Below are 144,179 nucleotides of genomic sequence, written 5' to 3'. Positions count from 1 at the left end.
CTGAATTTGTGACTATTTTGCTCCCTTGGGTGATAATATCTGTCATGTATCTCATCACATAGTATCCACATTCAGTGGTTCCAACTTGTAAAGGATACTGCAATAATATATAAACTAAAATAATTTATGTTGCATGTACACTAGGAATAACCTACATATATATAACTTCATTAACGAATAAATAAGTTTATACTTGCCTTTAAGGTTTTCCTTAATATTTGTTTTCGACTTTTTTTTTAGTATTTTTCTAGGATCAAAAGATCACAATAGCCCTATTGCCAAGTAATACCCATAAAACAGTAAAATAAAGTAAACTTTAAAATGACGAAAAGCATCATAGGATAATAAGTTAACATACGTGTATGTTATGTATCTGATATCTACTCGAGATGATGTTCGTAATGAATCAAGATAAAAGATGATATCATCATATGCATTAATAGCCAGTAGTGCCCAATGACCACTAAATAAAGTACAAGTAGTATATGTTTACTGTTGGTATAAGAACTTTCAGTAAATTGACTAGTAAAACTTTACTTATCCTGGATTAAAAGGAGCAAAAATGATTTGGTTTTATTGTGAAGTCATTAATCTGCTACATAGGTTCTGACCCTAATTTCTTAAGTGATTTGTTCAGCAGATATAAGGGATAGGTCAATAAATATGTAATTTGAAACTTCTTTTAAGTGCAAGTACCTATAAAATATTAAAAGTTAATAAACGAGTACCTATAAAAAAAAAGAGTACCTAAACAAATGAAATTATATTACTTACGTCATATATGCAACCAACATCAAAGTCTTAACTTCTCTCATGCTATAGAAGTCAATAATATCCTCCTGCAGAACACAACTCTTTCTACTAATACCAAACAGCTCAACGGGTAGTTGGAAAGAAATGGTAGACTCTTTAGCCATTACTTTTTCAGCAAACCTAAGTATTGATTTTAAAGGTAGTGGCAAATTGATTGTGGACTCACAAACAACATCTTTTTCTTTAGAAACCATCATTGAAACTTTATCCTAATGCAGCAAAGTGATCATAACCTAACAATATGAAAGTCTATGAGAGTCATTAATGCAACAATATGGAATTCATAATGCAAACATCAACCAGTGCAACAAATTGAGAAAACTTAACTAATTACCTCTAAAGTTTGTTCATTTTTGCTCCCATTCTTGTAATTCTCATGTTCATCATTCAAAATGATCATGTTCATATTCACCTTTTCCTCTTGCATAACATCATTCGTCTTCACCTTCTTGTTTACCTTCTTTTTCAATTTATTTTCTTCTTTGATCCATTTTTGATAAACGACTCTACTTGAGAATTGCAATAGCAATATTGTCATATGTTTCCTTGAAAATTGAAACATTATAATATAGTAGGTTTATATCATAAAATTCAATGAAAAACATAGGTTGAAACTCACATATATAATATAGTTAGATCATTGAAACTTGCTCTATAATGGTTGCACATCAATTGTATTTTCCAAAACATATCGATGAGCTTGGTATAGAAGATCCTGTTCAGAAGACAATGGTCTACCAATGTTTGAATTTTCTAAACGTCATCTAATTGGTCAATGCAAAGCCCAATAAGATCCACTCCAGATAAAAAGTCTAAACAAAATTCAACAGCTTCTTCTATATAACTTTCAGCAATACAACCATCTAGACGATGTCTATTTCTCATGTAGTTTTTTAGAACTTTCATGAATCTTTCAAAGGGATACATCCACCGTAGATATATAGGCCCACAAAGCTTGACTTCTCTGACAATGTGTACTGTGAGATGCATCAGGATGGTAAAAAATGGAGGAAATATTTCTCAAGTAAACACATGGTCACCATAATATCTTCTTCCAACTTTTCCAATTGTTGCACATCTACGACTTTATTACATATAAGAATGAAAAATATATACAACCAAGTTATTGCATATCGAATATGTTTTGGAAGCACAGATCTTATCACAATAGGAAACAATTGTTATAAGATCACATGACAATCATGATATTTTAAACCATTAAGTTTTAAATTTGTCGTTGACACAAGGTTCTTAATATTGGAAGAATAACCTTCAGAAACCTTCATTTCTGACAATATCTTCAAAACACGTTTTTCTTACCTTGTAAGAGTGTAACAAGCAGAAGAAATGAAGAATTTTTTGTCCCCGCTAATAGGTGTGAGCTTTGGTCGAATTTTCAAATGGACTAAATTACGCCTAGCATTCAATTCATCCTTACTTTTTTCGAGAATATCAAGAAGCGTACCCAATATATTCATACAAACATTTTTTTTTAATGTGCATCACATCTAGACAATGTTTAACATGAAGATTTTTCCAATATGGTAGCTCAAGAAAAGAAGACAATCTGTTCCAACAAATTTTTGTTATTCTTCTTTCCTATTGGAAATTCAAGATCTTTTATTCTTAAATATATAGCCTCTCCAGAAAAAGGTTCAAAAATTTTTCCAAGCTCCTTATGACCATTAAATGACTTCTTTTACGTTGGTATGGATGATTGCATACTAGAAATTTTCGATGTCTAAGATATGCCATTTTATTTCCATATTTTTATCTTATAGAAGATGTATTATCTCTATAAATTGAACATGTCTTATATCCTTTCACACTACATCCACTAAGATTTTCGGATGCAGGAAAATCATTGATTATACATAACAAAACTGCCCTTAAATTGAATAGTTCTTCTTGATAAGCATTATAACATTCAATACCACTTTCCCACAAGAGTTTTGAATCTTCAATTAGTAGTGCTAAGTATGAGTTGATGTCATCCCCTGGTTGCTTTGGACCCGATATCAACATTTATAGCATCATCAACTTTCTTTCATGCACAACCACGGGGGAAGATTATAAATAACTATCACTACAGACCAACAACTATATTTAGAACTCATTTCACCGTGTGGGTTTATTCCATCAATTGACAATGCTAATCGAAGATTCCTAGGTTCAGAACCAAAGTCTGGCCACATAAAATCTACTAACTTCTAGGTCGGAGAGTCTGCAAAATGTCATAATTTACCATCTACTTTTCGCTCATTAGCATGCCAAATGAAATTCTTGGCACGATCAATACTTCTAAACTACCTTTTAAATCGTGGAATTGGTGGAAAATACCATACAACTTTAGCAGGAATTTTTTTTCCCTTCATTTGCATTCATAGCATACTTTATACAAACAGCAATCGTTAGGGCATGCATGGATCTTTTCATAATTCATTCATAGTGCACCTAATGTTTTCTTTGCATCATACATTGATGCTAGGAGCTCATTAGTAGTAGGCAAAATTTCCTTTAAAGTTTTGAGTAGTTCTAAAAAACTAATATCATACATGGACATTGGTGTTCGTGGGTTGGGTTGGGTTGGATTTAGAGATATTTTAGGCCCAACTCTATGGTTCGGTTTGTGTATTTTTCTAACCCAAACTAACCCTTGTTAAATGCAAAGTTTGTCATTTCAAGGATATGCTCCCGCATAGTACGAGAACCATCAAACTTAATGATAATTAAGATTTTCGTCAGTGTTTCAACAAGTGACTTATCAGCATCCACTCAAACGAAGGATAATTTTTCACAAATTTCGTAAATTCCTTAGCATTTTCAGTTTTTATAATTATGGGCTTGATATTTCCCAAGTTTTATAGAAAAATCTATTTTCAACAGTGCTAGCATTAGTAAATGCAATAGTTTCCGATCCTTACTTAAAAGTGTCAAATCAAGATCTAGAACACCAAGATGAAATCAGATTTGTCAGCACCAATCAAAAATTGAGCCAAATAAACTTGATTATAGACATAGCTTGTGAATGAAGAGAAACAGACATAGATACTACAAATATAGAATTAACATATTCATCCACTATTGCTTTGAAAAATAAACTTTAATATATAATGTAAATTCATAAATTTAACATTAAATAAACATAAAGCATTTATTGAAGTTCTTCTTTGGAAAATATAACAGTATAAAACACTTGTGAAAATATCATTATACCCATTGTTTACACATGTAAAACAGTAAACCAAAAATAAATCTTTTACACAAATCTTAATCATTCCATAAATTAAATAAGGTAGAAGAGAGTAGAGAAAAGAACACAAGAATTTATAGTGATTCGAACAATGAAGTCTACTTCCACTGTGTGCAAGATGAACGACCTTATATTAGCCTCAATGTCAATCATCAAGAAAATACACCCAAAAGGAAGAAGATGAGAAAACCCAAACAACTCGGCAATCTCACCGAAACTCAGAAAAATACCACGGTACAGAGAGCAACAAAACTAGACTACAAAACCCAGAAATTTGCCTCTGTAACTTGTTGCTCCTTGGCCGGTTATTTAACCCACGATTCTGCAAACTCCCACGAACTGCAACACTGGAGCATGGAGAAACATGGTGGGGAGAAGGGCTTATTTCAGTTCTGCCAAAAGAACTTAAAACAAAAGCTAAATGGGCTTTAAGTAACATAAGCCCCATAACTCAACTTTTAATGTTAGGGCTAGTTGTATAAATAGAATTCAAGCCCAAAATAATAGAATATGTAGTACAAAGATAAAATAATTGTATATATAGATCAAAAAATGGTAAAAGACTAAAAACACAATGCCTAACCACCATTTCGTTTGTTTCTTCCCAGTTTTCTCAAATTAAAAGCTATCACTGATAGCAGCTATCAGTGATAACCACTGATAGTTGCTACTAGCTGCTATCACTGATAGCTTCTATCAATTGCTATCGATGATAGTTGCTATTAGCGATAGCTTTCAATTTTAGAAAAAGTAATACAATCTTGAAATATTAGCTTTTAATTTGCTATCAATTATTAGTAGCTATCATTAATTCATTTTCATCAATTGGAATCTACGTTGAAATATTACTACTTAAGACTATCAATGACTATCAATGATAGATTTATAAATAGTGATCAACTTTGAAAGAAGACCAACAACTTTGATTACCATAGTAGTTATCACTAATAATCTTTTATCATGACTATCATTGATAGCAGCTATCAGTCGTTATCACTGATAGACTTTCATCAATTAGAATCAACCTTGAAATATTAACACTTAAGGATATCAATGATAGACTTCTATAACTGGTTATCACCTTTGAAAGAAACTCGATATATAGATATCACCTAAGTTTTATCATCGATATCACTAACATCACTCATATTATGGTTATTAGTGATGGCTTCTTTCACTGATAACATCACTAATAAGATGCTATCAATGATAGTTCTCTATCACTGATAACGTGCTATTGGTGGTAGCTTCTATCACCAATAACGTGCTATCGGGTAACTTCTATCATCGATAACATGCTATTAGTATTAGCTTCTATCACTGGTAACGTTATCAGTAGTAGCTTCTATCAATCATAGCCACTAAACACCTTTTTGCCCCTTTCTTGTCCTTCCCAAACATTTATAAGTCCCTTTTCTTTTCGATGATAGCTTCTACCACTGACAAACATGCTATTAGTGATAACTTCTAGGCATTTCACTAACATTTTAGTTCGAGATTCAACATTATTTATTAAATTCACTAAGTTGGCTATCAATGATAAATTTCTATAAGTGACTATTAACTACGAAAATATAATCAAAGATTAAGCTATCAATGATAGAAAATATTAGTAGCTATCACTGATAGACTTTCATTTGCTATTTATATTTATTATTTGTTATAATAATCAAACTTGATGATTGGCTTGTTGGTGTTAAGTCACTTATGAATTGAGTACTTTAAAAAAAAATTTAAAAATAAGAGAAAGAGAAGAAGCGGAAATTAAAAAAAGGAAGCAAAAAAATGGACAAATGAAAGAAAAACTAAAAAAATAAAAAGAAAGAGAAGAAGCAAAAAATCGGAGAAAGAAAATAAAATAAAATAATAAAAAAAAGATAAGGAAAGAAGCACAAATCGAAGAAAGAGAAGAAAATAAAAAAGGAATAAGCAAGAACTGAAGAAAAAAATAAAAAATAAAAAAGGTATAAGCAAAAACCGAAGAAAGAAAAGAAAATTAAAAGAAAAAAGAAAGAAATCAAAGAAAATAAAAAGTAAAGGAAAGAAAAAGAAAGGGAAAAAGAAGGAAATGAAAGAAAATAAAAAATAAAGGAAAGAAGCAAAAATCGGATAAAGAAAAGAATAAAATAAAATAAAAGAAGAAGAATAAAAAACTGAGAAAGAAAATAAAATGAAAAAATGGAGGGAATGAGCAAAAATCGAATAAAATAAAATAAGAAGAAGCAAAAACTGAGAAAGAAAATAAATTGAAAAAATGGAGGGAAGTATCAAAAATCGAATAAAATAAAATAAGAAGAAGAAGAAGCAAAAACTGAGAAAGAAAATAAAATGAAAAAAAATGGAGGGAAGGAGCACAAATCGAAAAAAGAAAGAAAATAAAAAGACTAAAAAAAGTGTACAAAAAGATAAGACAAGGGAGGGTGAAATTGAAAATTTTAAAAAAAAAATTCAAATATTGACTAGTCAACTCATCCATATTTGCAAATATTTTAAAGATGTAATATAGTTTTAGATTTTTTCTCTTATTCTATTACGTATTACAAATATCCTTAATTTTACCGACGAGTTTCTAGATAGAAGGCCTAAAGAAAACATTATATTTTATCAATGTCTTAAAATTTGAAACTTTTTCAAAGACGGTTTTTAAGGTTACTTTTGGACAATTATATCCTTTTTTATTTATTTATATCTGATTTTTATATATTTTTTCCTATTTTCAGAGCTAATTTAATGATGAGAGAGAAGTTACATTTAATATAATTTTTCTTATTTATCAATGGGAGAGAGATACATTTATTGTAATTTTTTTATTTTTCAATTTGAAAAAAAATGCATTTAATGAAATTTAATTTTCTATTTAGGTTGGTTTTCACATCCTACCCAACTTTCAGGCATTAAAATACACTTTAGACGTGGATGATTATCATAAGAAATTCTCAACATATCATAAGATTCCCTTTCGGAAAAATCCGCACTTTTCCAAACCCAGAAAACATATGGAATTCTAGGATTTATCCTTGCGGCAAATGCTTTTATGCATACCTCTTCCAGTTGATCTATACCATACTCGATTCTCGTAAGATGATACACACTAGCTAACAGTCCGCCTGGTGTCGGGAATAAGGGGGGACATACTAGACGACTTTTTTTATGGATTAATGGTTATTTTAAATATATCTTAGAACATTTTGTTAGGTATTTTAAAATATTCTAACCAATATATGAAATATACTATATTTTATAAATTAAAGATTAACTCAATGTTTGACATAAATTATAGTATAAATCAATATATGAAATATACCATAGTAGATAAATCTTCATAAATTTCATTTACACCACAGTATATATATCATAATACATAAAGTCTAAATTAAAAAAAAAAAACACTCTCGTTCATATCAAATAAATGAATACATATACCAAAGTATATATCAAATTTCCTACACAAGCTACAAAAAAAAATACATATATATCACAGTATATATAAAAAATAGGGAAAAAAACTAAAAGTCGAATCGGGTCCGTCGTTCGTTTACTCTGTGTCCGCCGTCGTCGTTCATTTACTATGAGTTTGTCATCGTCGTTCATTTGCTCCAAGTCCGCCGTTGCCATTCATTTGTTCCATTTCCATCATTGTCATTCGTCTATTCCAAGTCTGCCATCGCCGTTCTTGTCGTTCTATGCTCGTCCCATCGTCGGATCTCTCCACATCATCCATCTTCTGCCTATAACTCACACCGTCAGAAGGAGAAAAGAGAGGGAGGAAGAAGAAATGGTCTTGAAGCATTGGAGAGAGAATATATGTATGGAGATATACATATATATATACATATATATATACACGCACATATATATATATATATATAACGTAGGTGAGAACTAAATTGTAAATAGTCACTGATATTAATGAAATTAGAGAGAGCAATAGATTTTTTTTTATAAAAAATAAAATGTTCAAGACATTAACATAAAATGGATCAATTTTTAAGGTCTTTTACGTAGAAATCCATTTTACAAATATAATAAGCCCAACTAAATGTAAAACTAGATATGCTTGAGCCACCCACAAATCAACAATAATCCTACCTAATTGACACTAAATTTAATTTCACATAATTGGTAATTAAAATACTCAAATTAGATACATAAATTATCTTTGGATATACAAAAAATATTTAACCAAATACCTCAATTAACCATGATAAGATCCAAAATTATAAAAAATACTAATTAACTTTTGGGCAATTTAAATTGTTTTATAATAATGAACATCAATATTCTCATAACAAAATCTTTATTATTTCATAATATCTTATTCATTAACATCACATAAATATAAGTAATAGAATAAACTTTAATTGGATATCTTTAATACTTACTAATTCGATCATTTTGATGATTAACAAATTAATCCTAAGATAGATATCATAATAAAACAACTGAGATAATTTATATCAGACAATTTGAAAAAAAAAACATAAATATTTGCAAAATTTTATCAGTAAAATAGGAAGATTTCATCCATTCCAGAGTGTGACAACGATTTCAACCTTTAATCCAAGATCATCACAATACAATATAAATTTATACAAATGTAATTATTAGTTCATGATTTTAATTGATACAATTAAAAAATTTAGGTAATTCTTGTCCATAAATAAATAAACTAAAACTTAAACCATTTACAATATGCTTCATGATTATTTAATATTATTTAAGGTGTTAAGGATATGTCGATCTAGTTGAGATATCGTGATAGATCTATTTTCCCACTCTCAAGTATCTTATTAAAAAAATTATTGTTTATGAATTTTGATCATTATGAAATGTCAATGTCTCATTAGATAGAGGAGTCTTTAATTTGTTATTTAAATGTACAAATAAAGCTACGCATACAGTCATATTTCAACTCTTCGTTGATGTGAGAATTACTTGGTTAAATATATAGCTTTAATAGTTAGAGTTTACCTTCATTTTAAATTTGGTTCTTAAAGCTTAAATGTTATATAATAATTAAGGGTTTGTTGCATAAATGACAATCAAGTTCAAAATAATAGCATATATAGTACAATGATAAAAAAAAAAAAAAATTGTAGATATAGTACAAAAATAGGTCCAAATATTAGAAAAGACTAAAAATCCCAACGATTTTCGCTTAACTATCATTGATCGTTTCTATACACAGCTATCACTGATAGCTTCTATCAGTAGTTATCACCGATGACATCTTTTAGCAGCTATCACTAACATACTTTCATCAATTGGAATCAACTTTGAAATATTAACACATAGGCCTCATTTGTTTCATAAGTTTTCCCATGGGATTTTAGACAGATATTTAATATCCCTGTTTATTTTAGGGAATTCCATCTTTTAAAGCCCAGAATATTATTATTCAAGGAACTTTGAAACCCATCTGACTTGGATTTTTTAATACCCTACAAAAGTATGGGATTTTTATGTTTGAGAGATGAACCATAAAATATAGCTTAATTAATTAATAAATTAATATTAAGTATTCATTACTACTAATTTAAATTAATTATTATATATAAATATATTATTTAGACTTAATAAATTTCAACTGATAACTTGACCATCAATATTTTATGGTATCTTAACTATTTAATATAAATTATTATTGTTAATGATCAATATTATACTAATTTATTTGCTAATTTAATTATTTTTAGTAATTAATTATGTTTAATTAAAAATTATTTATTTATTTATTATTTAATTAATTAAATAATTAATTAACATAAAAATAAATTAATTGATATTAAATTTAATTGATCTCTTACATTTAATTAAGTAATTATTTACTTTTAGTTTCTATATACAAATTATTGAATTGAACACAAATATTTAACTTCCAAGCATTAATTATTCTGTACATCCAAACACAGACATTTAAAACCTGAACATTGAAATCCCCTAGATATTTAATATCTATACCCATGAGACAATATCTCCGATCCAAATGGTCCTTTGAGGTTATCAACTTTGAAAATATCAGGGATAGTAAACTATTAGTGACTATCATTGATAGACTTTCATAATGACTATTAATGATAGACTTCAACAACTGGTTATCAACTTTGAAAGATTAAGCTATATTAGGAATAGAAAACTATTAATGGCTATCATTGATAGACTTTCATAATGACTATCAACTTTAAAATATCAATACTCAAAGCTATCAGTAACTATCACTGATAATCTTCTATCATGGTTATCACTCATGTTTCTATAAGTGGTTATCAAATTTGAGAGAAAATTATTTACTTTGAAACATTAACACTTAAAGCTATCTGTGATAGAAAGCTATCTATCTATCAATAGAAAGTTGGGCTACAATTGATTCACGAATATATTTCTAACAATGACAATTAATTTTGAAAGATTAACACTTAAAACTATTAGTTGTAATTGATGGACTTTTATTAGTTGCGATCAGGGATAGTTTCTATCATCGATAGACTCCTTTTATAAATAGTATCAATGATAAACTCTTATCAATGTTAGCACCAATATCTACCCAAGTTTTATCTTTGATATCATTGATACTTGGATATCACTTATATGTACCTAACTTTTATTACCAATATTAGTGATACATGGATATCAGTAATATCTAACTAAGTTTTGTCATTGATATCATTGATAATTTATATTACCGATACACGATTATAACTGGTATCTACCTAAGTCATATCACCAATATCACTAGTATCATTGATGTCACCGACGTCTACCAAAATTATATAATTGATATACGAATATCATTGAAATCTACCTAAGTTATATTACTGATATCACTATCATCGATTTTAAACGTTAGACTTACCAAAATCAAATTTTGACATTTAAAATAGAGCTTGGGTAGATTGGAGTATATCCTAAGTCATATCACCAATATCATTAGTTTAAAGCTCTATTTCAATTGATATAGTGATATCAGTAATATAACTTAGGTAGATTGGAGTATATCAATTGGAGTAGTTTGTTAGTGATAGAGGCCTGAGGCCTATCACTGGTAGATTATAATAAACTTAGTCTATCAATTATAGAAATTTATTACTAATAAACTTCATACTTTTAAACTCATATAAAAAAAACATAAATAAAAACTTGTTTCTTATTTCTAAATTCTAAGAAGCGTTTCTAAAAAAAGAAGCAAAAGTTGATAAATTAATAAAAGTAATTTCTTTTGTGGTATTTATATTTAACATTCTATTTTAATAATCAAACTGGACAATTGGCTCATCGTTGTTGAGGCACTCATAAAAATGATTGAGTACTTTTCAATCTTTATGTTAAAAATCCAGCCTCATTAGTTCTTTTTTCAATTCCTTTTAATTAAAAATTAAAAGTAAAAATAGAGGTTCCGTCTAGTAGCCATTTTATTTTTTGTTTTTGTTTTTTAAAATTAAGCCTATAGACACTAATTCCATCTCCAAATTTCTTCCTTTGTTATCTACTTTTTATCAATAATTTAAAAAATCAACTCAAATTTTGAGAACTAATTAAAGAATAGTAGCTTTCAAAAAGTTGCTTTTATTTTTTAAATTTGGCTAAGAATTCAACCATTGACTTGAGACGTAAATCTTTGTAAGAAATGTTCATGAAATAAGTTTAATTTTTAGAAAAACAACAATAAAAAACCAAGAAGAAATGAGAGATGGTACCAAAGAGGTGGGAGATTGAAATAGAGAGGAATTAAGGAAAGATGGGAGAAGGTGAGGTGGGATTGAAATTGGGAAAGAAATTGGGAGAGGAAATGAGAATAAAAATGTAAGAAATTATCACTTTAAAGGTTATCCATATTTGCAAATCTTTTTAAAAATTGCTACATTTGTAAATATTTAGATCTAGTTTGCCATCCATCGCAATTATTCAATAATTAATTGTCTCTCAAATTTTAATAAGTTCTAAATTCAATTCTTACCATTAAAAACTACATACAAATTTATCAAAATAAAATGGTGTGATCCTTATTTTTATTCTCTTTTAATATATATTCATGCATAATTAATATAATTCAAGATAGGAGGATGACAATATAAATATATTTTACATCATTCACTTAAAAATTGAGAAGAAAACAGTAGTTCAAGTATTGTCCAATAACTATTAAAATTATAAGTATTCATAAAATATGTATACATTTGTTGGAAAAGGTTTTTTTTTAAGTGGATCAAAATTTTTTATGGGTCACATTAATGGTTAAAAATGCGATTAAGTCTCTCATTGATTAAAGAAAAGGAAAAGATTATGAATATATGAGTGAATTGCATGAGACTTTACCATTATTGAGATGCGAGGAAGTTTCGTGGCTGTCACTAACCAGTTTAGTGACCAGTTTACGCACACATCAACTAATCTCACATTTACCTGAATTGATTAAAGATTAAAAAAAAAATAAAACTTTAGAAATTAAAACCATACATTAAGCAATATATTTTAAAAATACTTGAGAAATTTGAAGTCCAATATTAAAATCTTAAAGCCTCAACAAATTCATGTAGTTTAGGTGCGATTTCTTGCCCCAATTTGTGCATAAATATGACAAATGTATAAAAGTGAATATTTCATGTGACAAATTTAAGTAAAAAATAAACATTTTTATAAACTCGTGCATAGACTTATAATATACAAGCACTTCTTAGATTAAAATAATTAATCCATTTATGAATCAAAAAAGGGTTAAGAAATACAAATAAATGACAAGATACGTTGAAACATTTTCTTTTTCTTTTTTTGAGTGTATGAACATTATCACGTGGCCTATGTTTTTGCTTTTTTTTTTTTCTAATTATTAAAAAATGCCTTTATATACAGATAAATTCAAATTTGGATGCTTATTTTTATTCATTTTGTGTCTTATATTATATGCTTTTTATTCTCAATATATATTTTCTTTTATAGATTTTGATATAGAAATTATAATATAAGCTTTCTAAGGTACAATTTGCCCAATTGTTTTATTCTCAAGGCTTTATAGCTAGATTTAAACTAAGGCCCTAGCTTTTGCTAGAGGTGACTTTGCTTTTAAAGGTCCTAGTTGAATAAAAGTCTATCCAGTTTCTTAATTGTAATTGGACTTTTATTTAATGAGTTTCTAATTCTAGTTAAAATCTCTAATAAAATTTAAAGTTATATTCAAATTCATATCTTTCTCGTATAAATTTTGTATCATATTGATATCCAACCAACTATATTATTGTCCTACTTTAGGCTTCATTCATTATGAAATGAATATATATACTAATCATACGACTCCTACAAAAATTTTACATACTATTAAAGTTATAACGATCATTATTCTTCATAAATTAAGACTTACAATTATATGCATCTAATTGTGAGACCGTCGAACTTTGTTCATACTCTTATACAATACATTCTATTCATGAATTTTTATTATGTTTCTCTTCATATGTTAAAGATCTAAAACCCTAGATGAAGTATGAACTAGACATTTATAAACTAATTAGCAATGCAATCTTACATGCAAATCAATAATATATATAATACTACCAAATATATGCAATTACACAAAAGTGTATAAATTAAACAAAGAGAACATGAACCAAATAAGAAGAAGAGTATAGAAGTAAATAATGTACGAAATTAAATATAGTTTTGAGGAAAGAGAAGAATGACATGAAATAAGAAAAGCATGTGGACCGAGACGTGATGAGGGTTCTCTTTTGAATCGAGACTTGATGAGAGTACTATGAAGGTCTCAATCTAATTGAGATGTTTTGGTGCACTTACTGATCTTTCAACCACTCGTATAACGTTCAGAGAAAAACACATGTGAAAGAGTTGAGAGAAGTAAAGAAAGTAAGAAATAAAGAGATCCACCATTTCAAAAAAGTTGTAAGCTAATACTATCTTTGAGTTAGATACTAATTACTATCTTAAAAATCGACGATTCCCACTTTAAGAAAAGTTTCAATAATTAATTTATACGAAAAGGTATAATTATCACGAAAATCAAGGAGCCATATATATATATATATATATATATATATATATATATATATATATATATATATTTATATGTATATATATTTATATGTATATAAATACATATATACATATAGGGCTCTGTTGAAGTAGGGCTGCAAGCCTGCAATTGCAATGAAAATGGTTTATAAAAGTACTGAAAAAAGAAAGAAGAAGGTTGCCTATAAAAAAAAAGGCATTATAATTATTATATAGTATATGGACCTCTCTCTATACTCCTCATAATTAATTAATTTTACACATAATAATTACAATACTCATAATTTATGCTATTTTGTACCTCTAAAATCCTTTAGCACTCTAAAAATTCATTACGGTTCAATTGTGAGATAGAGAATATTTTTTTAATGCATTTGCATGGTAGCTATTAAATATGACCGTATCTTTCCTGATTCATACACTTAAATCTTAATTCTTATATTACACGCCAAATCGAACATAACTAAATTGACATACAAGTGTGAAAAAAATAAGTGATTCGAATAATTTCTAATTGTACTAAAAAAATAATAATAATTCCTACCCTACACTTTTTAAATTTCTCTATATGTATATATATATCCTTTAAAGTTCTATTCTATATGCCCAAATCCCAATAAAAATCCTTTTATCTTTATACACCAATTCAATAATCAAGGTCTTTTATACTTTATCCTAAATTTTTATTAATTAATTTTGTCAATTAACTCACAAATTCACGAAATTCATATGGATTAAGATATATGTTCTTGAGTAAGAAATCATATATCTCAATTTTTTTTATTTTCGATACTCTACTACATATGTGATTAAACGAGAGAGTAAAACACGAGAATATATATATATTATATATAAAGTTCAAAAAACTTATAGAAAGCCTAGTAACTTATAATTATTAGTCCATGTGAGAAATTTTTCTAGTACTATAAAGTAGTTTATATATACATCCCACATAATCTCTTATGATCACACTTAAATTATATATATCATTAACTAATATATTATTTTATTTTATGGACCCATATTAAACTTAAATGCTATTGATATATATAGCAAGCTTATGGAAGATTTTGATATACATATAATGAACTTTGACCAGAAATTAGAAAATCTTGGGAAGAAGAAACATTCTATTATTATTAACATCAAGATCTGACAACACTTCAACAAGTTACAACCAACAAGATCCCCTTTGGATCTCTTGCAAATATAAAACATCCCTAACTAATTATTTTAAAATATAATGTAATCAACAAGAAGCAACAATAAACTAACTATAATTATTTTTTTTCCAGATTAGTCATATATATATATATATATATATATGTTCACATGATATCATGCAACTACATAGATTAAAAAAAGAGAGGAAAAAAAAAGGAAATTGAAGTAGTTTGAGGTAGCAACAAAGTGACGTTATTCTTCAATCATATATGTCATGATGAGTAGTAGTTGATTGAACTAAGCATATTGATATTGCCAACCTGAATATAGTTTAACTGGTTATAGTGGCTAAACATGTCGTTAACGATATGAATTTTTCCGTTGTTGAAAATTTACTTGAAGGGATTGGTTGCGTCTTGGATTGGATTCCACTCCCATAGTCTGTCGGAGAATACGACTGGTAGCGTGTTGAGGGCGAGTTGTTGCGGCGGAGGTGGGGGTGTCGGTTGGTAATATTGTGACGGTAGAGAGTTTACGACGGTGGCGGGCGAAGTGGATGGCAGCGGGTGTTGTTGTTGATAGTGAATGAGCTTTTGTAGGTCATCAAGGGAATTATTGGAAGGAGAGAAGAAAGAGGTGTAAGTGGGCAAAATAAGTGAAGAAGAAGAAGGTAATTGTTGTTGTTTATGGAGAATGATGGATTGGTGATCATCTTCTTCCATGCAATTGGGAGTTGTAGAAGCTGAAGCTGGAATTGCGAGGGAAGAAGTGGCAGCCATGTTGATTAATGAAGTTGTGGGAAAAGGGTTTTGTTTGGAAAGGCCAAGAACAGTGGTGACTTCTTCACAAGAGCTTGTGGCGGAGGCGTCGGCCGCAGTGGCTTCGACACCAACACCAATTTGAAGTTGATGATGGTGGAATTGTGACTCGAAACTCGTCGGGAATTTATCAGTGGATGATGATGAAGTTTGGACGACATTAACTGAGCCACCCGGAAGAAGATTATTCTTTGGCGTCGACGAGCTTGCCATTCGCGAAGACGATGCTCTCGACGGGAGAGACCGAGGGAGTGAAGGGTGATCTTCAACTCCGGCTCTTTTGTAAACCCGACACAACGAAATCTCTGCCTGCATAACAAAATAAAGAAAATTATTCAATAAGATTACCACAATAGGAGACATTTTGAGAAGCAAAATCTCATCTGGAAATTTTCTCTCTCTCTCCCTCTGAAAACTTGGGGGGAATTTAAAGCAAATCACGCAGTTCATGACAAAACATTTATCAAACACCCAAAAAAGTACTGTCAGAGACTGATCAGTTATAAGGGTGTGTGTTGTTGTACGACTAGAAAACAAACAAGAGATTCATAAATTCCCTTTCCTGCAAATTAATGATTAAACTAATCCAAACTAAAACCCCAAAACTCTCAAAGATTTGAAGAATGAAACCAAAAGTAAAGTCATGCAGAAGAACCTTTTGATATCGTTCGGTCTCATGATGAGGCAAGCGATACTCGTTCATAATCCAACTAGTGCGAATACCCTTAGGCGCCTTGCCGGAGTAGAAAACTAGGGTTTTCTTAAGACCAATAGAACGAAAATCCTCGGTACGAATCATGCGATCGGCACCGGTAGCCTTCCAATAGCCGGAGGTGGTAACACGATTGGGACGGTCACCGTTGCGGTATTTGCGATCACGAGGGACGTAGAAGAACCATTCCTTCTCGCCAATGGCAGCCAAAGCTAGAGGATGAGAGAGAAAAGAAGAATTGAGGAATTAGAAAGAAAAAGAAAAAGAGTAAGAAAGAAAAAAGAAAAAGGGAGAGAAAGTAGTACCAGGAAGTTCCCAAGGGTCATAGCGATAAAGATCAAGAAAAGTGATGAGTTCGACATTAAAGCGTTTGCCCTCAACCTTACGGCGAAGGTAGAATTCAACGAGCTCTTCTTCGGTAGGATGGAAGCGGAAACCGGGCATAACGACGTCATGTTCGTGTTGATCGTGATCAATAATATCATCGTGATTATGATCTTCACAATTGTTGTTAGTTTTGTTGTTGTTGCTGCTAATTTCTTCGTGGCTCATCGTTGATGAACTGCTTCTTGCTGAAGCTGCAATTGCCATAAAATTCCTGATTTTAAAACCACTTTCTCTTTCTTTCTTTCCTTTTCTCTCTCTCTTTTTATCTCTTCTCTCTCTCTGGGTATGGCTTTATGTGGGTGTAAATTATATATATATATATATATATATATATATATACATATACATACATATATATTTGTGAAGGTGAATGGGAGCAAGTGGGGGTGAACAGAAAGATAAGAAGATAGTAATTAAATTTTTTATATATATAATATATATCGTACAAGTCGAAAAGTTTCTCTCTCTAAAACCCAAGAAATGGAGTTTTCAATTTTAGCTTTTTGAAAAGGGTAAAAAGGGCATGTTTGGGATTGAGTGATTTTTTTTATAATTAATTTAGTAAAAAAAATACAAAAAAAACTTGGATGCCTAATCATAGTTTGACTGCAAATTTCTTACACCTTTCTTCAAATATATATATATATATAGTGTATGTGATGAGAGTGAGACGTATAGAGATAAATGTATCTTCGCGTAAAAGAATATACATTATTTATCTTATACTATGAAATTTATTCAATTTTAAAGTATTTAAAATTTATTCAATTTTAATCTATAGCTATCAATTGTCTAATATAAATCATTTTAGTAGTTTGAACTAAATTTAAACTTTATTATAAGTATAAAGATTAAAAAATTGAACAAAATGTGTGTGCGTGTTTTGTGTACCTGCATCTTATACTACATTTATCTTTGTACATCTTGATTAATAGTCAAATCATATATTTTATCATGTGACAAACTCTTTTTTTTATATATATATGATTAGAATGAGATACATAATGATAGGGATATCTTCAGATGTACCCAAGTATTATACTGTTTATATATGAGCAATACTTAAGTGCATAATGGATTGTATCTATTTATCTATTTTTATGAGACTCACTCCAATCATCAAACAAATTATTTAAAATTATATTTTAAAAAAAAATTATCACGTGACAAACCGTGATTATATTGAACAATTGGATGGACTAGGAGAAGATCTCTTTCATTATTAGTTATAAGAAATTTTAGTTTGGTTGTATATATATTTTAGATTGTGAATGATAAATTTATGATAAGAGTGATGAGTGGAATAAACATTCATACTTAACAAGAGTCATTCCAACCAAATATTGTTACAAGGCAAGACTCATGACTATTTTATTTATGATATGTTACTATATACTTCAAATCTATAAGATTTTACATTGTCTCTAACTGTTCTATTTCTTACTTTGTTTCAAACCACTTTTTTTTTTTATTTAGAGTAAAGTATTTTTAGATATATAATTAAATTTATCTTCATTTATAAGAGTTTTTGGAGATAGTATCAGAACAGATTGGTTTAGGATATCCCATGTTCAAGCTTCTGCATTGTCGTTTCCTCTCCAATTAATATTCATTTTTACGTGATATATAATTAAATACATCTTCATCTACTGATTTAAGTTTTTGGATCGATCAATGATTTTTAAAAAAAAATGGTAAAATAAAAAATAATGTAAAAATATAGTGAAAGTAAAAAGAGGTGAGGAGGTGTGGGTTTAAGATGAGAAAGTGACATTTCAGGCTGAGGACAGGGTGGCCATAGCCCATTAGCGGTGCCCCTCTTGGATCTTTCTTCCACGCCTTCAAAATTTAATTTTAATTCTTTTTTTTTTTCCCCTCTCTCTTTCACTCTTTAAAAATTCATTTACTCCATGCCCTAAAAAAGCTTTAAATTATTAGAAACTCAACTTTTAATTTAAAGTTAAATAAATACTCATGCTTAAATAGCCGATTCTTTTTATTCTATTAAATAATTTTTAATTAAATATTCCTAATTAAGTTTAGGAGGAACTTTCTAATTTTAAACCCCTTGTACTTTCAACTTTCCATTTTTAGTTTTTCCAAATTACCAAATTCAACCTCAAACTTTGTTTTTTAAAAAAAAAAAAAAAAAAAAAATCAACCTTAAACTTAATTATGGGTTAACTCTAACTTTTAAGAAGTTTCTTCTTATTCTATTTTTTTTTTTTTTAATTTAACAATATGCGAGTGAATAATTTGAATCTCTAACCTTTTAGTTGATAGTTCATATTTTATGTTAGTTGAATTATGTATATATTAAAAAAAAAATTTATTATCTTGTTACTGAGAAATGTAATGGCTACGTATGTGTAAGAATTTGTGTGTTCGATGGAATCGATTTTTAATTTGTATTAATTTTTCTTGTTGAATAATAGAGTAATTTTGAAAAAAATAATAATAATAACAGTTAAGTATCACTTAATTAAGTTCGACCATCTATATGTATCATATATGTATCATCTAATTTTTGTCCAAGCAAGTGTAGCTCATCTGACACGTAATATGTTAGCAACCAAAAGATCTGTGAATTTGAATTCTTCACACCTATTATACTAAAAATAATAATAATAAATAATATAGATGATTTGAAAACACAGGTGAACATTGAATTATTGGTAAAAATCCAAACTATTTTTTAACCTAATACTTTAAGACCGAAAAATATTTAAAATGGATGTCGAAGCAAAATAAATAAAGGATTATTTTTAAATATAGAAAAATGAACCAAAATATTTACAAAATATAACAAAATTTTATAACTATCAATGATAGATGCTGATAGACACTGATATATATTTTCAACCGTTTTACCATTTGAAATAATTTTCCATAAATAAACAAATAGTATAACATAAGTACTAAAAGAAACCTATAATACAAATTACAATGTGTGTGTGGGTGGATTATGTCTTTTTTCTTAGGTTAATTATATATTAAAAATGTCTTTATGTTCACAGGAGAGAGATAAGGGTAATTAATATGTTTTTAATTGTCTATTATTTGAATCTCTATGAAATTTTAAATGCAAAATTAGTTAAATTTGTAATTAAGATTTATATAGTTGGCCTTTCTAGATTTTTATGAAAGATTGGGATAAGCTTAGTTTTCAAGTGGTTTAGTATCTCAATTATAATTTGCATATTAGGAAATATAAGAATCCTAATGCTTTAGTTTGATTCTTCATAGGAATCTAAAGCATATAACAACAAAAGAAGATTTGTACCTTTCTTCTATTTCCTTGAAAATTTTGAATATATATTATTTGGTATAGTAGCATTTGTTTGAACATTGAAACTTGAATTTGAAAATTATGTTTGATAGTGAATTTCAAAATTGTAGGTAGATTCTCACATTTTTTTTTAGAGAAAGATACGATAGAATAGGTCCGAAGAATCAGTAGATGTATTGAAATATTTCAATTAGAATTAACACATTCTTAACACCTTCAACATGTCTCGTAACCAGATATATTAATCATGGATTCTCAAGTTTTAAAATGCAATGAATTGAATTATATAATTTTTAGAGAGAGAAATAGAAAATATCTCGAAAGATAAAGATGAGATTCGAAATTAATAAGAATAAGGATCAAAGTAATCGACAAATATTGAATAGTTCTTGACCAACTTTTAAATGCAAAAACACATAATTAAACCCATCATGTGGACATTGGTTGTTCAATACTAATTTGGTATTGAATTCATGTTTTACCACATTTATATGTAAAAGAAATCATGTTCTAAAAAATGTACAAAAAATTAAAATTACCTTTTCCAATTAATGTATCTTAAATAACAAATTCATAAAATAGCTGCAATTTAATTACAACTCTCATTTAATGGCCATAAAAATTTTTTAATACGACAGAATACGTCAATTTTTAATAAACTAGGATATTGATACAATAGAATACAACGATACGTCAATTTCTAATAAACTAGGATACTGATACATTAAATATATGTTTTCTTTTTCTTAAAAAAAAAATCTAGAAGATAGATAAATTTAGCATATAAGTTAATAAAACAATAGTATAAAATATAATACAAAAAATAACACCTAAGATGTTGAAGTATATAATAGTCAATAAAATGCAATAGAAAAATGTCTCATATTAATCAGAGAAGAAGAAGAAGATTAGAGGGAGAAATATAAAGATAAACAAAGAATTTCTTCATTGAATTGTTGAATATATTCAAATGGGTTATATTTTGATGGACTTTGTGGAGACTCAATATGAAGATCAGATGATTCTAGGGTTTGGTTTTTTTTTTTCCTCTTTTAGATTTAGGCTCGAGTAGTGAGCTTTTTAAATAGACTACCTAATTTTAGATTGGGAAAGATTAGATGAGTTGCTTATCTTTTTTTTTTTTAAAAAAAAAAAAAAAGTAACCGCAAAAATAAATACGTCAAGTTGCGTGTCAAATGCGTATCTGAAAGTATTAGTATCTGATACGTGTTTGATACCAATTTTTTGCCTCACATGAAGTATTTGTACTTCATGCACATAACATGTGTTATTTTGATTTTGAGTAATTTTAAATATATTAAAATAGTAATCAAGTAAAAAATAATAATAATAGTAGTCGCATATATATGCATCTACTTACTGTTATAGATACTATCATAGAGTAATTACCAGTTCCTGATAAAATATATATATATTACAAATTTTCCCCCTTCAATACAAATTTTAATTTTAATTAGACTAATGTCATTGTCTAACCCCTCAATTCATCAACAAACATTACAATAAAAATAGGTTTTTATAACTCTAAAAACTTGGTTTCTCTTATATTTTAGAATGTGATAGACTCAGATATCACTTTTTAGTAAATTTTCAATCTTAATTTTATCCTTCAAAATCAACATTTATTATATATATATATATGTTTCTCACCATAACTAGTTTGTTTGGTTAATTGCCTTTTAATGACAATTTATATAGATACTAAAAAATATTCATAAAAGGCCAAAAAAAAAAAAAAAAAAAAAACCCTTACCCGTCAATTTTTTTTTTAATTTTATATTTATTGACTCTAAAGAATGTCACTCTTTAATGATTATTAATTCTATTCATAAAAAAAAATATCAAAATAGTTGAAAAATTCGACATTTTTCGTCTTTTCCTACCAAAATCGCACCTTTTTCGTTTTCCTATCTTTAATGATTGTTATTTTTAACCATAAATTAACGACACGAAAAAACCGTCATAAATTTGAGAAAATCCGAAAAACTCCAACCTTTGTTTCTCTTCTTCCTATTTTTACTACCTTTTGTGTTATTGAAAGTCCATTTTTGTTGTGGTGAAATGAGGGCATATCCATAAAATTTTACTACATAACCCTATTTGATTATTATTTTTTACTACACATGCAAGTCAAAGCTCACATTTTCCTAAAAAGAACTATCAACATTCAATCAAAACATTTGTCTTCAATAATATGACACTGAGTTAACCCTACTTTACTAGCTTTGACATAAAAATGCATGATATAATAGTGCCATGAATATAGTGGGAAAAAAAAGTTATTACAAAATTTACATTTTAAAAAATATCTAAAAAAATATTAAACCCCAGAAGATAAACTCACATTATAATGGATCAAATAAACTTTTAAAGTTAGGTCAAATATCTCCTAAATTTAAAAATTAAAAAAAAAATCTAAATCTCTAAACTTTTATAAATCCATCTTTAAACTTTCAAGTTTATATAAATATATTAAACATTCTAAAGAAATTTATTAAAAAAAAAATACTACTATTATGGGAATTTGTAATTTAAATGAAATCAACTATATAATAATTTTGTGGGACAAATAATGTAAGGTGGGGATGCATATTTGAATTTATATACAAAGCTAAATTAGCTTACATATAATGATTAAAAAAAAATGAAAAAGAAATCTAGAGAGAGAGAGTCAAGAGGAACCCGTGACAAGTCTCTCTTCTTCAAATTCATGATATTGAAGATGACAATTTTACAACTAAGTTTTTTGCTCATTTGTCCTTCTCTTTCTCTCTCCACACATTTTCAATAAAAATCTTTGCTGTATTCAAATATATGAATATTATAATTAAGTCTAATTATTAATTAGGTTTAAAAAAATTAAGAGGCAATAGTGGTTAACCATTTACTTTTTATATTTTCAAATTTATAACAATTTAGTCCTTAAATTTTAATAAGTATCAGTTTAGTCTATACTTTAAAATTTGTTACCATTTACTTCCTATCATAAAAAATCTCCTCAAAATTAAGTGACGACTTTTATCTATGTAACATCTTAGTTCTTTCAGTTTATAAAAAAATTATTTTTCCATCAATTTATCAATCTACATGGATAAGAAACAAGTGCACGGTTGCCCCAGCGGTAATAAGTGAAGATCTTTGTCTCCTCCAAATCTTGGGTTCGATCCGTAGGCTGTCCAGATGTTTAAATCTACTAGAGTAAGAAATTTGCTTGAATTTTAATAATATTTTTCAAACAAAGACTAAATCGTTACATATTGAAGTTTAATGATTAAATTATTACAAATTTAAAAGTATAAGGATTAAATCATTAATAATTAAAGTTTAGGGACTAAATTATAGTTTTATGAAAATTTATTTTTTTAGTTTAAGCCTCTCCATTATATTGCTGTTGAATTTGGGATAATTGAATTCAATATTGGCACTTTATTAATTATTATATAGTTGGTTTGAATTATATATTTTTAACTTTTGAAGCATTCATATATAGATACTATGTCTCATGACGTAGTTCATAATCTCTTTTTAGGAATCAATAATAATTTATTTGTTTGGTATCAATGTCCACACGTTTTTCTTAGTTGTCTCCAAAAATTAATACTATTTTCTTCCTTTTATTAAGTAAAGTAAGAGTTCAATTATGTGTGGGTGGCGAGTAAAAAACTTTGATTTTTTGGTTGATAATATATGTTTTAACCATTAAGTTATCATCGGATTGATACGATAATTAATCTAGTTTTATTAATGTTATGCTAATTGATAATTTTTAGGGTTAATTTGTGTTTAACTAATATCTTTGTCTAGCTATATATAACTAGGCACCCTTCGAATTGTAAGAAAGATTTTTCATATTATTTTAAATAGAAGTTTGTTCCTAATTATTAAAGAGTGTTTTCTCTTCTTTGATCATGATTTAGCCTAACTTAGCTTTACAATTATATAAGGGATAGTTAGAAATATAGAAATTAGATCTAAAGTATTAACAAACATGGCATAATATAAAAAAAAAGTATAAATATATCAAATTTTAGATAATCTATTAGTGATAGACCATATCGTTAGTATGAATCTATCATTGATAAATCATATCATTGGTAAGAGTCTATCATGAATTGAAGTCTATCATTAATAGACTAAGCTATATTTGTAATTTTTTTAAAATATTGTCATTCACTTGGTTATCATTCTTAAAAATGTAACCTATTGCATAATCAAAGATTGTCAAACTCAAAGATGGAATCCTTTTCAAATCAATTGAGTGTTTTAGATAATATATGGTGGTTATAAATTTTTTTTAATTTTGTCTCTATCAATATTTTAAAAACTTTCACCAATTCAAAAATAACATTCTAAAGATATCATACCATATTTTTTAACTTTTGGGAAAAAAAGATGTTCAATTCTAATTTTAATTTGGTGAATGATTCCAATAGTCCTAATTTTAAAAAAGAATGCTAAAATTGAGTTAAAAAATGATTATAATGGTTGATATTGTGCCAAGTGATTTATCAATCTCCTTATAAGATTGAAAAAAATTTAGTCGCATGAGAATATATGAATACTCTTATTTATTGTCTATATATATTATGTGAACAATAGACGTAAATACTTCTGTAGTACGAGAATTTTTTTTAGTAAGACGTACAAATTTAAATAACCGACATTTTTTTTTTATCATACATCAATCTAGGCCCTCTCGCTCGATCTCTCTCACTCCTTGAATTCTCACACTATGTCGATTTCTCTCTCTAGATTAGAAGAGTTTGAATGTATATGGAGATGGATTTGCCTTGTTGTGTAAAAGCCAATTGGTGTCGCATTAGAAGACTTGAAAGCCACACGGGTCTTTTGATTTGAAGGCAAAAAAACAAAGGCCAATTTGAGCCAATTTTTGGAGCCCCATGTTTTGTTTTGTTTTGTTTTTTCATAGAATTAGGGCTTAGCTGTCATCCAAAATTTCACGCGTAAATGACCAATCAAGCCATTATATGCATATATGCAAGCAAACCAAGAATTATTTTGGGTGCTTTCTTTTTCTACCAAACTCTCCTCCAAACTTGTAGAAACTTTTTTTTTTCCTAACCAAAAAACAAAAATTGCGAGCGTGAAAATTGAATCGATCATATCTCGAGATCAATAGTACAAAGATTACGAGTAAGTTGAGTTATGGTCGTGTCGGTAACTTGTAGAAAGTTTTAACAGGTAATTATTATTGTAAACACCATTGTTAGATGATATAGTATCAAATTTATCTTCACCCATCAACTTAAGTTTTAGCTCAATCGGTGATTTAACATGGTATCAAAGCAAGTGGTTCAAAAGATTTTATATTCAAATTCCTGCGATGTTATTTCCTCCCAAATAATATTGATTTCCACTTATTGGATTTTCTACGTATTTATTTTGATAACAAAAAATCAAAAGCTTTATTTTGAATATCACAATTTTAATATAGATGGTACTGTACCTTTGAATGTATGACTTTTTGAAGGGAGATTAACCTACTAATGTTTCGATAATTAAGTTTACGTGAAAAACATTTTGATTTTTGTATCGAACTAATAATTTTAATTTTAACATATATAATGATCTTCTTTTGGCTTTGGGATATGATAAGAGTGTTAAGAAGGTGTCAACCTCGTTGAGATATTCTGGTGCTTCTACTAGTTCTTATCCATTATTATCTTGTTAAAAAGACATAGATAATGGTAATGATTAGATCCTCTATTTTTAAGTTTGTAATAATTTAGTTTTTAATTTTCTTTTTATTTAACGATTTAGTTCTTGTAGCTTAAATATTATACTAATTTCAATTCTATTGTTAAAATAACTCATCAAAGGACATCACTACTTATTAGATTTAGTCATTGTAATTTATTAAATAATTTGTTCTTCAAACAATTTATCAATCTAGATATAAAAAATGGACACTTGCAGATATAACAATCAAAATAAAAAACATTTGCAAATATAACTCATTGTAAAAACATTTACAAATATAGCAAGTTCCATCTCTTAGAATTTATCAACAAGAGGAATCTATCAACAATAGAGTTTCAAGATAGCTATCATTGCTACATTTTTCTATATTTACATTTCTTTTAAAAGTATTGCTATACACTAAATTATTTGCCATAAAAGTGATACCCCTTGCAATTATTAAAAAAGAGAACTATACATTAAATCTTTGTAAAGATTTTACATGGGAGAAAATTACATGGTTAAAAATGTTAACCTTACTGAGTGACTAAATGTTCCTACATAAGTATTAAAGTGTAAGAACGTAATTGTTAAAAAAAAAAAAAATAATTAATTAAAAAACAAGGACTAGATTGTCAAAATGAGCATAACTGAACTGGCATAGAATACTATTACTATCCATTTCAAAGTTAGAGGTTTGATTCCTCAACTCACATGTTGTCAAAAAAATAAGACTAAATTGTTTGTTGAAAGAAAAGAATTAAGAAGCAAAAGTTAGTTTTAAGCATCTAATTAAGTTACGTGTACATTGTTTGTTGAAAGAAAATGTCCATATATATCCCTAAACGATAGGTTTTTTTATCAATTTAAACTTTAAACTAATAATTTAATAATTCTATTAATTTAAACTCTAAACTTTTGTAAATATATCACATTTACATCCTTCATTATCATTTTATAATACTATTAATTGAATTATTTTACCTTCATAAATGAATCAATTTTGATTCTTAGTTATAATTTTCTTTTCAAAAATCGTCCATGCAATTACATTAGTTATTCATTGTGTAAAACGGATATTTGGAGAAGTCTACACATATTTTAAAAGTAATAATGGTCAAGATTTTAATTGATACGACTCTCGAATTTAAATTTTAAAATATAAATTAATATTTACCTTATATTATATTTAAACTACGAGTGAGAAAAATTTGAAAGTAAATCAAATCAAATAAGATTTATCTAATGCTTTCGGGAAACATCATTATGACTTTTTTTCCCCTCCGATCTGTTTTCTTTCCACTGCTATACTCACTAATGTAATAATAATAATAACAATAATAATACACATTTAATACACATATCAAAGAGCTCTCGAGCTCTCTGGCGACAGAACTTTCAACGATAACGACACTTCTCCATTTTGTTCTAACTTCTAATATCAGTGTTATTTAGGGTGGCTTTGGATGGACTAAAGGGAAAAAATATATTTTTTTAAAAACTCATTTTTATTTAAATATTTTCAATAAAAATAGATTAAGATATATTTGAAAAGTTATTTTGAGTAGTTGTCTAACACTCTAATTTCTTCTAAAATGACTTATCTTTTAAATTAAACATTTAAAAATATATTTCAAACACATCATAAATATCCTTTTTTAGTGGTTGTTTGAGGTGCTGAAGTGATATATAATGTTTGAGGCGCATAGATATATATCTATAAAGTTTATATATCTATGTGTAGGGTGCAAAATTATTTGGTTGAGTTCATATGTCTATGTTTAAGGTACAGAGTTAAGTTTATATGTCCAAGTATCTAGTGCAGTTTTTTTAACTCTAAATAATCTGCTTTTATGATTACTATTTTTGTTTTGAAATTTTTTTATTCAATTATTTTACTCATCTTTATTTGAATAAATGGATTGCAATTTTTTCCTTCAATTTTCAAAGCTTTTGCTTTTTCTCTCTTCTTTTTTTTTTTTTTTGGACAATGAATAATAATTGACCCACTATATTTCTAAATAAAATGAGAAACCAAAGATAAATTAAAAATTTTTATTCCTAATTTTTCTCCATGAGTTCCATCATTATCTTCTTCTTTTTATTATTTTTCTTGTTGTTGCACTGTATTTTTGCTCTGTCGTGATTTTTTTCTAATTGAATCTCTCCCATCATCTTAGCAGCCAATGAAATACCCCCCATTTTTTCAACAATTTCATCTTCAATTCCTCCAAATTTGGAGGATCATTAGAGAACACATCTTCATCTTTGACTAATTCTTGCTAGAAAATATTCAAGGAATAAAAATCTCCATTTTATTATTATTTTTTTTTTTGTATATTTTATATATTTTCAACTACATACATACTTTTCCAAATATTCTTAACGCTCATTTAATATGTGAATTTAATTAAATAAAAATATATTTTACAAATTTTCTACTAATAAATATCGCACCTAATGTAGACAACATACTATTATTTACATAATCAACAACCCATTAACATAATTTAACAGTCATCAGTCTTATAATAGTCGGAAGTGGTTGTCAAAATTGATTATCGAAGATAATTTTAGCTGGAGTTTGTAGTCGGAGCCTAAAGTTGGTCACACGAAAGTGGTATTGGAGTTGGTTGTCAAAGTTTGCCATCAGATATGATTGTCGAAGTCCGAAGTTGGTCGTCGGAGTTGCTCACTCAAAGGTGGTCATCAAAGTTAATCATCGAAGGTGATTTTCATTGGAATTTGTAGTGGGAGGTGGTTGTCGGAGCCTGAAATTGGATGTGGGAGTCGGTTGCACGAAGGTGGTAGTTAGAGTTGGGTTACTGGATTTGTCATCGGAGGTGGTTGCCGGAGCCCGAAATTGATCGCCAAAGTTGTCATCGGAGGTGGTTGTTGGAGTCCGGAGTTGGTCGCCGGAGTTGTCAACAAAAGTGGTTGTCGGAGCTCGGAGTTGGTTCCCGAAGTGTGATAGCAATAGTCACCATAAGTGGCCATAGGTGGAGCCATTGAAAATATTGGAAGAAATGAGAGTTAGGGTGAGTTTGTAAAATATACCACCTCAACTCCACCAACATTTAAAGTTGGTGGACCAAACATTGAGTTGGTATATTATACCTACTCAACTCATCTCATGTTAGTGAGCCAAAACCCCCTTAACGATTTGGATTATATTTTATGATATTTGGTTTTGGTAATACATTTTTTTCTTATTATCAATTAATTCTTTATAGAGATATTAAACTACAAAAACGAAAAAAGTACAAAAAAAATGACAAAAGAAAACAACCAAGACTCAAGTGACACACCCAATTCAACTCAATATCCCAACCAAAGAAATGCAATGTAAGAACACTATCCAAAAAAGAATACCACCCCACACCTTCCTCTCAAATTGACAATAAAAAATATAAATGATCTCTCGACTTCAAACCTAAGACACAAGGAAGACATGAAGTTGGAATAGAGGAGTCTCAATGCATCTAATGTCTCGTGCCTAAACATGAGTTACTTTATCTGACAAAATAGGAACATGTGTCTCCATGGTGGTAGGGCTCGATCATCTCAATATTGTGCTATGTGGTTTGTGCTTGAGTCGATTCGTGGTTTGTTCTTATGCTTGGTTTATTTTACCTCTCCTATTTGAGGTGGGCGTTTTTTTTGGTTTTTGGTTTGCTTGTCTATGTCTTTGCGTCGCATTGACCTTGGATTGTGAGGTGTTTTTTTTTTTTTTTTAATATGTTACATTGTTAGCTCAATTTCTTTTTTAATAATATATATATATTAGGATTAAACATTTTTGTGGATATTTTTTTATTGGATTTTTGCATTTTTTGTTATTAGATTTTAGGTGTTTATGATTATGAATTATTCGATCCATTTTGATAATAATTTTGTTATAATTAGTTTTTTATTTTATAAACACACTATTGGTTTGTTTCTTCGTAATTTTCATCTACATGGTTTTCACCCTTCTACAATAAACAAATAAATAAATAAGTTTTGAACTTAATCAATTTTCCAAAAATAGAAATAGGGTTTGCAAAAATTATTTTTTTAGTTTTTAAAACTTAGTTTAGATTTCAAAAACATTTTTGGAAAGTAGATAACAAACCAAAAAAAAGTCACATATGAGAAAATAATATTTATAAACTAATTAAAAAAATAAAAAATAATAAAACTCAAATAATTATCAAATTGGACCTAGATAATTTTATGAATTAGTTTTTTAGACAATTTTCTTGAAATGTATTGATTAATTTTGACTATTCTTCTAAATTTAGATTTCAATTTGATTAAATAAAAATTTTCTTATTTAACTGGCATAAATAACATAAACAGAGAAAATATGTTTAATTTTTTTTAAAAAAATAAAAATAAAATATCACCATACCGAACTTAAATAAATATATAAAAAAATAATATAGCACAACTAACATAAATATGTTAAGGTTAATTAACAACTAAAATTGCAGTTAATCGAAAATTTTTATTGGTCTGCATAAAGATGTGCTTTTCTCTTTCTAGATAAATTTAAATTATTTTCACATTCCTATAGGTGTACTTTAAAAAAATTTAAAAATTAAATGTTAAAAAAAAAAAAATCTAACAAATAAGATTTTTTTTTCTCAAGTGATTGAATTGGAAAACATTAATTGCTCTTGATATCATGTAATAGTCAAATCATCAACTTCCTCATAACGAAGTATAATCTACAGTTCATTTTTTGATGAAAAACCCTAAAGATAACATGTTCATCAAATTTAGCAAACCTACGAGGAAAATTCGATAAATTGCCATAAAATAAAACCCCAAAGAATTCAGAAAAATATAACAAATAACTAAATAGATAAAACTGCCATAAAATAAAACTTATATATGTACACACAATTTTAAACAAGCTTACTATTTAGAAAAAGACAACTGATAGCACAAATAAGTGATTTCTAAACATAATTTTAATTATTGGGTAATTATAATAGATAGCACTTTTTGGGATAATAATTAAGTATGTAACAACAATTTTAAAGAATTATAAATATAAGAAAATCTATCAATGATAAACTCTATCGTTGATAGACTCCTATTAATGATAGATTCTACTAGTGATATAGTTTTATCACTGATAGACTCTAAGAGTTGGGTTTAAATTTTGTTATATTTGTAAATTCTTTTGCATTGCGGTATATCTACTAACTCTTTGTATATGTTTGCTATATGTGCAACTGCCTCTTTATTGAATCCATAACAAAACCATTAAAATTTAAGTCTGTCTCTAAGAAATAGCTTATTTTGTGTGTGGGCCATTTTCTTTCTTGCAACATGGCATCCCTTGCAACGTTTTGCAAGCTCCTTTTTTTGTTGAATTCTATCATACCGCTCTTCAAGATCTTTTATTGGTGCAACCTTCTTTTCATTCAATAAAAAATTGCGATTGACTTTGATTCAACATATCTCCTCCCTTTAATCATACTTTAATCTAAGCTATTACCTCATAGTAAGGCACGAGATGAAAGGAAGGTAAACAGAAGTTAACGGCAAGCCCAATAGAAAGTTGGGGACAGACAAAGGATAAGCTTAGATCATATATGCAAGCAATCTCAGTCTCAATAGGTGCATTAGAGTAAGGGGGAGTGTGAATTGGCACTTCAGTCAAGAGGCGGGATAGCATCCCACGTTCCTGTCTTGATTGGTAGCACAATCGCTTGAGTCTAGTTCTCGAACAAAGGACCCGCTTTCAATGAAAATTTTCTTTTTAATTATCTCCAAGCCAAGTTTTGAAAACGAAAAAAAATAATTTTAGGAAATTTGTTTTTATTTTTAGAATATGAATAGAAATTCATTTGTTAAGTTGAAAACGAAAATTAAGAAATTAAAAAGAAACATGCATGAATTTTAATAACAGACAAAAATTATAACAAAAATTATTATCATGGGACCAAAAAATATCAAGGATTATCATTATACTAGAAGTTTGTAAAACCTACTACTTAACCATAAAAGTCGGTGATTTGCCCTGAATTTCCAACTAACGAGAATCCATTTCTCTAGAGTGGTGTTATAAGAGGAGGTTGAAAATATTCAAATTAATTTAGTTTAGTTTAGTTTAATAAAGTCAATCCGACTATATCTCAATGGAAAAAATTCTCACTTATGATTTTAAAAGTCGAATAGTTTAATATCACATACTATGTAATTGTTGAAATAAAAAAAAAATGATGTTCAAAAAAAGTAATTTTCCCTTCCCCGACTTACCTATCTTAGAATCTCTGAAACATAGACACAGATACGATTACACGATACAGATACGATCGGATACGGCGATTCGTCAATTTCTAAAAAACTAAGATACAGATACGTATAAGGATGCGTAATTTTTTTATATATATTTTTTTAATATATATATTTCTAAAAAACGAGGATACTGATACGTTGAAGATATTTTTTTTCTTTAAAAAAATCTAGGATATAGATAAATTTAGCATACAAGTTAATAACAATAACACAAAATAGAATACAAACACTGAAATACAATACAAAAAAAGCAACATCTAAGATGTTGAAGTACAATAGTTAATAAAATACTATAGAAAAGTGACTGATATTGCAAAGAAGAATAAGAAGATTAGAGAGAGAAGTATGAAGATAAATGAAGAAATTATTGTTGAAGATATCCAAATGGTTTATATTTTGGTGGACCTTGTGGGGATTCAAATGTGAAGATGGAGATTAGATGATTCTAGTCTAGGGTTTGGTCCGTTATTATTTTTTCCCCCTTTTTAGTTTTGGACTCGAGAAGTGAGTTTTCTAAATAGGTTGCTTAATTTTATATTGGGAAAGATTAGATGAGTTACTTGTCTTTTTTCTTAGAAAAAAGTACACATAGAAATAGATATGTCAAATCGCGTGTCAGATACTATCTGCAAAGTATCTGGAAGTATCGGTATTTGATACATGTCTGATACCGATTTTTTACCTTATATGAAGTATTTGTACTTTATAACTTAGAATCTTCTCTCCCTTCCTCGTTTTTTTCTTTTCTTGTCGACAAGAGAATATCAATTGATTTTTTTTCTTGTATATTACGATTGATTTGTATTTCAACGACATTTTTCCTAATTCGAATTTGGAATAGAATAAGACTCAGTGGTAAAATTGAAATAGTGAGAAAGAAAATTTTTCTATTGATTTTACAAATCTAAATGGTAAATGAGTTGAAGTCAAAGATATTTTTCTTATGATACCAACTCAAAGATTGAGTATTGGTGAGAACCCTATAAGACCTATACCCACCCACAAACTTAACTACTTGATAAAAATAAATTAAATGTGTAAAACAATGGGTTGTATATAAAGATTTAAAAAAGGAATTAGCTATGAATATATAAAATATACAAAACTAAGATTTTAATTACTAACTATATGCATAATAGTCAAAAGAGAATGAACACCTCATCTCAACTTAGCTCCATTCATTGCATCTTTAAGTCCTATTATTAATTGGATTATCATTTTTCTTCTATTAGTATATTAAAAGTTTTGTCCTTTCATTCCTTCCAAAATAATCCATCTATCCTATTTATGTTTTAGTGAAATGTATTATTCATTGTATTTTACTAAACCACCCTCTCTTTTTCTTATTTTTGGAAAATCCTTTTACCATAACTCATTAAATCTTACCATTTAAAATATGGTCATTTCTATATAGATTAGTAATGACTAAGGTTGTTGTAAAAAAAAATTGTAATAATTAAGGTTTCGTTACAAATATGAATATATAACGGAACGATAATTGACATGCATCTCTTTTCTTGAAAATAAAGGTTCAAATTTCCAAACTTCATATGTATCATACTTAATAAATATAACATAATAAAACTAAAACTCGTATGATAACCATTTTGTTATTGGTTTCATGTCTTCTAAAATTATGTTTATTATAAGCATTACTTTCACCTATAGCTTTTTTTTCTTTATTGCCTACTTTTTGTAAATATTTTTGAAAACCAATTAAATTTTTAAAAATTAAAAGAAGAAGATAGTTTTAAAATGGGTAATTGTTTTAAATAGAAAAACTGTTAGAAATATTTTCGAATATACCAAAATTTTACTGTTTAATAGTGATAGATAGTCATAGACATTAATTGATAGTATATATCACTGTTAATAGATAGTGATAGACACTGATAGTCTATCAGTGTCTATCACTCTCTATCATTGATAGACAGTGACGTTTTGCTACATTTGTAAATAAATTGACTCATTTTTCTATATTTGAAAACCACCCTTTTAAATTTTAGATTTGGTTTTTTTAAAATGTAGCTTAGCACTCAAATGTATATTTAAATAATATGAAATTTGTACGCAAAGATTTTGTGTAAAAATAAGTACAATTTTCAAAAATAAAATGGTTATCAATATTTTCAAATTGTCTATAATTGCAGCTACAATAAAATAAATTCTTATAAATAGAAAAAACCCAAAAATACTTACAGTTTACAAGTACTTTTTAAACTTTTTACTATAAAGTGTAAATATTTTTAAATAATTTTTATATTTAAAAACACCCCTCACAATAATCTCATCATTCTATTTTTCAATTTGCTCAAGACCCCCTCCCTAAGCAAGAGCCCTTTAGTTAGAAATTTCTAATTTGACCATATGGTTGACTATTACCTCTATTAACCAAATCAATTAACACTAATTAAATAATCTATAATTGAGATATCAAGAGATACCATTATCTATCTTATAAGACCATAGGTAGTTTAGTAGTCATATAATTTATCTCTAATTATAGTTGTTAATTAAGAGTCATTCTTCTCCAAATCACTAATTAGCTATATTTAATTAGTAGCTGCAAGTTGTCACTTACCAATACACATGTTACTCTTTTAAATAGCTCACAAACTAAGATCAAAAGATTTTGTTTAATACCAATGTATTATATTAACAAATCACATGAAAGATTACATATATAATCACATTTATATGATGACTAATTCTAATCAATTTTCATTAATTTGATCCTAGAATCATAATTCCCTTTGGAAATAAAGCAAAATGGATTTGAAATTAATGAATGAATACTCAATTATGGGATATATATATATATATTCATTAAATTTGTCTTAAGTCTCTTGTTGATCCACTTGTATTTGTACAAATTTGACCCTTCATCTGTTTATAAGTAAATGAATATTGTCTTGACATGAGAATAAAAACAAAAAGGAAAGAGGGTCACTTTTGGATTAGTTGAGAATGTATTAATTGCTTAATCAATCAATTAATTAAATTTTTTGTTCTTTTTTCTTTTTTTTTTTTCGCCACAAGAATCGTGGTTGAGAATTATTTGGCGGTTCATCGAACTCTATTGTATCAATATTATTCTTTTTCAAGAAAAAATGGAAAAACCATTAGAGGAAAATAAACCATTTTCAATGGAAAAAAAAAGTAAAAAAAAAAAAAAGGACAAAATTTAAGGTTGGACAAATCACCGACCAATATGAGAATGATATGTTTTTTTCTCTCAACTATATCTTCTCTATCTCTCTTTGCATGGCCATGATTTTAAGTTGGTAGTGTCACTATGCATTATGTGGCCACCCAAACCATGGCTTCTTTTTTTTTTTTTTTTTTAGTTTTGTTTGTTGTATGGAATAAAATATCTTCGGATATATCGAATGAATCGAAAGATTCAACATTGCTATTGTTATGAGTGAATTTGGACCAAACAAAATACGATAGAAATAAAGAAAAAATAAAATAAGATTTAATCCTCGCTTATTTGGGATTAGGAAAAACTCGTATTCTAGTCCTAGAAGAATTAAGATAAACTCTCGATCAAATCTTCTGTAAATACATCATCACAACTCCATATGAGACAACTAAAAATTTTTGACTTTTTTTTTTCTATTCTATAATTCTCCATTTCTAATTTTGGCATTGGAGTTCATTATTTTGCAAGTTTATTGATGCAGTCATGTAAAAGTCATGTGCGTTTTCTCATGTCTAGATTTTAGCAGTAATAGATATTTTTTATATATTGTAAATATATCGATAAAATATTCTAAATATTATATATGTATACTAAAACAAGGACTAATTATATATGTACTTTTAAGGATTTATATATTGTTATAAATTTTATAAATTGGATGGATTTTTTTTTGTAGAATGTATGGGTGGATCATTGTCAATATTTTTGTCAACAAATGCTTAAATATTTGATTTTTATTTTCTCTTATGGATGCAAACTAAGAAAAGGAATTCCTACTAAGTCTCACATAGACATTTAGATAAAAACACAATACCACTTTTCATATTTGTTCATAACATTACAAAATTTCTCTTTTTTGTTTAAAGATAGCAATATCAAATCTCTTCCCTTTTGAATGATTGGTTTTCTTCATCTTAAAGATCAATATCCTAATCTATATGGCGGTTTCATTATTGTCACTCTTTTATTATACTAGATTGTCTTTCTCAACAACAATTTTAGTGGTTATCTAAAATTTCTTCTTTTTTTTTTTGGGGGGGGGGGGTTGTTCATAAAGCTTAAATTAGAAGATTTTATAGTCTCAAGTATCAAATTCAGTCATTTTCATGAAATTAAATAGAATTTTACAATAAAGTAAAAAGAAAGAAGAAAAATAAAAGCCTAGCTAGCCAATTCATCACATAGAAATAGGTACGTGTCCACACCATTACTATATATCATTTCAATAATATCATATTTTGTTTTCTTCAAATTCAAGGAAGATAGAGAGTGGTATTTTGTTCATTAGCTTTTTTTCTTTCTTTTTTACCATATGTGTTGTGGGGTAATGATTTTTTATTCTCTAGATTCATATAGTACATACTTTATGGCTTAGTGTTTTGTTCAATACCTTCAACATTCAATATATTGTGATTTACTCTAATCTAACCATTAATAATTAAATTTTTAGTTTAATGGTAAGTTTTAACCTAATATCAAAGCTAAGGAGTGATTATGAGTTCATAATTCTATAATATTATTTTTGGTTAAAATATCGTTTTCATCTCCTCTATATTCAAGTTTGTTGAATTTTAGTAATTATACTTTCAATTATCTAATCTTAGTTCATGTATTTTCAATAAATCTTAAATTTGACCTTTATTGCTAGTTTATTGTTAATTTTTTTTAGAGAAAAAACTTTTCCTTATCTATTAACATTTTTACTATACGATTTTTAATGAAATTATTAGTATTATTATTATTTAACCAATTTCAATAAAATTAACTTTGTGGAACTAAATTTAAATTTTATTAAAAGTAAAAGGACTAAAATTGGATATTTAAAAGTATAGGGACTAAATTTGAGTAAACTTTAAAGTATAAGGACCAAAATGATATTTTAACCTATTATTTTCTTCCTAAATAGTATTTGACAATCTCTTATATGTTACTGTAACTTAGTTGGCTTATTTTATTTGTTGCAGGCAAAACTTGAGCAACATGTCTTGTATAATGTATTGTTCTATGTTAAGCAAGCTAGTTGAGATTTTCACGCAAGTTTTGCTGACTTGCCTTTTTTATTATCCTTACAAAAAAATAATATTTTCTTTCCTTAAAGGTCTATTCAAGATTGTTTTCGATGAGTCATATACATTGTGGTTCTTGTTTCTGTTTAGGGTTAGGCTAATCCCTGGGTAATAGAAGAATGTGTGTAGTAAGGGTTTTGAATTTAAAGATTTTCTAAGCCTCAACTCTTATGTATTGTTATTGAACTTAATATACTTTGTTGTTGATTATGTTACCAACAATTGATTAGGCTAGTTTGGTTAGTTGTGAGTTTGAATCACCTAGAGAGTAAGTAACAACTCAGGATGGGTGTTTAACGTTTTTATTAAGAGGATCTCATTCAACACTTGTGAGAAGCGTGCATGTGGAAGTGAGGGGAACTAACTTAGGATCAAGAACCTAAGTTGAAATGGAAGAGAAGATCTTTACATGAGATGGTGAAGATGGAGTCTATCAGTTAATAGTTCTTTCTATAAACGCTTTAACTCTTTATCTAGTGCAGTTTCTTTCCAATGGACATGCAGCCCTCTAGGTAGATGACATTGTATTGAACTAGGTTACCAATTTTTATGTTTCTCTATTTCTACTCTTATGAGTTATTACTAAGTTGCATGGTGTATCAATTATCTTGTTACAACATTGTACTTGACTTCAATACGTTCCTTATTAGATTCACTCTAAAATTTCATCTTTTTTTGTGGTTGAATATTAAATAACAAGTAAAGTTTATATTAAAGGGTAGAAGAGTACATTAAATCTTTCAATATCCACTTAACAAAATGGTCGTTATCTAGTTTGAATTTTTTTAGAAAAAAAATACCCTATGAGATTATATATGAAATCTCCATCTTGTCTTTGTTGATATAACTTGACAAATGTAGGTGGCTAATAAATAATTTACACCAGATTGAAACTGATCATATAGAATGTGTACACAATAATTGATCAAACTAATTAAAAGCATTGACATGTACAAAATAATTCGAGTGACATATGCCTTACAAATGATATAGTTTGAAATATATAATAATTATATACGTTTATTAAATAAACTTATCTTAATATATAAATTTACTAATCCTCACGAATTAAGAGCATTCATAAATCGAATACATGAGATATTTCACATATGTTTAGACAATCGAAAAACATATTACATGAATTTAGATTCAAAATTTTAACCTAATAAAACAGAGAAATATATTCAAATGTATATTCTAAATTGCATCTAACTTCATGTGATAAATTACTATTGGATAACTAGGTACGTTGTATAAAAATAAGTGTATGTAATCCGAGGAGAACCTAAGTATTTTTCGACAAAAAATGAAGAAAGAGAGAGATTGGGAGAAAATGATGGTTAATTGCCCTATTCAACAAGTAACTCTAGCAAAGAAGGGAGGCAGAGAGGACATCTCAACTCAATATCTCAGGTTGAAGGTTTGAAATATTGAAGCAACCAAATGCTAACGTCATGTCATGTCATATTCTTTTTTAGCTAATTATTTTTTTTAATTAAAAAGACTATTTTTTTTCTCAAAAAGTTAATATTCAAAAGTACTAGGAATATATCACAAAAAGATCAAAACTTTTTGACACCCAAAAGTGTCTCTATTTCACTTCTCACCATATTGAAAAAATAATAATAAATAAATAGATAAAAAGTGGGAATTGATAAACAGCTTATTATAAATATATTTGTAAGTCTAGACCGAATTAAAAAAAATCATTTTTTTAAAAAAATAATATATATATATATATATATATATAGACACACACAATCGAATCTTCTGCCAAGTTCCAATATTTTTTTTAAAATAAATAAATAAATAAAGATATATATATATATATATATATATGATTTTAGTCCATGATTTGGTGATTGGAAGTAATAAAGTGATCCTCCTACATAAAATAAGAAGTGGGGTATTGGAAATAATAAATAGAAAGTAGAGGGATATTGATTATTTGGTCAAAATAAGAATTGAATTGGAATTGAATTGGAGTTGCATTTGTTAGAGAAAACGGTGGCGTTTGGTAAAGCTATAAAGAATGGAGAAGGACTTCAACATTAATTATTAATTATTAAGGGCATATGGATGGTGCTGACTTGGTCTTCTCTTAATTTCTTTCTTTTTTTTTTAATCCCAAAAAAAATATTTTTAGTCTCTAAATTTTGGATAGAGATGTCTATTTTTTCGTAAAAATCCACCCGTAATAGAACAAGAATTTTCCATTTAGGCGACGAATGGAGGAGATAGTGAGGAAAAAATTTTTCATAAGCCAAATAGGGACGGGAACGAAGAATCTCACCCATTAGCATCTTTTTAATTTATTATAATAATTTAATGTTATGTTATTGTTATTATTATTATTATATAAATATTATATTTAAATTTCAAATTTTATTGTTTTGATGGTCAAGTTAATGAATATGTATAAACTAATGTAAAAAAAACGAATATATTTGAATCGAACATTTAAATTTAGATTATATATATGAATAATTTGATGGGTAATTGTTTCCTTCTACTAGAAAATTTGAGTAATTTCTCTTTGAATTCAAATTGTTCATATGGAATTAATCATATAAAAAAATTAGTGAGAAATTTAACTATTTAATTAAATTTTTTTCTAGAGTAGTGATTTAAGCTAATTGATTTTTTTAGAAAAATAACTAAAGTGAAAAAATTTTCATTGAAAATCCTTGCTCCAATCCCTGTAAAAATTTTATAGGAATGGAGAATGAAACGTTGGTGGAGACGAGGATAAAGAAGTCATCCTCAGCCCCGCTCTGTTCAGTGGACATTTCTAGTTTTTTTGTCTAGTTTCCATTTAGTCTCTAGGTTTCAAAATATTGTACATTTAAGTCTTGTTTGATAACCATTTGGTTTTTTTTGTTTTTATTTTTGAAAATTAAGTCAATTTTATCCACATTTCTTATAATGATTTGCATATTTCTTAAGTACAATGTTTGAATTTTTAGCCAAATTCAAAAAATAAAAACAACTTTTTAAAAGCTACTTCTTTTGGTTCTCAAAATTTGGCTTGTTTTTTAAACCATTAGTGAAAAGCAGATAACAAAGGAAGAAATTTAGAAGTGGGAGTAGTGTTCATAGGTTTAGTTTTCAAAAACAAAATAGTTACCAAACGGGACCTTAGTTTTTAAGTTTTGAGTTTGGTTTTAATTTAATTAAGTCCGTAGGTTTCAAAATGTTACAATCTTATCTTTAAGATTTTAGTTTTCTTTTAATTTTATCCCTAGGGTTTCAAGATTTACAATTTTAATCTCTATTTTTCATTAAATACTTACTTTTGGTTATTAATATTAATGTTTATTAATTAGTTTAAAATAATTATGAAAATTTAATTTTGATAGTGATGAAAAATATTGAAACTTAATTAATCAAACTTCTAATTATTTAATAGACATTAACACTAAAGTGGAAAAAAACAAGTAATTAGTAAAAAATTGAAGTTAAAAGTATAAATCTTCAAACATAGGAATAAAATTGAAACAAAATTCGAATCTCAAAGGTAAAATTGTAACATTGTGAAACTTAAAGACTAAATCAAAATCAAACTCAAAATTTAATGACTAAATAGAAACTAGATCTAAAATTTATGGACAAAAAATAGGAACATTTTCAAAAATAGAAAAATAAGAGAAACTATTTAAAAAAAAATAGTAAAATTTAATCTTCTTTTATAGAAGCTGACAGATGAGAGGTTGATAGAAGTCTATCAGTAATAAAACTAATAGAAGGTTATCAATGATACTATGAGTGATAGAAACTAAGTCTATCACTCTATCAATATCTACAAAAGTCTATCAATATCTATCAGTGATAGAACTTGATAGAAGTCTATCATTGATATAGTATAGTCAAGTCTATCAATGATAGATGCTGATAGAAGTCTATTAGTGTCTATAAATGTTTTTTTTGTTATTCTTATAAATAGTTTGACATTTTTTTTATTTATGAAAATTTTTTAAACAAATATTTGTTTTTTTCTTTTTCTATTTATTGAAAAAAAAAAGAGAGAGAAATTAATTTTGTTTTGGTTTGTGTTAGTACGAAACATCACAATCCCACAGTTCCATACATATTTCAGCGGTGGCCCATTCCCATCCAGCACTTCGATTCCGACGAACCGCCACTTTCCGGCCGTCGTTTCTATTTCTTATTTGTCTGCCGACTCTTTAATTCTATCTCTTTTATTTTTTTTTATTACTTTTTTATTTTTGATTTTGTTGTTTTCTAGTGAAAGATATTTGGGTGTGGAGTGGAGTGAAGGCGAGTGTTAAAAGATAATGACAAATTAGATCGAGACGACTCGGATCAAACGTGGCCATGATGGCTAAGGTCAAGGAAGAAGGAAAGTAGTCAATTGAACCTTTTCTATTTTAGATTGAAAAATGTTTTTTTTTTTCCGAAAGTTATGTTTAATGGATTTCTAAACTTTAAAAATGGTAGTTAATATAATTTTTCAAAGAATTTAAGTTGATAAAATTTTGAACTATTTAATTAAGTGTCTAAATTGTGTCGATTTTGTGTGAATTTTTTTGTGTAGGTAGGAATGTGTACATTTTTCTTTTTAATGGTTGAGTTTTTTTCTCAATGTGTTCCCATATATATTCTTTAAAAAGAAAATTTTAGTTTAGCCTTTTATGTTTCAATGTTTTTCAATTCTTTTTTACAAATATATAAGAAGGGAGAATCCAACCTCTAAATTGAAGGCTCTTTTTAGTGATTTTCAGTTATATCCTCGTTGTTGAAAATTGTTAAATCCGTTTGTAAATTATTTGATAAGAAATTAGGTCACTTAAATGATAAAAATTTATGATCGATCTTCCAAGATTTTTAGAAAATTGACAAACTTTTCGATTTTTTTTTCTCTCTTAAGCAAACCCAATTCCTCCAATTTTCAAATAACTCAATTATCACTAACAATATTAACAATGGGGAATAGTGTTAAAACTTAAAAGAAGTAAATGAAATCTTTTTAAATCACATATGCTAAAATGAAGAACACTTAAACATATAAAATTATTTATTTAGCTTTGTGTCTAATAATCATTTTAACTTTTAAAAAATGTTTAATATGGTATTATTTTTAATTTCGTATCCACAACAGAACTTTATTTTTGTAATGGGATAATGGTGAGGCAAGAGATCAAACTACCCATCAATATGACAATTAATGTCTCATCCATTGAGTTATGTTCGAATTAACAAAAAAAATAGTTAAACACAAAATTGAAAACTCAAATTTATTAGGCATCTTTAAAGTTCATAAACCTTTTTAGAAAAGAAATTAAAAGTTAATTTTATATAATTCTAAAGCTTATAAAATACTAGCCAAAAAGTTCAAAACTAAAGTCTTATTTGCTAATTACATTTGGTTTTTTATCATTGAATTTTTAGTTTTTAAAAATAACTTGTATACACTGTTCACATATTGATTTCTTTATTTTGTTATCTACTTCTTAGGAGTGTTCTAAAAAACAAAATCAAATGGACTTTTTTAAAAAAAAAAAAAAAAAAAAAATCAGCAAATAAATAACTTATGTCAATTTCTAGAATTTGGTTTAGAAACAAACATTTAGCTAAGAAAAATAAAAATCATTGTAAAGGACGTGTAATAGTAGAAAACAACTTAATATTCAAAAACCAAATAATTATAGAATAATATTCAAGCTTGTAATTTAATCGATGACGGGATCCAACGATAAGATTTTGCGACTTATTTTCCAATTTGTATCTTGAAAAAGTTAGAAAATAAAACTTTGTCCAAGTGTTGTACCACCGCCCCCACCTCGGCCGGAGGAAGGGAGGGTCCACCGGCGGCGGTGGAAATTAATGAAACAATAGAGGAGAGAGGTTTAAAAATAAAGAAGATGAAGGGATATTGACTGTCTGAGTCTGACCACGACCATGACTCTGACAATGGGTTGACCTTCTGACTTTTACATTAAATGTTTGGTTCTTCTTACAAACACAAACACACTTCAACCACCACTAACCAATCCAAAATCTTTTCCCTTCTTTTTTTTTTCCCCCATTATTTTGCTCTGTGTTATGATTGTTTGTTATGTAATATGTAGCTTTCTCTTTCTTTCATATGCTGTGTTGTAATGGTGGGGGAGGTGAAGCAGGCTTCCCGTGATTGATTCTGTACATTTTTTTTTTGTTTTCTGCCACTCATTGACTTTCATAAAATCCCACATTTTCATTATAAACAAACAAGTTACAAGTTTGTTCATGTGATTCGCTTTTCTCTGTTTTTGTTTCTTTCTTTCTTTCTTTCTCTTCATACCTTATGATTTTCCATTTTATTTTGTCTTTTTCTTGAACCTTATCTATCGTAATCACTCAATTTCGACTCGGAGATTTGGATTTTTTGAGTTAGAAGAGTAATCTTCTATGTGATGTAATGATGTTTTGCATTGGAGAACTCTAAGTTAAGTCTTGTGGATTTCTTTATTCCAGATTATGAATTTGTTAGTTACATAAACTCGAGCATTCGAAACCTACATTTTGTATTAGACATTGAATTTTCATAAATCATAAGATCCATAGAACATGGCTAAGTTACACAAATCAAAGTTCATAGGTTGCACAAACCCAAGCTTCCCAATCCCAAACTTCTCTATGAGTCAAAGTCGGTCATCTCCTAAATCATCTTTAAAATCATTAGACAATCAAAATTACATAGATTGGTGTGGGATCTTCAACAATTATAACCAAAACACCTATATAATACAGCAAAAACTCACACCATTCTCTGAGAAATTTTCTGCACAAGATCGATCCTTACATTATAAACCCGACCACTAAAATGACCAGTACTCCCCTATTAACTCATGACTTTCAAATGCGGTGGTGGTAGCTCTATTTCATTTAATAAAAATGGGCCAATGTTGAACTAAAAAGCTATTCTACAAACGGTAATGCTGACAAATGAGAAAACTGGCTTCTCTTCTTCTATTTCCTTCTCGCATGCAATCTCCTATAATTTAAATATACCAAACCATGTCATGCACAAATATTATGCTTCTCTTCACTGTTGGAACATAGAGACCCTACATCTGGAATTCAGAAAGGCTAGGGGAGCCTAGAACTTCATCCCCATAGGCCATATCAATAAACCTTGAGGTTATTTTCTGTCAGAAGTCTAGAGGATATGTATACAAAAGAGAAACAATGTGATTTTGTCTTCTATTAATCAGCTTGGAACAGACTGACATGCCTATGAACATGAGATTCGGTTTAAATTAATGAAGAAATAATGGAGTTAGAAAAAAAAGGGTATTTGTACAAACAAACTTCCCATCTACTTTGGTTCGCTTTCGTTGAGCTTCCTTTTCAGGTCATTGAGAGCATTGACGACTTCTGAATCAAGATTATGCTTTAACAGTTTCCCTTGGAAAGATGTTGATCTGAAAAAAAATATAATAAAGAAAGAAAGAAAGCAGGAGATTTACAGTAGTTGCTACCACTCTTCTTATTGAACGATTTGCTAAAGAATGCAGAATACATTCCAAGTCTGTAAATGAGTTGAAGTGAGGTCAATTTTACGCTATCATACAATAACACAGTATTGTTGATCCCTCGAATTAGAGGGTAGGGGAAATTTTAAAGGTTTGTTATGCATAAGGTCCAAGGCAATCTTATGCAATTTAAATGATCCAGTAAGACAATGGTTCATCTTGCAGGATGGGAAAGTAGGGCTTTTGCCACTTGGGGGATGGAAATAATATAAGATAATTTATCGGATGTAAGAAGAAAGATCACTAACTCGAGAGAAATACAGAGAATTGAAAAGGCAACACTCAAAAGCATCTCACAGTAGATATAGAAATATAAATTTGTATCATATTGGTTAAAATATAGTTTTGGTACCTTGTTTCATTGGTCAATGAAAATCAAAAAGTGCTAGTTTAATCACTAAAGTTTTAATGAGTTATGTAGTCAAAAGGTGACCACTCATTTTCTAGTAGTCGGATATCTACCATCTTAATCATCTCATAAATCTTCAAATTTCTTTCTTGCTTCTCTAACGATTGGACACACGTAAACCTTTTCTTTCCTCATTTCTATGCTAGTGATTTATAGAATGTCCACTAGGTTTTCATCTTATAAAAACTATAAAATTGATTCAAACTTGAGGGGCTAGTATCAAATTTTAAAACTTCAGAGACCAAATATAAAATTGGAGATTTTAGGGGTCAACACCAACTATTGTACTCTACTTTTGAACTTTAGACACCAAATTAGAAACTGGAGCAGATTTTATGGGTTGACACTAACCTATTATAATCTATCTGCATAAATACGCAAAATTTGCATCTGGAGGAGTCATACCTGTGTTCTTGCAACATCATTTCAACCTCCTTTTTTGATGCTTTAATCTACACTCACATAAATAAAATGTAAACTATAAGGTGCCATATATCACTAGTATTACCGTGTTCATTCAGAAAAAAGTAAAGCCATCCACATCTTCTCATTGTGCAAAAACTGAAAGCCTAGTTTTTATATGTATTCTCTCTTTATATAACTTCTTTAAAAAAAATGAAAGAATATAGGAAGATACAAAAAAACCAAGCCTACAAAAAGGGAGCCCAACTAAAGGAAGAGACTCGAGCTACACAAAATAGTGCCTACAAAGTAATTACAAAAGATCTTCGAAATCGAAAGCTAGAGGAAAACATTAAATCTAACGAGGGACCACACATCATTGGGATCATCCTCCAACCCTTTAAACACTATTTCACCTACTCCCAAAGATTCCGTAATAAAGCACACCCCCTAGCAACCCATAGAAAGCAACCCTTCTCCAACCAAAGCAAATGAAGGAGGAACTCCCCCAAGCATATAACAAGTATCCTGTGCGAAGCTAGCGAGAAACCAAACATTTGAAAGAAACAATTCCACAAAGTTCTCACGAACTCAAATCTCCAAAGAATGTGATCCAGGTCTTCCTCCTCTGCCAATAGAGATTGCAACAAAATGGGCCAACCAACAAGGGCAACTTCCACACAAGCCCGATTCATAGTGTTTGCTCTTCCATGTAAAACTTTCCAAGTATATAACTTAATTTTCCTAGGAACTTAATCCTCCAGAGACCAGAAAAAACCAACTCACCTGAGCGAGAAGGGTCCAACAAACTACAAAAGAAGGATTTGCACGAGAATACCTTCAATGGGTTGGGACCCCACACACAAATATCCCGTTGCCCAAGTCTAAAAACAAATACCTCAAGCATGGACAAAGGAGAGGCCTCCACCGTTGCTTCCTTACTGAACAAAAAACGGCAAAACCCGAACAAAAAGAAAATGGAACTCCCCTACCAAACTAAAAAGTTGGACAACATACAATTTTTAAAGGACGACAAATGAAAGAGACGTGGAAAAACTAAGCAAGGGGACTATCTTCCATCCAGAAAAACTAGGCAAGGGGTCTATCTTCCATCCACTGATCTTGACAAAAGTACAATATCCTTCCCCTCCCCCACCACAAAATGAGTCAAAGGAGAGAAAGAAGAGAGCTCCTTAGAAATATCCTTCCATAAATTCAGGCAAGTGTCTTTAACCCCAAGCAACATCCATTCAAAAGGGTGAGGACCGAACTATAAGCAATGATCCTATGCCATAAAGAGTTGGGCTCAAGGGAGAAACGGCATAGCCATTTGGCTAACAGAGCTTCATTACAAATCCTTACATTGCTAACTTCTAACCCCCAAGGAAACTAACCTCTCAATGGCCTCCCATCTAACCAAGTGTGACTCTTTTCCATCATCTAACCCTTGCCCAAGGAAATTATGCATAAGCTTCTTAATACTCTTACATACCTCCCTTGGAGCTCTAAAAAGGAAAAAGTAATAAATAAGGATACCACGTGAGCGAACCAAAATCAATCTACCAACTTTGGAGAAAAAGTATTGTTTCCATGAGGCCAACCTTTTCTAATCTTTCTCCCACACTGGGTTCCAAAAAGAAATGGATTTAGGACTACTCCCAAGGGAAGACCAAGGTAAAGGAACCAACTTCACAACCTAACAATATTGTCCACCTCTAAATCTTTTTCTCATCACAATTGAGCCTCATAACCTTTCATTTCTAGAGGAACAGAAAATAGAATCATCGGCGTATTGAAGGTGGGAAAGAGTCACAATCTCCTTTCCAATCTCCAAAGGATGAAGGATTTTACCAAATTTTGAAAATCACTCCTTTCTTATTGGCACTATAATCCTCCATTGTCTCATTAGCAACAAGTGCATAATCAAAATCTATCTTCCCACAACAAAAACGCTCTCCATAAATGACTACTTTTTTACTTTTGTCGAAAAAGGGTTTGTTTGACCTAGGGGTTTATTTGTAATTTCCTAGGGGTTTATTTGTAATTTACTTATGGGCCTAGGGCTTACTATCTATCTATTTATTTGAGCTATAACTTAATAATAAGATTCAATCGTGGTTTTTTTTCTCCTTGGCTTAAGGTTTTCCACGTAAATCAGTCTTGTGTTTCTCTTCTTCTATTTTTATTTTTATCATGGTATCAGAGCACGGAGACGAAACCCTAGCCACCATTGATGAGTCTCCTTCGACGACAAATTTTGAGATGGCTGACACAATTAAGAAAGCTATCCAACAATACCTAGAGACTGTCTTACCTCGCCTCCTCCAACAAATGAGTGCCGGTGGACAGATCGGGTCTCGCCCAAATGTGAGCGATGCCCAGCCACCCTTCAACCGCAGACCAGCCGACATCTCAAGTGTAGATAGTGATCGGCGAACAGATCCAGCCTTGTTCGGTGTTCGGCCAGGTCCAGTCGTAGCCCAGACGGTGTTCGGCGACTATTCAGATCTGTTGACGACGATCAGACCTACCGATTGGCCGGGAACCTTCGCGCACAGCAGGCCGGTCGATCTCCCAGAAGTTTTCGCACAACCCAGACAAGAGCTCCCAACCGCCACGACTCCGGATGAACTTCCAGCCGCGACTTCGGACCCTAGGGCAGTCGACCACACCGGGTTGCGTGACCAATCGACGGCGTTTTCTGACTAGCAACCTCCAGGGGTAGGACGACTGATCCTCTCTGACTGCAGTGACGCCAGTCCGGTTGTTTTTCCGGCGAACTCTCCGGCCGGTCTGACCGGGGCATGTTCTGATGAGATTAAAAGCAGGTTTGTTTTCCTCCAGCAACAGCTCGCTGAATTTGGGTCGATTCTTGGTACAAACTCAAAAATGGTTCAACCGGAATCGTCAAATTTACAGCTAGGCTCTAAGAATCCGGTAAACTCTTTCCATTCTTTACCTGTTACAAATTTATTATCTGGATTAATAAGACACTCTGCAGGGATTATAATTGGAGAAAAGTTGAATGACAAAAATTATTTTTTATGGTCTTAATCTATACGAATGGCTCTGGAAGGAAGACAGAAATTTGGCTATCTAATTGGGGAGATAGCCAAACCTGAACCCGGTAGTCCCCACGAGCGTCTTTGGAGAGCAGAAGATTCATCGCTACGATCAATTCTGGTGAGTAGCATGGAATCTCAAATTGGCAAACCATTACTTTATACAGCGACTGCCAAAGAGATCTGGGATGCAGTACAGCAGTTGTATTCGCAGAAGCAGAATGCATCCCACCTATATACCTTACGCAAACAAATTCATGAATGTAAGCAAGGAGCTATGGACGTCACGTCATACTTCAACAAATTGTCCTTGTTATGGCAAGAAATGGACTTATGCCGTGAGATTGTCTGGAGATGTATATATGATGGAACGCAGTATTCCAAACTTAAGGAAGTTGATCGAGTGTACGATTTTCTGGCGGGGTTAAATCCAAAATATGACGGTGTTTGCAACAGGATTTTGGGTCGACGCCCTACACCATCACTAAGGGAGGTGTGCTCTGAAATACGCCTCGAAGAAGACAGATCTAAGGCCATGAATATTTCAGTTGTTATGTCTCCTGAGGCTGCAGCTTTTGCCACCAAGTCATCTGGATCAGATAGTGACAAGAAACCTCCACCTATCTGTGAGCACTGCAAAAAACCATGGCACACGAAAGACCAGTGTTGGAAGCTTCATGGGAAACCTCAAAATTACAAACGACGCCAGTCACAGGACAAGACTGGTTCTGGACGTGCTCTGGCCAACGACTCGGCAAATGACAAGACTTTGACTCCGCCTCAAGTTGACAGTCAAAGTAACTTAAGTGTTGTTGGGATCAGTGCAATTGCACACTCAGGTACGACTCAGTCTTTTGGCTTTATTAGCATTAATTGGTAAACAGCCTTGGATTGTGGATTCTAGAGCAACAGACCATCTGACCGGGTCTTCTGATCATTTTATCTCATATCACCCGAGTGCCGGCAATGAAAAAATTAGAATCGCCGATGGCTCCTTTGCCCCTGTCGTAGGGAAAGGACATCTATCTCCGTTTGATGGTTTAATATTGCGTGATGTGCTGCATGTTCCTAAAATTTTGTATAACTTACTATCTGTTAGTAAAATTACAAGGGACTTGAACTGTCAGACTGTTTTCTCACTCGACATTGTTTTGTTTCAGGATCTGGGCTCGGGGACGACGATTGGTACTGCCCGGCACGATAGGGGGCTCTATTTCCTGACTGATGAAACTTCCTTTAAGGATGGTTATAGGACTAGTCTTGTTTCTTTGAATTTCTCTGTTGTTGAAACTGATTTTATGTTATGGCATTACCGTCTGGGACATCCCAGTTTTCAATATATGAAGTACCTTTTTCCGCATTTATTTCATAATATTAATATGTCATCCTTATAGTGTGATGTGTGTATCCGGGCTAAACAAAGTCGTGTTTCGTTTCACTCTCAACCTTACAAGCCGTCCAAACTATTCAGTCTTATCCATAGTGATGTCTGGGGTCCCTCACCTACCACTACCTCTACAGGCAAACGGTGATTTGTCACCTTTATTGACAATCACACCAGAGTGACCTGGGTCTTCCTTTTGACCAATAAGTCTGAGGTGTCCTCCGTTTTCCAACAATTTTATGCGACCGTCGAAACCCAGTTCAACACAAAAATTGCCATTTTACGGAGTGACAACAGGCGTGAATTCATTAATAACTTATTCCGGGACTTCCTAGTATCTAAAGGAATCATCCATCAAAGCTCGTGTGCCTATACTCCCCAGCAAAACGAAGTTGCCGAGAGGAAAAATAGACATCTGGTAGAGGTCGCCCGTTTCCTTATGATATCTACCTCTCTTCCTTTCTATTTGTGGGGTGATGCTATCCTCACTGCAGCCCACCTTGTCAACCGCATGCCTTCCCGTGTCTTGTCCTACCATACTCCTCTTGAATGTTTCAAAGAATTGTATCCCAACACCCGGTTAATTCCTGACGTACCTCTGCGGGTGTTTGGGTGTGTTGTCTTTGTCCATATCCATGGTCCTAATCGTACAAAATTCACTCCTCGTGCCCAAAAATGTATCTTTGTTGGGTATCCTCTCCATCAACGTGGGTATAAGTGTTATCATCCCTCGTCTCGGAAATACTTTGTGTCTATGGATGTCACCTTCCTTGAGGATCAACCGTTTTTTCCCGTTAGTCCTCTTCAGGGGGAATGTCCTGGTGAAGAGACTAACTGGTCCTCGTACTCTATCCCCCTAGAGATGTCGGCTGAACCTGAACATCCTAACCCTGTTCTTCCTAGTCCTGTTCTTCCCACTAATCAAGTCCCTTAGATAACCTACTACAGGAAGAATCTCAGGAAGGAAACAGTGCCGCCTGTCGCCTCTCCGGCTCCAGTTCATGAGTCTGACTCGATCTCAGTTCCAGGTATGAATATCCCTGTTTGTGATATTGATGATTGTGTTGAGACTGATAATTGTAGAATGGATAGAGATGTAGAGATTGATGCAGATAATGAGAAAATAGAGGGAACTGAGGAGGATGGAGAAACTAATGGAAAAGACAACACAGAAGAAATAACTTTAGAAAACGAGAATAGTGGAAGGGAAGGTGATTGTGTGGGAAATCCTTCTGCCAAAAGATCCATAGATCAGACGACTGACTGCAGTAAGGAACGTGGAGAAGAGGAGAACCGTGATGCGTCTCTTGATCTTCCAATTGCCTTGAGAAAAGGGACTAGGTCATGTACAAAGTTTTCTATACATAGTTACATGACATATAGTAACCTATCTTCTGAGTTCAAGGCTCTTACTACTAGTCTAGATACGGTAATGGTTCAAAGTACTATACAAGTTGCCATGAAAACTCCCGAGTGGAGGGCTGCAGTTATGGAAGACATAAGAGCCCTAGAGAAAAATGGAACATAGGAACAGGTTACTTTTCCTGAGGGGCACAAGACGGTTGGATGTAAATGGGTATTTACTGTCAAGTACAAATCCGATGGCTCGATTGACAGATATAAGGCGAGACTGGTTGCCAAAGGCTTTACCCAGACCTTTGGTATTGATTACTCTGAGACATTTTCTCCTGTGGCCAAACTCAATACGATCCGGGTGCTATTATCTGTTGCTATTAATAAAGATTGGCCTTTGCACTAGTTGGATGTGAAGAATGCGTTTCTTAATGGAGAACTCGAAGAAGTCTATATGAACCCTCCACCCGGCTTCGAACACCAGTTTAACCATCGGGTTTGTAGATTGAAGAAGTCTCTTTATGGGTTGAAACAATCACCAAGAGCCTGGTTTGACAGATTCACCACATTTGTTAAAGCTCAGGGGTATGATCAGGGGCACTCAGGCCACACGTTGTTCACAAAAAGGTCGAATTCAGGAAAGACTTCAGTACTTATTGTGTATGTAGATAACATTGTTCTGACGGATGATGATATTGATGAAATCATAAGACTTAAAACGAAGATGGCTGAAGAATTTGAAATTAAAGATCTGGGAAAATTGCGATACTTTCTTGGGATGGAGGTGGCCCAATCGAAAGAAGGTATATCTGTATCACAACGAAAGTATACTCTAGATCTCCTCAAAGAAATAGGAATGATTGGGTGTAAACATGTAGACATCCCTGCAGAGTATAATGTCAAACTGAGTAATGTTAATAATGGAGCTCCGTTAGCAAAGAAAGATATCAGCGATTAGTCGGGAAGTTGATATATTTATCTCACACGATACCTGATATATCATATGCCATGAGTGTTGTTAGTCAGTTCATGCAAGCTCCCTATGAAGAACATATGACAGCAGTTGAACGCATCTCACGGTATTTAAAGGGCACTCCTGATAAAGGTCTTCTGTTCAGGAAGTCTAGTAAACGTGGTATAGAAGCATATACAGATTCGGACTGGGCTGGATCTGCTGTTGATAGAAAGTCTATGTCTGGATATTGTACGTTTGTCTGAGGCAATCTGGTCACTTGGAGAAGTAAGAAACAGGGAGTGGTTGCCAGGAGTAGTGCAAAAGCCGAATACAGGGTCATGTGTTTGGGGATATGTGAAGAGATCTGGTTGAAGAAAGTATTAACAGATCTTCGACAAGACGGTGAGCTTCCAATGAAGTTGTTTTGCGACAATAAAGCAGCAATAAGTATTGCCAACAATCCAGTCCAGCATGATAGGACTAAACATGTCAAGATTGACAGACATTTCATTAAAGAAAGATTGGACAATGGGAGCATATGTATTCCCTACATCCCTTCAAATCAGCAGATTGCAGATGTCCTTACAAAGGGGCTGTTAAGACAGAGTTTTGATTACTATGTCAGCAAGTTGAGTCTGATCGATATTTACGCCCCAACTTGAGGGGGAGTGTCGAAAAAGGGTTTGTTTGCCCTAGGGGTTTATTTGTAATTTACTTATGGGCCTAGGGCTTCCTATCTGTCTATTTATTTGAGCAGTCTTTCTGTATTTCAGTGTAACTTAATAATAAGATTCAATCGTGGTTTTTTTTCTCCCTGATCTAGGGTTTTCCACGTAAATCAGTCTTGTGTTTCTCTTCTTCTATTTTTATTTTTATCAACTTTTAACCAGATAGAATGAATTAAAAGTAAGTTTGCCACATAATTGCACAAATAACTCGTGAGCCAGATTCTTGAGAAGAGATAATTGGTAAAGAATTCATTTACCATCGAACATAACAAGTAAAGAATAATAAAGGTAGGCTGTTCCAGAATGAAATGTAGTCTATTCCACGTGAAGCTCTATAGTAGATGTTCATACAACAATCCAAATATAGGTATTTAAAACATTGTCCACCATTAAACAAATATACAAAAAATTATGTATGACCTAAATGTCAACTAGGTAAGGTCAGCCTCGTTACAATATTGCAAGGAGAACAGGTTGAGTCCAAACCTTTGGGCACACCTTTTAGGCGTGAACCATCACTTGCAGTGCGCCTCATGTTAACAACAATGTTGGACAATCTATTTACCATTGGTCAAAATTTTAAAAAAAAAAAAAAAAATTAGGAGTTCCAAGCCTCTTTTATTATCGAGGGCTTCATCTTGGGTTATCCCTTGTTCTTTCTTCTTTTGTGCCCCTCATTGAGAGAATTGCAACTTAAGAAATAGAACTCTTCTCTTTCCATAGAGATAGATTGAGAATTCACATGTGTATGTGAATTCAGGTCACTAATCCGTAATAGAAAAGAAAGGATAAAATGGCATAAAAAATAACAAAGTGAATTATAAATTCATTTCATCTGAATAGAGAAAACAAGAACAAAAAAATATATATATTGAAGCATAATGTCTATAATATACTTAACTAAAGACGGTGGTGTCCTAGAATCAACGTTTACATGGGAATAAGAACATATGTTTTTTTACCATGTTATCATTATGCACCAAATAAAATTAGACTTTTCTCACCTCAGAAACTAATGCCTTGCAACTCCAAATAAAGGCTCCCTGAAAATTAAGTAACAGAATACAGCCTTTTCAGCCATAAAATATTGGTCGAAACAACCAAAAGTTATATATGCAAACTTACATGATTTAACCATCCCAACTAAACACTTTAAAGGAAAAAAATTAAAAATAATAAAGATGATTAAAAAAAACAAAAAACAAACTAAACTTGAAATACAGGAGTAAATCAAAACCATATAGCTGAAAAGAAAGCATAGTGAAGCAATATACTCCGTTCCAATACTGGAGCAGCAATGTAATACTAATAACCATGAGTGTCAGACAAACTTATGATGGGTGCCCAAAAAATTATGAGAATGTTTAATTAATATCTCAACTAGGTGACTAGCATGGTTGGATCAATGCCCTCAAGGTCATCCAAATTTAGAGCATGCCACTTTAGACCACGAGACAAATCAATAATAGCCTTTAGGAAAATGTACATTTTTGTCCCCAAGTTTTGGATTTAGTTTTTATTTAATCTCTAAATTTCAAAATATTACACATTTAGTTCTTAAGTTTTGAGTTTGATTTCAATTTAGTCTCTAAGTTTCAAAATATTACAATTTTGTCCTTGAAATTTGAATTTTGTTTCAATTTGGTCCCTATGTTTCAAGATTTACACTTTTAACTTCGATTATTCACTAAATACTTATTTTCTGTCTTTAGTATTAATTTATGTTAATAAATTGAAAATCATTAAAAGAATTATAATTAATTAAGTTTCACTATTTTTTTTTTCATTTTTAAAATCAAATTCAAAATTTCATTTCATAATTATTTTTAATTAATTAATAGAAATTGACCACAATGAGTGAAAGAAATATTTAATGAAAAATTGAGGTTAAAAATGTAAAATCTTGAAACCCAAGGACCAAATTGATACAAAACTCAAATCTCAATAGTAAAATTATAACACTTTGAAACTTAGGGACTAAATTGAAACAAAATACAATAAGGACCAAATGTATAACATTTGAAGACTTAGGGACCAAATAGAAACTATACCCAAAATCTAGGGACCAAAAAGATATTTTTTTTTCCTAGCCTTTATTTATTCATTCTATCTCTCACTTTCGGATAAGGACAATCCTTGATGGTTTACATTAGAGCAACAACTAAAACTTCTAAATCAGAAATTCACTTAAGAAAACAATCTCGTGCGAATAAAAACAAAATAAATATAAAAATTAACAAATACCCAAAGATAACAATCTAAGTAACCGCAGAGGAGAAATCCTTAAAGGATCAGACCACAAATTCTTCCATGTCATGAATCAATTTCATTAGAAGATTAAAGATAAAAATAATATACTCTGACCATATCTGCAAAAGTTAATGCATAATACAGTGAGGCCCAAACAATGAGGAGATCATACTGCTCCATGGGCTGCATGCTGCTGACAGACATCAGAAGTCACTACCCAAACTTTGGGGCATCCATCCTCCTTCAGGGCTACAACCTGCAACTCCAAAGAGATGTAGATTTATAAGGAAAATCACAGGAGTTTCAAAATTTAAGATCAACGAAATCAAGCATGTAGTACAGATAAAGTTCAAGAACCAAAACAGTAGTAAAGCAACAAGCTAACAGCAAATCATAGACGTGACTTAATAATAAATTGATACAAGTTGTTTTTCATTCACATTGCGTTCCAAATGAAAAAGTGATACCATGGAATCAATAATCTGACATTGCCAAAAGTGAAGGACCGGCAAACATCTATATATATTACAAATTGAAATCCGCATCCATAAGTTTTCTTGACAAGAATGATATCTCTGCAACCCTTGCTTCCCAGCAAAATGCTTCTAGCTGATTCATTTTTTATTTGGACATGTGCTTTACTTATAAGTCTAGCAGAGACACGTGCATAGAGAAGTACATTTTATTCTATTGATTTTTACCAGTGTTACAAGATCTTATTCATGAAGCCTAATCTTACCTCTGTTTCAATCCATGTATCTGCACACGACTCACCTGAATAAACCACATCGATTCTGCAAGAACAATTCTACCATTTTAAAAGCCTTAAGTGAAAATTTATTAATTTTCTATTGAACTGATTTGACTGCTAAGTATGCAGACTGCAGAGTAACAAGCCACGTCAAACAATAAAGGTCTGAAAGAGTGAGCTGGACATAAAAGAGACCTTACATAACATGAGGTATAGCATAATTCAATTCTTATGATAAATGCTTATTTTCCAAGGGTAAACATATTCAGCACACATCAAAGGACACCCTCAGAGTATTATTTTTTTTATTAAATATAAAAAAGGAAAATTCTATATTCTTTTAAATTAAGCAAATTTGAAATATCAAACTCAAAACAATCAGCAAGAAAAACACTGAAACTTTTTCATAATATGATGTAAAAATAAAAGTTTGAAAATACATTTTTTTTATGCGTTGAAAGTTTCCATGGTTCTGGACACCATTAGATGAGCCCTCAGTGGGACTTGCCCCGACAGGAAACTGGAAATGCCCATCAAGAAGTTCCTCAGAAAGACTTCAGGCCCCATTGATATGAGACCATGAATATTATTACATCCCAGGAAAAAAAAAATGATAGAATCTAACAATTTTCATTGGGAAAAAAAATAAAAGAATATAAATACAAGGACATACAAAAAAAACAAGCCCACCAAAACACACCTTCGAAAGGAAGGGATTCCAACTAAGTAAAATGTTACCAAGGAATAATTACAAAAAAAAACTTTGATACCGAAACCCAAAGCGACACATGAAACCTCACTAGGTACCACACCTCACAAGAGTCCCTATCCCTACCTTTGAACACTCTATTGTTCCCTAAAAAACAGGGACACTTTAATTTAGCTAGCGTGTGTCGGACACTCCGACATTCTGACCCTTGTTGGACACATATCAAAACTCGTTAGTGCAACTGCAATAGATATGTTAGACACTAGTTGTACAAAGCCAAAATAGGACCAACATTTGGAAGACATGCATCAAACTCTTCTTACATATACTAAGTCAACAGATATGACAAAAATAATAAAATTTGAGAGCAACATATCGAATTAATTTTTTAAGCATAGAAATAAATAAACTCATTAACTTTAAGTTTCCTTCTGGTTTAAAAATGATATATATGTTAAAAATATATGTTTTAATAAATGTGTTATTGGCGTGTCCGTGTCCAAAATTTTAAAAAAATGACGTATCGCCATGTCAGTGTTGTGTCATATCTGTGTCTTGTATCCGTATTTGTGCTTCTTAGATTATTCCTCTCCCCCTAAATATCTCAACATTGTACACACCCTTGCAAACCACAAAAAATGGCTTTTCTCTCTAAAAAACGGATGGAGGAGGAATTTCCATGAAAGCACCTCCACACCGCCCTTGCATACTGACAATTCCAAAGAAGATGATCTAGGTCTTCTACCACCTTCTGATAAGAATATAGTAGAAAGGCCCCATTAGCGAAGTCATCTTCCTAGCAAGCCTGACTAAAGTGTTTACCGGACCGAGCAAAACTTGCCAAGTGAAGAACCTGATTTTCTTAGGTATATTAATCCTCCAAACCACATTAAAAGCTGATCCCCTACCAGGGGAGGGATCCAACAACCTGAAGAAGGATTTACATGAGAATCCTTCACTAGGATTAGGACTCCAAACACAAATCTCTCTCCTCCCAACTCCAAAAGTGCACTCATCCAATAAAGAAAGATGAAAGGCCACCTCCATCGTTTCCCTATTGGACAAATGACTACGAAACCTAAAAGAAAAAGACACAGAGTTCCCAGACCATATCAAGAGATCAGAGACTGACTGATTTTTGAAGGAAGACAAATGATAAAGATGAGAAAAGGTAGAGCAAAGAGGACTATCCCCCACCCATTGATCGGTTGGGATTTTGGCAAGTTATTAGAATTGAAGAATCCCACATCGGTTAAATTGAAAAATAGGGATGAGTTCCAAGTCTATAAAAGGAGTCCATGCCTTTAGTTTTCAGTCATCCCACTTAGAAACACTTTAAGCTTAATGTGCTAATTTTTAATTAAATGACTTTTGTATTCTCTAGTTCGAGAGTGGGAAAAAGGTGAGAGTAGTCAAAAGCTTTGAGAGAGTGCTATTGTAATTGGGGTCAGGAGAGAATTATTCTAATTTTGTGTGATTGTAGGGGTGTACACAGGTTGGGTTGGTTAGGGTTAGGGGTCTTTTTGGGCCAACCCAAAGATTCGAGTTGGTCAAACTTCTAACCTTGTCGGTTCTGTACAAGGGGCTAACTCAACCCAACCCAACCCAAATATTCTCGGGTTGGGTCACTGGGTTGTGATTTTTTTTTCCCTTCTTCTTAAAGATCATGATGAACTACTGATGGAGAGAAGAACGGAAAACAATTAGAGCTTAAAATTACATCTTTAATTTCTCCAAAACTTGGAAATTGAAGTAATAAATCACTAATTAAAACATGATGTATATGAGTTGGAAAAAAGAAAGAAAAAGAAGAAGTCCAAGATTATTAAATTTCCTCAGGGTAAATATATAAATTCGTACACAAAAATACTTTCCATGCAGAGAAGCTAAACCCAAAGAATCGATAGAAACATCGAAACTTAAATCCATCCCCATTAGTACCGGTTAATCAAAATCATACTAAGCAAGGATCAAATAGTAGAGTCAACGAGAAAGAATCTGACATATTAAGAGGCAGAAAGGAGGATGGTGATTGAAAAGCTTAAAGGTAATAAAGGATGTTCAGTGCTTACTTCTCAATGGTTGCATGTATACTTGCAACTACTATGAGACTGTGAAAGATTAAAAAGGAGATCGACAAAGATTGAGAAGGCAATCAACGCATCACCAAGAGTCTGAGAGAGTTTGAGAGGGAGACGAGACTTGATGAGAGATTGAGAGGGAAACGAACTGAGATTGGGAGGGAGACGTAGAGAATCAAACGAGAGGGAGATGGGTGTTTGAGGACTAGGCGGTGCTTAGTGAAGCCCGACAATAAAGGATGTTCAGTGCTTACTTCTCAACGGTTGCATGTAAATTTGCAGCTACTGTGAGACCGTGAGAGATTGAGATGGAGATCGATAGAGATTGAGAAGGAAATCGATGCATCACCAAGAGTCTGAGAGAGTTTGAGAGGAAAATGAGACTTGATGAGAGATTGAGAGGGAAATGAACTGAGATTGGGAAGAGGACACAGAGAATCAAACGAGAGGTAGATGGGCGTTTAAGAGCTAGCGGTGCTTAGTGAAGCCCTAAAGTTGGTAATATACATGTATGTACATGTGTGTGTATGTTTTTAATAAATTATAAAAAATTATTATTATTATTATTATTATTATTATTATTATTATTATTATTAATGTTTGGGTCGAGTTGGGTCAACCTAGACAGGAAAATGGTGAGCCCAAAAACCAACCCGATTTTCAATTTTTCAAAAATTATAACCTGATCCAACCTTTACCGTTTGGATTTGGTAGTCCAGATTGGTCAGGTTATCGAGTTTTTTGAACCTCTATGTGATTGTGACAATTTTCTAGATTGTGGATTTTTTTTGGTCCGTGGTTTTTCTACGAGTTAAGAGTTTTCGATGTAAATTCTTATGTTCAAAGTTTTTATTGCTTTCTTTTAATTTCTCTGCTATTTTTCTACTCTTTCCTTCCATAGGAGTGGAAGGTTTTTCCCAACAAATGGTATCAGAGCGTTAAATTCATAGTTCCTTGAATTTCTAGGTATGCTCTGTGGTTGCAGCAGTGTCTAACATTACATGTCAAAAAAGAATTCTTGAAACAAGTTGCAGTATTGTGAACCGTGTTGGTTGTTCATTATTTGTTGTTTTGCTAGGAAGAGAAGCAGATATGTCAAGCTTTATGAATTCAGTAAAGTTTGATGTAGAGAAATTTGATAGAAGGATCAAGTCCGGCTTGTGGCAAGTGCAAGTCAATGATGTACTCATACAAGCTAGGTTACACAAGGCCTTGAATGGAAGACCATATAGTGGTACTTCTAAAGAGTTAAGCGGTAATGGTGGTCCAAAAAAGTTCAGTCGCGATTCCAGTAAAGGTTCTAAGAAGTCTAGCATGAGTGATGAAGATTTAGAGGAAATTGATTTGAGAACTACAAGTGCAATCAGGTTAAATTTGGCTAAAAATGTTCTAGCAAATGTACATGGAATTGATAGCCAAAAGGCTTTAGGGGAAGCTTGAAGCAATATATTGGGCATAGAGTATCTCAAATCAATTGTACCTGAAGGAGCAATTCCACACGTTGCGAGTGGTCGAAGGTACAAAAATCTCAGATCATTTAGGTATTTTTAATGGCATCGCTTCTGAGCTAGAGGTGAAAGGAGTGAAGATTTGATGAAGATAAGACACTCAGACTCATCTGGTCACTTCCTCGTTCTTATGAACATATGAAACCAATCTTGATGTACAAGAAGGAAACTTTAGATTTTGTTGAGACTACTGGTGAACTTTTGTCAGAAGAAAGAAGACTGAAGGGTAAGGGACATATTTCACAAGAGGATTCGGTACTAGTAGCTAGCAAGTGGAAAAAGAAAGAGTTCCTATAAAAAAAAGGTTTGTTAGGAATGTGGACAATTTGGACACATGAAAAGTCCTAGTAGAGCAGATTTGTCAAAAAGCTCTAAGTCAGATGCTAATATTGTCTCCATCGTCACAGAAGACAATTTCTTCCATTGAAGCAAAGCAATATTCATCCTTGTGGTATGTGCACTTTACTATGATAGAGGATGTGATGTTAGCAGTTCCACAAATTTGCGCACAGACATTGACTCGGCGTTTATGTAAGGTGTGTGGTAGAAGTTATGTCGATGGTTGAAGGACTTCCAAGTGAGCCAAATAAGTGAAAGTTGCACCATAAATATTAGCAAGGTTTATCAAAATGCGACGAAAAAAAAATCTTGGGAGGTGGTATTCCAAGTGGCCTACTTTTTATGATAGGGTAGGTTATAATTCCCTAACTTGAGAATTATGATCGTTGGTAAAGACAATGGATATAGCAGAAGATGTGGATTCTTTAAATATCTTGCCAAGATGGAATTTGTTGAGAGTTGGGTAAGTTATTGGAATTGAAGAATCCCACGTCAGTTAAATTGAAGAATGGGGATAGGTTCCAAGCCTATAAAAGGAGTCCATGCCCTTGGTTTTCATTTGTCCCAGCTAGAAATACTTTAAGCATAGTGTGCTAACTCTAATTAAATTCCTTTTGTATTTTTTAGTTTGAAAGTGGGAAAAATGTGTGAGCTCTGGTTTGTCCGTAGTCATTGCTGAACAGAATCGGTAAAATAAGGTGATATTTTCATTTTTCTTTCACATCAAAAGGGTTTTCCATGTATACTTCGTGTGCGTTATTTGTTTTTAGTCTCCCAAAATTTTATGGTCTATTGTTGGTTGATTGTTTTGGAGGTGATCCTAGTGAGCTGTTGATATTCTTTCAATTATCTCCACAATGGTATAAGATTATCCACTTCGGGCATAAATCCTCATGGCATTATTTTTTGTTTCTCCCCAAAAGGCCCCATACCATTGGAGATAGTTGTCTTCCCTTATAAACTCATAATCATCCTCTTATTTAACCAATGTGGGATGTTGATCGCATTCCCGACAATCCTTCCCTTGAACAAAGTACCACATAGCCTCCCCCTCAAATAGTCCTCCATCTGTCTAACTTTTATCTAGGCTTACTCCTCTTCACGGAAACACCCTGCCTATCTAGTAGAGTTCAACCACGGATCACACTATGACTACTTTCGAGGCTCCATACATCTTCGTTTGGCACTTGAGGATTCTACCAGCATGGTTAAGTCAGGGGCATGGCTCTGATACCACTTGTTAGGAAAAACCTTCCACTTCTACCGTAGGAAAAAACAGAAAAATAATAGAGAAATTAAAAGAAAACAATAAAAACTGAGACCACAATAATTTACATGGAAAACTCCCAACTCAGAAAAAAACCACGGACCAGAAAAAATTCACTATGAGAAAAATTGTTACAATCACGCAGAATAATTCTCTCTCCCGACCCCAATTACAATAGCACTCTCTCAAATATTTTTACTACTCACACCTTTTTCCCACTCTCAAACTAAAGAATACAAAAGAAATTTAATTAGAGTTAGCACACTAAGCTTAAAGTGTGTCTAACTGGGACGACTAAAAACCATGGGCATCAACACCTTTTATAGGCTTGGAGCCCATCCCCATTCTTCAATTTAACCAATGTGGGATTCTTCAGTTCTAATAACTCGTCAAAATCCTAAAAAATTCAACCTTGGCAAGATATTTAAAGAATCTACATCTTCTATTACATCTATTGTCTTCACCGACAATCATAATTCTCAAGTTAGAGAACTATAACCTACTCCACCATGAAAAATAGACCACCTTGAATACCACCTCCCAAGATTTTCCTTTTTCGTCACATGCCGAAAAACGTTGTTGATATTTATGGTGCAACTTCCACCTACTTGGCTCACCTGGAAGTCCTTCAGCCATTAACATAACTTCCACCACACACCTTGCATGATCGCCAAGTCAATGCCCATGCACTAATTTGTGGAACCGCTAATATCACATCCTCTATCATGGTAAAGCGAACATACCACGAGGATGAATATTGTCTTGCTTCAATGGAAGAAATTGTCATCTGTCGTGATGATGGAGACAACGTTTGCATCCGACTTGAAGCTTTTTGACAAACTTGCTCTGTTAAGACAATCCTTTTTCATGTGTTCAGATTGTCCACATTCCCACCAAACCTTTTTTCCACGAACTCTTTCTTCTTCTTCACTTGCTAGCTACCAGTACTAAATCCTCTTGTGAAATATGCCTCTCACGCTTTAGTCTTCTTTCCTCGGACAAAAGTTTACCAACCACCTCAGCAAAATCTAAAGTTTTCTTCCCGTACATCAAGATTGGCTTCATGTGTTCGTAAGAATGAGAAATGACCAGTTGAGTGTAAGCGTCTTATCTTCATTTTCTATATTCACTCTTATCACTTGCAGCTTAGAAACAATGTCATAGAGAATACCTAAATGATCCAAGACTTCCACTATTCATAATGTGTGAAACTGCTCCTTCAGGTACAACCGATTTGAGATACTTTGTGCCTAAACATTGCTTCATGCTTCTCCTAAAACCCTTTGGCTATCAAAATTTCATGCACATTTGCTAGAACATTTTTAGTCAAATTTAACCTAGTTGCACTTCCAGCTCTCAAATCTATTTCCTCCTAGTCTTCATCGCTCTTACTAGACTTCTTAGAACCTTTACTGGAGTCGCTGTTGGACTCTTTTGGACCACCATCACCGTTCCACTCTTTAGAAGTACCACTATTTGGTCTTCCCTTCAAGGCCTTGTGTAACCCAGCTTGTATCAGCACATCGTTGACTTACACTTGCTACAAGCCGAAGTTGATCCTTCCATCAAATTTCTCCACATCAAACTTTACTGAACTCGTAAAACTTGACATATCTGGTTCTCTTCCTAGCAAAACAACAAATAGTGAACAACCAACACTATTCACAATACCGTAGCCCGTTTCAAGAATTCTTTTCTAATGTGGAACGTCGGGCTCTGCGACAACCACAAAGCATACTTAGAAATTCAAGAAACTACAAATCTAACGCTCTGATACCACTTGTTAGAGACCACAGACCACCAGATATCTCCACAATGATATGATACTGTCCACTTTGGGCATAAACTCTCATGATTTTGCTTTTGATTCCACCACAAAAGGCAGCATACCATTAGAGATAGTTGTCCTCTCTTATAAACCCATGATCATTCCCTTATTTAACCAATGTGGAAAACACCTCCCACTTCTACCATAGAAAATAGCAGAAAAATAATAGATAAATTAGAAGAACACAATAAAAACTAAAAACACAAGAATTTACATGGAAAACTCCCAATTCGGAGAAAAACCACAGACAAAAATAAATCCACCTTGTGAAAAATTGCTACAATCACATAGAATAATTCTCTCTCAATCTCAATTTCAAGAACTCTCAAAAATTTTATATTACTCACACATTTTTCCCACTCTCAAACTAGAGAATACATAAAAAGAATTTAACTAAAGTTAGCACACTCAAGCTTTAAGTGTTTCTAACTGAGATGACTTCAAACTAGAGGCATAGGCTCCTTTTATAATGGTAGAAGCTCATCACTTCTTCAATTTTTCCAATATGGGACAAACTGTACTTCTAATATATTGCCAAAAACTCACTTCAGTAATAGTATTTTTAGACATATGGTTTCTATTGGATTCGAAATGTTCGTTTTGGGGTATGATGAGGATGCTATGGGTGTGTCAACCTAGTTGAGATAGCCAAGTGCATCTGTTGATCCCTAGTTCTTATTTTTAGTAGTTTCTTGTAATTCGAGTATTAGTCTCTTTTTATTTCATCAATGAAAAGTGGTGTTTCCTTCTAAAAAAAATATATATTGCCAAAAACACAACAAATTCCACCTTAGCACAATATTTGAAGAATCCATAGCTTCTGCAACATCTATTGTCTTCACTGACAATTATAATTCTCAAGTTAGAGAACTATAATCTACTCCACCATGAAAAGTAGACCACTTGGAATACCACCTCTCAAAACTTTCCTTTTTCGTCACATGCCGTAAACCTTGTTGATATTTATGGTGCAACTTCCACCAACTTGGCTCACCTGGAAGTCCTTAGCATCGACATAACTTCTACCACACACCTTGCATAACCGCCAAGTCAATGCCCATGTGCAAACTTGTGGAACTGTTAACATCACAACCTCTATCATGGTAAAGCGAACATACCACGAAGATGAATATTGTCTTACTTCAATGGAAGAGAATGCCATCTTCCGTGAAAATGGAGACAACGTTAGCATCTGACTCAGAGCTTTTTGACAAACCTACTCTGTTTTTCATGTGCTCAGAATATCCGTATTCTCAATAGCCTATCTTCTGCTCGAAAGACTCTATTCCTTGAACCTCTGCTGGAATCACTCTGGAATTGCACTAGAACACCACCACCGCTTAACTTGCACTTGTGTAACCCTGATTGTATTAACACATCTTTGACTTGCATTTGCCACAAGTTGAAGTATTCCATCAAATTTCTCCACATCAAATTTTACTGGACTCATAAAGTTTGACATATCTGCTTCACTTCCTAGCAAAACAGAAAATAGTAAACAACTCGCATTATTCACAAATACCACACCCTGTTTCAAGAATTCTTTTCTGATGTGGAAGTTCAGACAATGTTGCAACCACAAAGCATACTCGGAAATTCAAGAAACTACGAACCTAAAGCTTTGATACCACTTGTTGAGAAAAACCTCCCACTTCTACTGTAGGAAAGAGCCGAAAAATGATAGAAATTAAAAGAAAGCAATAAAAATTGAGAACCCAAGAATTTACATGAAAAACTCCTAACTCGGGGAAAAACCATGGACCAGAAAAAATCTACTATGTGAAAAATTGTTACAATCACACAAAATAACTTTATCTCCCGAACCCAATTACAAAAACACTCTCTCAAAGCTTATATACTACTCACACCCTTTTACCACTCTCAAACTAGAGAATACATAAAGGGAATTTAACTAAAGTTAGTACACTCGAGCTTAAAGTGTTTCTAACTGGGATGACTTGAATCTAGAGGCATGGGCTCCTTTTATAGTGGTAGGAGCTCATCACTTTCTTTTTAATTTTTCCAATGTGGGACAAACGACTAATATTTTGCCAAAAACTCAACACTAGAAAAACATTTCCTTACCATCCCCCACCATACAAGGAACCAGATGAGAAAAAGAAAGAAAATTTTCATAGCTCTTGGTGTGCGTATGCTATATCCTCATCCTCTTGGTCACCAAGAGGTCTGAAGTCTTAAACTGAAAGTGTTTCTTGTTTAAACTTCCAGCTCAGAACTGAAAAGAGTAATGAAAACTTCAAGCCACAAATCATCCTTTTTTAAGTCATCTTTTTAAGGCATTGAATTCTAATTTGTCTGAAACCATCTAAATATATTTACCCTTAACTTACTAAATAAATATGAACCATCTTGTGTCATCGTGTGCATTGAAACTTTTAAGGAAAAATGACCTAAGCAAGAAGATAAGGGGCTATTTCACCCTTTCTTCAAAGTTCTAGCTGAAATTGGTCAAAGGCTGTTTCTAATGCTGCAGAAAAGCTGGGTTATGTTTCATCAACCATCTACACGAAACATATCATCCATACAAATCCCTTTTTTCTTATGCCACTAATTCATCATCTCCCACTTGTTCTGCATCTTCAAATTTATTCATTTCCACGGTCATTAAGTATGCAAATAGCAACCATGGGAACCCCTAATCCCAAATGCATGTCTACTAGCAGCGGCAAAAGATTAGCAGCAAACTGAAGATTATATAGATTAACGAGGCTACATTTTAGATCATAAGAAGTACCCAGCAAAGTTTTCCTTGTGTGTTGGGAGTCCAGACAGCATCGCATCAAATACAACTACGACTTTGACCTCTGTAAATGTTGTAAGTATGTAATCAGGGACAATGGCAACTAAAAATCAAGTTCCCATAAAAATTGCTGAGCATCAAGGAAAATCTAAACTATTAACCTACAAGTCTATAACCCAAAGGTTCAGGCCTCGTTTTTTAGACGTTAAAGAAGGGGCAAACTGCAAACCTCTCAGCATACTGAACGTAATAAGCTCATCAATTAGCTTTTGGCGAGCTACGTCAAGTCTCCCATTCATAAAATGTTTCTTCAGTTTCACCCAGTAGCCACACACATTATAACCATCAACCAGCAAGACAGGGACTGCGTTGTCTATGCCCTGGTTTGTACTGTCAGGAAAATATAAGGCATTAAGAGCAGTATTTCTCCCAGCAACTTTTGGGTTATGTCATGGTTGAAAGACAAAATGTTATAAAAACTAGTTTGTCAATCAGAGATGTACTAGTAAAGAGCCAATGTGGGATCACGATAAAGCTCCGTATCTCCTGGGAGGTCCTCCTTCTCTACCTTCTTCTTCCGGTAACTAGTAGCAGGCTTAGGTGCGCCAGATTTCCTCTTTTGAAACTCCTACGAGTCTTTGTAATATGAGAGGCATCATAGATATCCGAATTTGCTGAAAAGGTTGCAGCAGAACCAAATAACATACCTTCCATAATTTCAGAAACTGCAAATTCTGCTTCAGATTTGACGTAATTCTCGGAGGAGGATCAGAAGCACCCTGCAGCCAGAAAGCCAGTTAGGTTTTGCACAAAATTATTCATCTATCCCATAACATAATCGAATTTTCACGCATTACTAGCAGAGGCTATCCACAAAAATGGCGGAACATTGTGATTAACAATAAGTAATGATATGAGAAACTTAGACTGCACATCATAACCAAGTAAATAAAGCATGTACAGACTACAGAAAGAGGACATCTCTCTGACCCGGCATGGCAGAAGACCTAGCAAGCTACTTCTAAAACAAAATTGAGCATTAAAAACGAAGTAGTTTGAAGCATAATCACCGATGAAGTTTGAGGCTGCCTTTTGCTCTTCGACACTACAAGCAGCTTCTTCTTCTTCTTCTTCTTCTTGGGAGAAAAGGAAGAAGAATAAGATGAGGGAGAGTAACTCAAGCCTGAAACCGTGTTCGCCGGTGACGATGAAAACAGTTTCACTGATCCAATCACCTCCATGAATTCAAGTTGAAGAAAAGATCTCCATGACAACAGAGACTTTCACTTTGCAAAAGGATTCATTCCGGTCCCTGCGATTCACATAGTAAGGGAAATTTTCTCTGATTAAGCTCCACCACCAATTGCTCCGTCTCAGCTTCTCGGCTTACACAGTTATTCTCTCTGCTTCTTCTCTCTGATTTTCGTACGGTTTTTGGTGAATGCAGGGAGACGATGGCTTGGCTGTCGCTAAAGCAGCCACACATCATTCTATTGTATTATTTTTTCTTACACTTTTCTTTTCTTTCTTTTTACTTTTTAGTCTAAATTATTATAATGTTTGTGTCAAAAATAGCTTCAAAAATATCCAGGAAAGAGTTCAAAATTTATTTTTTTTTTTAAGAAAGATATTGTAATTAAAGTATGAGAGGAGAATGGAATCTCAAATCACAAAGTTGATAGTAGGAATATTATATATACTCTTATTGGCAAAAAGGAAAGTGAATGGGACTATGGGCTCATTTGATAACATTCATGTTTTATGTTCAAAATTTATTTTTATATTAGTTTTAGATGAAAAATTATTACTCTTAATATATGAACAAAAATCATTAATACCTTGTTGCAAAAGTACTTCTAAACTTTCAAAATTTGTGTATTCTTACCTTAAAAAAGTTTAAAATATTCTAATCACTTATCTACACCTTATCGCCTCTATCTTCCTTTCCTTTCTCCCATACTTCAATCTATGACTTAACATTTCACTTTTTTTCTCTATTTTTTCTCTCCTACTCTCCTTGTAATTCATCTGTTTGACATTTGTTTAAGTATATAAATTATAACAAAAAAAAATAGAATAATAGAAGTACCAAGGGGACCTAAAACTTAAATGTTTTACCAAAGTTGTATGTTAGTAGTTTAGTTTGTATTAATAGCCAAATACATCATTTGGCTTTTTGTTGCTTTGATAAGTTTTAAGGATAGATTTTGATTTTAGTAGATTTCATTTTAGGCTCATGATCAAATCTTGAGTTTTAAATGAAAAATAAATCAATAAAAAGAAAAACGTGAAGAAGCCTAACAAGTGTTTAGGAAGAAAATCAACAAATAACCGAAAGAAAAGATTAATATATAACTGAAAGAAAATCAACTGCAAAAGCATAATTAATATATAACTAAATGATTTTAAATTTATAAATATGCAGGATAAAAAATTTAAATGAAAAATGAAGTTTCATATCAACAAACACTTCAAATATATAAGATTAAATTTGAGAAAAGAAGAAGTACGAATTGGTTTCCACCTAACTTACAACACATGAAAGAAAAGATTTTAAATCTACCAACCATAGAAATAAACAAGAAGGACACAAAAGAAAAGAAATTTGAGACAAAGAAGAGTACCACCTTACGTACAATAGAAGGAGGAAATGTGAAGCTTTGCTTGATCTCTAATAAATTGAACACTATGACAATCAATAAACAAATGCTTTAGTAATAATATAAAGAAAAAAATGAAAATGACTTAACAGGAGATGTGATAAGTAACACAAAAGAGAGGGTATGGGAAGAGACTTACCAGCAATTATGTGGTAAAGATGGGGTTGTCCTCATAGTTGTAAGGAAAAGAGGTCTCAAGAAATAGAGTACACCTTGGAAATAAGTAGGTCTCATTCATGGATAGGTCAAAGTATAGGTCTCATTCATGGGTAGGTCAAGTTTAGGTATATCTATGGTAATAAGCACACCTTGGAAACTCCACCTAGTGAAATAAAGTGAATAGTGTACCATTGAGATTAGGAACCAAACACATCAATTTCACTATTGTCATTCAATTTCACTACTGTCAATCACATCAACAGGGTACTTACAAACCACTACTTTAAGAACCACTACTTGCAATCAAACTAGAGTAAACCAAACAAGAATAACTTGGGAACCAAACAAGAGTTATGACATAGTTGCAATGAGATTGGAAAAAAAAACAAGGAAGCCAACAAACAATCAACTATCCTAGTATTATGCTTAGACAGTAAGACCAACCTCAGAGCAACGAAATTCTTTCTTAAATCGTTCTGAATTTCGAATAATATGATATATCATGGTAAATTAGATACATTGATCATTAGAGTCAATGCAAAAAGAGTCATTGAAATAGTAGCAAAATAATCAAAGACTGATGATCAAAGACCCATAATCAAAGACCAAGAATAGAAGCAATGTAAAAAAAGTCATTGAAATAGTAGTAAAATAATCAAAGACCGATAATCAAAGACCAAGAACAGTAGTAATGCAAAATGAGCCATTGAAATAGGGGCAAAATAATCAAAGATTGATAATAAAAAACCAAGAACAGAAGCAATACAAAAAGAGTCATTGAAATAGTAGCAAAATAATCAAAGACCAAGAACAAAAGCAATGCAAAAAGAGTAATTGAAATAGTAGCAAAATAATCAAAGACCAAGAATAGTAGCAATACAAAAAGAGTCATTGAAATAGGGACAAAATAATCAAAGACCAAGAACAGAAGTAATGCAAAAAGAGTCATTGAAATAGTAGCAAAATAATTAAAGACTGATAATCAAAGATCAATAATCAAAGACCAAGAATAGAAGCAATGCAAAAAAAAAATTCATCGAAATAGTAGCAAAATAATCAAAGACCGATAATAAAAAACCAAGAACAGTAGCAATGCAAAAAGAGTCATCGAAATAGGGAAAAATTATCAAAGAATGATAATCAAAGACCAATAATCAAATACCAAGAACAGTAGAAATGCAAAAAGAGTCATCGAAATAAAGGCAAAATAATCAAAGACCAATAATTTAAGACAATAATCAAAGACAAAACAGAATAGAACACTGAAATCAAGCATAGAGACCGATAATCAGACAAAAACAGTAATTGAATATAACAGATACATTGACCATCAGAGATCGATAATCAAAGACCAAGAACAAAACATTAAAATCAAGAATAAGGCAAAATAAGCTTACATTTGTCAAGGAAAAAAAAAAGGAAAAAAAATATACAGTGGCTCATCATCGGTTAGTGAAGAGAAAGAAGACTTACCATTGGATCTAGTAAGCCTACCAAGATCCGAACACCATCCTTCATCCCTTACCATGCTCCAAACGAGGATCTCCATCTCCTACCAAGCAAGATCCGAGCTCCAGCATGGCTGTACGATTCGGACTCAGATAGACAAGAGGGACAACATAAAAGATTGGAGAATCGAAAGAAATGGCAAGGGGAAACCCTCATTTGAAGCAAAGAGAGAAAAGAGAACCGAAAGAAGCGACAAGATAAAGGAGGCATGGGAGTGGCGTTCGAAACGGCAAGATGAAAAAGGACAGGTTACGAATCTAGAGAAAAACATAGATCTAGACTACCAAACATATCGTAGTCTAGATCTACGAAGGATTTCTTCAAACCTGACAAAAGAGAACCACAATAGCAATCGATCGGCAGGAACGGAGAAGAGAAAACTCCAAAACCCATCAGGAAAGATGTCGATCGGGAACAATGGAAAAAATCTAAGGAGAAGAGATGGAAGAAAATGGAGCAAAATAATCGAGCGCTAATCGGAGTAAGAAGAACGAGGGAGAGTAAGGAAAATGAGGGAGAGTAAGGAAAACGGGGGAGAGTAAGGAAATGGACCAAAATAATTGAGCATTTAAGTGAGATAATTTGAGCCCCAAACGTTGGATTGGCTATTATAGCCACCTGCCTAATTATAAATAGGGGGCCCTAAATTCTTTAAATTTTTGTATTTACTAAACATAAAATTAAAATTTTATGGGTGTTTAAGCCCAACTTCAAGTGGGGCCCACTCCATGTTTAAGGCTTCATTTATAATAATTGATGTTTTCAACTAGTATAGCCTACAATTAACCACAATATTACTATTTCAAATTCATCTTTGTTATCATGTTTACTATTTGTCACAATATTTACTATTTCATACTCTTCCTCTCTTTCCCTCTATATTAATGTGTTTACTATTTCCTACCCATACTAAAATAGTCTATACCTCAAACATAGACTATTATAATCGAGACTAAAATAGTTTATGATACATGTCATAAAATGTATGTTATAGGGATACTTATACGATTTTACTTAGGAAACATGAGCATTTTCAAATGTTTTATTCTAAAAGTGGTCTTAAGTGAGTAAACTGATTGTATAGAGATGTCTTTGGGCTTAAGAGTGAATTTTCATTGATTTTGATTGATTTTGTGCGCTTTTGTAGGAAATTTTGACTAAATTGGAGAAACTACGTCAATGCGCCCACATCACCAGAATCAATCTAACTGCATAAAAAAACCTTAATATCTGGAATTTTTACCCAACCATCTACAATTGACATTTTTATGGCTCATACCTGTTCTTCAACATTGAAATCATCAGGTAGTCATCTGTTGCACCTATTTCGACTCTTCTCCAACCAACTTAGGCCAATAAAAGTGTGTAAATCCTACTTTTTCAATGACTTATGCTCCATCCGAGAAATTAAACCATCCTTAGTTTGAAATCTCGTCCTCCAAGTAAACAAGTTTCAAGAACGAAAGTTCCATTGAGGGTTGAAGGCTCTAGATCATCCTTATCTCGTGAAAAACATGTGGAAGGATAGGATTCATCCTTGAAAAAGGAAAACCATCCTAGGGAAAAATTAAGAGAGTAAGAGATTGTCACAAGGCTTCATTCTAGCATTATTTTAGTTCATTATTGCATTTTTTGCTTATTATTTTTTCCTTCTTATCTCGTTAGACATTTTATCTTATAGTCATGATTTTTTATTTACTGAAATCAAGTCATTTATCATTAATCATAAGCTAAATTCTCTAAGAGGTTTGATAATACGGATACCCTAGAGTTTTATGGCTTGAGCAATGCTTACACGTCATGCTGCTTTATTTATGGATTTCCCTTGTGGATTTTAAAGATAGAAATAGTTGAGTTAAATTGGCCACTTAATTTAGAAATCTAGTGGAGTCTTAGCACTGAGAAGATTAGAATATGAACTTCTATCACAAAGGGATATGGGATTAAGAGCTTAGAGGACTGTCACGTAGCCTTAGAAATTGGGACACCATAGGATAAAGAGTTACATGTGAATAAATCTAAGATCCAGGTGACCATAGAAATATAGCCATTAACTGCATAGAAATTTTAAAGGAACTTTACCCAAGACCAAATAGGATGGGTGTTCTGTCCATGACTGAGTCACTATCCAGGTATGATGTGACCGCATTGCCTAAGGCACATCACCTAATAGGTTAAAACATTATCATATCCTTGTTCAATTATTCTTATTCATAGTTTTTAATCAACAATCTGCCTATTCACAACTAATATGTTACCTTCGGCCTCGTTGTTTCATTGACCTAATAAAATTGAAAGTCAACTAGTCTCAAGGGATTTCACCTTTAGAATGCTCCAATGTATATTAATGCAATCGATAGTGTATGCTTGCAGTTAGACCATCTTTCATCCTTAATTTCTCTCACCGCATCACTCATACACATTCAGTTAATCAGTCTACCACCCGAAACACGGATTATTATAACCTATTATAACCCACAAACTATAATAATCACTAACTATAATAACCAATTCAATGCCTCAAATGCCCCCTTAAGGTTTCATTAAAAAAAAATAATCAATCTTATATAAACTACATCCATTGATTTTAAAAAAATTTCAATTTTGTCAAGAACATGTTAGACAAAATTTCATTACAACTAAGACTGAGACTACATATGTTTAAAACAGCTGAGACTCAAAATAAGAACAGGAACATTTCTCCAAATGCCTATCTTTGGCACTTGAGACTTGGTAACATCAATCTCAATAGAATTGAGAGATTGGTTAAGAACGATCATTTAAATCAGTTAGAAAATAGTTCATTACCACCATGTGAATCATATCTTGAGGATAAAATGACTAAAAGATATTTTTCTGGAAAAGGCCTTACAGCCAAAGAACCCTTAGAGCTGGTGCATTCAGACCTTTGTGGTCCAAGGAATGTTAAAGCTAGAGGAGAGTATGAATATTTCATCAGCTTCGTTGATGATTATTCAAGGTATGGCCATATTTACCTAATGCATCACAAGTCCGAAACACTTGAAAAGTTCAAAAAATATAAGGTTGAGGTTGAGAACCAATTAGGTAAAAGGTTTAAAACACTTTGATCAGATCGATGTGGTGAGTATATAGGCTTAAAATTCTAGGACTATTTGATAGAACATGAAATTCAATCGCAACTCACAACACCTGACACACCTTAGCAAAATGGTGTAGCAGAAAGGAGAAACATGACCTTGTTAGACATGGTTCATTCTATGATGAGTTATGCCCAGTTGCCAAGTTCTTTAGGACACGTAGTTGACCATACAGTGTATATATTGAACATGGTTCCCTCGAAAAGTGTTTCAGAAATACCTTACGAGTTATGGAGAGGACGTAAAAGTTACATCACTTCAGGATCTGAGGATGCCTACCACATATATTGGTGCAAAATCCAAAGAAACTGGAACGTCGTTCAAAGGTATGCTTATTTATAGGTTACCCTAAAGAGACAAAAGGTGGTTTCTTTTATGATCCTTAGGAAGATAAGGTATTTGTATCGACAAATGCAACTTTCCTAAAGGAAGACCATATCAAAAATCATCAACCTCACAGTAGGCTAGTAATAAATGAAATGACCAGAGAAACGACAAATGCATCAACAAGAGTTATTGATCGAACAGGTCCATCAACAAGAATTGTTAATAAAACTGGTATTTCACATCCTTCTCAAGAGTTGAGAGTGCCTCGACGTAGTGGGAGGGTTGTGCTACAGCTTGACCAGTACATGGGTTTAACTAAAACTCAGGTCATCATACCAGATGATGGCTTAGAGGATCCATTAACTTTCAAACAAGCAATGAATGATGTCGATAAAGACCAGTGGATTAAAGGCATAAATCTTGAAATTGAGTCAATGTACTTCAATTCAGTCTGGAATTTTGTAGATCAACCAGAAGGGGTAAAATCCATTGGTTGCAAGTGGATCTACAAGAGAAAACAAGACCAAGCTGGTAAGGTAGAGACCTACAAGGCTAGGCTTGTGGCAAAAGAGTTTACCCAAAGAAAAGGGATGGATTATGAAGAAACCTTCTCTCCTATTGCCATGATAAAGTCTATTAGAATACTCTTGTCCATAGTTACCTTTTATGATTATGAAATCTGGCGAATGGATGTCAAGACAACTTTTCTAAGCGACTATCTTGATGAGAGTATCTATATGTCTCAACTAGAAGGGTTTGTAAAACGGGGTCAAGAGCAAAAAGTTTGTAAGCTTAATAGATCCATTTATGGGTTGAAACAAACATCTCGATCTTGGAATATGAGATTTGAACAAAATGTTGGTGAACCTTGTGTTTACAAGAAAATCGTTAACAAAACTGTCGCTTTTTTGGTTCTATATGTTGATGATATTCTACTCATAGGAAATGAGGTAGAATTTCTGGTTGACGTCAAGAGATGGCTTGCTACGTAATTTTAAATTAAAGATTTGAGAGAAGCGTAGTATATTTTTAGGATCTAAATAGTTAGGAACTGTAAGAACAGAACTTTAGGATTATCTCAGGCATCTTATATAGACAAGATGTTGTCTAGATATAAAATGTAAGATTTCAAGAAAGGAATGTTACCTTTCAAACATGAAATTCATCTGTCTAAGGAACAAAGTCCTAAGACACCTAAAGAGGTTGAAGTTATGAAACGAATTCCATATGCATTAGCAGTAGAAAGTTTAATGTATGCCATGTTGTGTACTCATCTCGACATATGCTATGCAGTTGGAATTGTCAGCAGATTTCAGTCCAATCTAATATATGATCATTGGACTTCCGTTAAAAACATCCTTAACTATCTTTGGATAACGAGGAATTATATGCTCATGTATGGTGGTAAGGATCTGATCCTTACTGGATATACTGGTTCTGACTTCCAGATTAATATTGATTCAAGAAAATCAACTTTGGGGTCAATATTCACTCTAAATGGAGGAGCAGTAGTATGGAAAAGAATAAAAAAAAGTTGTATTGCTGACTCCACAATAGAAGTTAAGTATGTAGCTTCAAGCGAGGCAGCTAAAAGAAGCAGTATGGCCGAGAAAGTTCTTCACTGATTTGGAAGTGGTTCCAAATATGCACCTTCCGGTCACCCTATATTGTGATAATAGTGGAGCGGTTGCAAACTCAAAGGAACCTAGAAGCCATAAACGTGGAAAGCACATCGAGCAAAAGTACCATCTGATCAAGGAGATTGTACACAGAGGAGACGTGATCGTCACGCAAATAACCTCACAAGACAACTTGGTTAGTTCTTTTACAAAGGCCCTCTCGGCTAAAGTATTCGAGGGTCACCTAGTGGGACCAGGACTACGAGATACATAGTTCTAGGGCAAGTGGGAGAAATAATGGGTATCTGATGCCCTAGTTTTTGTATTTATTCTCTCATTGCACTCAACATTATATATATTTATCCACTGGAGTTTTAGTTCAAGTGGTAGTTTGTTTGGTTGTATGTCCTAAAACTCGCAGTTTTTAAAGTTAAACATTTTCTTTTATCAATAAAGATGTTATTCAACATTTATTCAATAAAGTTGTTATTGAATTTGTAAATTGCACTTATAAAGACTAAATCCAATAAATTAAGATCCATAGCTATTATATGAATACTTGAACTTTATGTGGAGACATAAAGATGGATCAAGTTCAAGTAAATAGCCAAAATGGTCTATAGTATACGAATAAGGTTGGGTACCTTATTTTGGTAACACTGTCGGATGTCGTTCACTGTATAGTTGTTACAATATGCTGTATGGTGCTACAAATGGAGTGATCTTGATTTGTTCGTGTATTGACATGAGGAGTGGGAGTGTCCTATGCAATGAGTTTGCATAAAATCGGACCAAGAAATAAGTCACTCTTACTTTATAACGTTGTTTACTGTTTAAGACTGACTATTTCGCATAGATGATTTAGGTAACTCGATCTTAATTTTGAGCTAACTATGAACTCCTGTTTATTCAGAATTATCCTTAGATTTGCATAGGTGAGGTTTAGCTCAACAACGTCGGCTCAATAAGCTTCTCATTTCAGGGGTAAGATCGGGTAGATAGCTAGGGACATAGGATGCAAGATGGAATTCACGCCTACCTGATTTAAGGATGGGAGAAAGGTTGTTCTCTTAAGTGCTGAATCCAGGTCTTGAACAAGGGGTCCCACCCTCTCATTGGCCTGAGAGAGATCCAGTTTAGGGATTGGATTATAAACCAATTGTTCATTAGAGGATCAATGGAATTTAAGGAGCAAGATGTAATTTTGGGGATAAAACAACATTTGACCCAACCGTTATTACGAACAACCTTTAAAGGGTCGAATTACTAATTAGGGTGAAATCAAGTGGACACAAATATACACTACTACAAATACAGTGTTTCTTGACGTTTTTAAAAATGTCAAGGAAGCCAATGTCAAGAACGTCGATTTTCTTGAAATTTTTAAAACATCAAGAAAAGTGACATTTGATATTTAAAAAGGTCAAGAAACATATACACTTAACATGTTTGAAATGTCAAGAATATGAGCATTCTTGACAAGGCAAAAACGTTAAGAAATTTTGTTAACTTGAAATGTAAAAAACATCACGAAACACAGACACTTGACATGTTAGAAATGTCAAGAATATGGGCATTCTTAACAAGGAAAAAATGTCAAGAAATTTTGTTAACTTGACAATGAAAAAACATCAAGATATATCTTACTTGACATGTTAGAAATGTCAAGAATATAAGAGTTCTTAACCTGTTAAACATGTCATGAGTATCTATAATCTTGACAAGGAAAAAAATGTCAAGAAATTTGCTTGTGATTTTTTTAGAAAAATCTACAATTTTGATGTTTTTACCTATAATTGCTCTTGCATTTCGATCCAACAACCATATTTGGTATATATATGACATACATTCATGAATCAAATAAATAATTACATACATTGAAAAACTTATATATCAACCAAAAACCACTAATATCTCTTTATAAAAACTTAACTTCTTTAACATTGTCAATAGTACAACCTAAGGATCATAATTCTAACAGTCAACCCATATGGACACTTCCAAAACAATATAAGGAACATAATTCTAACAGTTAACCCAATATGAATAGTTTCAAAAAATACATTTCCAAAACTTCTATCAAAACCATCCATTTATCCACATAAAATCTATCACATGTACCAATCCAAGATTATCCCCCATTCCCCTCCTCCGGTGCATATTTGAACAATACCAAAAGATATTACACCTATATGGATATGGAATAAATCTAGAAATTGATCAGCCGAAACAAACATATCCAAAATGACTAACCACGATCACATGTAGCAACCCAAAAATTCAGCCAATTCTATATGCACCTCGTCTAACTCGATTTGTGAGTACGAGTTCCTTGTATCAATCTTTAAACATAAAAGTCAAATATTATAATGGATTATAATGTCGAAATAACAATAACATACCAAATATGAGATGACAACACTTCTTTTGGTCACAATATCTTTCATATACCTGATGACGTAGTATTCACATTCGGTGCTCCCAACTTGTAGAGGACACTACAGAGAAAAAAAAACAGTAAATAAGAATGAAATAATCCTTACGCACTAGATGTTTACTTAATATAATAAATAAGTAGTCATTGTTAATTTATACTTGCCTTTACTGTTCTCCATAAGGTTTGCCTCTGGCTTTTTTTATTATTTTTTTAAGATTGAAACATCGCAATTGCCCTATTTGTCAAGAAATAACCACAAATTCTAAAATAAAGTACACTTTAAAACAAACACTACAAATGGAAAAGGTTAACTTACATGTCAGTTATATATCTTATATCTACCCGTGATGTTGTCCTTATTGAGTCTAGGTAGTACACAGTATCATCATATGTATTTACAACAAGTAGTGTCTAGTGACCACTAGTTAATAAAATATAATTAGTATTTTTATTGCTAATAGAAATTGATAAAAACAAAATGTGTTTTAATTCATCTAGGATTAAAAGGAGCAAGAACTATTTGATTTGCTTCTGAGACCATCAGTCTACTACACAGGTTTTGAGTTTTAACTTCCTAAGAGTTATGTCCAGAGAAAATGAGAGATGGATCTACAAAAGTATATTACGAACTTTCCTTTGAATCAATAAAGGATGAGTGCAAGTACCTACAAAAGATTTATAACATAAATATAGACGACCAAAATTGGAAAAATAATGTCAGAACTAAAGTCTACAAAAGTAATAACATTACTTAGACCATGTAAGCCACCAAAATCATTGTCTTGATTTCATCCATATTACAAAAATTAATTATGTCCTCTCGCACGACACAACTCTTTCGATTGATGCCAAAAAGTCCAACTGAAAATACTAGACTCTTTGGTCATCACCTTCTCAACATATCTAAGAATGGATTTCAAAGATACCGAAAGAACTGATGTTGAGTCACTAACTTCTTTTTTCTTAGTCATTTCCATTGAAGATTTTCAAATCTTCTGCGTTAACATAGCAATAAAAGTATATAAAGCAGAAAAATTAGGCATTCGATGAACTTAATTGATTTTATTAGTGTCACTTACCTTAAAGATTTTCAAAACTTCTACGTTCTAATTTACATTCACCTTTATCTTGTCTCTTCGTTTCTTTGGGGACTTAATCTCCTTGACATTAATCTTCTCTTTCTATTTCTTTTCATATGCAGTCTTCGTCTTGTCTTTTTGTTTATCTTGAGATTCGATCTCATCTGCTAAAAATTTTCTAGAGCAACTTCCATGTCCAGAAAATGTAGAAGATGACATTTGAAGATGAGCTTCTAATTCTTTAACACGTTGACGAAGTGCTTCATTCCCACTTACAATTTCCTTGTTTTCATCCTTCCTATGTTTTGATTTTTGTTTCATTGTATGAAAGTAAGCCATTGGAGTAACAAAACCACCAACCCTACGCACACGCCCGTGCCTTTCTTGAGTACCCAAAGCTTGTGTTAAAACATCATTTGGAGAGTGATATTTGTGGTACAATGGATCAGTATTATTCTTTGAGATCTCATCCTAAAAAGAAATGAAATTTAATATAATTAAGCTATATGTCATATACTTCATGTAAATTGAATAGTTGTCTTACTATTCAGTTGACGACTTGTTAAACATCTCCATTGTCGTATTATCTTTTTTTATTAACTCGAGCCTTCTTCCACATGTTAGCTCGATCAAAATCACTTTCATTTGAAGATACTTTCTTCTACATTCAAATGAAGAAAAAAAATTAGATATTGTGATATATTTAGGAATCATGAGAACATATACTAAATTTTTACTATCTCCTCAACAAGTTTAGCATAACCTTTCCTGGAAATTCGATGATTGTACTTACTCTTAGATCGACGTTCTTGTCGCAAGCGTCTTTTTTCCTATACAAATGTAATGATTATTAGTAGGAATGACATAACAAATATTTATAAAATTAAAATGAAAATATTATTCATACATGAAACTTTACACACAATCTCGATCTTACAAACTCTTCCCAATGACTTTGATCAATAAATGAATATTTTCTGGTGGATTTATTAGAAGTTGAGGTTCATCTTTAAATGACATAATGTATTTTGTATAACCAATTCTTAAACTGACAAAAAGTTATACCTGCATTTTCATAACGTTCTTCCTAGATCTTGTATCAATTACAAAGGCAGCCTAAACATTGAAATGTTAGTGAAAACATTATATGTACATCTACAATATTATCAAGACAAAAAGTTGAATATATATACCTCAACTGTACTATATATCTTATCTTTCAACTCAGTAGGCACACGTTTCCAAGATGTATATCTAATAGGTACATGATAATGCGTAGAAGACCAATGAAAGACTTAGCTTCATTTTCACCAATGGATATGCCATCTTCATTGTATTCCACAAACTTCTTTTCTTCCACACTCCTAATACGTGTTACATCAAACATAATAGTAGCTCCTCATTTTATCGTCTTTTGATTGGTGGTTTCACTTGACCTAACAACTACTATTTCCTTGTCACCAAGCTCTAAATCTTCGTCACCCACTGTAATATGCTCCATGTGGTGTATAAAAAAAAACTGGCAATCAAATTTAAGAAAAAATCAACATTCTATACATATTAAACAAACAAAAAATCAAATGCGATTGATAAAAATTATGAATTAAAAAAAATTATCATATTACACAATATAGAACCTACCCATAAAATGTTATGTAGGTATCCATGTGCCTTCACAATTCGATCGTACATATGTTGACTTGTTCTCATCCAAGTCATTATGTACCTCAACATTCGACATATCATTGGGTATTCCTTGATAGTGTAATATTGTATCTCCAAGTTCGTCGTCATTATATCTATCTTTAAAGTCCCTTTGTGGTGGGGTAAGCACAATTGACCATCTAACTGAAGGAACTCTTGACGAAGAGCATCCATGAGCTCGTTCATATCTTTCCTATTTCATTGTGACCGAAATACAACATATACATTCTAACAGACAGTTATGCAATTTAAACTATTTAACAGCATGCTTTGAACAATAAAAATACAAAAAAAAGAGTTCTCATACCAGTTGAAAACCCTCTTCAAGCTTTGAACTCGGACGTAGTGGAAGACCTATACGCAAACTCTATTGCTTAACAAAATAGTCGGCTGCAGCAGCACGATCGTCTACACAAACGGAAGCAACACGAACAATCACGAACAAGTGAACACAGTGGGGACGACACCACCAAAATGGAGCCCTTGGTATTCTCGGAGTGAGATTCCAAAGTGTGGTCTTTGGTGAATTTGGTAGAGGTTGGAGAAAGAGCAAATCACGTAGACGATAAACAAGTGGGAGAGAAAAAGAGCTATATTGTAGCTAAGTGCTTCTCGTTTAGAAGAATTTACACAATCGTATAGGTTTTACTAAGTGGTCGTTTAGTAAATGGAAAATGATCGTTTAGAAAACGCGGCATACTATGTGATCGTTTAGGAAAGCTAAGCGATCGTTTAGGGACTAGCGTGCAATCATTTAGGCGATGAGCGACTATCGTATAAGCTCTCAAACTATGCGATCGTCACATTTTCACACCGATGCCAGTTTTTTCGAACTTTTACAAAATGAAAATTTTTTTATTTTATTCTTCGGTTACCATAACCAAATACGGCTGCTCCCACTAACACACAACCGAGAGAAGTTTTCGGTTAATTATCATATAATTAACCAATTTAATAATTAATGAATATAATCATATTATATTCTTACCCTACAGTTTGATATCATATATCTAATACAGTCATTTCTTCTCTACATGATATAAATCATATTTAGATCTAAATTCCTCCAAAATAATGTATCTCATATATTTAGTCAATTATATCATATATAATCAACCAGTTCCATTATATCATATATAATCGAACTCCCTCTTCTCAATTTGAACATTTCAAATTGACCCAAACACTAATTCTCAACTTTATCCAAGCTACCCAGGGGACCAAATGGACCTGTGGCTCGAAGCTCCAACGGTTTGCGAATAGCTGACTAAACTCTTTAGCCACGAGATCTACCATCTGTTAACTATCAAGCATTCCATTAAAGACCCAACAACTGAACTCTTCTTATCACAGATATATTTCTGTGTCCATTGGATATAACCAATCATGAGTACGACGACCCTTCACAGATGCTCGTAATTAAAACTGGGCTAATTTACCCTTTTTACCCTATACTTACATCTCACTCCTTAAGTACTACTGATTCCTCTAATGAACAATACAACATAGTCCAACTATGTGTGAACACCTCTCGGGCCAAGAGAAGGTGTATGGCGCCACATCGTCTAAGCCCTGGAATCAGCCCTTAAGGGAGCTATCCATCTACTTACCCCTACTTTAGGGAATGAGTGAATTCCATCTTGTGTAGCTGAGTTCCCAGCTCCCAAATCAGACGAATTCCCAAAATGGTAGGTTTGAATCGACGAACTGGCCACTCGCATCCATACAAATCAAAGGACCACCCTCAATGGAAGGAGTTCCCAACTCACTAAGGATTGAGGTAATGTTACCTATGGTCATCCTAGTGAAGTGAAGTCTCTATCCTGAATGGTATTATATAACGAGACGTTAACACTTCGTGGTCAGGTCTTATACAAACTCTTTGTATAGGAGATGTTTGGTTTTATGAAGTGGAAATATGAATGATATGTGTTGATGAAATTGCATTGTGCACTAAGGTTTCCCCAGCGGAATCTAAGTGTAAATTCCTCTGAGTTTTCTGGTAAGTCTAGGGTCGAACATAGGGACTTGTGAAAACAGATTGCATTGGTAATTTTTATGAAAACCTTCCGATAACCAAGTAAATAAATTGAGGGTTTGTTGTTGATTTCGTTGATAAAAAAAAATAAACAAATGCGGCGAAGTTTGAAAAGAGTTGATAAACGGAAGATGCGATGAGTATGCAGTAAACGAGTTGAGAAGGGTTCAGCTAACACTCCCTAGAATGTGTTCATGCTTTGCGATCATGCAACATGCATGTAATAGTAAACCATCTCTCGATGCAAATGCTACAGCTTCTAATGCTAGAACGCATTCGATATATGCGATAAGTCTATAAGACGTACACATAAGCCTCTATTCTTATTTATGCGATAACAGGATAGCACACACACAAATAAGGCGACCACATAATATCATTCCCATCTCTAGGATGCATGCGATGCAAGCTGACAACAACTTATCTCTAAGTCTCTATCTCTTGTTTATGCAATTCTAATCTTGCTCTTTCGAGTCCAGATTCTAACTAGCTCTCTCGAGTCATTAGGTTCTTTCTTTAGACTCTCTCTCGAATAACTCTAAAGGGGTATTTTGCACAGCATAAAACAAGACAATCGCAAGCAATGAACTTCCTAGATCATGTTAGCTTAGTTCTTCTCAACCCATTCGACTAGTTTAGCTACTTATGCGTGCTAAGAGAGTGAACAAATGTAGAAATAGAACTCTCATTGTATAAATATAAAGATGAAGTACAAAATAACAATGCAAGTATAGAATAAAGGGTCTGGTAGAAATCTCTTGCTGCCCAGACATTTACATTGTTTTCTACTTGTGCTCAAAAGATAATCTCGCTCTTGCGAGAGTTGGCCCGCTCTCTGCTTCTTTGCCTCAAGGTTCTCTCTCGAGCTGCCTTGAGCGATCTCCGGCACCACCACTCTTCTCTTGCTCCGCAATGAAAAGGAAAACTATGGATAGAGGCGTGAACTTGTGGAACAAAAGATTGTTAAAACGGTGAACCCCTTTTTTGAAGAATGCCTTTGGTATTTATAGAGCATCCATGGTGAAAGGCGGCTTCTCTTTCATGGTTGTACAGATGGGACGACTTTAATTCCTGACTGATGCGCCGAATAATTGTCACCGAAAAGCTGAATGTACTTTATGACCGTTATCGGCTGTCAACTTAATTCGGATTCGACAGTCATTAGCTTTTTATCCCATCGTAATTAATTAGCCTTTCACCCAGATGCGCCCACCATGTTGCGCTGACCAAATTGCGGCAGTCCTTTTTGGGTGAATGTTTGCGAGCACAATAATCACAAAGCCTTGCGGTGAAGTTGCGCTCGACCAATGACTTCCTACGATCGCAATTCTTGCATTGTATTAACACATATTCTGCATAAAAATACAAAAATCAATTGTTCTAATGCGATGAACGCATGTAACCGCAATATTATGAAATCGATGCTTAATGGACGCAAATTAATATATTTCATCCACGGAATTCAACATTGTTTAAGAACTTAGCACTATGATAACGTGCATTTCTGCCCGTTATCACACCCCTAAATTTAAACAATGCTTGTCCTCAAACATAAGCTAAAGATTCCTTTAGTAAGTCAACCGCAATGTTCTTTTCCTAGATTTCTCAAGGATACTTCATTCAAATCCTATATACTAGGATTTTCTTAAGTCTTATTCAAGTCTCTTCTTAAAATATTTCTAAGACCTAGGGACTGCAAGCTTACCCTTCAAAAGGGCTTTACTAAATTCCGAAACATCGCATGATTTATTTCAAAAAAAAAAAATTTCCACCGAGGTGTCAAATGATTTTATCCTTACATAAAAATTTTCTTCATTGATATTTTTTTCTGACCTTGCGCTGATCCAAGTGCCTTGCCTTCTTTTTGGCTTGCCCCCACAGGTTGGAGTTGTAGTCACTTATTTATTGTTGATCCTGGTGACTTACTTTCGTTTTGGCTTGCCCCCACGTGTGTCATGCGGACATCCAACTACAGGTAAATGCCTTTCATAACTTAACTCTTATCAACATAGGTTTCCCATTGCGTTGACAATAGAGTTGTTATTCTCACAATTTTTTTTTTCAAAATAGCAAGGTTGAAAATAAATATCTCACCCCCAAATTTAAAATGCGGCAATGTCCTCATTGTCAAAAGATTGAGATAAGTCATGTGATGTTCTTAGAAAGCTTCGTAAAGAGAGTTTGAAAGAAAGCTAGCAAACCCCTAACTTCTAGAAATATTTTATGAGGTGACTATTTTAAGATTAAGTTGACTTTAGTATATATGAAAGAAATAGAAGCATATTTTTCTTCACTGAAATCATACTTAGCAAAGAGACATTATGCAGTAACCTTCTAAATTTATCTATGTCAAATGATTGTGGTGATAAAAAAGGATGCGGTGATAAAACTTTGAAAACTAAAATGCAATGTGATAGAGCAAAATTTGAAATAAAGATAAGGAAGAATACACCCCCAAATTTTGCGTTGTCGCCCGCATTGTGTATTGACGCGTCCATCTTTGCGGCGATCTATCTTCTTTGGATTGCGGTGATGGAATAAGATAAGTGGCTGCTTCGTGTAACATCTCCGCAATCCAGCGCCTTGATCGTTGCAAAAAAAACAAAGAGAGGGTCAAATTATTTAAACAAAACAAAACTCGTTATCACAATCTCCATTTTTTTTTTGTAGAAATAGATATAGTAGAATAAGATAGATAAAGGAAAAGATATGGTGAGAATTCCAAATAGTAGAGAAGAATTGAAGAATTGATGCTTCCCAAAACTTGCGTCCCTGATGGATTGTGATCGTTTGATAATGCAAGGACCACCTACTTCCTTCTTTATTCAAAGTTCTTTAGTTCCACGGAGTTGACTTGGTGATGCCAACCTTCTCCATGATATGCCTTTACTCGCTGCCCATTGACTTTTAATATGTTGGTTCCGTCATCATTTGATAATTCAACTGTGCCATGCGGAAATACTTGTCTAATTATGAATGGTCTGGACCAACGTGACTTTAGTTTTCCCAGGAAGAGCCGATGTGAGTTGAAGAGCAAGACCTTTTGCCCGACTTAGAGGTTCTTATCGCATATGCATTAGTCGTGCCAGTGCTTGGTGCGCTCTTTATAAATCTTCGCATTTTCATATGTGTTGTTCCTCTATTCTTCTAGATAAACCAGTTGCATTTTTTGTGCTTCTCCTGCTTTCTTCAAATCAAAATTCAGCTTCTTTACCACCCACAGTGCCTTATATTCCAGTTCCAAAGGCAAATGAAACGCCTTGCCAAATACTAACGCATATGGGGACATACCTATTGGTGTTTTAAATGCAGTCTGGTATGCCCACAACGCATCGTCAAGCTTTGTTGCCCAATCTTTCCATGAAGGCCTTACTACCTTCTCAAGTATCAGCTTAATTTCTCGATTGGACACTTCAGCCTGACCATTCCTTTGCGGATGGTATACGGTGGCCACTTTATGGAGGATGTTGTATTTGCGCGTAGCCCCTTGATATTATGGTTGACAAAGTGGGATCCTTCATCACTTATGATGGCACGGAGAGTGCCAAAACGAGTGAAAATATGTTTCTTCAGGAACTGGGAGACTACCACCGCAAGACTTGCGGCGCATGCTATTGCCTCTACCCACTTGGATACATAATCGACAGCTAATAAAATATAATGTTTACCATTCGAAGGAGGGAATGATCCCATGAAATCAATCCCCCATACGTCGAATAATTCAAGCTCCAAGATAGTGTTCATTGGCATTACATTTTTCCATGAAATGTTACCTGTGCGTTGGCACCGATTACATTTCATTGCGTAGTCAGCCGTATCCTTGAATAATGAAGGCCAAAAGAATCCACCCTACAAAACTTTGGCTGTGGTGCGCTGCCCTCCAAAATGCACACCATATGGTGAGTCGTGACATTGCGATAATATGCGTTGTTGAGCAGCATTTGTTACGCATAACCAAAAAATCTGGTTTGCACCTCTTTTATACAGATTTGGCTCATCCCAATAATAATGCATGCATTCATGCTTGAGCTTCTTCTGTTGGTGATAGGTGTATTCTTCAGGAAATTGTTCGCAAACCAAATAATTGACTATGTCTGCATACCAGGGCAATTCTTCTATGTGGAGTAACTGCTCATCCGGGAATACGACACTCACCTCAGACTCATTGCGGTCAACCTCAGGATTTTCCAGTCTAGACAAGTGATCCGCAACTTGATTCTCTATCCCTTTCTGGTCAATTATTTCTATATCAAATTCTTGAAGGAGGAGAACCCATCTGATCAACCTCGGTTTTGCGTCCTTCTTTGTCATTAAATATTTGATCACCGAGTGATCAATGTGGATGAGTACCTTTGTTCCTAATAGATATGCCCGAAAAACGCAAAAATTACTGCTAGGAATTCTTTCTCTATGGTGGTATAATTTGTCTGAGCAGGGTTTAATGTCTTACTCACATATGAGATGTGATGCAAGATTGTTTTTCTCTTTTGCGCTAAAGCTGCTCCCATCGCATACCCGCTTGTGTCGCATATGATTTCAAAAGAAAATGTCCAATTCGACGCAATTAATACGGGTGCGGTAATCAGTGCATATTTCAAAACTCTGAATGCGTTGAGGTAGTTGTTGTCAAACTCAAATTCCCTGTCAGCCTCTAACAACACACTCAGTGATCGTGCTACTTAGAAAATTCTTTGAAAAATCGTCTGTAGAATCCAGTGTGCCCCAAGAAGCTTTGTACAGCCTTCACGCTAGTTGGAGGTGGAAGTTTTTCAATTGCTTTAATCTTTGTTTTGTCCACCTCCAACCCATCCTAGGAGACCTTATGTCCCAACACTATGCCCTCCTTCACCATGAAATGACATTTTTCCCAATTAAGCAACAGATTCGTCTCTTCGCATCTTTTCAGTATCTTCTCTAGATTGGCTAGACAGACTTCATAAATGTTCCCATAAATGGAGAAGTCATCCATAAATATTTCCATAGAGTCCTCGAGATAATCTGAAAAATGGCCATTATGCACCTCTGGAACGTGTTTGGCGCATTGCAGAGGCCAAACGGTATGCGGCAAAAAGCAAATGTCCCATATAGGCAGGTGAATGTGGTCTTGTCTTGATCTTCTAGAGCTATCATGATTTGGTTGTATCTGGCATAACCATCCAAGAAGTAGTAGAAGTCATTCCCTACTAGTCGGTCCAGCATTTGATCGATGAATGGCAGAGGGAAATGATCTTTCTTCGTGGCCGCATTTAGCTTGCGGTAGTCTATGCATATGCGGCATCCAACGATGGTCCTATTAATTCGTTGTTCTCATTCGAGATTACCGTCATACCACCCTTCTTCGGTACACACTGCACGGGGCTGACCCACGTGCTATCTGCTATAAGATAGATAATGCCCGCATCTAGCCATTTAATGATCTTCTTCATGACGACTTCCTTCATCGCAGGGTTGAGTCTGGTTGATGTTCAATTGTTGCTTTGTGGTAATCTTCAAGACAAATGCGGTGCATGCAGTACGCAGGGCTAATTCTTCTAATGTCGGCGAGCGTCTAGCCAATTGCTCGCACATGCTTCCTTAGAATGCTCATCAACGCATTCTTCTGGTCTTTGTTGAGCGTAGAGGAAATGATAACTGGCACCTTCTCATTCTGCCCCAAAAATGCGTACTTTAAATGGGTTGGTAGGCTCTTCAATTCAAGTGTTGGTGGCTCGACTAGGGAAGGTTGCATTGTTTTTCTTTCTTCTTTTTCTGTTGGCTCTACTTCTTACTTTGCGATCATTTCTTCTTCCTTGCTTATTTTTGTTGTGATCACAATACAGGCAGCAATGGATGCGTTGGTATCCTCTTCTTCATTCTCTTCATCAAACTTTTCTTCTTCAATCGAATTTTGGTCATCATCTGAATCATGCAGATCTTCTTCATCCGAAAACTTCATGGCACGAATTATATTAAACTTAAGCTTCTGTCTGTTGATACTCAAAGTGATTTCCCCTTTATGCACATAATTTGAGCACGACCCATTGATAGAAAAGGTCTCCCTAAAATCATGGGCACATCTTTGTCGGCTTCATAGTCCAATATGATGAAGTCGGCTGGTGAGATAAACTTGTCAATGGTTATCAGCACATCCTTCACCTTTTCTTCTAGATGAACTAGAGATCTGTCGGTCAGTTGGAAAGTCACTGTTGTGGGCACAAGTTGCCCCACATTTAGTTGTCTAAAGATTGACAGAGACATCAAATTTATGCTGGCTCCTAAGTTACACAAGGCTTGCCCGATGTATAGTCCTCCTATGGAGCAAGGAATAGTAAAACTCCCAGGATCGCTCATCTTCGGTGGAATTAGGATCTGGAACTTTGCGTTAACACCACCATGGCAAATTTTCCAGCTCCTTTCTTCTTAGTTACCATATCCTTCAAGAACTTTGCATAGGCAGACATCTCCTCAATCGATTCACTAAAAGAAATGTTAACATGTAATTGCTTTAACATAGATAAGAAACATTGGTACTGTACCTCTTCGTTCTTTTTCTTCTTTAGTCTCTACGGGAAAGGGGGTAACTGAACTTTCATAATTCCCGTTTCAGTTGGCTTCAAGGTCGACGTAACCTCTTGTTCTACTGTTTCGTTTTCTTTTTCTTCTTTTTGCGTCACCGCAATTTCAGGTTCAACTGCAATGGAAGTTGCTCTACTAAGCTCCTTCTTTTCTCCTTCCACAGTCTTCCCACTGTGCAATGTCACAACCTGACATTGCTCCTTACCTGATCCCCCCATGTTGCATGGAAGTTCAGTTGAACTCGGCAAGGCCCCTTGCGGTCTACTCTTCAGCTCACTTGCAATCTGGCCCATCTGTAATTCGAGATTGTGGATGGACGTAGCCTGACTTTGAAGCACGATTTTGTTTTTCTCTATGTATTGCTTCAATAGGCTCTCCAAAAAAGAGGATTGTGGTGGTTGTGAGCTACTTGCTTGATTGCTCGTTTGACTGTTGTTGCGTGGGAAGAATCCTGGTGGCCCTTCTTTCTACGCCATAGGTTGGAAATTTTGTTGTTGATTCTTCCAAGCAAAATTGGGGTGGTTTCTCCACCCGGGGTTGTAGGTATTCGAAAAAGGGTTATTCTTTACAAAGTAGACAAATTATGGATTTTGCAGGCAATCTTCCATCGCATGTCCATCACCGCAAGTCGCACACCTTGCAGTGTTTTGACTGATTAGGTTGATTTGCCCAGTTTGCGGTGTTGGGCTGCTGATCGCAATTCCTTGGATTAAATTCATCATTGTGGTCATCTGGTTTTGTAGTGAAGCAATAATACCATTATTTGTGTCAGTGTCTTTGAGTCTCAATCTCTGGTCGTTCTCTCTCCAATCTTCATGGTTCTTAGAGATGCGATCCAAGATATTCTTCGCTTCGTCATATGTTTTATCAAGCAGACCACCAGTGGCTGCCACCTTGGCAGCGATCTACGAAGCGGGATTCAAACATGATAGAAAATCTCCATTTGAAGGCAGTCTGGCAACCCATTATGTGGACAGTCCCAGACCAACCTCTTAAACGTCGCTCAAGAATCATTAAGCCATTCGTCCATGTCTTATTCAAAATTTGTGATAAGTTTCCTTCGTCTAGCGTTCTCGGTAGGTGGAAAATACTTCTTCATAACTTTCTCCACTACCTATTCCCAAGAAGTGATCTCTCCTGGTTCGAGAGAATATGCCCATTTCCTAGCCTGCTCATAGAGAGAAAATGGAAACAACGTTAATTGAACTTCTTTGGTAGAGATGTTAGGGAACACAAAAGTATTGCAGATTTCAATAAAGCTTCGGAGGTGAGCATGCGGGTCCTTGCCACACCTTCCTCCGAATTAACCTACAGTCTGGATCATCTGTAGCATCACTGGTTTCATTTCGAATCTGCTTCCATCGAGGGGAGACCTCATGATTTCTGGGGAGAAATCATAGAGGTTTGGTGATGCATAGTCCCTAATGTGTCTATTGCGATCGTTTGCCAACAGAATTGGATTCGCCATGACATTGTTATCATTTGGTGTTCCATTTCCAAGCTGCTCTGCCATCTCTTCCTTATCTGACTATGGTTGCTATTGGTAGTTTTTTAGTCTTCGTCTAAATTCCTCTCAATCTCCAAGTTTAAATTCGCCAGAGATTGAGAGTCTGCAAAGAAATCAAAAAAATTACCATTAACAAACTATTTTGTCGAAGTCCCCGGCAACGGCACCAAATACTTGATGCTTGGTTTTATGAAGTGGAAATATGGATGATATGCGTTGATGAAATTGCGTTGTGCACTCATGTTTCCCTAGCAGAATCCAAGTGTAAATTCCTCTGAGTTTCCTGGTAAGTCCAGGGTCGAACACAGGGACTTGTGAAAATAGATTGCGTTGGTAATTTTTATGAAAACCTTGCGGTAACCAAGTAAATAAATTGAGGGTTTGTTATTGATTGCATTGATAAAAAAAAACAAATACGGCAAAGTTTGAAAAGAGTTGGTAAATGGAAGATGCGATGAATATGCGGTGAACAGGTTGAGAAGGGTTCGGCTAACACTCCATAGAATGCGTTCATGCTTTGCGATCATGCAACATGCATATAATAGTAAACCATCTCTCGATGCGAATGTTACGGCTTCTAATGCTAGAACGTACACACATAAGCCTCTATTCTTATTTATGCAATGACAGGAAAGCACACATACAAATAAGGCGACCACATAATATCATTCCCATCTCTAGGATGCATGCGATGCAAGTTGACAAACAGAGCTTATCTCTAAGTCCCTATCTCTTGTTTATGTAATTCTAATATTGCTCTTTCGAGTCCAAATTCTAACCTAGCTCTCTCAAGTCATTAGGTTCTTTCTTTAGACTCTCTCTCGAGTAACTCTAGAGGGGTATTTTGCACAGCATAAAACAAGACAATCGCAAGCAATGAACTTCCTAGGTCATGTTAGCTTAGTTCTTCTCAACCCATTCGACTAGTTTAGCTACTCATGCATGCTAAGAGAGTGAACAGATGTAGAAATAGAACTTCCATTGTATAAATATAAAGATGAAGTACAAAATAACAATGCAAGTATAGAATAAAGGGCCTAGTAGCAATCTCTTGCTGCCCAGACGTTTACACTATTTTCTACTCGTACTCAAAAGATAATCTCGCTCTCGCGAGAGTCGGCCCGCTCTCTGCTTCTTCACCTCAAGGTTTTCTCTTGAGTTGCCCTGAGCGACCTCTGGCGCCACCACTCTTCTCTTGCTTTGCCTTAGAATGAAAAAGAAAACTATGAACAGAGGCGTGAACTTGTGGAACAAAAGATTGTTAAAACGATGAACCCCTTTTTTAAAGAATGCCCTTGGTATTTATAGAGCATCCATGGTGAAAGGCGGCTTCTCTCTCATGGTTGTACAGATGGGACGACTTTAATTCCTGACTGATGTGCTGAATGATTGCCACTGAAAAACTGAATGTACTTTGTGACCGTTATCGGCTGTCAAATTAATTCGGATTCGACTGTCATCAGCTTTCTGTCCCATCGTTCTTAATTAGCCTTTCACCCAGATGCGCCCACCATGTTGCGCTGACCAAATTGCAGCAGTCCTTCTCGGGCGAATGTTTGGGAGCACAATCATCGCAAAGCCTTGCGATGAAGTTACGCTCGACCAATGACTTCCTATTATCGCAATTCTTGCATTGTGCCAACACATATTCTGCACAAAAATACAAAAAATCAACTATTCTAATGCGATGAACACATGCGACCACAATATTATGAAATCGATGCTTAATGGACAGAAATTAACATATTTCATCAACGCAATCCAACATTGTTTAAGAACTTAACACTATGATAACATGCATTTCTGCCCGTTATCAATAGGACGCCTCCGCTTACATGTCCCCTACACAAATGATCAAGATCAGAGCATCTGTGACAAGTCACAACACTTGTGATCATTCCACAAAGCGAGCCGCATCCGTAGCATTACCAGGATAAGGTTTCCCTCCTATATCCATATACTACAGACCATTTTGGTTATCACTCAAGACATGATCCACTTGTATGTCACCACATACATGCTTAAGTCACATGCAGATAACCGGGGATTTTATGTTTATTGGTTTGTGGTAAAGAAAATAAAATATGCAACTGAGCAAAAACAATATGTGAAGTAAATATCATATATTATACAACATAAGCGTTCGTTCAAACTGTTTACAAACTACAGGACACGAGACTTTAGGGCATCAACCCCAACACTAACATCACTTGGATCCTTAACATAAAATACTTGTCTTGCTTGGGTTGCTAGTATAAAAGAATCAGACTTGTGACCTATTCTATTTAAATCAACTAAGATAAAGAGTTCATCGATTTTGATACCACTATTGTTCTCAACACAATCACATCTAAACACAACAACATTAGACGTATGATAATTTAATTCCCATATATCTTGTATCACTCCATAAAAAGACATATCTCCAATGATGGAATTTTTATTTTTTGAACTAGACACTTGCATCATTTTTGCAACTAAACTAACTCCACTATTTTGTACACTTCGATCCCTATCAAAATATTTTGTGTGACAGCGACATCCATTAATTACGTAACTGCCATACGTAATCACAAAAGGATGAAGACCATGAGCAATCCATCTCAAGTTATTTGAAACTTTAGTATTTCCCATTTTAAGCTCAGTTGCAACCTATCATGAGAATTTCCATTCCAACTCAAGCATTAAAAAGTGTATGTAAAATAATAGGTTGAACATTTTACCACTCCTCGTAGCCAAGATATAAAAGTCCGATTATGTTCCTCTTGAATCCAATTCTGATTTTTGGACTTATTTCGATGTTGCAATTACAAAGCCATCATATGTTTTCTTTGAAGTGAATACTGAAACATTGTATAGTTAGATTTATATCATAAAATAAATGAAAAAATAAAACCAAAATCATTAAAAGAACTTAATCTAAATATGGTTGCTCATCAATTGTATTTTCCAAAACATACCGATGAGCTTGATATAAAAGTTCTTGTTCAGGTTTGAAAGAAACTCCTTTAGACAATGGTCTACCAATATTTGAATTGTCTAAACAGTCTTGTGAATTATAAGTGCCAACCCCAATAAGACCTACACCAGACAGGAAATCAGAACAAAATTCAATGGCTTCTTCTACTATATAACTTTAAACAATACAACCTTCTGGACGATATCTATATCTCATGGATTTTTTAATGACTTTCTGTCAAAGGGATACATACATTGTAGATATATAGACCCACAAAGTTTGACTTCCCTAACTATGTGTACTGTGAGATACACTATAATTGTGAAAAATGAAGGAGGAAAATACTTCTCCAATAAGCATAATATAAGCACAATATCTTCATCCAACTTTTTTAATTGCTGCACATCTAGGACCTTGTTGCATACCGAATTGAAAAATATACACAATCAAGTCACGGCATACCGAACATTTGTTGATAGCACTAATCTTATCGCAATAGGAAATAATTGTTGTAAGAGCACATGACAATCGTGAGATTTTAAACTATTAAGTTTTAAATCTGTCATCGACACAAGGTTTTTAACATCCGAAGAGAAACCTTTAGGAACCTTCATTCCTGACAATGTCTTTAAAACACAACGTTTCTCTTCCTTTGTAAGAGTATAACACGCGAGAGGAATGAGTTTTTTTTTTTTGTCACCACTAATAGGTGCAAGCTCTAGTAGAATTTTAAATGAACTAAATCACGTCTAACATTCAATCCATCCTTACTTTCCTCTAGAATGTCAAGAAGTTTACCTAAGATATTCATGCAAACATTTTTTTTCAATGTGCATCACATCTAAACAATGCTTGATATGAAGTTTTTTCCAGTATGGCAGTTGAAAAAAAGAAAATAACTTGTTCCAACAAATCTTTGAACTTTCTTTCGTGGTTTGTTTTTTATTATTGAAAACGCATTGGATAAATGAATTAAAACACTTTGATCAGATCGAGGTGGATAGTTTTTGGAATCTAAGTTCCAGAACTATATGCTAGAACATGGAATTGTTTCCCAACTCTCAGCGTCTGGCACACCTCAACAGAATGATGTATCGGAGAGGAGAAACAAAATTCTATTGGCCATAGTTCGGTCGATGATGACTTACGCTTCCTTACGGACTCATTTTGGGGTTTTGCAGTGGAGACTGCAGCTTATATCTTAACCGTGTTCCTTCCAAGAGTGTTGCAAGAACACCTTTGGAGTTTTGGAACGAGCGTATAGCTAGTTTGCGTCACTTTCGCATCTGGGGTTGCCCAGCACATGTGCTTGAGGCTAATCCTAAGAAACTGGAACCACGTTCGAGGTTATGCCTATTTGTAGGCTACCCCAAAGGAACACGAGGGAGTTACTTTTATGATCCTAAGGAAAACAAGGTGTTTGTATCGACAAACGCTACCTTCCTCGAGGAGGATCATATAAGGGAGCACAGTCCACGAAGTAAAATCGTGTTGCATGAACTTTCTAACGAAACTACTGAAACTTCAACAAGAGTTGTTGAAGGGCCTGCTACATCAACAAGAGTTGTTGATGGAAGTTCATCTAGTAGGTCAAATCCACCTCAAGAGTTGAGACGTAGTAGGAGGGTTGCGAAGCCACCTGTTCGCTATATGGGTTTCACTGAAATCCTGGCTATGGTAACCAATGGCAAGCTTGAGGATCCGTTGTCTTATGAGAAGGCAATGGAGGATGTTGAATGGGATGAATGGGTCAAAGCCATGGATTCGAGATGAATTCTATGTACTTCAACTCAGTATGGGATCTTGTAGATCAACCTGATGGGTTTTGTAAATGGATCTACAAGAGAAATCATGGTGTTGATGGGAAGGTGAAAACCTTCAAGTCTAGACTTGTGGCAAAGGGTTATACCCAGGTGGAGGGAGTTGACTATGAGGAGACTTTCTCGCCTGTTGTCATACTTAAGTCTATCCGCATTCTCCTGTCCATTGCCTCATATTATAACTATAAGATATGAAAAATGGATGTCAAGACTGCCTTTCTGATTGGTAATCTTGAGGAGACCATTTATATGGTGCAACCCGAGGGATTCATAGCCCAAGGTCAAGAGCAAAAGGTTTACAAACTGAATCGATCCATTTATGGGCTGAAACAAGCATCTCATCTTGGAACATACAGTTTGATATTGCGATCAAATTTTATGGCTTTGACCAAAATATTAATGAGCCTTGTGTCTACAAGAAAATCATCAACAGTCCAGTAGTTTTCCTAGTGTTATATGTAGACGATATCCTACTCATTGGGAATGATGTAGGTTTACTGACTTCAGTTAAGAATTGGCTAGCGACCAAATTCCAAATGAAAGATTTAGGAGAGGCTCAGTTTGTTCTTGGTATTCAGATCTTTCGGGATCTAAAGAACAAAGTACTAGCGTTGTCTCAGGTATCGTACATTGACAAGATGTTGATCAAGTACTCAATGAAAAACTCCAAAAGGGGCCTACTGTCTTTTCGTCATGGAGTTACATTGTCTAAAGAACAGTGTCCTAATACACCTCAAGAGATTGAAGAAATGAGACGGGTCTCTTATGCATCTGTTGTTGGAAGTTTGACGTATGCAATGTTATATACTAGACCTGACATCTGCTACGCTGTGGGGATAGTCAGTAGATATCAGTTTAATCCAGAACAAGGTCACTGGACTGCCGTCAAGAACATCCTCAAGTATCTTTAGAGAACGAGGGACTACATGCTCGTGTATGGATCTAAGGATTTTATCCTTACTGGATACATGGACTTTGATTTTTAGACTGATAAGAACTCTCAGAAATCCACTCCGGGATCAGTGTTTACTCTTAACACTCGCATCAAAGTCTGAAACACAAAAAAAATCTATGCAGTAAAATTCAAGGAATATAAGGCTGAGGTTGAGAATCAATTAGGTAAAAGGCTTAAAATACTTTAATTAGATCGAGATGGTGAGTATATGGACTTAAAATTCTAGGACTATTTGATAGAACATGGAATTCAATCGCAACTCACAACACCTGGCACACTTTAACAAAATGGTATTGCAGAAAGGAGAAATAGAACTTTGTTGGACATGGTTCGTTCTATGATGAGTTATGCTTAGTTACCAAGTTCTTTTTGGGGTTATGCAGTTCAAACTGCAGTATATATTTTGAACATGGTTCCCTCGAAAAGTGTTTTTGAAACACCTTACGAGCTATGGAGAGGAAGTAAAGGTAGTTTACATCATCTCAGGATATGGGGATGCCCAACACATGTGTTGGTACAAAGGTATGTCTATTTGTAGGTTACTCTAAAGAGACAAAAGGTGGTTTCTTTTATGATCCTCAGGAAGATAAGATATTTTTATCGAAAAATGCAACTTTCCTAGAGGAAGACCACAATAAAAACATCAACCTCATAATAGGCTAGTGATATGAAATCAACAGAGAAACGACAAATGCATCAACAAGAGTTGTTGATCGAGCAAGTCCATCAACAAGAGTTGTTGATGAAATTAGTACTTCATATCATTCTCAAGAGATGAGAATGCCTCGACGTAGTGGGAGGGCTGTGCACAGCTTGACTGGTATATATGTTTAACTGAAACTTCAATCATCATACCAGATGATGGCTTAGAGGATCCATTAACTTTCAAACAAGTAATGGAAGATATGGATAAGACCAGTGGATTAAAGCCATGGACCTTAAAATGGAGTCAATGTACTTCAATTCAGTCTTGGATTTTATAGATCAACCAGAAGAGGTAAAACCCATCGGTTGCAAGTGGATGTACAAGAGAAAATGAGACTAAGCTGGTAAGGTACAGACCTACAAGGCTAGGCTTGTGGCAAAAGGGTTTACCCAAAGAGAGGAGGTAGACTATGAAGAAACCTTCTCTTTGGTTATCATGATAAAGTCTATCAGAATACTCTTGTCCATAGCTGCCTTTTATGATTATGAAATCTGGCAAATGGATGTCAAGGCAACCTTTCTAAATGGCTATCTTGAGGAAAGTATCTATATATTTCAATCAGAAGGGTTCATAGAATGGGGTCAAGAGAAAAAAGTTTGCAAGCTTAATCGATACATTTATGGATTAAAACAAGCATCTCGATCCTGGAATATGAGATTCAATACTACAATCAAATCTTATGGCTTTGAACAAAATGTTGGTGAACCTTGTGTTTACAAGAAAATCGTTAACAAAACTGTCGCTTTTATGGTTATGTATGCTAATGATATTCTACTCATAGGAAATGAGGTAGAATTTATGGCTGACGTCAAGAGATTGGGAGAAGCGTAGTATGTTCTTGGGATCCAAATAGTTCAGAACACAAAAAAAGAACTTTAGTATTATCTCAGGAATCTTATATAGACAAGATGTTGTCTAGATATAAAATTCAAAATTCCAAGAAAGGTATGTTACCTTTCAGACATGGAATTCATCTGTCAAAGAAACAATGTCTTAAAACACCTCAAGAGGTTGAGGTTATGAAACGAATTCCAAATGCATCAGCAGTAGGGAGCTTAATGTATGTCATGTTGTGTACTCGTCTCGACATATGCTATGCAGTTGAAATTGTCAACAAATTTCAGTCCAATCCAGGATATGATCATTGGACTGCCATTAAAAACATTTCAAGTATCTTCGGAGAATGAAGGATCTGATCCTTACTGGATACATTGATTCTGAATTCTAGACCGATATTGATTCGAGAAAATAAACTTCGGGGTCAGTATTCACTCTAAATGGAGGAGCAGTAGTGTGGAGAAGTATCAAGCAAAGTTGTATTGCTGACTCCACAATGGAAGCTGAGTATGTAGCTGCAAGTGAAGCAGCAAAAGAAGCAATATGGCTCAGAAAGTTCCTGATTGATTTGGAAGTAGTTCTAAATATGCACCTACCAGTCACCCTATATTGAGATAACAATGAAGCAGTTGCAAACTCAAAGGAACCTAGAAGCCATAAACGTGGAAAGCACATCGAGCGAAAGTACCATCTCATTAAGGAGATTGCATACAGAGGAGACGTGATTGTCATGCAGATAGCCTCACAAGACAACTTGGTTAATCCTTTTACAAAGACCCTCTCGGCTAAAGTGTTCGAGAGTCACCTAGTGGGACTAGGACTACGAGATACTTAGAACTAGGGCAAGTGGGAGAAATAATAGGTATCTGATGCCCTAGTTTATTGTATTTATTCTATTTTTCTCTCTAGACTCAACATTGTATATATTTGTATATATTTATCCACTAGAGTTTTAGTCCAAGTGAGAGTTTATTGGATTGTATGTCCTAGACTCGCAGTTTGTAAATTTAAACATTTTCTATTATCAATAAAGATGTTCTTCAATAAAGTTGTTATTAAATTTTGTAAATTGTACTTGTAAAGACTAAATTCAATAAACTAAGATTCATGGCTATTATATGAATACTTGAACTTTATGTGGAGATACAAAGATGGATCAAGTTCGAGTAAATAGGTAAAACGGTCTATAGTATATGAATAAGGTTGGGTGCCTTATTCTGATAACACTATTAGATGTGGCCCACTCTGTAGTTGTTACAACTTATTATAAGTTGCTACAAATGAAGTGATATTGATTGTTCATGTACTGACATGAGAAGTGGGGGTGTCCTATGCAATGAGTTTGCGTAAGATCGGACCAAGAAATAAGTCACTCTTACTTTATAACTTTTTTTACTGTTTAAGACTAATTATTTCGCTTAGATGACTTAGGTAACTCGATCTTAATCCTGAGCTAAGTATGAATTCCTGTTTATTCAGGATTATTCTTTGATTTGCATAGGTGAGAGTAGTTCAACTTCACTGTTCAATAAGCCTCCCATTTTGGGATAAGACCGGATAGATAGCTGGAGACATAGTTCTGCAAGATGGAATTCATGCTTACTCGATTTAAAGGATAGAAGGAAGGTTATTCTCTTAAGTGTTGAATCCAGATCTTGAACAAGGGGCCTCACCCTCTCATTGGCTCGAGAGGGATCCGACTTAGTGATTGGATCACAAACCAATTATTCATTAGAGGATCAATAGAACTTAAGGAGCAAGATGTAATTTTGGGGGTAAAATAGCACATTGACCCAGCCATTATTACGAACAACCTATGAAGGGTCGACTTACTAATCATGGTTAAATCAAGTGGACACAAATATATCTACAGTGAGGAGAGTGTAACTATCGAGCTATAGTGGTGTGACTCGGTAGTTAACGAATATTGATTAATTTGGTCTAAAGAGTTTTAGCCAATTAATCTTAAATTGTTGGAGCTCATGATCTGTAGGTCCATAGAGTCCCTCTACTAGCTCGTAAAACATAAACATCTTGAATTAGTAAATTGAGTGAATTTGAAATGATTTCAATTTGAAGTGTTCAAATTGAATTTTAATTTGAATTGTTGGGTTTGAATTTGAAATGTTCAATTTCAAACTAGGGTTTGTATAATTATATTAGATATAATTAAAACGTTTAATTTATCGAAATTAAACGAAATTAGAGAGTTTATTATATTTAAATATTAATTACATGAATAGGATTCATGTTTAGAATTAGGTGTTTGATTAATTTAATATTTGATATTAAATTATTATTTAATTAATTAAATTTGTATAATTAATTTAAGTCAAATTAAATTTTCATTTTTCATTTCAGTTTTAAAAATTGAATTTCAAAATTAATTTAATTTTGAATTAAATCAATAAATAAATTGAAAAAATTGATTTGGTAGTGAAATTTTCCAATTTAGGAAAATTTGATGTGGTTTAACCAAATACAAACACCTAGCCCACTTGATTCTTCAATTTGATATGGCATTAACGGAATCCTTCGGTGCTTGCATGAAGGATTGAAATAAAACTCTTTGATTTTTCAAATTGAGAGGGGGTGATGCTGAAAATTAAGAATTTGCTGCAGAAGTTTTCCCTCTCTCAAACCCTCACATCTTCCCTTTGCATTTCAACTCAATCTTGAGTTCCACCACTCAAATTCAAGGTTGAGAATAGTAGAGAAGATTTCTTAGTAGTTTACTGTAGATTTGGAGTTGACAATTCATAGAAGAGTGACTTGAATTAGAGGAATTCTTCAAAGGTATGTTTTTCATGAAACCCTCTTATGAAAATTTGATTTTACATGCTTTTAGAACTCAAATTAAATGTAATTAGAGTGCTTATTTATTCTTATTGCTTCCATTGCATGTCTCTACATACTATCAGTTGGTTCGCTCCTTCATAGATGCACATGTATCAGCTTAGGATGCGATCTATTGGTATTCCCTTTATTGTGAAGTCAGCACATCAACTCCAACCATCGTAGTTGTAACATCGATGTTAATGTGTCGTGCACTCCTTCAAAGATGTTGTTGTCACGTGCTTGAGACAACGCAGAGTAGTCGATGTCCTCGAAAATGATTAAACTTTAAAAAGAAAAGGAATCGCCACCAATCTTTTTTACGGTGTGATTGGACATCAAAATAAAGTAAAACGATATTTTAATGAAAATAATGAAAATGACCTGTGAAAATTAGAGTTGTGCTCGGGAGTTGTTTATGTATGAGGAAGGTGTTAGCACCCCACAACACCTATTAAATAATAGTGGCCAATTTTTTTAAAGGAATTCATTGGAAAAATGTTTTAAAACGATGTCTTATTTTATCTCTCATTTTTCAAATATTTGGAGTCGTAATCCCATAAAATAAGTTGAGAAAATTCTATCAATTAGGTCATATTAGAATTTTTTTTTAAAAAAAAAATCTCCACCTCAAGAAAGTGAGACATTTCAATTTTTCAAATCCGTCATAGGATAGCCTTTAATCAAGTTTTTTTTAAAGAAAAAATATTTATATTAAATTTATTTTATTTTTGGTTTAAAATTCAGATTCTCAAAGAGTACCAAATATTACTAGATTCCATCGTAGAAAATGTTATGAAAATGTCCTTGAAAACAAATTTTTAAGAAAAAAAATTAAACTTATTTAACAAAACTCAAAAGTCTTAAGCTTTAAACATAAACATCGAAGTGTTGAAAATATTATAGAAATATTACTTAAAAAGGTAACATCAATTTAATATGTAAATTTTGCATTGGCAAAACGTACAATTTAATAATACATTTAAATTAATAAACGAATAAACAATAATGTTTACAAGTATATTAAAAAAATAATATAAGATATTGAAAATCGATCTCGGACTCCCAAAGAATCGACCCCTCGCCTTAAGAATCTAAAACATCAAACTCCTAGAAATATTTCATCGTCAGAAAATTTATTACAAAATACAAATAATATTAGCATAGTAAAATTTATAACATATCATGAACATATCGAAATAATAGGACAATAAAATGCTTGAAAAATAAAATAATTAAATGTGACATTCAAAATAAAATGGATAAATATCAATACAAATAAAATATACGGTTAAAAATATGGAAATGAAAAAAAAAATCTGAATATATTAAATGAAAAACAAATTAAAGTTTAAATTAACTTAAAACTAATAAAACTAGATCAAAACTTAAAAAAAATGATGGGAGTAAACTGCCACTGACACCTCATAAAAAAATCTTTAAAAGTTTATTAAAAAAAAAAAAAAAAAAGAAGTGGATGGGACTTTCTTTCTCTTTTTTTTTTTTCTAATTTAATAAAACTAATATATATATACACACACATTTTTAGCCTTTTAAAACTACTAAAATTTCCCAACTTCTCTTCACCTCTCTCAATCTGCTTTTTGAACTCGGAATTTTTTTAGGGTTGTTTTTAAATATAGAAGAATAAGTTAAAATATTTATAGATTATAACAAAATTTTAGAACTATCCATGATAGATGCTCATAGACACTGATAGACTTCTATCCGTGTCTATCAATGATATTGAGTCTATCAGTATCTATCATTGACAGTTTTAAAATTTTACAATATCTTGTAAAATTTTCCAACAGTTTTACTATTTGAAATAACTTCTCATTTTTTCTAGCACACTTCTTCTACTTGCTGTTACTGATTTTCTAAGAGCACAAAGAAAAAATCTCCATCGAGGTATGTATTTTTCTTCTTAATCTATTCTTAATCTCATCTTTTTTTACACATATTTTATTTCTTTTTTCGTAAACAAAGAAAGTCAATAAAGAAACCATAATAATAATGAGATGAACAAATAATGGGAAAACAAATCGAAGAAAAAATAATAATGGCAGTAGATCTACAACAGATCCATATAAAGACAGACAAAGATAGATCATAAGAAAAGAAAAAAGATATAAATAAATAAATAACAAAGGAGTTTGAAGAACTAAGAGCAACACCAAGGAAAAAATATCTATACCTTTGCTTATTCTTTCAGGATACTTAAGAAGAAAATAGGGAAAAAAAAAAGAAACCCAAAGGATAAAATCAAGAACACAGGACCCACTTGTTGTTCGATAATGCGGAACCTCGGGATCAAGCCTTACCCATGCAACCTCCAACTAAGTGTATGGGTTCTATTGAAAATATAATTTGACATTGTCTTATATAGTCAACTCCTCTTGAATTGTCATCCTTAATGATGGAATTTCTCTCTCCAATGAAACTTCCACGCCATGAATAATAGAATATGGTGTAACTCCTATAGGACTGTGATGAGTAGTTCAATAAGCCCATAGTACTTCATCAATCTTTTCCTGTCAATCTATCTTTGACTTGGAGACAATTTTCTTTAATAAGTTGCGCAACGTTTTGTTAAATGCTTCTATCAACCCATTTGCAGCTACGTTATACATGGACAACTTGTATTGCTTGAACTTGAACTATTCATATAGTTTTTCCATTAAGTTGTTGGAAAGTTATTTTCTATTATCTATCGTAATTAGGTAAAGAATACCATATGGTAGATAATATGAGTTTGAATAAAGTCCACCACATTTTCTTTCCTTGCCTCTTTTAGAGAGACAACCTCAACCTACCTTGAAAAGCAATTGATACTTGCAAGGATGTAAGAATGTCCTTCTAACAACTGTTAGCTCTCGGAAAGAGCTAATTTTATGCCTTTAATCTCACTTGCTTGTTATGTTTAATGTTCTTAATTGTCTATTTTTGTAAATTCTCAAACAAACCATGCATTTCGGAGCTTTGCAGGTCATTCAGGGTTAATCTAGAGCTATTAGGAGCGATATCGAGCACCCAAAGCTTCAAAGAATGTGAAAAGAAAAAAAATACCCCTAGGGGTTGGCGCAGCGGTGCCGCACGCGGCATCTAGTAGGCACCAAATTGGTGCAATGCTGCAACGCTCCCCTATGGCACCGCAGTGCTGCAAGTTTGGGCAGTAGGCGGAAGCCGCGTGCAGCAGGGCATTAGGCATGCACGAGGGAGACATGCGACACACAAAGGCGCTGCATCAAAGTGGGGCACCAAGGCCAATTTAGGGCTCGACGCTTGGCGCCTAGCAATGTTTATACATATTTCTTCATTTTTTAGGGTTTTATGATGGTAGAAATCATGGAGGCCAAAGAGTTCTCTCGAAATTCTCCTTTCTCTTCATATTTCTAGCACTTTTAACTTAGAATTTTATATTCTTTTGGGTTGTAATTGAAGATTGGGTGCTCTCTCTCTACATCATGTTTGTGAAATGTTGAGGTAAGTATTTCTCTAGTTTTGAGAGCAAGAACCTATATAGTTTTTTTCAATTTGCAATCTATAGATCTTCTTTTTTCAATTTTAGGTCGAACTCTCTGAAGCTTTCAGCCTCCCACATCTCTTCTCCTTTCATCTGTTTTTCTTAGTTCTTGGGTGCATTTGATGATTGTAAAGCTCATCTTGGACGGATTTTATGGGTAAGGTGAGTTGCTAGCTTAGATCTAGGTGAGACCCATGGATTGATTGTGAGGATTTTTGCATTTTATATATATTTCTTATGATTTTTTTATGATTCTTGGATGAATTTAAACTTTTATCTTATAATGTATGTTTGTATCTTCATGTGTTTTTTGCTATGCTAGGGATGAATACATCTACGTGTATGAATCTTATTAGGGAAAAAGTCCAAATTGTGCTTATTGTGAATTTTAGGTTGTTTAGAATAACTCTTTTACATCATTGCATAATTGGGTAATTCAAGAATGAAATCAATTAGTAACTTACACTATCCATGTTAGTAATCGTCTTAGTTGAACCCACCGAACCTAATGCAATTGTTTATTTGTTATGGATACTATCAATCCTAAACAACTAAGTAATTAGTCTAATTAAGAAATTAATTAAGATAGGTTTATGATTTCTATGGAAATACCTCAAGGGAGGAGGATATGCCTTTCATGAACAAAAACGTAACTTTGTTCACTCTCATAGCATGATTTGCTTTTATTGGGTTTATTTCTATTATTAATGTAGATTTGCCGTCTAAGTTAATATACAAAAGTTGAGTTTAATACTAAAATGATTGCAAAATTTGGTCTTCATTAGATCAATATAAGAAAAAGCTTAAACATAGGCCTTTGTTTTTTACCCTAGACATAGAGCATAACCTTTAGGACCTTAGATTATTTTTGTTATTTGTTGAAGTTCTCATTAACCATAAACATATAGGTTCAATGGCTTAGACTCTTAAAGATACTTCAAAGAAGATTGAATAGGTGTTGAATTCGGTTCACCATGTTTAAGTTGAGCCAAAGTTGCAACTACATGAAAGGTGACATTCTCCAACCAATGGGTATGCACATGAAAATGTCCCTTTGTAGTAAATGAAGTGAGTAGCTCTCCTTCTTAGTTTTACTCAGCGGATCAGTAGAGAGCTTTCCATGTTCGAGATAGTTTACCCTAAAAGGGTTATTTTTCTTGGCCTAAATCGAGCTAGTTCTTAGGAATTTAATATTTAAATATGTTTATATGCAGGATTCAAGCTTAAGAGACTTTCAAGACGTTTCAGGTGCAAAATGGACTACAACGAAGCAATTAGGGCTTTATTAGAGCAATTGGACACAAGGCACGACACTATTTATGTGAAACCTGAACATTACTTTTCCTACTTAAATATGTTTATTGTTGAGATTAGTAAAATGAGGGGTTTAATATTTGAGTTAATATGGAATTGTAGGGAAATGGGTAAAGGATAAGGAAATAAAATAGGAATATGCTTAAGTATTAAAGACTTAGCTCTCGGGTGTTTATAAGTTAGCCTAGTAAGAAGAAAGTTTGGCTAAGTGTGGGAAGCATAAAATTTGGCTAAAAGTATAGAATTATACGTTGATATGGGAGCCATAGGCATTGGTCTTGCCTTTAGAGGTTAGATAAAGCCCATTTAATGGCTAAGTTTGGTCGTGATAAGGGTGGCCAAGCATCAAGTAAACACTAGGTAAGCATCGAGTAAGCACTAGGTGAGCATCAAGTAAGAGCCATGCATGATCGAGGAAAGAATTATGCATCGAGTAAAGGCCATGCATGATCGAGGAAAGGATCATACATCGAGTAAAGACTATGCGTGATCGAGAAAAGGATCGTGCATCGAAGAAAGGGTATCGTGCATCGAGTAAAGGCCATGTGTCAGCGAGGAAGCGCTCGGTTGCACGTAAGGTACTAGATGTGCATTGAGGCATGCGATGGATGATTTTTGTGATGCTAAGGACTATGCGATGAGGCTGGAAGCTATGTGATGAGGTTGGAAGTTGTGTGATGAGACTAAGTTGATGCGTGTAGCAAGAGGCCTTAGACAAGGAGCTTGTACAAGCATTGCCATACATAAGGTGACCATTGGTATGTGTTGGTTGAAGAAGTATGTGCCAGCCATGAGGCTAAGTGTTGGAAGAAGTGTGCGGTCATTGGACTATGCGTTGGTCTTAAGAGGTTAGTTGGACGCAAGGTAGGACATGCCAAAGGCTATGATTCCAAGTGAGGCCAAGTAAGGTTAGGCGTTCAAGGAAACTATGCATTGAAAAGCTTGTCAAAGAGCCAAGGTTGTTTTGAGGTTAGTTAATCGCATTAGGAGGGCAAGGCAAGGCCTATGCGATGGCTAGGTTATTTTGAGGTTAGGAGAGACCTCATGAGTGCATATAGCAAGAGTGGCCTAGACGTGAAGTTTTCCATTAGATGTGTGGTATGCGACGGCCTAGGTGGAGAAGTTGAATGCATGATTATGCGATGGCCTTGGTATAGATGAGTGCATGCGCCAAAGGAAGAGCCATGCGAGGAGGAGGGTGTACGGTCAAGTAAAGGCTTGCGATGGCATTGAGGTTAGATTACCGCAAGGAAGGTGATGTGATGGCCAAGCCATGTGATCAAATAAGCATGCAGCCATGTAATTGGAAGGATGCGATGACAAGGTGAAACTTGGAGAGCAAGGTTGAGTTGCTAACTCATTCGAACATGTGGCTAACTAAGGAATGTCTTGGGCTTCAAACAATGTGAGGTGGATGCATGAGAAGACATGCAAATTGAAGTATATGTGTTGGCTAAAGGAGGTGAAGCCACTTTAGGGCTAATGTGGCAAGGGTTGACATTGGCAGCACGAGAAGAAAGCACTTAAACATGCGAACAAACTGGAGGTGTCAAACTGGAAAGAGGTTTGGATGCCTATAAATAGGGCATGTTGTGGTGTTCAGCTCTCACAAACCACTCGTGCCATTTGAGTGAAATCAATGTGAGAGTATTAAGAAGTGAGTATGGAAAAAGGCCCTGGGCTACCATTTTATTTGGAGTTCTAAAAAAGGGGGAATTTGTGTTGGAAGTCAGGTAGCCCAACTGATCCCATACGCCCATCGCCCAGCTCTGCCCGTGTGTCATCTCTAGGCACGCGGACATCCCAGCGCATACTTGTGTGCATCCTATTAGCCAGCCTCACGCACGACCGACCAGGCGCACGCCCAACACACCATTGACGCCCAACGTTGCCCCTATGCGAAGTCTGCTGCCCAGTAACACCATCAGTGCGCACGGCCATGCCTACTCTGCAGCCCAATGCCCATCAACTTGCCATAACCTCCAAAAGGCTGTTCATGGGAAGTTAGGCTTATTTTGGTTATTTTAAAGGGGGTAAGCTGGTTATTTCTGTTTTTAAGGATATTTTAAAATTAAATTGGAATCATTGAAGGAATTATGGACTAATTTGGGATTTCTTTTAAAATAGGAGGAATTCAAGAAATCCGGGCCAAGAGCTATTTAGGGAATTTTTTAGGAATCGATTAGGAGAAACTATGAGTGGTTATTCTTATTATCTTCATATGTTGAATTCTATATATATATATGCGTAATTATATATTTAGGTAATGTTTGGAACATTGGCATGATCAGGAAATGTGTTGTTTGGATTTTATTGGTCACTGTGATTGTCGTTATTTTGTTTGTTGTGATTTGCATTGGAAATTAGGTTTGTACCCGGGATATTGTTAACATACGTCGTGGACGCTTGGTTGGGATTGCCAATGTTCCCGAATATGACTAATAGGATATTGTTAACATGTGCACATTCGGCAGGATATATGGGTACTGGGACTGTTTCCACATCATTCATATCAAGGAATTCATGGGAATACCCGAGGAAATACATGATCATGCCAAGGGTATCCAGCTAATAGGCTAGGGAAGTTACATTCTGTTATGTGATAATTCTTTGATTGTGGAATTGTTTTTCCAAAAATAAATTTCGATAATCAGACCTATTTTCTTATAAAATGCATCAATCATTGAGCTTCTTGAAGCTCATTCTTTTCTTCTATATTCTTCTTCCCAAGTAGCGATAGAAAGAAGTTCCAGGGTGCTGCTAAGGTCATGGTCTGCCACGCCACAACCATACTTCCAAATTTAAGTTGTTGTTGTAATCAGTTGTAGCTAAGAGTCTGGAATTATTAAGTTGTGTCTGGAGATTGTATAGACATTATATTATTTGTAATAAAATAATTAGTCAATGAACTGTTGTTTATTTACTTGGCTTTAAGTTTAATAAGTGAAAAAAGTTCAGATGGGCAGTAGGTATCACAAAAGAGTGGTATCTGTCATCCTCACGCCTTCTTTCAAGTTCTAGAGGTGTACTTGGGAGGGGGTGTGACTAGTTGGTATTAGAGCATAAGTTTCTGGGAAACTTGAGGTTTGAGTTCAGGAAAACCAGAGGGTTGTGTGGTAAGTTAGCTTCCATAGGTTTAAGGAAAAACTGGGAATTAGTCAAAGTTAGATTAAAGAAACAGCAGAAGTGGCAGACCTAACAGACAACCCAAACTAAAACTCACAATGCTAACTAAAGATCCGCCAAGAAAGGTAAGAACGAATTAAGTTATTCTCAATTAGAGTTTGAGATAGAAAAGTTATTTGTAGTTAGTTTGGTTTAAAAACTAGTCATGAGGCTAGGAGAAGTACTGTTGGCCAAACTAAGGAAGTTAATATCAGAGTGGCACAGCGGAAGCATAGTAATAGAGAAGGTTATGAAAGTTTGCGACAAAGGTTGTTGTGAAACCTTAAACCGGAATAGGTTCGAACAAATTTCGAGGACGAAATTTCATAAGGGGGGAGTAATTGTGAAACCCGAACCCTACTTTCCCTACTTAAATATGTTTATTATTGAGATTAGTAAAATGAGGGGTTTAATATTTAAGTTAATGTGAAATTGTAGGGAAATGGGTAAAGGATAAGGAAATGAAGTAGGAAAATGCTTAAGTATTGGAGACTTGGCTCTCAGGTGTTTATAAGTTATCCTAGTAAGAAGAAAGTTTGGCTAAGTGTGAGAAGCATAAAATTTGGCTAAAATTATAGAATTATGCATTTATATGGGAGCCATAGGCATTGGTCTTGCCTTTATAGGTTAGACAAAGCCCATTTAATGGCTAAGTGTTGGCCGTGATAAGGGTGGCCAAGCATCAAGTAAACACTTAGCAAGCATCGAGTAAACACTAGGTAAGCTTCGAGTAAGCATTAGGTGAGCATCAAGTAAAAGCCATGCATGATCGAGGAAAGAATTGTGCATCAAGTAAAGGCCATGCATGATCGAGGAAAGGGTCGTGCATCGAGTAAAGGCTATGCGTGATCGAGGAAAGGATCGTGCATCGAGGAAAGGCCCTTGTGCATCAAGTAAAGGCCATGCGTCAACGAGGAAACGCTCAGTTGCGTGCAAGGCGCTGGACATGCGTTGAGGCTTGCGACGGATGGGCTTTGCGATGCCAAGGACTATACGAAGAGGCTGGAAGCTATGCGATGAGGCTGGGAGCTGTGCGATGAGACTAAATTGATGCGTGCAGCAAGAGGCCTTAGGCAAGGAGCTTGTGCAAACGTTGCCACACATAATGTGAGCGTTGGTATGTGTTGGTTGAAGAAGTATGCGGCAACAATGAGGCTAAGCATTGGAAGAAGAGTGCGGCCATTGGACTATGCATTAGTCTTGAGAGGTTAGTTAGACGCAAGGTGGGTCATGCCAAAGGCTGTGATTCCAAGTGAGGCCAAGTGAGGTTAAGCGTTCAAGGAAACTAGGCATTGAAAAGCTTGTCAAAGAGCCAAGGTTGTTTTGAGGTTTTTTGATCGCATTAGGAGGGCAAGGCAAGGCATATGCCATGGAGCCATGCGATGACTAGGTTGTTTTGAGGTTAGGAGAGACCTCATGAGCGCATATAGCAAGAGTGGCCTAGATGTGAAGTTTTTCGTTGGATGTGTGGTATGCAACGGCCTAGGTGGAGGAGTTAAGCGCATGATTATGCGATGGCCTTGGTATAGATAAACGCATGCACCAAAGGAAGAGCCATGTGATGAGGAGGGTGTGCGGCTAAGTAAAGGCTTGCAATGGCATTGAGGTTAGATTAGCGCAAGGAGGGTGATGCGATGGCCAAGTGATAACGGGCAGAAATGCACGTTATCATAGTGCTAAGTTCTTAAATAATGTTGGATTGCGTTGATGAAATATGTTAAATTGCGTCCATTAAGCATAAATTCTATAATATTGTGGTCGCATGCGTCCAACGCATTAGAACAGTTGATCTTTATATTTTTGTGCAGAATATGCGTTAACGCAATACAAAGATGGCGATCATAAGAATTCACTAGTCGAGCGCAACTTCACCGCAAGACTTTGCGTTGATCGTGCTCGAAAACATTCGTCCAAGAAGAATCGCCGCAAATTGGTCAGCGCAACAAGGTGGGCACATCCGGGTGAAAGGATAATTAAGAGCGATGAGACAAAAAGCTGATGACAGTCGAATCAAAATTAAGTTGACAGCCGATAACGGTCACGAAATACATTCAACTTTATCAGTGACAATTATCCGGCGCATCAATCAGGAATTAAAGCTATCTCATCTGTACAATCGGGAAAGAGAAGCTGCCTTTCACCATGGATACTCTATAAATACCAAGTGCATTCTTCAGAGAAGGGGTTAAGCAGTCGATTAATTCACCACTTTACAAGTTCACGCCTCTGTCCATAGTTCTCTTTCACTTTAAGGCGGAGCAAGAGAATAGTGGTGGCGCTGGAGATCGCCCAGGGCAACTCGAGAGAGAACCTTGGGGCGTAAGAGCAGAGAGCGGGCCGACTCTCGCGAAAGCAAGATTATCTTTAGAGCACGAGTAGAAATAGTGTAACCACCTGGCAGCAAGAAATTGCTATCAGACTCTTTATTAAACTTGCATTGTTATTTTGTACTTCATCTTCATATCTATTCAATGGAAATTCTATTTCTACATCTGCTCACTCTCTTAATACGCATGAGTAGCTAAGCTAGTCGAATGGGTTGAGAAGAACTAAGCTAACATAACCTAGGAAGTTTATTGCTTGCGATTGTCTTGTTTTATGTTGTGCAAAATACCCTTTAGAGTTACTCGAGAGAGAGTCTAAAGAAAGAACCTAATGTCTCGAGAGAGCTAGGTTAGAATCTGAACTTGAGAGAGCAAGATTAGAACTGCATAAATAAGAGATAGGGACTTAAAGATAAGCTCTGTTTGTCAACTTGCATCGCATGTATCCTAGGAATAGGTATGATGATATGTGGTCGCCTTGTTTGTGTAACATCGCATAGACAAGAATTAGAGGTTTATGTGTAGACCCTATAGACACTTTTGCACATACATCGCATGCGTTCTAGTATTAGAAACCGTAGCATTCACACCGAGAGGTGGTTTACTATTCTATACATATTGCATGATCGCAAAGCATGAACACATTCTAGGGAGTGTTAGCCGAACCCTTCTCAACCCGTTCACCGCATATCCATCGCATCTCCCGTTTACAAACTCTTTTCAAACTCAGTTGCATTTGTTATTTATTTTTCATCAACGTAAACAACAAACCCAACGATTATTTATTTAACTGGTTACCGCAAGTCTTCATAAAAATCACCAATGTAACTATCTTCACAAGTCCCTGTGTTCGACCCTGGACTTATCAGGAAACTCAGCGGAATTTACATTTTGAATTCCACTAGGGAAACTTGAGTGCACAACGCACATCCATCAACGCATATCATCCATATTTCCACTACATAAAATAACGCATCACCAAGCCATGCGATCAAGTAAGAATGCAACCATGTAATTGGAAAGATGCGATGATAAGAGGAAACTCGGGGAGCAAGGTTGAGTTGCTAACAAATCCGGACATGTGGCTAACTAAGAGATGTCTTGGGCTACAAATAAGGTGAGGTGGATTTGTGAGAAGACATGCAAATTGAAGGATATGAGTTGGCTAAAGGAGGTGAGGCCACTTCAGGGCTAATGTGGAAAGGGTTAGCATTGGCGGCACAAGAAGAAGGCACTTAGACATGCAAACAAGTTGGAGGTGTCAAGCTGGGAAGAGGTTTGGATGACTATAAATAAGGCATGTTGGGGCGTTCAGCTATAACAAACCCCTCGTGTCATTTGAGTGAAATTAGTGTGAGAGTGTTCAGAAGTGATTATAAAAGAAGGCCCTGGGCTGCCGTTTTAATTGGAGTTCTGAAAAAGGGGAATTTGTGTTGAAAGTCAGGTGGCCCAGCTGATCGCATACGCCCATCGCTAATGTGGCAAGGGTTAGCATTGGCAGTACGAGAAGAGGGCATTTAGACATGCAAACAAGTTGGAGGTGTCAGGCTGGGAAGAGGTTTGGACATCTATAAATAGGACATGTTGGGGTGTTCAGCTCTAACAAACCACTCGTGTCATTTGAGTGAAATCAGTGTGAGAGTGTTTAGAAGTGAGTATAAAAGAAAGCCCTAGCATTTTAATTGGAGTTCTAAAAAAGGGGAATTTGCATTGAAAGTCAGGTGGCCCAGCTGATCGCATATGCCCATCGCTCAGCTTTGCCCATGTGTCATCGTCAGGTGCGCGAACATCCTAGTGCATGCTTGCTGCGTCCCACTGGCCAACCACGCGCGCGACCGACTAGGTGCACACCCAAGCTGCCCTTGTGCGAAGTCTGTCGCCCAACAGCGCCATCGTGCGCGCAGCCACGCCCACCCTGCAGCCTAATGCCCATCAGCTTGCCAAAATAACCTCCAAAAGGCTGTTTTTAGAAAGTTAGGCCTATTTTGGTTATTTTAATGGGGGTAAGCTGGTTATTTTTGTTTTTAAGGATATTTTAAGATTAAATTGAAACTATTGAAGGAATTATGGACTAATTTGAGATTTCTTTGAAAAGATGAGGAATTCAAGAAAATCAGGCCAGAAGCTATTTAGGGAATTTCTAAAGAATTGATTAGGAGAAACTGTGAGTGGTTATTCTTATTATTTTCATATGTTAAATTATATATATATATATGTGTGTGTGTGTGTGTATATGTATATGTATATATATTATGTTTGGAACATTGACATGATCGAAAATGTGTTGTCTAGATTTTATTGGTCGTTGTGATTGTCGTTATTTTGTTTGTTGTGATTTGCATTGAAAATTAGGATTGTACCTGGGATATTGTTAGCATACGTCGTGGACGCTTGGTTGGGATTGTCAGTGTTCCCGAATATGACTAACATGATATTGTTGACATCTGCACATTCGGCGGGATATATGGGTACTGAGACTGTTTCCAAATCATTCATATCGGGGAATTCACGTGAATACCTGGGGAATACATGATCATGCTAGGGGTATCCAACTAGCAGGCTGGGGAGGTTACATTCTGTTATGTGATAATTATTTGATTGTGGAATTGTTTTCCCAAAAATGAATTTTGATAATCAAACCAATTTTCTTATAAAAGGCACCACTCACTAGACTTCTTGAAGCTCATTCTTTTCTTCCATGTTTTTCTTCCCAAATAGCGAATGAGAAAAGTTCCAGGGTCAGGGTTTGCCACACCACAACTACATTTTCAGATTTAAGTTGTAATCAATTGTAACTAGATTCTGGACAATAGATATCACAAAAAGGTGGTATCTGTCGTCCTCACGCCTTCTTTCGGATTCTAGAGGTGTACTCAGGAGGGGGTGTGACAATATATATGTCCCTTTGTTTCTAAGATTTAAGGAGAGAGGTGAAAAGCACTTGAATTTGTCTTAATTTAGAGTTATTTTTACTTAATATTATAAGATTTGTTTGTTAAGAAGTCGAGGAAAAAATGGAAATTGGAGTTCAATAGATTGAAAACGATCTGTTTTTTTCCAAACAAAGACAAGAATGGGCTAAATCTACAAAGTATGAAAGAAAAGGAAGTCAAATGGTCCACTTTCGTAATTATCATAATTGATTTTGTCACCCATTACAATTTCCGTACAAAAATTGCCTCCAATGAAAATATTACTCCAAGCTTACAACATCTGAGAAGCCTGTAGATAGCAGCTGAAAGAAGACAGAAAAAACTGTCCTTTGAGAATAATTTACCTATGCATATAAGTTAACAGTCGTTAACATTTCATGACAATATCTAATGAACTCTGAAGTCTATAGATGAAGATCAAAACCCCATCCCTCGTCCAGTTCCCTCCAGAACAACTCCATATTGTCCGTCTCTCTCACTCTAAACAATGCCTAGAGTGAGAACCACCTGTTGCATGATTTATTACCACACTGGAACCATTACTAGTCCAACAGAAAAATGGCAACGAGGTTCAGTATCTATGGTCGGGCTGTCTGTTCTGTTCTTCGACATTGAGACTTTTCTTATCAGTTTGAATTTTTTCGAGCTTCTGCCAATATATATGTTGTTCAAGGCTCAAGTTGTTTGTTCTTCAACAATGGAACTTCTCTTATCGGATCGGGATCGGATTCTTTCAGGAGTTCGGCTAACGTGCTTGTTGCTCTTGCCACCCCCATCAGCAGTTTTCTTTAGAACGGCACGTTGCATAATTCTTATGGGAATTCCACCCAAATTGAAATCTTCCTTCAACGATTTAGTTAAAAACCTGATGTCTGTATCTGTTAGCCGTGTCTTCCCGCTCACAAAGGCAACGAATGTAGGCGGTCTGGCTTTCACCTGCGTGAAGTACTTGACCTTTGCTTGTGCAGATTGATCTTTCCAAGAATGTCTGCCCATTACCTGTGCGAGCTCGAGCTTTTTACAAATTGTGCTATAGGTATGTTGAGCTAAGAAAAAATGGAAGGGCATTTTCTACTGACCTTCCGCAACCACCGGTTAAGACGAGCTGTAGACAACCTCGTACACCATTTTTCATATGTCTCAATAACCTGGCGCATGACTTCCAGTCGACCCTTTCCTTCTAGTGCTGAAATGAATATAACTGGTATTCCTGTTACCTGAATGCTAATATACATGATCAATTAGTATTAAGATGGAAAGAACCAACGCTGATATGCATTCACTTACTAATAAATAGAACACAGTAGGGTGTTCTAAAGAGGAATAACGGCAATGCCTATGTCCATCCAATATCTACACAAATTATTTGTTCCTAAGCTGTAAAATAATTATATCCAACACTAAGGCTCTTTTACTTGGTGAGGATGGGAGTAGAGTGATAGGAAAGAAAATCTTCATTTCCAATGCTATTTACCAGTTGAAAGAAATTGAATCAGAGTGTGGAGTTCACCCCAAATTTGAGGAAATATTCTCCCCAAATAAAAGAATCTCATTCCTTCAAAAATGAATCTCTTCAATCGCTTTTTTTTTTTACCAGAAGATAAAGCTAAAATCACATAAAATGCTAAATTACCATACCTGAGGAATTACTGTTTGAATTTCTTCGGGAACAGCTTCCAAGATCTTCTCATATGAAGCAAAAAATTTTTTGCCCCTCATAAGATCCATCTTGTTGACAATTACTACTAAACCACGACCTTCCTCCACTGCTCGCCTTGCAATAACCACTTCAGAATGTTTCATACTTCTTCTTTCTCTTGCAATCTGTATATCACATAGATCAATATGTCACAGAAAAGTTAAAGAAAATGCTGAATGTTAAACCAAATTTTTACGAATTACTCCCATTACTGCAGTCCATAATGAGATGAGTTATTTATCTTACGTTGCCAGAAAAAGGAACAAAAAAGAATAATGACCTTGTAGTAGGTTTTACTTTGTTTTAAAGAAGCTTGAAAATTGTAACCTTACTTTCAACTTCTACGGACAATCTTCTACGGACAAGTGGTGGGTTTAGGCTTGCAACCCCATTACATTAAAAGGTTCGTGGGTGGTCATGAAAAGTCACAAGGAAAAGAAAAGGGAGAGAAAAAAAAAAAGGAAAAAGAGCGGACACCTCTTCTGCATCAAGAACTAAAGCAACCACATGAGCTCTCATCAGATTTTTAGTCGATTGCATGACACTCAAGGATGCTGGTCCTTTCTCCTCTTTAGTCCTATGCATCCAACCAGCTGTATCAACCTATCATTACCAACCATTAACAATTAGAACTTCATAACTCCTAACAACTGCATTAAATAAAGTGTTATAACATAAAGGACTTCTTAGGAACACAGATTATATTCAGAACACAAGTATCATAAAAGGATAAACAATAAATAGTCAAACACGTGTTTACCAAGTATATAGTTCTACCCTCAAACTCAAATTCAGCTCTAACAGAGTCCCTTGTTAAACCAGCTTCAGGACCAACCAGAACACGATCTGATTGTAAAAGTGTATTCAGCAAGGTTGACTTGCCAACATTAGGTCGTCCAACAATTGCTAACTGTAATTTCACCTTACTGTCCTGGGTGTCCTCATCCTCATTGGAGCCTGTGACCTGATGGAAGCGATCAAGACCACCATTATCTAGGAATTGTAAGAAAGCAAAGCTAGGTTAGAAGAGTGAGGAGGAAGAATAATGCCAGAGTCAACGTATCATCTACAAATTAGACCAAAGACGACGGTGGTGGAAGTTCATAATTGCCCAACGTCCAACTCCATTTATAAAGGAGATGGTGTACATTTTTGGAAAAAAGTTGTACAGGACAAAGGATAGCAAAAAAGATATAACATTCATCCAGAAAAGATAGACAATAATAGAATATTACAATCCAAAAGTTAGACCTATACATTTTGACAGATATCGGAAAAAAAAAATTAATTAAAAAAAGAAATTGCAGGGAAAGTTGGGGGCAGACAAAAGTCAAAAAGAACAATCACTGCACACTAAAAGAAAATCGGGCAAAATGCATTTATGGTCCCTGAGATTTGAAGTTAGCGTCCATTTGATCACTAAGATTTCGAAAGAGACACTTTAGTCCCCAAGGTTTGGAAAATGTTTCTAAATGGTCCCAAGTTAATTTTCACAAGTTGACTTATGGAAAAACGACGTGGCATATTAAGTTGACAAATTTTAAATGAGGTGAAAATTTTTATTAATTTTATATTATTTTTTAGATTACTTGGATTTTTCTTATTTCTTTTTTGTTTCTCTCTCTTTTTTCTCCTCCCTCCCTCCCTTCTTTCTCTCTCCTATGCATCTCTCTAAAAATGTGCTATTCACAGCTGGGACTCCATTTTTGAAATCTCAAGGAAGCAAAACTCATTCCTTTTATTTGTAAAAATGTTAAACATTTCAAGGGCAGTTTCGTGGCAAAATAAATTAACCATAACTAAAAAACAAAAACAGAACATAAATCTCTGTTTTCTGCCACCATTGATCTAAGCAAGTTCTCAAACCTCGTCGTTTCATTTTTGTTCAAGTCTGAAAACTTCAATGAACACCCATTTCCCTCGACTCCCAAAACTCACAACCTAAAAATCAAGATTACAACCCATTCAAAAACTCATTGCAGCCAAAGGAATCTTTCATTCCAGGAATTCGCACAAGGTCAATAAGTGAACAATTAAGTTCTAGATAGAGTCAGAAGAGGAGAATTAGAGGGAGAAGAATGAAGGGAATGGAAAGTACAACGTTTTGGAGTTGGAATTTGAGGAGCCAAAATGATGGATTTGGGATTTGTTTTCACAAGAGGATAAAGGTTCGAGCATGGAGCTGATAGTTCCACGATTAAAAAGGTTGAGGAAAATGGAAAAGGAAGCTATGTGGTAAAATTTAGCCCTACCTTTGAAACCTTGGGCAGCCATGAAGGAAGAACTAGGCTTCAAAGGAAGGAGGGGAGAGAGACAGGGACGAGAGAAAGGGGAAAGAGTAAGAAAACAAATAAAAAGAAATGTAAAGAGTAAAATCCACCTAAGGTAAACAAATTAATACAAAAATTGTCACCATATTTAAAATCTGCCGACTCAATATGTCACATCACTTTTCCGTTAGTCCATTAACGGTCAAGGCAACCCAAAGATCATTTAGAAACATTTCCAAACCTTAGGAACTGAAGTGATCTCTTTTGAAACCTCAGGGACCAAATGTCTCTAACGTCAAACTTCAGGGACCAAAAGTACATTTTGCCCAAGAAAATAATTAAAATAATGAAAGAAGCAAAATGACCAAGAGTGTGCAAGTACAGTTTCTGATAAAAATAAAAGAAGAGGGGAGAAAATACACTAATTTACGTGGAAAACCCTAGGCCAGGGAGAAAAAACCACGATCAAATCTTATTATTTTGTTACACTGAAATACAGAAAGACTCCTCAAATAAATAGACAGACGGGAAGCCCTAGGCCCATAAGAGAATTACAAATAAACCCCTAGGGCAAACCAACCCTTTTTCGACACTCCCCCTCAAGTTTGGACGTAAATATCGATCAAACCCAACTTGCTAACACAGTAATCAAAACTCCGTCTTAATAACCCCTTTGTAAGGACATCTGCAATCTGTAGATTTGAAAGGATGTAGGGAATACATATGCTCCCATTGTCCAGTCTTTCTTTAACGAAATGTCTGTCAATCTCGACGTGTTTGGTTCTATCGTGCTGGACCGGATTGTTGGCAATACTTATTGTTGCTTTATTGCCGCAGAACAATTTCATTGGAAGCTCACTGTCTTGTCGAAGATCTGTTAATACTTTCTTCAACCAAATCTCTTCACATATCCCCAAACTCATGGCCCTGTACTCGGCTTCTGCACTACTCCTGGCAACCACTCCCTGTTTCTTACTTCTCCAAGTAACCAAATTGCCCCAGACAAACGTGCAATATCCAGACACAGACTTTCTATCAACAGCAGATCCAACCCAGTCCGAATCTATATATGCTTTTATACCACGTTTACTAGACTTCCTAAACAGAAGACCTTTACCAGGATTGCCCTTTAAATACTATAGGATGCTTTCAACGGCTGTCATATGTTTCTCATAGGGAGCTTGCATGAACTGACTAACAACACTCACAGCATATGATATATCAGGTCTTGTGTGAGATAAATATATCAACTTCCCGACTAATCGCTGATATCTCTCTTTGCTAACAGGAGCTTCATTACTAACATTACTCAGTTTGGCATTATACTCTACAGGGTTGTCTACAGGTTTACACCCAGTCATTCCTGTTTCTTTGAGGAGATCTAGAGTATACTTTCTTTGTGAGACAGAGATACCCTCTTTCGATCAAGCCACCTCCATCCCAAGGAAGTATCGCAATTTTCCCAAATCTTTAATTTCAAATTCTTCAACCATCTTTGTTTTAAGTCTCATAATTTCATCAGTATCATCATCGGTCAAAACAATGTCATCTACATACACAATAAGTACTGAGGTCTTTCCTAAACTCGACCTTTTTGTAAACAACGTGTGGTCTGAGTGCCCCTGATCATACCCCTGAGTTTTAACAAACGTGGTGAATCTGTCAAACCACGCTCTTGGCGACTGTTTCAACCCATACAGTGACTTCTTCAATCTACAAACCCGACGGTTAAACTGGTGTTCAAAGCCGGGTGGAGGGCTTATATAGACTTCTTCTTCGAGTTCTCCATTAAGAAACGCATTCTTCACATCCAATTGGTGCAAAAGCCAATATTTATTAACAGCAACAGATAACAGTACCCGGATCGTATTGAGCTTGGCCACAGGAGAGAATGTCTCAGAATAATCAATATCAAAGGTTTGGGTAAAGCCTTTGGCTACCAGTCTCGCCTTGTACCTGTCAATTGAGCCATTGGAGTTGTACTTGACAATAAATACCCATTTACATCCAACTGTCTTGTGCCCCTCAGGAAGAGCAACCTGTTCCCATGTTCCATTTTTCTCTAGAGCTCTCATTTCTTCCATAACTGCAGCCTTCCACTCAGGAGTTTCCATTGCAACTCGTATATTACTTGGAACCATTATTGTATCTAGACTGGTAGTAGGAGCCTTGAACTCAAGAGATAGGTTACTATATGTCATGTAACTATGCATAGGGAACTTTGTACATGACCTAGTCCCTTTTCTCAAAGCAATTGGAAGATCAAGAGACAGCATCACGATTTTCCTCTTCTTCACGTTCCTTACCGCAGCTAGCCATCTGATCTATGGATCTTTTGTTAGAAGGACTTCCCACACAATCACCTTCCCTTTCACTATTCTCATTTGCTAGAGTTATTTCTTCAGTGTTGTCTTCTCCATCAGTTTCTCCATCCTCCTCAATTCTCTCTATTTTCTCATCATTTGCATCAATTTCCTCTATTTTCTCATCATTTGCATCAATCTCTATATCTCTGTCCACTCTACAATTATTAGTCTCAACACAATCATCAGTATCATAAACAGGAATATTCATACCTGGAACTGAGACCGAGTCAGACTCATGAACTGGAGCCGGAGAAGCAACAGGCGGCACTGTTTCCTTCCTGAGATTCTTCCTGTAATAAGTTATACAAGGGACTTGATTAGTGGGAAGAACAGGATTAGAAAGAACAGGGCTAGAATGTTCAGGTTCAGCCGACACCTCTAGGGGAATGGAGTACGTGGACCAGTTAGCCTCTTCACTAGGACGCTCCCCCTGAAGAGGACTAACGGGGGAAAACGGTTGATCCTCGAGAAAGGTGACATCCATAGACACAAAGTACTTCCAAGACGAGGGATGATAACACTTGTACCCACATTAATAGAGAGGATACCCAACAAAGACACATTTCTGGGCACGAGGAGTGAATTTCATACGATTGAGACCGTGGGTATGGACAAAGACAACACATCCAAACACCTGCAGAGGTACGTCAGGAAGTAACCGGGTGTTGGGATACAATTCTTTGAAACAGTCAAGAGGAGTATGGAAGGATAAGACACGGGAAGGCATATGGTTGATAAGGTGGGTTGCAGCGAGGATAGCATCGCCCCACAGATAGGAAGGAAGAGAGGTAGATATCATAAGGAAACGAGCGACCTCAACTAGATGCCTATTTTTCCTCTCGGCTACTCCGTTTTGTTGGGGAGTATAGGCACACGAGCTTTGATGGATAATTCCTTTAGATACCAGGAAGGCCCGAAATGAGTGATTAATGAATTCAAGCCCGTTGTCACTTCGTAAAATGGCAATTTTTGTGTTGAACTGGGTTTCTACAGTCGCATAAAATTGTTGGAAAACAGAGGACACCTCAGACTTATCGGTCAAAAGAAAGACCCAGGTCAATCTGGTGTGATCGTCAATAAAGGTGACAAACCACCGTTTGCCTGTAGAGGTAGTGGTTGGTGAGGGACCCCAGATATCATTATGGATAAGAATGAACGGTTTGGGCGTCTTGTAGGGTTGAAAGTGAAACGAAACACGACTTTGTTTAGCCCGGATACACACATCGCACTGTAAGGATGATATATTAATATTATGAAATAAATGCGGAAAAAGATACTTCATATATTGAAAATTGGGATGTCCTAGACGGTAATGCCATAACATAAAATCAATATTAACAGTAGAGAAATTCAAAGAAATAAAACTAGTCCTATAACCATCCTTAAAGGAAGTTTCATCAGTCAGGAAATAGAGCCCCATATCGTGTCGGGCAGTGTCAATCGTTGTCACCGAGCTCAGATCCTGAAACAAAACAATGTCCGGTGAGAAAACAGTCTGACAGTTCAGGTCCCTTGTAATTTTACTAACAGAAAGTAAATTATACGAAATTTTAGGAACATGCAGCACATCACGCAATATCAAACCATCAAACGAAGAAAGATGTCCCTTTGACAGGGGCAAAGGACCCATCTGCGATTCTAATCTTTTCATTGCCGGCACTCGGGTGATATGATATAAAATGATCAGAAGACCCGGTCAGATGATCTGTTGCTCCAGAGTCCACAATCCAGGGCCGTTTACCATTAATGTTAATAAAACCAAAAGACTGAGTCGTACCTGAGTGTGCAATTGCACTGACCCCAACAACACTTAAGTTACTCTGACCGTCAGCTTGAGGCGGAGTCGAGGTCTTGTCATTAGCCGAATCGCTGACCAGAGCCCGTCCAGGACCAGCCTTGTCCTATGACTGGCGTCGTTTGTAATTTGGAGGTTTGCCATGAAGCTTCCAACACTGGTCTTCCGTGTGCCATGGTTTTTTGCAATGCTTACAGACAGATGGAGGTTTCTTGTCATTATCTGATCCAAATGACTTGGTGGCAAAAGCAGCAGCCTCAGTAGACGTAACTACTGAAATATTCATGGCCCTAGACCTGTCTTCTTCGAGGCGTATTTCAGAGCACACCTCCCTCAGTGACGGTGTAGGACGTTGGCCCAAGATCCTGCTGCGAACACCATCAAATTTCGGATTTAACCCAGCCAGAAAATTATACACTCGATCAGCTTCCTCAAGTTTGGAATACTGCGTCCCATTATGTGTACATCTCCAGATAATCTCACGGCATAAGTCCATTTCTTGCTATAACAAGGACAATTTGTTGAAGTATGACGTGACGTCCATAGCTCCTTGCTTGCATTCATGGACTTGTTTGCGTAAGGTATAAAGGCGGGATGCATTCTGCTTCTACGAATACAACTATTGTACTGCATCCCATATCTCTTTGGTAGTCGCCGTGTAAAGTAACAGTCTGCCAATTTGGGGTTCCATGCTACTCACCAGAACTGATCGTAGCAATGGATCTTCTGCTCTCCAGATACGTTCGTGGGGACTGCTGGGTTCAGGTTTGGCTATCTCCCCAGTTAGATATCCAAATTTTTGTCTTCCTTCTAGAGCCATTCAGATGGATTGAAACCAGGAGAAATAATTTTTGTCATTCAACTTTTCTCCAATAATAATTCCTGCAGAGTGTCCGATTGATCCAGATAATAAATTTGTAGCAGGTAAAGAATGGAAAGAGTTTACCGAGTTCTCGGAGCCTACCTGTAAATTGGACGATTCCGATTGAACAATTTTTGAGTTTGTACCAAGCACCGACCCAAAATCCGCGAGCAGTTGCTGGAGGAAAAGAAATCTGCTTTTAATCTCATCAGAACATGCCCCGATCAGACCTGCTGGAGAGTTCGCCAGAAAAGCAATCGGACCGGCGTCACTGCAGTCAGAGAGAACCAGCCGATCCACCACCGGAGGTTGCTGGTCAGAAAACCCACCGGCGAAGCCGCGGCTTCAAACCCTAGGGCTGTCGATCGAAGCCTGCTGGGAGATTGACCGGGTTGTGCGCGAGAGCTGCTGGAAGATTGACAGATCTGGTCGCCATCGACTGTTCTGGATTCGAGGAAGGTTGTGCGCGATCGACTGCTGGGAGATCGACCGGGTTGTGCGAGAAAGCTACTGCGACCGGATCTGTTCACCGAACACCATCTGCACCTGGGAGATCGATGAGTCTGAGGCTAAAGGGTGGTTGGGCATCGCTCAGATCTGGACGTTGATTCTCTTTGGTTGGGCGCAATTCGATCTGTCCGTCGACGGATTGGGTTGTCGTTCTGGCGGCACTCATTTGTTGAAGAAGGCGAGGTAAGGCGGTCTCTAGGTATTGTTGGACAGCTTCCTTAATTATGTCAGCTATCTCAAAATTGGTCGTCGAAAGAGACTCATCAATGGTGGCTAGGGTTTCGTGGCCTGACCCCTTGCTCTGATACCATGATAAAAATAAAAGAAGAAGGAAGAAAACACACTAATTTACGTGGAAAACCCTAGGCCAGGGAGAAAAAAACCACGATCAAATCTTATTATTTTGTTACACTGAAATACAGAAAGACTCCTCAAATAAATAGACAGACAGGAAGCCCTAGGCCCATAAGAGAATTACAAATAAACCCCTAAGGCAAACCAACCCTTTTTCGACAGTTTCATTACCCATGATGCAGTTAATTGCTCTAAGTTTTTTTTCTTTTTTCTGAAAAAGAAACGCACTTTTCATTGAATTAATGAAAAGAGATAAAATCTCAATATACAAAAGGTTACAAAGACCAAAACCAAAGGATCGAGACATATACTCGGGCATCTTAACTAGGTTGGCACCCCCATAGCACCCTCATCACATCCATAATCGGAAATACAAATGAAACAAAATAGCCCAAACAACCTACTATCCGAAGGACAATATCAAGTACAAAAGAAAGAACAAAACCAAAAATGAGAAAAAAACAATACAAAGCAGAATGTTATAATCACTGCCGGGACAAAAACATAGGACCAGCTAGCACTCTGAAAGTTGGAGAGCAGTTCTAATGCTGAGGAGAAATGAATGCTCGCCAATTCAAGTTTAACTCCTGAACAGAGTAATCTTCAAAAGCTCTTGAAAGTGTGCACCAAGAAGCATTTAGCCGAGCAAACTCAAAACGATGTAACCAAGGGGGAGCTTTATCATGGAAAACTTTCTGGTTTCTTTCAAACCACAATTCAGCTAACAAGGCTTTAACCGCGTTGTTCCAGAGTAATTTAGGATTCTTCTTAATACCAGGCCCAACAAAAAGCTACAAAACATTGTTACTAAAACGGCATCCAAATACCCAACAAACGTTAAAAAGGAGAAGCAAACGAAACCAACACTTTTTAGCATAACCTCATTCAAAAAATGTGTTGTAGGTGTTCGTGATCATGTAAACACAGTGGACAAACATGAGGTGAAAGGCAATGGGAAGGAAGCTTTCTTTGCATGACTGAAGCGCAATTTAAACTCTCTCCCATTTTACCAAGTGATTCAACCTGCCCCTTTATGCCCTTCCCAGAAAAATTTTCTTATGGATCTTTCTAGAGTTGAAATTACCTTTTCCGACATTAAAAAGGTGGACACATAGTAAGTGGGAAGATTAGCAGCAATGATTTATATAGTGTGATTCTGCCTCCTCGAGAAAGGTTGTACCTTTTCCATTTGTCTTATTTTCCTTGGACTTTGTCGATGATAGGCTACCAACATGATGGATATCCTCCTAAAGGTATGTCGAGATATATCATTGGTAATTTCTCCACTTTACAATTCAACATAAAAGCAACCAAACACACCTTGTTTTCATCTATATTAATCCCACGTAAGACTGATTTTTCCCAATTAGCCCTTTGGCCGGAGCACCATTCAAAGAGTTCAATTGTTCTTCGAAGATTCTCTATCATCTCATCATCATATTTGCAAAAGCTTAGCGTGTCAGCGGAAAATTGGAGAAGAGGGACATGAACTTTTTCTTTTCCCACAATGATTCTTTTGTATTTCCCTTTCTTGTGAAGTCTTAAAATGAGACTGCTCAAGACTTCACTTACAATGAGAAAAATGAAAGGTGAAAGGGACCTTGCCTTATTCCACTAGAAGCAAAGATTCTTCCTCTTGGTCACCCATTGATGAAGATAGAAAATTTTGGGTTTTTGATACAACCCATTATCCATGAAATCCATCAAGAATCGAAATTTTTGCCTTTCAAAACCTTCTCTAAGAAAACCCAATCAACTCTGTCAAAGGTCTTTTCCAAGTCAAATTTGAGGATCCAACCTTTTTTCTTTTTAGATTTGTATTCCTCCACAACTTCATTATGGGATCTAGAATTTGGTAGCCTTCAATGAATGCACTTTGAGTGGGAGCAATGATGCATGGCATGATTCTTTTCAATCTCTCGGCAAGTACTTTTGCAATTGTACACTAAAGTTGTGAGACTAATGGGCCTAAAGTCTTTTACCATGATAACATCTTCTTTCTTCTTCATCAAACAGATAAAATTTTCCTTTACACAGGAATTCAGCTTTCCATTTTCGTAAAATTTATCAAAAAGGCTGGTGAAATTTTCCTTAAACTGCTCTCAACATTTGATGAAGAATTCTACTGTAAATCCATCTGGCCCGGAGCTTTATTTTTCCCCATCACCTTCAATGCTTTTTGGATTTCTCCCAAAGTGAATCATTAAACCAGCCTTTGTTTTGAGCTTCCAAGACTACTTGCCATTCTAGATTGATTGGGATAGAGTCAGCACTTGGAGTCTTCTTGTAAAGCAACTTGTAAAAGTTTATGATTAAATCTTGAGCTTGTGGCAACGATACCTTGATTATTTGTTAATTCTGATATCAAATTTCTTCTCTTTTTTGCAGCAAGGAAGCAATGAAAGAACCTCAAATTCTCATCTCCCAATTTAAGCCAATTAAGTCTACTTTTTTGAATTAAATTCCTTTCCTCCGTTCGGTATAAAGACAACAAATCAGCCTTTAAAGAAGGCTCATATCCAGTTTTAGCATGGCTAAGTCAGGAGATTCTGCCCTACTCTCTTCTTTGCCAATTTCTTCTAAAAGTTCCTCTTCCTGTCTTCTTTGTTTTCCTTCATAATCAGCATGCCAATCTTTTAGAATCTTTTTTAAACTTTGCAGTTTTGAGGATATGATAAAACCTACCCAGCCTTGGTGATTACCTGAGTTTAAAGATCTTTCTATGATCCGGCAACATTGCTTGTTTAGCAGCCAGCTGTTGCAAAAGCGAAAAGGAGACGGGCCCCATTCAAAGGAACTAGTTTCTAACCAAAGGAAAAAACTGGTCAGAGAAGATCTGGACTTGCCTTACCACTCTTGAGGCTTCAAATGCCTCATCCCATTCCTTAGATACAAGGAACCTGTCAAGCAATGATCGTGAAACCACCCTTCCTTCACTTGACCAAGTAAATTTTCCATCAGATAATGATATTTCCAATAAATTAGCTTCCACAATGAACTTATTAAACTTCCTCATTCCTCGTCATCCTTCCCACTAGGAAACGTTCTTGAATTTTTCTGGTGATATTAAAATCACCACCCAAGCACCAAGCTTGTAAGCAATAAGCTGAAAGGGAGGAAAGTTCGGGCCAAATAAATCTTCTTTCTTTGTAATCTGTGGGACCATATACATTTGTCACCCAACACACCTTCCTGCAAATAGTTATACATTTGGCAAATAATGAGTAACCACCTTTTAGAACCTCGGTAACTGATATTTTGCTTCATCCCACATAGTCAACATTCCTCCTGATTTACCATAGGCTTCAACGCACACCCAACCAACATCTTTCGAACTCCATAGTGCTTTGATAAGATCAATATCAAAAGAATCTCTCTTATGTTCCTGTATCAACACTAAGTCTGGATTTGTATTCTTGAGCAAACGTTTAAAGGCCAATTGTTTTGATTGATCTACAAGCCCTCTAGTATTCCATGTTATAATCATCATTGTGGGCAAACTTCTTGACTTACACACTGCCTTCTACCTTCAAGCCAGAGTAATCTCGCAAGCTTCAACTATATATCTCAAGTGCTGGGGAATTCCCTTTATTTGATTGGGAGAGAAACACGATGCTTCTAACTTTCCAAGTTTCCACATACTGTACTGTCATCAGGCTGAAATAAAATGCTGAAATCTATACTGAACAAATCCACTTCTTCTAGCTCAACTTGGTGCTCCTCTTTTTCCTAATAATCCAATTCTTCACTGCTTGCCATAACAATTGATTCAACATCTGATTCTTGTGACTTAGAACTTGAGATGATTGGAGAAGAGCATGGGGTACCTCGCACAAAATGAATGTTTGAGCCTGGGATTTTAAACACTGATTGCTAGAAATTTAAAGATGGTGGAGGGGACTTGACTGACCTGTTGGTTGAATAATCTGGAAGTTGGACTCAAACACAACACTCTTCAAGCAAGTCAAAGTTCACTAAGGCTGACCATGAATTGAGGAACAAAGTTCATCCTTTCACATAATGCTTTGGGAATGGCTTAAACAAATGAGGACGTTTCTTTAGAGTTGCCGCAATAGACTTCTTAGCAGGGAAGCTTTTGTCTGATTTGTTGCTCAAGGAACAATGTTGAAGATTATGCTCTATATTTTTATGAGTAATGAGGTCCGGCCATTTGGATTGCGAGATTTGAATAGAAAAATCGAGTGCTGTTTCGAACAACTCATCAGTTTCACCATTGGCATACCAAAAACCAGGAGTAGTTGAATCAATTGGAATTTTGGGACTTACCAATCGTTGATCTTTCTTTTGAGGAATACCAGGGGACTTCAACAGACTTTCATTCTTAATATAGTTGGAATGGGAAACGGTTGTGAGCGAATGACTGGGCCCATTAAAGAGGCGGTCGTCAATTTTCTCTCTCATCTTTGGATCCGACCCTTCAGCCTCTTTTCGTGCTCCTAAATCAGTCATTACAACTTCTTTAATCACGATTAACCTTAGATGCGTTCACATTTGAAAAACACTTTTTTCCGACTTTGTCACCTTTTGAACTATCTATGTCGTTCTCTGGATTTTCCGATGAGCATTTTTCGGCTTCCGATGAAGGCTTCAAGGATTGGATGGACTGATTTTTAATAGCTTCGAAAGTACTTGGAAAATTCAGCTTGTTCTGGTTAAGGAAATCCCATTCGGTATTTGGAAAGTTAAAATCGACCTCTTCATCTTTTCCAACCTGCTTCAAACGAACTAGATCAATAGGATTAGAGAAATCTTTAATGAATAAATCTTTGTTAACAATGCTAAGAGCTTCAAATGATTCGATGACACCAAAATTTAGATAGATGTTGCCCCTGATTCCATTCTTTATCGATAGTTGCCGGCATAAAACCACATAAATTCTTTTTAACTTGGATTTTTGCTTCAAAAGGATTTAGAAGATTGAGTGTTTCAAGTGCTATGCTCTCCAATGGTCTCAAAAGTGTCTCTACTCCAATATTCCAATGGAAAATTTTTTATTGATATCCATCCGCCGAATCCTTTTAAAAGAGTTGGCCTACTATGCTGTAATGTGTTCTATTTTCAAATAACAAATGAAATTTCCCGTAGTCAAACCATTTCCCTAGAGCTTCAATCAATTCATCTACCTTTCCTTGAACAATTTTGATCAAAGCTTTGTCGACAAACAGAAGATCAACAATGACTTTAACTTGAGAGGGTTCTTCCAGGAATTTGGCAACATCTTTCCATTCATCAAACACAAACAATCTTGATAAAACCCAAAGATTTTCAAAATCTTCCTTGAAAACTTCCTTATTCTTTTGTACCCAGAGTAGCTAAGAACTCCATTTCTCAGAAGAAGAAGCAGAGGGTTGAGTCTTCGGCTTTATCAACTCTATCGTTTTGCTCTGTTTTAATGTTGAGGAGGCAGGGGCTTTTGATAACTCAATTCCTTCTTTGCCATCGATGCATAGCTCTTATGTTGGTTCTTTGGGATAGGATACTCTGTATCAAGGTATTCAATCGTGTCATCCTTTGACTTCGAATTCCTTGTCGTTTGCGTGTTGACTGGCTCACTTTTCTGTATAAAACCATTAAGCATTCCCAAAAAAGTTGTCCAACCCTCTTGTGATGGCCCCACGGGAATATGTATGAAGAAACGACTACCGTATGCCAGCCAGACCACACATCTCAGTACCCATCTCGTTTTTTATCTGAACTTCGAGAGTTTCATTGCCCCAAATTCACCACGTCCATTCCTTAAAAAAAACAACTACTTAAACCGCTGAGTAGTTCTGAAATTTGATCCACAAACCAAAGAAGATGTGATTCTGATAAGGGGAGGAGTTTGTTAGCTTCCACGTCTTCCATGAAAAACTTTTCTTATTTGAACCAAATGCAAAAAAAAAAAAAAAAAAAAAAAAAAAAAAAAATCACCACTCACCTTGCAGCTAATTACTTCCATGGTGTTTCCAGGAAGACGTCAAGTACTCTGATCAGAGTTAGACGCGGAGTAATGATGGGACGTCGAAAGTACGCCGGAGGGGGAAGAGAGAAGGAGGGAGGAGAGAGGAGAGAAAAGAGAGGCAAGAGAGAACTTACCTAGCAGCAATGCGTTAAAGGAAACAACCACGTGAAATATAGGGAGTTTTCAAGTGGTGCCAAAAGCTCTCTCCTTCCAATCTTTCCTCGTCAACACAGACTTCCCTCCCACTCTCACTAACATTTTATTTACTAAATTTAAGGTTGTTTCACTTTCTTCCCATTCTTGTATCTCTGCCAAAACTCATCTCTTCAGCTTGTATCATGAAAGAATCACAGGTGATCATTGGCGGTGTTCATGTTAGAATCCCACTGCATTTCTCATCTTTTTCAAGATTCCAAGACTAGAGGGAGATAGCTCAAAAATATTTATGATAAACCTTTGGTAGAAAGGAATCGAAGAGGGTGGAAGGTCTTATTCATTAATCGGTATTTTGTGTCAAAGGCCTCTTACGGATCTTACGGATGTGAGTTTAGAGATTGATAACTTGGATCCTAAACATGTACCTATTTACCTACATGGGTATTGTGGGCTTTGTGATGCCAGGCTATAACTTAAGGGATCCACATTTACGGTTAGGATTTCAAGTTATACCAACAAGTCATAGGTAAATCAAACACCAAACACAAGGGAGAAGGCAGTCAAAAACTGAAAACGCCAATGACAACTAACAAGAGATTGGAGCTCCAACAGTTAATAACCACTAACTCTAGAATTATTACAAACACAGTAAACATATCAGCAATGTAAAACAACAACGTAGGTAATCTCAAGAAATTAATAAATGTAACTTTTTTAAAAACCATAGTTTACTCAAGATCATTTGCACAAGTAGACAAAGAAGCTCAAATGAAATTTTGATTAATAAAAACGAAGCCACAAATAATATATTTAAATAAATAATAATCACAGTGAACTATGCCACAGTAATATCCCTGTGAAATAAAGCAATCAAGTTGCTTGCTATTTTTTGACAACTTAAAGGATGGCCTTGCAGTAGTGAATAACGGCCTCCTCTCTCTTGAACAGCTTCCACAAAATCAAGTAGAAAGGATAAATAAATACACAAGTAAAGGACAAGTTCTGGAAAGGCAGTCATAAAGCTGGGTAGAAACAGAGTGATATTTTCTACTTTTTTTTTTTTTTTTTTTTTTTTTTTTTTTTTGCATCCATAGGTATCTATAGGCCAGTTTGCCCAAACTTGATCAAATTCCATTGATCAACTTACAAAACTCTACAAATATTGGTGTCAAGAAACTTGGGACATTTTAATTCAAAAAGATGATTGTTATAGTTTGAACCCAAAATCTCCAAAAGCATCTTGATAAGATTTATAATTTGACTCTTTGATCAACCTTTGGTGGTTATTGGTAAAGTATCAATATATTTCAAATGATATATTGATTGATGGGTACATTTCTTACCACTTATAACTTTCAACATATACTTCTCAAGCACAGGTTTGATGGCACAATACAGCTCTTGCATGCCAAGCCCAGTTTCAGCTGATATGGGAACTGGATCTCCAAAGCCTAACCTTTGGGCTTCAAGGGCAGCAGCCAAAATTGTACCATTGCTATCAAAAAGCGATTCAGATTTATTCATTGCTACTACAAGGTTAATATCAGGTGCATGTCTGCGCAGCCACTTCCCAACCTCCAAATCAAAGGGATGAAGGCCAGCTCTGCTCACAAAAATAGCATCACGACTACTTTAAACACCAGAGCCACACTAAAACGAAAGAAAAATGTGATCATGCATATTGAGTAAGACCAGCATTCCTCTGTCTTACAATGGAAAGTAATATGCTACATTCTTCTTAATCATGTTTACAAGAAAAAAAAACATTAACCAATCACCTTGCATCAATGAGGAAAATTGCTAACTGAGACTTGAGAAGAACATTTTCAGTCATTCTTGCTGTTCTTTCAAGAATAGAGCCCGAAGATGTTGCTGTCTCTAAGCCAGAAGAATCCAATACTACAAACCGCAAATCTCCAAGTTTGGCGACACCTTCACGAATATCCCGAGTAACATGATCATCTGGTGTGTTGTAAACTAGTGCCTCCCTCCTCTTAATAAACCTATAAATAAACAGCAAAAAACCAAGAGAATTTAACTCTTGATACCAGTAAAAGATAGTACAGAAAACGAATCACTGACTTTACATTGCAAAACACTGGCAAGTCCATTAATAGACTAACATAGGCATAGTTTACCGGTTAAATAATGCAGATTTGCCAACATTTGGGCGCCCAACGAGCACAACAGTTGGAAGCATATTGATTGGAATTTTGGTGAAATCAACTGAGTTTCTTTGGACGCCTTGAACTTTATTAGCAATAACATCACTTGCATTATCATTTAAGCATTTCTCCGATTGCCCATTTTCTGGAACTCCACAAAATCCCCTGGCAATATGAGCAGCACCCAAAGGAAGCAATAATCTTGCATTTGCAATGCAACTATTCCAACCTAGATAGTGTTATAGAACCCAAAAACAATGACCAACAAAGTAAGGTGTATATACTAAATCTGAAGACAAATACGAATTGTCAAGTATGCCTATGTGCAATAACTGAGTTTGTCATAGGTTTAAAGTTTTTCAATTCAACATTGTAAGTACTAAACCTACACAAACAATCAACAGAAATGGCAGAAGGAAGGAGGTACCTGATTTGACGAAAACCGAGCCGCTGAGAAAATTGGGCGACGGAGTACTAGAGCTTATTCTTCTACTACTTGCACCGATATGGAAAATACTATTACCGATGAACCGCCGGCGTTGGGAGAGCAACGGAACCCATAAGCGAGACATAGATAAGTCGCGGCGGCAATCACCGTCCCAGTGGTCGGAAATATGTTTAGAACAAGAAAACAAAAGAAGTACACGGGCAAAATGGACATGATTAAAATTTTAGGTTTTTTTGAGGAAAAAAAATCATTTATAGTTCATATTTTTCAAATATGAATTTTTAGACAAATATATTCCACAAATGTCCTTTCGTTTGAATTATTTCCTTTAGAGCCTTCTAGTTATAATTTTAGACCATTCTAACTAGAGAGGTTCAATTTTTCCAACGAAAAGGGCTCCGTCTCACGAGACCCATCCTGAATGGGACCGAGATTTTCAAGGTAGGAAATGAGGGAAAGAGTGGAAATAAAATTCTCTTGAGCTAAACGAGAATGGGGACGGGAATGCATTCCTCGTCTCCGCCCTGATTAGCTTGATTATTTATTGAGAAAAGTAAGGAATATGTTAAATTGAATATTTAAATTTAGATTATATATGTGAATAATTTTATTTATATTGATTTTTTTCTATAAAAAATCTAATTAGGTTTTTTATACCAAAATTTGAGTAATTTATTTTAAATTCAAATGGTCAGGTAAAACTAATCAGAATAACTAATTTAGTGATAAAGTTAATTATTTAATTACAATTTGCTCGTGAATGGGATGAAGAATGGCATCTCTGACTCGTCCGTAGACTTCTCTAATTCTAACTTTTTTTTTTCTCTATCAATTTAATATTTTCGAGATTATATTTTTATTTCCCTATTGATTGAAATTCGAAATCGACTTTCTTTTTCTCAAATATCTATTTTTGGTTTTCTGCAATTGATATGGAATTAACCTTATTAATTTTTCCTTAATTATAGGAGTTTTATTCCTTTTTAACATATTTTATTTAGTGATTTTTATTTTATTTTAAATCTGAAATGGTCCTAGAATTAAGGAAGATGATTATTTTCTCCACGGTTGCATCTCTCTGTGGCCGGCAGTGGCATTCAATCCATAATCTTCATTTTATTGGCCATTTATGTTGTATTCATTCAATTTCTTCGAGTTTTGATATTTCTTGTATTATTTCTCGGATATAAAGTGTTGGTTTTATATTCAAGATCTATCATTCGACTTTGTTTATTTTAATAATGTACGATATTATTTCAAATGTATTTAGGACTACAGATTCAAGATTGTTATATAATATATATTTTATACTTTAATTTTAATCTTATTTTTATTAAGATATATTTCACATACTATGTCGTATATATACATGTATGTTTAGTTGTTTCGCAATTATATACTTTTAACTTTTTTACAGATTTCAGATTTCGACTTAAAATCTAGAATCATTGGTGAATTATGTAGAATTTTTGTTACAAATCTTTGTTTTCATTTATGAAATCATTTTTTATGTATATATATATGAGGTTTAATTCGAATATATCCATTGTTCTTTCAAATATAAATGAAGTTTATTTGAAATGTATTCATAAATAAGTTTAGATTTAAGGTTAGTTATGTGATATATACCTCATATTTAAGATTAGTTATATGATATATACCTCATGTTTTAATTTTAGTTTCATTTTTATTGACACATATATTTCACGTACTTTGTCATATATACACTTGAAGAATAGTAATTTTGCAAACATATATAACATATTATATCATTTTCATCTTTATTGATTATAATAATAATGTTAACACATGATAAACTAGGGCATAACTATGAAAATAAAATATAATTCATTAGCATTCTCAGATTATTTTATAAAAAAAACAAACCAACATATATTTGAAAATTGAAAATAAAATATAGAAATAAACCTTATACATATATTATGTCAATAACGTGTACATAATATGTACTTCTATGCATATTGTATACTCCTCACAGGTTTGGTTGATGAAAAGAGTGGCGGTGGTGCGGGGTTGGCCATGCAAATTTAAATATGTACTCCCATACATACAAGTGTGGTGCATGCAAGAGTAACTGAATGTATGGCGACAAGGATGGATTTTGAATCATTGTCACCATCTTGCAAATCAAAAGTGACAACAGGGTGGAAGCTACATTAGCATGAATTTCAAGATTGGCGGCAGCGATAGAGGGGAAGTTCGAAGGCGATTCTTCCCACTCTTCGAATTTTGCTCCAAATGTATCATTCAATTGCTTCATTCTTGTAGAAGTTCTATGATTAGTTTTTTTTAGGAAAAAGAATAAAAATATGAAATAGTTTGTGACGATGGCCAAGTAGGTGAGATAGAAAAAGAGAATGGGAGAAAGGATTGCCGCTAGGGAGTGGAAGAGGAAAAATGGGGAAAGGATCATAGTTGATGAGTGAGGGAGAAGAAAATGGGTAAGGGGAAGAGCAAAGGGAGTGAGAAATAGGGTAAGAGGATGGGATGGGAGAGAAGAAAAATGGGAAAGGGTTTTGAAAATGTTGGGTGAAATTTTAATTTTCAAAAATAAGAGAGAACCAACCTTTGATTGAAGAATCCCACATTGGAAATTTTTATTTGGAAGTCTCCCTTTTGTACTCCAACCTTGGGATTTGGGTTTGGGCTACAAGGGGTACCCATGTTTTGGAGGGAGTGAGGAGATAAATCAATGTGGGTTTGGTGGACGTCCGATCAAGCGAGGCAAGGCGAGTGATTATTATTATTATTTTCTTTAATAAACATATTATTATTATTATTATTTAATGCCGGGAAAAAAAAAAAAAAAGAGCTTGGTCCTCCCAGTGCATCTTCCGACCGAGTCTTTAGGCCCCTTTCTAAAGTTGTCCGCCTCTTTCTCACGCGACAGTTTCACGCTGAAGGCCTATAAATAAAAGGTGTGGCCTTTAGCAGTTCAGAACACAGTTTTTCACTTCCTTTTGAAAGTTCTCCTCTCCTACTCTTCCACTTTCTGTTTTTCGAGCAGTAAGTAAAAAAGGGTGTGTGTTCCGATTGGTAATGGTACATTTCCCATCGGGTTTTCTTTTTAGGTTGTTTTATCCTGGGGACGATGTGGCAATATTCCTAACCTACTTGCACACTTGGGCAAAGCCGCAAAACGTCTTAAAGAGAGCAAGCTCCGCGACTCAGCCTATAACGAGTCTGTTTTGTAGGTTTTATTCTTTGCTCGACTGTCGTGACCTAACCGTTTGCTGTTGTCCTATTCGTCGTCTGAGGGTCTTATCATTTCCAACAATTTTAAGATGTGTTTACCGCTACATCACTAATGGCCTTCACTAGCAACAACGACGTTATGACATCTGACCTCAACCGTCCATTCTGGTTCGAATGAGCAAACTTCAAATTATGGAAGCAAAAGATGTTGTTCTTTCTCATGGTCAAGAAAGTTGTCGACACTTGTACCAGAGATAAATCGATCGTCCCTTTAAAAGAATCAACTGAACAACAGATAAAAGAAGTTGTTGACTGAGAGGAGAAATACTTTCTTTGTAAAAAAAAATTATTTTAAATGGTTTGACTGATGATCTGTATGACTACTACAGTACAATGAAGATAGCGAATGAGGTTTGAGATGCCCTACAAAAGAATACGACACCGAGGAGACCGGGTCGAATAAATGTTTTGTTAGCCGTTATCTCAAGTTCCAGATGATAGATGATAAATCTATAGAGGCCTAGTCCCATGAACTCCAAAAGATAGCCCATGAGATAATTACTGAAGGTATACCTCTAGACGAACAATTCCAAGTTGCTGTTATTATTAATAAACTGCCCTCTTTGTGGAAGGACTTTAAGAACACTTTGAGGCATAAGACCAAAGAGTTCTCCTTGGAGAGTCTTATCACCTAGCTAAGAATTGAGGAGGAAGCCCATAAGTAGAATCAGAGGGAGGAGGTGAACGCCGCATCTGGGAAACCCGCCTCTGTCATGGTAAAACCTGACCAAAAATCAAAGGGGACAAAGAGGAAAGGTCAAAACTGTGGCTCCAGCAACCAAGGCCAATAGAATAAATAGAAGCACCCTTTAGGAGAAACGATATAGTTCCTCTGCTTTAATTGTAATAAACCTGGAAAATGGCTAGGAACTGTAGGAACAGGCTTCGTCCTGCTGGTCAGACGAACATGATAGAAGAACCGCTAGTCGCCATGATCACAGAAGTAAATGTGATCGGTGGTTGTGAAGGGTGGTGGATAGATACTGCCGCTACACGCCATGTCTGTCACAACCTTAGTCTTCTTAAAACTTATACTGAAACTAAGGATAAGAATATTCTGTTGGAGGATCACCACTCCACGCACACCGAGATCAACACACCGTTTGCTATTTATAATACTCTCATCCATTATTTAGAACGAAGAGGCGCCTTCCCATTTCCTTTTATAACCGTCCAATGAATGTGATCTTATCACATTCATACCTTATAAATTAATATCAAATATTAATTATAATATTTTTCCTCTACTAGATATAAATCATATTTATATCCAATTTCCTCCAAATTAATGTATCTCATATATATAAAGTTAATTATATCATATTTAATTAACTCGTTCAATTATATCATATATAATCGAACTCCCTCTTGTCAATTTGAACATTTCAAATTGACCCAAAAACTGACTGTCGATTTGTATCCAAGCTACCAAGGGGACCTTATGGACCTATGGCTCAAAGCTCCAACGGTACGTGAATAGCTGACTAAACTCTTTAGTCACGATGTCCACCATCCGTTAACTGCTAGGCATTCCACTAAAGATCGACACGACAGTTGAACTCTTCTTGCCATAGATATATTTCTATGTCCATTGGATATAACTAATCATCAGTACGATGACCCTTCACAGATGCTCATAATTATAGCAGGTCAATTTACCGTTTTACCCCTGTAATTACATCTTCCTCCTTAAGTACCACTGATCCCTCTAATGAATAATACAACATAATCCTACTATGTGTGAACACTTCTCGGGCCATGAGAAGGTGCGTGGCATCACATCGTTCAAGTCCTGGAATCAGCCCTTAAGGGAGCTATCTATCTTCTTACCCCTACCTCGGGGAAGGAGTGAATTTCATCTTGTGCAGCTGAGTTCTCAGCTCCCAAATTAAACGAATCCCCAAAATGGTAGGCTTGAGTCAGCATTCTGGCCACTCGCACCCATGCAAATTAAAGGACCGCCCTCAATGGCACGAGTTTCCAACTCACTCAGGATTGAGGTCATGTTACCTATGGTCATCCTAGTGAAGTGAAGTCTCAGTTATGAATGATGTTATATAACAAGACGTTAACACTTCGTAGTTAGGTCTTATACAAACTATTTGTATAGGATGCTCCCGCTCGTATGTCTCCTACACGAATGATCAGGATCAAACCATCTGTGACAAGTCACAACACTTGTGACCATTCCACAAAACGGGTCGCATCTGTAGCGTTACCTGGATAAGATTTCCCTTCTATATCTATATACTACAGACCATTTTGGTTATCACTCAAGACATGATCTATTTGTATGTCACCACATACATGCTTAAGTTACATACAGATAACTAGGGATATTAAGTTTATTGGTTTGTGGTAAAATCTAAATGTGCAAAGTCAAGTAGTGAAGTAAATATTATTTATATTATACATCACAAGTATTCGTACAAAGATTTTACAAACTACTAAACATGAAACTTTAGGGCAAAACCCCAACAATCTCCCACTTGTCCTAAAGCAAAGTGGGGAGTACAAGTAAACGGGCACAAAATAATAAACTAGGGCATAAAAACCCACTACAACAAAACCTCCCACTTACCCTAATTCAGCCGCGGGCAGTCCCGTAGACCCATGCTCTGATGGTGACTCTCAAACATTGTATTCGTGAGAGCCTTCATAAACGAATCAGCAACATTTTTCTCTGAGGATATCTTCATGACAATCACGTCACCTCGATGCACTATCATGCAGATCGACTTTAACATGGCAACAGGAGAGAAAGTCTCCTCATAGTCAACTCCCTCCACCTGGGTATAACCCTTTGCCACAAGTCGAGCCTTGAAGGTTTGCACCTTCCCATCAGCACCCTGTTTGTTCTTATAGATCCATTTATAACCTATAGGTCTTACCCCATCAAGCTGATCTACAAGATCCCATACCGAGTTGAAGTACATCGACTCCATCTCGAGATTCATGGCTTTGACCCATTCATCCTGGTCAACATCCTCCATTGCCTTTTTATAGGACAACGGATCCTCAACATCGCCATCTGTCACCATAGCTAGGATTTCCGTGAAACCCAGATAGCGATCAGGTGGGTTCGTAACCCTCCCACTACTTCAAGGTCCTCTCAACTCTTGAGGTGGAATCAACCTACTAGATGAACTATCATCAACAATTCTTGTTGATGAAGCAGGTCATTCAACAACTCTTGTTGAAACTTCAGTAGTTTCTTTGGAAAGCTCACTTAACATGACTTTACTACGCGGACTGTGCTCCCTAATATGATCCTCCTCCAGGAAAGTAGCATTCGTGGAAACAAACACCTTGATTTCGGACGGATCATAAAAGTAACCTCCTCGTGTATCTTTGGGGTAGCCTACAAAGAGGCACAACCTTGATCGTGATTCCAACTTCTTGGGATTTTTCGTAAGCATATGTGATGGGCAACCCCATATGTGGAAGTGACGTAAACTAGCTTTATGCATGTTCCACAACTCCAGAGGTGTTATTGCAACACTCTTAGAAGGAACACAACTGAGAATGTATACCGCAGTCCCTAATGCGAAACCCCAAAACGAGTCTGGTATGGAAGCTTTCTCACCTGTTATCATGTTGAAGTCTATCCGGATTCTCCTGTCCATAGCCACATTTTAATATTATGAAATATGGCAAATGGACGTCAAGACTGCTTTTCTTAATGGTAATCTTGAGGAGACCATCTATATGACTTAACTAGAGGGGTTCGTAGTTCCAGATCAAGAGCAAAGAGTTTGCAAGCTTAATAGGTACATTTATGGGCTGAAACAAGCATCTAGATCTTAGAACATCAAATCGGACACTGTTGTCAAATCGTTTGGCTTTGACCAGAATGTTGATGAGCCTTGTGTTTACAAGAAGATCATCAACAGCTCAGTAGCTTTCCTGGTATTGTATGTGGATGATATCCTACTCACTAGGAATGATGTAGGGTATCTGACTGACATTAAAAGTTGGCTAGCTGCTCAGTCCCAAATGAAAGATTTGGGTGAGGCACAGTATGTTCTCAAGATCTAGATCATTCGAGATCGCAAGAACAAACGGTTAGCCCTGTTTCAGGCATCGTACATTGATCAAATGTTGATAAGGTACAGGATGCAGGATTCTAAGAGGGGTTTGTTACCCTTTAGGCATGAAATCGTTTTGTCTAAGGATCAATGTCCTAAGACACTTCAAGAGGATGAGGAGATGAGACGGATTCCCTATGCTTTTGCTGTAGGAAGCTTGATGTATGCAATGTTGTGTACCAGACCCAATATTTGCTATGCAGTAGGGATCGTCAGTCGGTATCAGTCCAATCCAGGATTTGATCACTGGACGGTGGTCAAGATGATCCTCAAGTATCTTCGGAGAACGAGGGACTAAATGTTCGTGTATAGAGATAAGGATCTGATCCTTACAGGATACACAGACTCTGAATTTCAAACTGATAGAGATTCTCATAAATCGACATCAGGCTCAGTGTTTACTCTGGATGGAGGGACTATAGTCTGACAAAGCATCAAGCAAGGATGCATCACGGACTCCACTATGGAAGCTGAATACGTAGCGGCTTGTGAAGCAGCTAAGGAGGCTATTTGGCTGAGAAGTTCCTTTCAGATTTGAAAGTTGTTCCAAATATGGATTTGCCGATCACATGTATTGTGATAACAACGGGGTTGTGGAAAATTCGAAGGAGCCTAGAATCATCGTCGGGATAAACATATAAAACGAAAATATCACCTAATCAGGGAGATTGTTGATAGCATGTAGAAATACAAGTTATTTAGACTGCCTTATCTAGATATTACGGCCAAAAGAGAATAAATATGCGTCAATTGTATGAAAATTAGCTTCGAAATACAATAATTATGAATTATCGCAATTACACCCACTAACATCTTTAAGATGGTAGGAAAGGAGAACCAAGTCACCACTTGTGCTCAAGGCTCAAGAGAAATTGATCAACACATCTCTGTCACATTGCGCCCGTCAATCAACAATGAAGAGACGATTAACGCAATGACGACATATTGCGATAGTTGATCCAGAGCTGACTTTCAACCGCATGCAGTAATAAAAACAAACACCGAATGCGAACACTCGATCGAAAGATGCAGTTGAGCAACGCAAAAGCGGAGGATTAAGACACGTGTACAACCAACGGTTGTGCAGAATTGACGGTTTGATTGCATAACAAAAGGAATAATTATTCCTCCATCTTCGGAATTTTCATAACAACAAGTAGGGAGCACAAGGCCGAAGTAAAAGATCCTCACCTATAAATACCCCATAGATTTAAGAGCAAACTTATGCTACTGGATACGGGGCTAATTGTTGCCAAAGTGTTGAGAGAAAAGGCCGAGCTGAGTGCTTAACTGAAGAAATCTGGCAAGAAGACGAGACAAGGCTGAGAGGTGAGTCTCAGTTCTATTCTACCGAATACCCGCCGAGAAGCTCTATGCTGAGAACCCTGCTATCGATTGAGTAAGCCTGAGAGGGAAGCTCATCCATCCATCTGATCCATCCAATCTAGCAAGCAGATCTCTACTCAAATTGGTGCCAAGACGTTGACGCTTGTTTGTATATGTTCTATCTCTTTTCATCATTGTATTCCAATTTCTTTATCTCTTCATTCACACACCATGTATCAAACGCTTAATAAATATATTAAATGTTTCGATTGCTTTTATATTCCATTTTCGGTCTACTTCCGTTCCTCCATGAATCATTTTCTCCATGATGTCTTCTTAATCCCCTGGTAGTTAATATGAATTAAACGAGTACTTAACTTGTGTTAAAGAGATAACTGCGTTTAGCTAAAGCATGCTAGACGACATCTTCACCTGTGAGAGCATAAGTGAAGATTTCATTCTGATCTATCGCGAGAAAGTTAGAAGAATGCGTTAACTAAAGCGAGTAGTACTTCTAGACATGGAAGTAACCTTGCGTTCATTACGTTCGTCTCTGATTCATCACAGACATGTGGGAGCGCAGCCGATCACTGAAAGGTGTACGCCAAGAGAAAAGCGGAACCATACTTATAACTTCAACGTAATTAAGAAACTTACGCTGTTTATATTAGTTATCTTTCTCTTTTTGTTTGGTACATAAGACTTGTTGTCGCATTCCATGTTCTTTGCATAACCTTCACAGCAAGTCTGGACCCCAGCATCTTGTATCATGAAGCTTGTATCTTGTATCATCTAGCTTAGGTTTACCGTACTTATTTTATTATTGCATTTTTACTATTTTCCTTTACTTTACCTCAATTTTATATACTTGTACAAAACACTCTTTAAAGATTGAAAAACCTGGTCGCATATATCACAAACATACCACAATAACCTCAAATAGTCCCTGTGTTCGACCTCGGATCACACCGAGAAACTTGCGGTGGAATTACACTTGGTTCCAACGTAAAGAAACTTGTGACAACGCAAGGCATACTATAAGAATATTCATAATTAACGCATATCTAGAAGTAGTATAGCATCATTTCGCGCATAGCACAACACATTTTTTTAGCATCAATCCTAGCGTTCAACAATTGTGCATCGCAGTGATGTGATAGTCACGAAGATCGCATCAGAGCACAACATTGCTAATCGCTTTACAAAGGCCCTCACGACTAAAGTGTTCGAGGGTCACCTGGAGAGTCTGGGTCTGCGGGACATGCGACATCTTGTCTAGGGCAAGTGGGAGATGATACTAGGGTATGCCCTAGTTTATTGTATATTGTACATTTTTATATTGTATTGTACATAAGTCTCCCGAGTCATTAGGACAAATGAGAGATTGTTGGGATTGGTGTCCTAATTCTCCCGGAGTCTCGTTGTTTTGTAAAGATACACATTGTTTAATGAATAAAATAAGTGTTATTTAAATTTAGCATTTACTCATATTCAATAAACAAAGCTCTTTGGTTATTTTATGTGAACTTAAGCATGTATATGTGATATACAAGTGGATCATGCCTTAAGTGATAACCTAAATAGGTCTGTAGTATAAGGATTAAGGTGGGATATATGATCCTGGTGACACTACGGATACGGCCCACTTTGTAAAGGTTTGCAAGTGTTTTAAACTACTACAGATGGTAGATCTTAACTATTCATGTGGAGACGTGCGAGCGGGGGTGTCCTATACAAAGAGTTTATAT

At 34.5% G+C, this 144,179-nt stretch overlaps 3 protein-coding genes, 1 long non-coding RNA gene and 2 pseudogenes across 9 annotated transcripts; all 6 read right to left on the bottom strand.

Annotated features, from left to right (window-relative positions):
- Positions 1–15,198: 15,198 nt before the first annotated feature.
- Positions 15,199–17,539, bottom strand: LOV1 (NAC domain containing protein 35). Its single transcript, XM_039047317.2, has 3 exons — positions 17,086–17,539; positions 16,724–16,992; positions 15,199–16,377 (listed from the first exon to the last, which is right to left on the bottom strand). Exons 1-3 carry the CDS (start codon positions 17,369–17,371, stop codon positions 15,643–15,645), a joined length of 1,290 nt encoding a protein of 429 aa, XP_038903245.1. The 5' UTR covers positions 17,372–17,539; the 3' UTR covers positions 15,199–15,642.
- A 27,226-nt stretch (positions 17,540–44,765) lies between these two features.
- On the bottom strand, positions 44,766–68,588 carry LOC120090531 (yacP-like NYN domain protein). Of its 4 annotated transcripts, none has more exons than XM_090306790.1 (11): positions 68,135–68,576; positions 67,772–67,843; positions 67,568–67,692; positions 67,294–67,454; positions 67,059–67,128; positions 57,012–57,125; positions 56,560–56,614; positions 55,993–56,076; positions 54,575–54,613; positions 46,092–46,138; positions 44,766–45,166 (listed from the first exon to the last, which is right to left on the bottom strand). In XM_090306790.1, the coding sequence occupies exons 1-11, from the start codon at positions 68,303–68,305 to the stop codon at positions 45,061–45,063; spliced, it is 1,044 nt and encodes a 347-aa protein (XP_090162916.1). In that variant the 5' UTR covers positions 68,306–68,576; the 3' UTR covers positions 44,766–45,060. The 4 variants fall into 4 exon arrangements, 2 of the variants coding, with proteins under 2 accessions (XP_090162916.1, XP_038904183.1); XR_016524463.1 differs by having other exon boundaries at positions 44,822–45,166; positions 55,929–56,076; XR_016524462.1 differs by having other exon boundaries at positions 44,822–45,166; positions 55,935–56,076.
- A 10,127-nt stretch (positions 68,589–78,715) lies between these two features.
- Positions 78,716–79,871, bottom strand: LOC150032559 (uncharacterized; annotated as a pseudogene).
- Positions 79,872–81,624: 1,753 nt separating this feature from the next.
- On the bottom strand, positions 81,625–115,763 carry LOC150032558 (uncharacterized; annotated as a pseudogene).
- On the bottom strand, positions 115,324–133,967 carry LOC120090275 (GTP-binding protein). Of its 3 annotated transcripts, none has more exons than XR_005485495.2 (9): positions 133,721–133,967; positions 133,267–133,522; positions 132,907–133,131; positions 132,472–132,731; positions 117,611–117,843; positions 117,328–117,453; positions 116,790–116,975; positions 116,231–116,375; positions 115,324–116,150 (listed from the first exon to the last, which is right to left on the bottom strand). XR_005485495.2 is itself a non-coding variant. In XM_039047842.2 (9 exons), the coding sequence occupies exons 1-9, from the start codon at positions 133,863–133,865 to the stop codon at positions 115,827–115,829; spliced, it is 1,893 nt and encodes a 630-aa protein (XP_038903770.1). In that variant the 5' UTR covers positions 133,866–133,965; the 3' UTR covers positions 115,324–115,826. The 3 variants fall into 3 exon arrangements, 2 of the variants coding, with proteins under 2 accessions (XP_038903770.1, XP_038903771.1); XM_039047842.2 differs by having other exon boundaries at positions 116,231–116,368; positions 133,721–133,965; XM_039047843.2 differs by having other exon boundaries at positions 116,231–116,368; positions 133,267–133,458; positions 133,721–133,949.
- Positions 128,580–132,465, bottom strand: LOC150032557 (uncharacterized). Its single transcript, XR_016524461.1, has 2 exons — positions 129,295–132,465; positions 128,580–129,212 (listed from the first exon to the last, which is right to left on the bottom strand). It is a non-coding gene; the product is annotated as an uncharacterized LOC150032557 (long non-coding RNA).
- Positions 133,968–144,179: the final 10,212 nt, after the last annotated feature.

The sequence above is a fragment of the Benincasa hispida genome, chromosome 11 (genome assembly GCF_027475165.1).
Source record: "Benincasa hispida cultivar pf3 chromosome 11, pf3_genome.v1.1, whole genome shotgun sequence".
Classification (NCBI taxonomy): domain Eukaryota; kingdom Viridiplantae; phylum Streptophyta; class Magnoliopsida; order Cucurbitales; family Cucurbitaceae; genus Benincasa; species Benincasa hispida.
This window is presented reverse-complemented; position numbering and strand designations above follow the sequence as displayed.

Coding starts and splice junctions, on each gene's coding strand:
- LOC120090531 (XM_090306790.1), bottom strand. CDS start 68,305: ATGGAGGTGATTGGATCAGTGAAACTGTTTTCATCGTCACCGGCGAAC. Junction 67,844..68,134: donor GGCAGCCTCAAACTTCATCG/GTGATTATGCTT, acceptor TTCTGGCTGCAG/GGTGCTTCTGATCCTCCTCC. Junction 45,167..46,091: donor ATGATGTTGCAAGAACACAG/GTATGACTCCTC, acceptor ATTTTTTTTCAG/ATCAACATCTTTCCAAGGGA.
- LOV1 (XM_039047317.2), bottom strand. CDS start 17,371: ATGGCAATTGCAGCTTCAGCAAGAAGCAGTTCATCAACGATGAGCCAC. Junction 16,993..17,085: donor TGACCCTTGGGAACTTCCTG/GTACTACTTTCT, acceptor CTCATCCTCTAG/CTTTGGCTGCCATTGGCGAG. Junction 16,378..16,723: donor AGACCGAACGATATCAAAAG/GTTCTTCTGCAT, acceptor TTTGTTATGCAG/GCAGAGATTTCGTTGTGTCG.
- LOC120090275 (XM_039047842.2), bottom strand. CDS start 133,865: ATGTCTCGCTTATGGGTTCCGTTGCTCTCCCAACGCCGGCGGTTCATC. Junction 133,132..133,266: donor AAATCTGCATTATTTAACCG/GTAAACTATGCC, acceptor GTTTATTTATAG/GTTTATTAAGAGGAGGGAGG. Junction 132,732..132,906: donor ATTTTCCTCATTGATGCAAG/GTGATTGGTTAA, acceptor TTTTGTGAGCAG/AGCTGGCCTTCATCCCTTTG.